This window comes from Leucopleurus acutus, assembly GCF_964270905.1.
Source record: "Leucopleurus acutus genome assembly, chromosome: 20".
Classification (NCBI taxonomy): domain Eukaryota; kingdom Metazoa; phylum Chordata; class Mammalia; order Artiodactyla; family Delphinidae; genus Leucopleurus; species Leucopleurus acutus.
In genome coordinates, this window is record NC_139162.1 from 28,237,086 (window position 1) to 28,381,264 (window position 144,179).

Sequence of the window (144,179 nt, forward strand, 5' to 3'; positions counted from 1 at the left end):
AGCAGTCTGAAAACTTACCCCCTTTAGCAATGGTCTTGGAGATATGGATAATGGCATCATCTTTCTAGGCCAATGCCAGAGTAAAGGAAAGAAAGAGAAGAAAAAAAAGGTTTCATATTTAGTTAAAGTATGACGTCCCGATCCGACATCTTTGGTGGAAGAAGTCTACCTTGATGTCAGCTGCTTCTCTCCAGTCAATTTGATGTGGTGGCCTCCAGCATTTGTACAGGACCAGATGACAGGTGGAGCCTTTTTCAGCTGTGAGTTATACATCTAAGGTTCAAGTTCCTGAAGTTTGGCTGCCGTCTGGGTAGTAGGAGAAAGACCTGGATCCTTCCAAGGAGATCCAAGGGCAGTCTTTGTTCTTAGTGATTCTAAATCAGAAGGGTGGGAGATAATTAGAAACATTAGTTTGGAGATTTGTAGCCAGATATTTGAGGAAACTAGAAGAATTCAAGATCCAGTCCAATTAACAGGTATATAGCAAAACCTCAAAGGCAATTATCAGGATTATGCAAAAATAATTTTTCTCTCTACAACCATCCACATTTCTTATTTTCCAAGGATAATCACAGTAAAACTTAATTTGTTTGTATCGAATTTGGCTTGATTATTTACATAAGTGCAGCAAGAATAGTTGACCATATACGTTCTTTTTGAGACTGCTTCATTGGCACTTTTCATAAGGAATCTCAGACTGAACTCTTAAAAAGTCTCTAAGGCCAAGAACTCACCATCAGTTTTTACTTGCAATACCTATAGTTTGGGTAAATTCCTCTCTTCTTGAGGTTCCTGGGTCTGCCAGGAAGTTACCTGCCTTACTCACCTGGTAAGGTTGCTGGGAACCCTGTAAGCAAGGTACCAGGCTGATTTTTTCAAGCAGTTCCTTAAAGTTGTCTGGTCAATTTGAGCCTTATACATCTCTCTTTTTTTAAAAACGGAGCTGGGAATTTTTAAAAAAATTTTTTATTTATTTTATTTTATTATTTATTTTTGTTGCACCGGCTCTTAGTTGTGGCAGGTGGACTCCTTAGTTGCAACCCGCGGGCTCCTTAGTTGCAGCTCACTGGCTCAGTTGCAGCACATGTGCTCTTTAGTTGCAGCTTGAGGGCTCCTTAGTTGAGCACATGTGCTCCTTAGTTGTGGCCAGCAGGCTCCTTAGTGTGGCATGCAAACTCTTAGTTGTGGCATGCATGTAGGATCTAGTTCCCTGACCAGGGATCGAACCCACGTCCCCTGCATTGGAAGGTGGATTCTTAAACACTGTGCCACCAGGGAAGTCCCTACATCTCTTTTAAATATGACATTCTAGTCAAAACTTTGGTAATATATGACTTCCCTGGTGGTTCAGTGGGTAAAACTCCACGCTCTCAAGGCAGAGGGCCCAGGTTCGATCCCTGATTGGGGAACTAGATCCTGCATGCATGCCTCAACTAAGAGTCCACATGCTGCAACTAAGAAGTCTGCATGCCTCAACTAAGACCTGGTGCAGTCAAAATAAATAAGTAAATTAATTAATAAAAAAACTTTGATAATCTATCCAATGTTATTGTGTTCTGTTACAAGGAGAACAGACTCTTATTGAACTTACTGAAACAGCAAACTATATTGGCATGAAAAGAATACTCAAGAGTTTCTGAAATTTGAAGGGATTGGGTAGGGAGAAAAAGTAAAGGTTTCGTCTTTGTTCACTAAGGTATAACTGATTTAACTTGTCAATAGCTTCAAGAGAAAGAAAACAGGTTTCCTTAAATCTGGAAAAACAAAACATAAGAGAACCAGCAACGTTTCAAACAAAAAGTCATCACCAAAAATTATAATGATCTTTATCAGTTCATTTAGTCCTATGTAATTAATTATTGTTGATCTCGATCTTTTGTTAGCAATTCTATGAATCTAGTTTTTCCTTAGAGTTCTGAAAATTCTTACCCAGTTTTGTGGTATGATCTGAAAGTTATCAGGAATCTGTATTCTAGAGTACCTGTCAGAATCCTTTCTATGAATTTCTCTGAAGATGAAACACTTTTGTAGGAACGCTTTTGCAAAAGCATCAGAGTAAAACAATAACTATATGTAAATAACAAAAGACTTAAAATAGCCATGGTTAAAGATCTGATTAGAATTCATTACAATGCAATTGATAAGGAAATTTGGTTATTTCTGTGACACACACAACATTTTAAGATAATAACTGGAATTACAAGTGATAACATACTAGGACATCTCAGATTTTAGGAATTTCATGCAATTTCTGGAATACTTATAATACATACCAACATAAATGCAACATTAAAAAGTTTAGGGGCTTCCCTGGTGGCGCAGTGGTTGGGAGTCTGCCTGCTGATGCAGGGGACACGGGTTCGTGCCCCGGTCCGGGGGAATCCCACATGCCGCGGAGCGGCTGGGCCCGTGGGCCATGGCCGCTGAGCCTGCGCGTCCGGAGCCTGTGCTCCGCAACGGGAGAGGCCACAACAGTGAGAGGCCCGCGTACCTCAAAAAAAAAAAAAAAGTTTAGTATTACTTCTTTTCTGACAATGTTTCCCATATAACTTAATATATTAAATAAACCTAATTAATTTAACATCTTTCTTTCTTTTTTTTTTTTTTTTTTTTTTGCGGTACACGGCCTCTCACTGTTGTGGCCTCTCCCGTTGCGGAGCACAGGCTCCGGACGCGCAGGCTCAGCGGCCATGGCCCACGGGCCCAGCCGCTCCGCGGCATGTGGGATCCCCCCGGACCGGGGCACGAACCCGTGTCCCCTGCATCAGCAGGCAGACTCCCAACCACTGTGCCACCAGGGAAGCCCACATCTTTCTTTTTTTAAAGGAGAAAGAATAAATTTTTTAAGGTGTTCCAGGAACCCTTCAAAAAATCCCAAAGTTAGTTTGAGGTCAAAAGATTTCATTTAGAATTTGATTTTGGGGAAGTTTGTCAAAAATAACAAAAGGTTTAAAAACACTCAGTCAACTAGGATCACAGGTCACTGTGAAACAATACTTAGTTATCTACTTAACCAAAGTGACAAAGACTTCGCAGGCAAATATAGAAGGTGATATACTCTGAGCAAAACTTAGCTCTTTTACTACTGAGAGGACTAGTTTTACCTAAGTAATCAAAGACAACACAGAAACATAGGTAGATTATTTTAACAAGTCTCAAGATGTTTGTTTTCTAGGCAGATTATTTTAAAAGGTAAAGAAAAACCTTTCACAATCTCTTATGAAGAACAGACCAATAGTCCAATAAGACTGTCCTTTTAACAGTGAGAAAACCAAATTTTAATTTTGTACCAGCTTACTTTTGATATTAAAACTCATTCAACTTATTTAAAAATTTTAATATACATTTAATATATTTTTTAGGAACATAAATTTTCATAGTAAATTTCTCAATGTGGCACAAGTTATGTTTACTAACAACCCCAATAAACTTAAACTAGCTTTTATTTACTAAAGATTATTTTAGATCATATGAACTTGAGAAACATTTGGGCTAGTTTCTATTATATTTCTGAGAGTTTGACTTATATAAGCACTTAATTTTTCTTAAACCAATTAAATAGAGAGAGCTCTTTTTACAAATTAATTTTGGAAATGCCATCTAGAAGGTAGAAAATACACACACATCTACAACAAGCATATTTACACACATAAACATACAGACAGATGCAAAGAGACTTTATAGTTTCATTTTAAAATTTAAGTCAGGCCAGCAAGAGGCAGTAAGAGGCAGCTGTATCTTCCCTATGCTCACACTGCTTTCACAGTTTCATTTAGCAAGCCTGCTTTTGTCCAGGTCAGACCAATATTGATATCAGAGAGAGTTAAGCAACCAGCATCTATAAAACACAAGACAATCCCAGAAAAGCTCATGAGTTCTTGGCTAAGGGCATAGGATATAGCTGAAATGAAGCTTCTGGAGACCAAAATTCTATAAAGGATGCTCATTTTCACTCATTCTAGCCACTATGGCAGGCCAGTAAGGGGGAGCCCTGTGTTAGGGACGGGGACTTTGTGACAGCATTAGAGTTAGCCCTTAGAGAAGATAGCTTCTATGAAATTTGACTTTGTCTAGGATTCTTCTCTTTTACCTGGGAAAGAATCATGGGTCATAGAAGCACCCTAATAAAGAGCACCCCTAATTCTATCCACATGGGACAATCCAGGTGGTCCTCCTAAGCAGAAAACAGCACTGTTTCTAATCACTTACCACACCACATATACACTCAAACACAAAAATTCACACACCTGTCAAGGAATAACCATCCAGCCTTTTGCCCTGGCCATCTGGCCTTTCTAACCTAGGAACACAGCCCTAGTTCTTAGCCTATGAAGACCGTAGGATGCTGTCTTAGCAAAATATAAAGAAAGGGATGAATTATTCTCCTACTCTCACTGTTCAATCACATACCCAATTGTGACACCCATAATTTCAAAACCAGAGGCAGCCCCTTCCAAACCTTGCTGTGAATGGCTGCAGTCTGGATGCCCCTTCCTGGCTCACAAGGACTCTGCAGAAGTGGGTGCAGCCTACCAAACCTGAAGCCAAACCTCCGTTTCACTTAATGTGCACAATCTTTTGGCATCACATTAGCTATAAGTAATACAGCTCTTAGGTTTCAGTGGCAGTTGATTGGGATTATCACTTTTCCTTTGGGGAACTCCCTAAGGTTTCCCATATGAAACTAAATGATCTGGAAAGTAAAATCCTAGGAACTAACCCTAACTCCTAAGCAGCTGGGCAGGTCTTAGGAGAGAAGACACCTGTGGGGCCTCCAAATTAGCTACCCCCAAACCTTTCCATCTCCATCAATTTACTCAAAAGATATATGGAGAGCATATACACCATGTTTTGGAGCATATGCACCAAAACAAGCACTGGACAAGTATGAGCTTGTGTCCTACTAGGCCCATTACTGGGCTTTGTCTATGAGGGAGAACACTGCACTGGGAGACCAGAAATCTGGAAACCCCACTGGGTGACATTCGGGCATCTGTTCTGGAAAGGGAGTGGTGAGAGGCAGGGGTGGCTATGGGTGAGGTGATCTCTCATGCACCACCTACCCTGTATCAACATTCTGTGAATCTAGAATTATATGGCATTTTCCAATGCAGCCTAGACATAGGCAGTGTTTCTGGAACCTCAGTTATTCTCATAATAGCATCATGTTTTTTTTGCCATATCAGTATACCATCTGTATTACTATTACCAGTTTTCTTTAGATTAATTTTTTACTTTAACAAACTTATTCAAAAAAATTTTTAACCATTTCCATAAAGGGAAGACCTGTATAACGTACTATGTACTAATAGTAAGCATGGAAATGTGTCATTGTATTTTTAAAAATTAAAATAATGGTAAAAATAAAAAGTGAATAAGTATATAGGTAATAACTCCTCTAATTGATTTACAGAAGTGTACACCTGAAAATAAATACTCAACGGGAAAAGTGGACCATTGATGGTCAGTTAGTAGTATAAGGGCAGGGACAAACTTGTCCACCATATGACCACCTGTTAGGTGACCAGGCATTGGCTTCATCAAGGGTCATCATTACTGTAGCCATTTCCTTGAGCTTCAGGGACCTTCTTCCTTTTGATACTTAGATCACTGGGCAGAAATCACATTATGTTCACACCTCTCAAGGCCTTTGATGCTCTGTTGTAATTCTGTTGCTAGACACCCTGGGGTCAGTCCAGTCCTAGGACTGACTGAGGCAGAGTACCTGTGGAAATTTTGGCCTGGGGGTGGTTCCCAGTGGGGAGAGAGTCACTCACCATGGGCACAAGTGGTCACCCTACATGGTACAAACAACTGGTGGTCATGCTGTCTCCATCGGGCAATCACGTGGGACTGCCTAGTTTAGCTCCTGTTGAGTGAGAATGTATTGAGAGAGGGGAGTAAATTATGGTTACAAATAGGTTCAGAATTTAGTGGCTTATTTCTTGTTATATAAAGAACTTGGGTGTGGTTCAGGTCAACAAGGTGGCTGTCCTCCATTCAGGGATCAAACCAGGGGGTCAGCAGACATTTGCTATAAAGGACCAGATAGTAAATATTTTAGGCTCCGCAGGTTATATGGTCTCCATGGAACTACTCATCTCTACTGTTGTAGCAAAAGCAGCATGGACAATACCTAGGCAAATGGGCATGACTGTGTTTCAGTAAAACTTTACTTTAAAAACACGTGGTGGGCAAGACAGAAATAAAGTCACAGACATTGAGAATGGACTTGAGGACACGGGGAGGGGGAAGGGTAAGCTGGGATGAAGTGAGAGAGTGGCATGGACTTGTATATATTACCAAATGTAAAATAGATAGCTAGTGGGAAGCAGCCGCATAGCACAGGGAGATCAGCTTGGTGCTTTGTGACCACCTACAAGGGTGGGATAGGGAGGGTGGCAGGGAGACGCAAGAGGGAGGGGATATGGGGATATACGTATATGTATAACTGATTCACTTTGTTATATAGCAGAAACTTTGTTATATAGCAGAAACTTTGTTATATAGCAGAAACTTTGTTATATAGCAGAAACATTGTAAAGCGGTTATACTCCAATAAAGATGTTAAAAAAAAAAACCAACAAAAAACAGGTGGTGGACCAGATTTGGCCCATGGGCCACAGTTTGCTGACCCCTGATCTAGACAGTGGCGGCTTTGCTATCTTTAATTCATGGCTTCTAATGTTGTAGTTGGTGTTAAATCTAGTCCAGCTGGAGTGGGGAGGAGCAGGAAGGAGTGAATATTGGGGAAAATTGGGCCAGGCCTGGACGTGACAGTCCTCACTTCCACTCAGGTTCTACTGGGAAGAACTTAGGCACACGGTCAGTCTAATTGCAAGGAAGGCTGGGAAACGTGGTCTGGTTGTGCACCAAACAAAGCAGGATGGATTTTAATGGACAGCTAGCAATTCCTGCCACAATTAATAACCATTAAATCATGGATTTTATATTAGAGATTTTTTTCCTAATTCATAGCAAAATAAACATGTAATCATTATATAAACCCTTTAAAGTTTGTTTGTACACCATCTAAAATGACCTTGCATAACTCTGGGAATAAGCACTACACTTTGGTAAACACTGAGTTTTTCTGTTTCTTTTTTTTTTTTTTTTTTGCGGTACACGGGCCTCTCACTGCTGTGGCCTCTCCCGTTGTGGAACACAGGCTCCGGATGCGCAGGCTCAGCGGCCATGGCTCACGGGCCTAGCCACTCTGCGACGTGTGGGATCTTCCCGGACCGGGGCACGAACCCATGTCCCCTGCATTGGCAGGCGGACTCTCAACCACTGCGCCACCAGGGAAGCCCTGTTTCTTTGATTTAAATTACAGTAGCCTGATTGTAAATCCAGTCCCTACTTGCTAGGACTACTCTATAAAGCTTTCCTTCAGCCTTTTAAGAGTCAAAAAGGAAAAAGGGTGAATCAGAAAGACATGTAAAAATTTAGACCTAGAAAAGTTAAGATTGAATTATATACTGGAAAAAGTTCAAATTATTATTATAGATTTTTTATAGACATCTGGGCAAATACAGTGACCTCCAACTACAGAAGTGTTTTGTGTGTTTTTTTTATCCTGGAATTGTCAAAATATATACATATATATAAATGCTCAAAACTTTCCATGACTTCTGATCATACTGGGCATTAAGAGGTGAACAGAATTTGGAGGACAGAGAAGAAAGGACATTAGCAGCAGTGCAAGGTGGATTTGAAGGCTTCCTGGGGGAGGTCAGCAGGGGCTGAAAGGTGAATAAAGGACAGAGGGCACGAGTGCCAAGCTAAGGAGAACTGGGTTTCACCCTGGACAGACAATGGGCAGCCATTGCAATGGTAATGACAAGATAACAAGGGTGTTTCCACAAGTAGAATCTGGCAGAAGCAGGTAAGCCACTGGAGAGGCCAAGAGGGTTACTCTGAAAAGGAACCTCCCAAACACTCACTGGGAGGGTGGAGGGGGAGCTCTCCTTTCCAAAAACAGATAAGTTCTCTGTAGGTGAAAGCTTGGCCTTTGGGGCTCCCACAGGCCTCAGCAAGAATAATTACATAAGCATTTCCAAAACGCTAGATGGCAAAAAGTTTTGCCAAATCCCAGGACCTATTGATGTGAGCTCTCAGTTCTCACTCTGAAAGGTCACAGGAGCCACGGGGAAGTTGTAACCGCCTGAGATCCCCTGAATCATTGTCTGTTCTGTGCCTACTTGTCCTTCTATGGTAGCAGGTTGGGAGCACATTGAGGGGTGGGCACAAGTGTGTATGTGGGAGGCTGAGTCAGTCCACGGTTCCCCCAACGCATCACCTAGGTTTCAAGTACCCTTCGAGCTACACACATACAAAATGTCATTTCAATATACAATAAGCATGAACATCAAGACGTGCAAATTAAAACCAGATACTCAAACTGTACCTGTCAAGTTGGCAAGGAATCATCTCACTACTATTTTAATGGTTGTGCCAGTATTGACAAGAGTGTAGAAAAACAGGAACTTTTACCACTGATGTCGGAAATAAATTAGTACAGCCTTTCTTGGGGGCAATTTGGCAAAATCTATCCAAATACTTAAGAAGGGTATCTTCATTGCCCTAGCTATTTTCTATTGAGGAATAATTCTGAATGAGCCCTAAGATGTCTGTATCAGACTGATTGTTCACCTCAGTGATACTGATAGTAGTAAAAAGTATGAAATAACCTATGACCAATGGTAGTAAATGGTTAAATAAGTTATTAAGTATTTCTACTATGGGATGCTAGGTAGCAGTCAAAAGTGTAGAAACATACATAATATTGTTTTTAAGTGTTCATTCAAAAAAGCAGTTTGGCACTTGCTATTAAAGAAGGAGGATAAAAACCTGAATTTTCACTCCCTCCCCTAGTTTTTCTGAAAGGACAGTAAAATAAAGTCTGTAAAGGCACAACCCCATGTGTCCAAAGTGGAAGAGGAGACGATGGCAACAGCACTCTGGAAGCTGAAAGATGACAGAACAATGACCACTGCTTTTAGGGCAGAGAGAGTGAAAGTTGATGCATGGGGAGGAGGGAGGCCCCGAAAGATGGATGAAGAATGGAGACAGTAGACAAGACTCTGGATTAGAGGTGCCATGTAGCTGTGAAAGTGGGGGATGCAGATACCCCCAACTTATGCACATCAAGAGTGCAGCTCTCGGGCTTCCCTGGTGGTGCAGTGTTTGAGAGTCCGCCTGCCGATGCAGGGGACATGGGTTCATGCCCCAGCCTGGGAGGATCCCACATGCCGCGGAGCGGCTGGGCCCGTGAGCCATGGCCGCTGAGCCTGCGCGTCCGGAGCCTGTGCTCGCAACAGGAGAGGCCACAGTGGTGAGAGGCCCGAGTACCGAAAAAAAAAAAAAAAGAGTGCAGCTCTCCCCTTCAAGATCCACCCCGGCTAAAGTTCCCCACATGTGCTCTGCTTCTGCCAGTCCCAAAATTGGATTGAATCTGGGGAATCCAATCACCTGATCACAACAGAGCACCAGAAGGCCTGTGGCAGCATCAACACAACGTGATTTCTGTCCAGAGATTTGAGTGTCAAAAGGGAAATTATCCTGAAGTTCAAGGAAGTGGCTGTAGTAACAGTGATGAAGACAATGCCTGGTCACCTACCTAGTGGTCATGACGGTGGACAAGGTTGTCCCACCCTTATGTTACTAGCTGACCATCAGTGGTCAGCTTTTCCCACTGAGTAACTTATTTTCAGGAAAACCATTTTGTAAGGGAGTGGCCAAGATGGCGGAGTAGGAAGACCCTGAGCTCACCTCCTCCAACAGGCACACCAAATAGAGCGACTATCAATGAGAATGACCTGCAGACTAGCAGAAAAGGTCTTCCACAGCTAAGATACAGAGAAGGAAACACAATATGAGAGGACGGACAGAGAAGGCCCACACCCCTTGTGTAGGTGACCCACAAATGGGAGGATAATCACAGTTGAAGAGGTTCTCCCCAAGGAGTGAGGAGTCTGAGCCCCGTATCAGGCCCCCCAACCTGGGGAATCTGCACGAGGAAGACCAGCCCCCAGAATCTCTGGCTTTGAAGGCCAGCATACAGGAGAGCTGGAGGGCTGTGGGAAAGGGTGCACATAAAATATCACATACTCCTAGACCCAGCACAGAGGCAGTAACTCGAAAGGAGCCTGGATCTGACCCACTAGCTAATCTTGGAGAGCCTCCTGAAGAGGCAGGAGGCAACAGGGATTCCCCCTACAGAAAAAGATGACAGCGTAAGCCATTTATGGGAGCTTGTTCTACCACAAGGACCCGGGCGCTGGCAAGTGCCGTTTTGGAGCACTTCCTCTAGTCTATTAGCACTGAATCTTAACTGGCCCCTGGCTAGCTGGCACGAGTCCAAGGACCCCCTGAGTTGAGTCGCCAGCCACTCTGGGACATAGCCCTGACCATCAGCAGGCCGAGGACCCAGCCTCACCCACCAGCCATGAAACCACCCAGCCTCAGCAGCCAGCCACACTGGCACATGGCCCTGCCACCAATAGGCTGGGACCAGCCCTGGGACGGCTCTGCCCCCAGGACCCACTGGCAGCCACCGGGGCCAGGGACCAGCCCCACCTACCCGTGGACTCAGAGTAGTTGGCCCTGCCAAAATAGAAGGACCCATGCACCCACCACAGGTGGCACTACTAGAGCCTATAATTTTGGTGATCAGAGGGGAGTGTGCTGCTGGGCCCCATAGGACAACCCCTACATGAGGCCACTCCTCCAAGACTGGGAAATGTAACGGACCTATCCAATACACAGAAATAAAAACTGAGTTAGGCAAAATGAGGCAATGGAAAAATATGTCACAATGAAGGAACAAGATAAAACCCTGGAAGAAGAACCAAGCAAAGTGGAGACAAGCAATCTATTCAATAAAGCCTTCAAGGTAATGAATATAAAGATGCTCAACAAACTCAGGAGAGGAATGGATGAACACAGTGAGAAGTATAACAAAGAGCTAGAAAATATAAAGAAAAGTAGAACTGAAGAATATAAGAACTGAAATTAAAAATACGCTAGAAGGAATCACCAGTAAAATAGGTGACACAGAGGAACAAATCAGTGAACCGCAGGACAGAGCAGTGGGGCTCATTGAAGCGCAACAGGGAAAAAAAAGAATTAAAAAAAATTACAATAGTTTAAAAGACCTCTGGGACAGCATCAAGTATACTAACATTTGCAATACAGGGGTCCCAGAAGGAGAAGAGAGAGAGAAAGGGGCAGAAAACTTATTTGAAGAAATGATAGCTGAAAACTTTCCTAACATGGGAAAGGAAACAGACATCCGGGTCTAGGAAGTACAGAGTGTCCCAAACAAGATCAAATCAAAGTGGTCCACACCAAGACACACTGTAATTAAAATTGCAAAAGTTAATGATAGAGACTATTAAAAGCACCAAGGATAAAGCAACTAGTTATGTACAAGGAAATTCCCATAAGTCTATCAGCTGACTTTTCAGCAGAAACTCTGCATGCCAGAAGGGAGTGGCATGATATATTTAACGTCATGAAAGGAAGAACCTACAGTCAAGAATACTCTACCTGGCAAGGCTATCATTCAGGTTTGAAGGCAAGACAAAGAGTTTTATAGATAAGCAAAACCTAAAAGAGTTCAGCACCAGAAAACTGGCTTTACAATAAATGCTAAAGGGACTTCTCTAAGAAGAAATGAAAAGACCACAGCTAGAGATATGAAAATTACAAAAGAAAAAATCTCACTGCTAAAGGTAAATATATACTCACAGTAGTAGATCAGCTCCTCCACAACAAAGGGTCACATTGAGATGGGTAGGAGAGGCAGAGTTGCAGTCTTCCCCAAACCCCATCCCCAGTATGGTGACCCACAAGCAGGAGGGATCTCACAAATGTACTGCTTATCCCTGAGGAGTCAGGGGTTTGTGCCCCACATCAGGCATGCTAACTCTTGGGACCTGCACTGGAGAGACAGCTCCCAGGATGCCTGGTTTTGAAAACCAACAGGGCTTATGTTCAGGAGAACCATAGGCCTATAGGGAATGGAGATTTCTTTCTTTAAGAGCTTGTGCACAGACTCATTTGCCCTGGGACCAAGCACAAAAGCAGCAGTTTGAAAACTGCCTAGACCATATGTGAAGAAGATTTATTTGTTAATCCTAAAGCACCTGCTGGAGGGGCAGGAACCTATTAGGACACTCTCTGGGGACACCGGCACTGATGGGCACCCTTTCTGCTTCTCCTTCTACCTTGCTAGCATCGGCTTGGCAGACACCTTTTTTGTACTCTCCCTCTGACCTGTTAGCACCAGGGGGCATGTCTGGCATCTGAGACTCTCCCTTGGCCCCAGTCAAAGCTGGTCAAGCAAGTACCTCAGCCCTACCACTTCTACAGCCCCACCAAAGCCAGTTGGGTGAGTGCCCTGCACCTGTACTGTTCCCACGGTCTCACCAAACCTGACCGGGCAAATGCACTGCCCCTGCATTACTCCTGTGGCCCCACCAAAGCCAGCACACACATGCAGCCCATAATGGGGATACCCACTGAGTGGTTCACTCTGGTGGTAAGGGGTATTATATTTCTGGATCCCAGGGATCTGAAAAAATCAGAAAGTTCTTGACACCCTCAAAAACTGGGACCTAGCTAGAAAAAATCAGGCTGCTTAGACAATCACAAATGATTAAGAGATGACCAAGAGCTAGGTCAAGGTTAATGATAAGTCTTGATCTCCTACTCAAGTCTGCTCCTTCAAGACTGTTTTGCCTAATACATAGAAACAAACACAGAGAGCCAAGCAAAATGAGGAGACAGAAGAATATTTTCCAAATGAAAGAACAAGATAAAACCCCAGAAAAAACCTTAATGAAACAGAGATGGGTAATTTACCTGATAAAAATGTAGAAGTAATGGTCATGAAGATGCTCATGAAACTTGGGAGAGGATGGATGAACACAGCAGAACTTCAACAAAGAGTAAATAGGAGAAAGTACCACACAAATCACAGAGCTGCAGAATACAATAACTGAACTGAAAAATACACTGGAGGGGTTCAACAGCAGAATAGAAGAAGCACCGAAAAGAATCAGTGATCTGGAAGACAGGGCAGTGGAACTCAACAAAACAGAGCAGCAAAGAGAAAAAAGGAACTTTAAAAAGTGAAGATAGGGGCTTCCCTCGTGGCTTGAGTTGAGAGTCCGCCTGCCGATGCGGGGGACACGGGTTTGTGCCCCGGTCTGGGAAGATCCCACATGCTGCAGAGCGGCTGGGCCCGTGAGCCATGGCCACTGGGCCTGCGTGTCTGGAGCCTGTGCTCTGCAATGGGAGAGGCCACAACAGTAAGAGCCTCGTGTACCATAAAAACATTAAAAAATTTTAAAAAGTGAAGATAACTTAAGGGACCTATAGGACAACAGCATGCATAATAACATCCACATTATAGGGGTGAAGAGAAAAAGAGACTCACTTCACATCTAAAGATGCACACAGACTGAAAATGAGGAGATGGGCAATCTCTGTATTTTTTGGTTTCCCACCACATGGAGATCAGCTCGGTGCTTTGTGACCACCTGGAGGGGTGGGATAGGGAGAGTGGGAGGGAGGGAGATGCAAGAGGGAAAAGATGTGGGGACATATGTGTATGTATAACTGATTCACTTTGTTATAAAGCAGAAACTAACACACCATTGTAAAGCAATTATACTCTAATAAAGATGTTTAAAAAAAAGTTATATTTACATCTTACAACAGTCTATTAAGCCTTCAATAGCATTATGTCTAGAAAACCAATGTACATACCTTAATTTAAAAATGCTTTATTGCTAAAAATACACTAACAATCATCTGAGCCTTCAGCAAGTCATAACCTTTTTGCTGGTGGAGCGTCTTGCCTCGATGTTGATGGCTGCTGATGGATCAGGGTGGTGGTTGCTGAATGCTGGATTGACTACAGCAATTTTTAAAGATAAGACAACAATGCAGTCTGTGCACTGACTGATCGAATGATTTCTCTGTAGCATGCAATTCTGTTTGATGGCATTTTACCCACAGTTTGACTTCTTTCAAAATTGGAGTCAATTCTCCCAAACCTTGCTGCTGCTTTACCAATTAAATTTATGTACAATAGTATCATAAATCCTTGTTGTCATTTTAACAGTCTTCACAACATCTTTACCAGGAGTAGACTGCATCTCAAGAAGTCACTCTTTTGCTCATCCATAAGAAGCAACTCCTCATCCGTTAAAGTTCTATCACGAGATGGCAGCAATTCAGTCATATCTTAAGTCTTCACTTCTAATTCTAGCTTCTTGCTATTTCCATCACATCTGCAGTTACTTCCTCCAGTGAAGTCTTGAGCCCTTCAAAGTCATCCATGAGGGCTGGAATCAACTTCTAAACTCTTGTTAGTGTTGATATTTTGACCTCTTCCCATGAATCATGAATGTTCTTAATGGCATCTAGAATGATGAATACTTTCCGGAAGGTTTTCAGTGTGCTTTGCCCAGATCCATCAGAGGAATCACTATCTGTGGCAGCTATAGCCTTATGAAATGTATTTCTTAAATAACAAGACCTGAAAGTTGAAATTAGTCCTTGATCCATGGGCTGCAGAATGGATGTTGTGTTAGCAGCATGAAAACAATAACAATCTTGTACATCTCCATCAGAGCACTTGGGTGACCAGGTGCACTGTCAATGAGCAGTAATGTTTTGAAAGGAATCTTTTTTTCCTGAGCAATAGGTCTGAACAATGGGCTTAAAATATTCAGCAAACCATGTTGCAAACAAATGTGTTGTCATCCAGGCTTTGTTTTTCCATTTATAGAGCACAGACAGAGTAGATTTAGAATAATTCTTAAGGGCCCTAGGATTTTCAGAATGGTAAATGAGCATTGACTTCAGCTGAAAGTCACCAGCTGCTTTAGCCCCTAACAAGAGAGTCAGCCTGTCCTTTGAAGCTTTGAAGCCAGACATTGACTTCTCCTCTCTAGCTATGAAAATTCTAGAATGGAATCTTCTTCCAATATAAGGCTGTTTAATCGACATTGAAAATCTGTTGTTTAGTGTAGCCACCTTCACTAATGATTTTAGCTAGATAATCTGGATGATTTGCTGTAGTTTCTACTTTGGCACTTGCTGTATCACCTTGTACTTCTATGTTATGGTGACAGCTTCTTTCCTGAAACCTCATGAACCAAGCTCGGCTAGCTTCAAACTTTTCTTCTGCAGCTTCCTCACCTCTCTCAGCTGTCACAGAATTAAAGGAAGTCAGGGCCTTGCTCTAGATTAGATTTTTTTTTTTTTGCAGTACGTGGGCCTCTCACTGTTGTGGCCTTTTCCGTTGCAGGGCACAGGCTCCGGACGCGCAGGCTCAGTGGCCATGGCTCATGGGCCTAGCCGCTGCGTGGCATGTGGGATCTTCCCGGACCGGGGCATGAACCTGTGTCCCCTGCATTGGCAGGCGGACTCTCAACCACTGCGCCACCAGGGAAGCCCTAGACTAGATTTTGGCTTAAGAGAATGTTGTGACTGGTTTGATCTTCTATCTGACCACTAAAACTTTCTCTATATCAGCAATAAGGCTGTTTTGCTTTCTTATCATTAGTGTGTTCGCTGGAGCAGCACTTTAAATTTCCTTCAAGAACTTTACCTTTGCACTCACAATGAGGCTAACCGTTTGGCACAAGAGGCCTAGCTTTCAGTCTATCTCAGCTTTCAACATGCCTTCCTTAGTAAGCTTACTCATTTCTAGCTTTTGATTTGAAATAAGGGACGTGCAACTCTTTCTTTCTCTCGAATATTGAGAGGCCATTGTAGGGTTTTTAACTGGCCAAATTTCAATATAGTTTTGTCTTGGGGAATAGGGAGGCCTGAGGAGACAGAGAGTCAGAGGGGAATGGTCCATAGATGGAGTAGTCAGAACACACAAAACATTTATTAAGTTTGCCATCTTATATGAGCATGATTCCTGGCACCGCAAAACAATTACAATAGATCAAAGATCACTCATCACAGATCACCATAACACATATAATAATGAAGAATGTTTGAAATATTGTGAGAATTACCAAAATGTGACATAGAGACACAAAGTGAGCAAATTCTTTTGGAAAAATAGCACCGATAGATTTGCTCCACACAGGGTTGTCACAGACTTTTAATTTGTAAAAAATGCAATATCTGTAAAGCATAATAAAGTCAAGTGAAATAAAATGAGGTATGCCTATAAAGGAGCCCAGATAGATAGATAGATAGATATAGATGATAGATAGTGGATGAATGGATGGATGGGTAGATAAATTCACCTCTTATCAATCATCCCACTCTAAACAAAGAAATCTGTTTCCTACAGGTCAAAGTATAAAAGCTGTTCCCTAAGCCTCAAAGTTGTGCTCTAGCAACTGTGACAATACCAGCCATGCTGCCGACTGGGCTGGCCCTCTCCCCGCCCTGCACATTTTTTTTTTTTTTACATCTTTATTGGAGTATAATTGCTTTACAATGGTGTGTTAGTTTCTGCTTTATAACAAAGTGAATCAGTTATACATATACATATGTTCCTATATCTCTTCCCTCTTACGTCTCCCTCCCTCCCACCCTCCCTATCCCACCCCTCTAAGTGGTCACAAAGCACCGAGCTGATCTCCCTGTGCTATGCGGCTGCTTCCCACTAGCTATCTATTTTACGTTTGGTAGTGTATATATGTCCGCCCTGCACATTTATGGTCGAGCTTCCACACACCTTTGCTGGCCTTTATCCCCCCATCCATTCTTTAGGTCCCAATTTGAGACCCAACCCATCCATGGAGCACAGCAACTTCTTTGCCCAGGAATTCCTTTGTATTTGGACATAATCAAGTGACAGGTTTTTCTCTCCCCACTCCTCCCTTCCCAGGGAATAAAATGAGGTGCACACTTACAAACTTTTAGCAGAGCAGAAGGGCTATGGCGGGCTGGGTCAGTCTCAGCTGTGGGAAGGGGGTTCATCTTGTAGATTTGTTACCTGGGGCAGTGCCAGGCACGGCAGCTTCCCAGGTACAGGTCCTGAGCCCACCTTGCACCTTGTTCCACCTCTGCCAGGAGGGAAAACCCGTGACTTTCAGCCAAGACCAGAGGCTGAAAGGGAGAAGAATAGGGCTTTGGGGGTCACGCAGAAAGGTCCAGAGCCCAAAGGGCCACTGAGGCAAGAGTAGAAAGAACAGGTACACACAGGGGAAGGAACTACTTTCTGCCCATCTGAGGCAGGCTCCTAGGGACTTGATGGGAAAGTAGAAAAAACAGGAAAGAAAAAAATTGCTGGCCCCAAACTCTGTTCCGCCTGCGAGTCATTTCAGTCTTTTGAGGTAATGAACTGTACTTTTCCCCTTTCCAAATCTTACAGGGAAAAGGGACAATGATTAATGGTATAGGTTTGTAACTTAACTATTTTGTATGGTTTTCTTTTCCTTCTAAGTTCTAGGGTATCATATCACCTGCATCCCAGGATCCCTGAGGGAAGGGAATTTTTTTTCCCCTTTTACATTGCTGACCTCTGCTGGATGACAGGAAATTCACAGGCGAAGGCTGATTTGTCTCTAAAGTTTTGTTTGGGTTTGATTTAGTAATTCAAATTCAAGATTGTTTGAAAAAAATAAAGGATTTTTCTGTAAATAAATAATTTTTAAAAGTTACAACAAGAAAGTGTTACATATTTTATGTTTTTACAATGATGACAAAGCAGAAGTGATTGTGAAATACATGTACCTGTATTGTTGATGAGTGTGAAGTGATGTGACCCTATGGAATTGAATTTGTAGAACGTAAGGAGAGTAATTTTAAAAGGGCCCTTGGGGTGTCCCTGGTGGCACAGTTGTTAAGAATCTGCCTGTCAATGCAGGGGACACAGGTTCGAGACCTGGTCCGGGAAGATCCCACATGCCATGGAGCAACTAAACCCTGTGCACCACAACAACTCAGCCTGCGCTCTGGAGCCTGTGATCCACAACTACTGAAGCCCACGTGCCTAGAGTCTGTGCTCTGCAACAAGAGAAGCCACCGCAGTGAAAAGCCCACCCACCGCAATGAAGAGCATCCCCCGCTCTCCGCAACTAGAGAAAGCCCAGACACAGCAACGAAGACCCAACACAGTCCAAAATAAATAAATTTATAAAAAATTAAAAAATCAAATCAAATCAAAGGGCCTTTGATCCAGTTGATCTTCTGCAAATCCAGAAGCCAGAAGTAATTTTAAAAAGTAAAAGTACTCACCTTTTGGCCGGAACTGCCATCTTCCAGTAATTCTCCAAAATGACCAACACAAAGGGAAAGAGGAGGAACACCTGCTACATGTTCTCTAGGCCTTTTAGAAAACATGGAGTTGTTCCTCTGGCCACATACATGCGAATCTACAAGAAAGGTGATACTGTAGATATCAAGGGAATGGGCACTGTTCAAAAAGGAATGCCCCACAAATGTTACCATGGTAAAACTGGGAGAGTCTACAATGTTACCCAGCATGCTGTTGGCATCATTATAAACAAACAAGTTAAGGGCAAGATTCTTACCAAGAGAATTAATGTGCCTATCAAGCATATTAAGCACTCTAAGAGCCGAGATAGCTTCCTGAAACGGGTGAAGGAAAATGGTCAGAAAAAGAAGGAAGCCAAAGAGAAAGGTACTTGGGGTCAACTGAAGCGCCAGCCTGCTCCACCCAGAGAAGCACACTTCATGAGAACCAACGGAAAGGAGCCTGAACTGTTGGAGCCCATTCCCTATGAATTCATGGCATGATGGGTGTCAAGAAAATAAAAGACCTGGACTGTAAAAAAAAAAAAAAAAAAAAGTCAAAACGTAAAAGTACTCATTCCCAAAGTTACTCATCAAATTATGCCCATAAATATCCAGGAGCACACTATTGGCTAAAGAGATTGTGATATATCCACAACAGTCAGATATGAAAGCTGATTTTTTCTTCTAGTTTTGTTGAGATACAATTGACATATAGCACTGTGTAAGTTGAAGGTGTACAGCATACTGATTTGACTTATATGTATCATGAAATGATGACCACAGTAAGTTTAGTGAACAGCCATCATCTCATACAGATACAAAATTAAAGAAACAGAAAACCTTTTTCTCCTTGTGATGAAAACTCTTAGAATTTACTCTCTTAACAACTTTCTTTATAACATATGGCAGTGTTAATTAAATTTTTTATGCTGTACATTATATCTCTAGTACTTATTTATCTGATAACTGGAAGTTTGTACCTTTTGACAACATTCATACAATTTCCCCTCCCTCACCCCTGCCTCTAGTAACCACAAATACAATCTCTTTTTATATAAGTTTGCTAGATTCTGTTCACTCGTTTGTTTGTTTTTGAAGTATAATTGCCCTGCAACACTATTAGCTCCTGTTACACAACATAGTGATCTGTTATCTCTATATATTTCAAAGAAAGCACCATGATAAGTCTAGTTACCATCTCTCACCATACAATAACACATAATTATTGACTATATTCCGCACACTGGGTATTTCACATCATGACTCATTTTTTTACAGCTGGAAGTTTGTATTTCTTAATCTCCCTCCCCTGTTTTTCTCTTCTCCCCAACCCCCACTCCTCTGACAACCACCTGTTTGTTCTCTGCATCTACGACTATGTTCCTGTTTCATTATGTTTGTTCATTTGTTTTGTGTTTTAGATTCCACATATAAGTGAAATCATGATATTTGTCTTTCTTTGTCTGACTTATTTTGTTTAGCGTAATAACCTCTAGGTCCATCCATATTGTCAAAAATGGCAAGATTTCATTCTTTTTTTATGGCTGAGTATATATATATATATATATATATATATATATATATATATACACACACACTCAGCCATACACACACATACACACACACACACACACACCCCACATCTTCTATGTCCATCTATTGATGGGCACTTAGATTGCTTCCATATCTTACCTATTGTAAATAATTCTGCAATGGACATAGGGATACATATACCTTTTCAAATTAGTGTTTATGTCTCCTTTGGAAAAATACCCAGGAGTAAAACTGCTGGATCATATGGCAGTTCTATTTTCATTTTTTTGAGAATTCTCCATACTGTTTTGCATAGTAACTGCACCAAATTTACATTCCCACCAACAATGCCAAGGGTTCCCTTTCCCCCACATCCCCCCCAACACTTGCTATTTGTTGTCTTTTTGATGACAATCATTCTAACAGGTGTGAGTGATATCTCATTGTGGTTTTGATTTTCATTTCCCTGATGATTAGTGATGCTGAATATCTTTTCATGTGCCTGTTGGCCTTTGTATATCTTCTTTGGAAAAATGTTTGTTCAGGTCCTCTGACCATTTTAAAATCAGGTTGTTTGTTTTATCGATGTTGAGTTCTGAGTTGTTTGTATATTTTGGATATTAACCCCTTATCATATATATCATTTGCAAATATCTTCGCCCATTCAATAGATGGCCTTTTTGTTTTGTTGATAGCTTCCTTTGCTGTGTAAAACCTTTTTAGTTTGATGTAGCCCCATTTGTTTGTTTTGGCTTTTGTTTCCCTTACCTGGGGAGACAGATCCAAAAAAAAATATTGCTCAGACTGATGTCAAATAATGTACTGGCTATGTTGTCTTCTACAAATTTTATGGTTTCGGGTCCTACATTCAAGTCTTTAATCCATTTTGAATGTATTTTTGTATATGGTGTGAGAAAGCAGTCGTTTGATTCTTTTGCATGTTGCTGTCCAGTTTTCCCAGAACCATTTATTGAAGAGGCTGTCTTTACCCCATTGTATACTCTTGCTAACTTTGTCCTACATTAATTGGCCACATAAGTGTGAGTTCACTTCTGGACTCTCTCTTCTGTTCCACTGATCTATGTGTCTTTGTGTGTGTGCGTGTGTGTATGCCAGTATCATACTGTTTCGATTACTGTAGCTTTGTACCAGAGTTTGAAATCAAGAAACATGATACCTCCAGTTTTGTTCTTCTTTCTCAATATTGTTTTGGCTATTCTGGGTCTTTTGTATTTCCATACAAATTTTGGAAATACTAGTTCTAGTTCTGTGAAAAATTCCATAGGTATATTGATAGGAATTGTGTTGAATCTGTAGATTGCCTTGGGTAGTAGGGTCATTTTAACCATGTCAATTTTTCCAATCCATGAATATGGTATATCTTTCCATTTGTTTGTGTCATGTTCAATTTTTTCATCAGTGTCTTACAGTTTTCTGAGGTCAGGTCTTTTATCACCTTAGTTAGACTTATTTCTAGGTATTTTATTCTTTTTGATATGATTGTGAATGGAATAGTTTTCTAAATTTCTCTTTCTGGTAGCTCATTGTTAGTGTATAAAAACACAACAGATTTCTGTATATTAATTTTGTATCCTGCAATTTTACTGAATTCATTGATGAGTTCTAATTTTTTTTCAGTGGTGTCTTTAGGATTTTCTATATATAGTATCATGTCATCTGCAAACAGTAACAGTTTTACTTCTTTCTTCCAATCTGGATTCCTTTTATTTCTTTTTCTTTTCAAAGTTCTGTGGCTAAGACTTCCAGTACTAAGTTGAATAAAAGTGGTGAAAGTGGGCATCCTTATCTTGTTCCTGACCTTAGAGGAAATGCTTTCAGCTTTTCACTATTGAGTATGATGTTACCTGTTGGTTTGTCATATATGGCCTATATTATGTTGAGATTTGTTCCCTCTACATCCACTTTTTTGAGAGTTTTTATCATAAATGGATGTCGAAATTTGTCAAAAGATTTTTCTATATCTATTGAGATTATCATATGATTTTTATTCTTCAATTTGTTGATGTGGTGTTTCACAGTGATCAATTTGCAGATATGAACTATCCTTGCATGTCTGGCATAAATTCTGCTTGATCATGGTGTATGTTCCTTTTAATGCATTGTTGAATTCAATTTGCTAATATTTTGTTAAGGAATTTGCATCTATGTTCATTAGTGATATTGACCTGCAATTTTCTTTTTTGTGATATCTTTGCCTGGTTTCAGTATCAGGGTGATGTTCGCCTTCTGTAATGAGTCTGACCCAGGTCATTTCAAATTCCTCCTTCTGCCCTGGTTCTCCAAGCATGTGAAATTTTGTGTGTGCCCTTAAGAATGGAGACTCTATTTTCTACAGCCCTCTGTCTCTCATGAAAGTTAGACCCACTGGCCTTCCAAGCCAAATGTTCTGGGGGCTCATCTTCCCAGTGCAGGACCCCTGGACTGGGGAGCCCAGTGTGGGGCTTTGACCCCTCACTCTTGAGGGGAACCTCTGCAATTGTAATTATAATCCTGTTTGTGGGCTGCCTATGCAGGGGTATGGATCTTGACTATATGACATGACATCTCTGCGCCTCCTACCCATCTCATTGTAGTTCCTTTTAAAATTAATATCTTTAATTATACAAGATCTTTTCTGCTAGTCTTCAGGTCATTCTCATTGATAGCTGGTCTGTAAATAGGTGTAATTTAGGTGTGCCCATGAAAATAGGTGAAATTGGGATCTTCCTACTCTGCCATCTTGGCCATGCCCCATAAAAGCTGATTTTTTAAAGACCCTCTGGCAACTTGGAAAATACATATGACACATGCTTAAGGCTCAGCAGTTCTTATTCAGGGTGTGCACTGAACATGTAAAAACTGAAAATACAGATTCCCAAGTCCTACCCAAGAAGATTATGCCTAAGTTGGACTGGGTGTGGAAGGGCACTGGATTTTGGAAAAACCCTCCAAGTGTATCTTCTACTAACACCCCATATAAAATTCTAAATTAAATGAAAAAAACCTGGATGTCAACTGTCATTTTTTTTTTTTTTTTTAATTTTTGCGGTACATGGGCCTCTCACTGTTGTGACCTTTCCCGTTGCAGAGCACAGGCTCCGGACGCACAGGCTCAGCGGCCATGGCTCACGGGCTTAGCCGCTCCATGGCATGTGGGATCTTCCCGGACCAGGGCACGAATCCGTGTCCCCTGCATCGGCAGGCGGACTCTCAACCATTGCGCCACCAGGGAAGCCCTCCAACTGTCATTTATATTTCAACTTTAATTTGATAAAATATTTGATTGCATGTGGACAGGAACAAGGAGGGAAGAGGGCCCTGTATCTGGATGAAGTGGATATATGCTCCCTCCTGCAAGGTACCAACCAAAATAAGAACCATATCTGATGACACTAGGACTGCAAGCAGTATATAAATAATGTGTAATTTCATTTAATATAATAATATTTAAAAATATGAGTTGAGTGATATTTTTCTAGCTGTTAGTTTTGCCAAATACCAATGTAGAAATTAGCCTTCTGCAGCTGCAGAGGCAACTGAATTTCCAGCTTGCTTGTATGCGGCTCAGTCCCTCTTTTTAACAACCATAAAATGGCCCGAACATCACTGACCCACAACTCTCAAAATCACCTAAACTAGAGATAATCCAACAGCTTTGGACCATCTGCTGAGGGAGGCAGGCAGCATGGCAGGAAGAGTCTTGCACTGGAGAGAAAAGAGACTCAAGGCCTGGTGTTGACTTGCTGCTAACTCACAAGTCATCTTGGGTGAGTCCCTTCCCCCTTGCAGATTACTGTAAAATGAGAGGTAAGGGGTCCAAACTTAAACACCTTCAGGGGGCAGGTAATACCAGTGAGTGAAATGGGCCAGGACCAAGACAATGGAGAATAGTGAGGACTGGGGAAAGTTGAGAGTTCATGCCTTTGTAAAGGGATAGCCACTCCTCAGCTCCTGCAGATTGTTTTATCAGGGTTGCTGAGAACAGTTATGAAGGTTGTGCACTGCACAAGGACACTATTTCAGAGGACATGTCATTCATATCATAGATGTAGATATTTTCTGTAGAGGGTTTTGAGGAAAGGATATCTTATAATTTGCATGAAGGTGTTATATGGGCTTTCAGAAGCCCTAGTTACCATGTGGGAATACAGTTCTAATGTTGCCGGATCTGTTGTTGTTGTTTTGAGAAGCTGGAAATATGGCTTTTAATGTAAAATGTCCCTAATTTAAAATTAGGTGGAAACTAATTCCAAAACATATTTGACATTGTGTGAGCTAACCAAAACTCTTCTGGAGGTCAGATTCAGGCTATAAGTTGAAGATCTCTGACCCAGAAGAACTGTAAGTTACTGACACTTCAGAGACCCTCCTATTCTATGTACCTCGTGTAATTTTGAAGGAATCAGAAATAAATAGTAATTACCTGGTTAAATTGTATGGATGTAACAGGAATTATATGGATATAAAAAGTAAAAGTGCATCCTTTGAATGATGGTATGTATAACATTCTCCCTACTTATCATCTGGTTAACTTTAATTCATCCTTTCTTATTACAAATGTTATTTCTCCAGAGACAGCTTCCTAAGACTTTCACCTCAATGAGGTTCCCCTCTTACACTTTCTTAAAACACCTTCCTTTACTAAATGAATTCTTCAACTTTGTATCTTAAGATAGTCACTTGTGTGAATGTTTGCTTACTGTCTGTTTGCTCACCATTTGATGGAGAGTATGTCTTTGTTAACTGTTGTAACCCCAGTAGGGCTATTGCTGGTACATATCAGGCACCCAATGTAGATTTATTGAATGATGGATTAGTCTCCACCCCATCAGTAAAACATCCCTTCTTCTTGGAAATCTCTGACTGAACTTGCTGCCTGGTGTTTGACTTCTGCATTCCAGAACTTGGAGGACGTCTGTTTTCCATTTCTGAGCAGGGTCTCTGGTGTGTCCCTCTCCCCGACATAACTCCTGAGCCAGAGAAGAGAGCCAGTTCAAGGCAGTGATGTTCAGGACATCCATGCTTGGTTCGTGGCTAAAACCCACCTAGATGGGGGTTGGAGGACACATAATTCAGGTAACACACACCAAGACATGTTAGAAAGTTCACTTCATCTTGGATGCTGGGGTAGAGGGGGAGAGTTTTCAGCCCATAATTAAATTCTGCTCCCTATACATATTTTGCATTCTTATTTTATTTTATATGAGTAACAAGATCATTATGATGCCAACTAATAGGCCAGCCCTCCTGCAGATTTATTGAAGAAATCTGGTAGATTTCCAAGGCAAATTGCGTTGTTTTTTTTTGTTTTTGTTTTTTTTTTTTTTTTGCGGTACGCGGGCCTCTCAGTGTTGTGGCCTCTCCCGTTGCGGAGCACAGGCTCCGGATGCGCAGGCTCAGCGGCCATGGCTCACGGGCCCAGCCGCTCCGCGGCATGTGGGATATTCCCGGACCGGGGCATGAACCCATGTACCCTGCATCGGCAGGCGGACTCTCAACCACTGCGCCACCAGGGAAGCCCCAAATTGCATTTTTTGACGTTGAAAATAATTCTTTAAGGATCATCCCCAAGTTCCCAAAACATCAGCTAAAGCAGTTGACTCCGTAAAGTAGCTAAACACAGATGAAGCTAATGATTGTGGGAGAAACCGCAGAAGGAGAAGGAAAACCAGAATCACACAAAGATAGGAGAAAAAGAGAAAATGAAAGGCAGGAGCAGAGAAAGGAAGGTTAAGAAAGAAAGAGAAGCGAGGAGCGTTCTGGAAGAGAACATCATCAGGGGGAGGGTGTCCGTCCAAAACTCCAGCTCCAGCTCTTTCAGTCTCTGTCCCACGCTCATGTTCAAGTCCAGCTGTAAGTATTCCTCGGTCTGATCGTAGGCCGGCCACAGGGGCAGGCCTTCCCCATTAGGATTCCTGGAAGTGAGAGATTTTCAGCCTCAAACACCTGGTTACGGAGGAAGCTGGAAGGTTCACTTACCCATTCTGAGCAAAGTTAGCCCAATATAGCATCATGTTCCTGCTCAGCTGTTTCACTGCACTCATTGCGTATTTGCAGATACTGACTTGCCTGAAGAATCATGGTTCCAAATGGTGGAGGCTGAACACACATCTTCCCTGACCATCCAACACTCTTCCTGCCCTTTCCACGGGACTGCAAGTTCCTTGGGGACAGAGACACCTCTCTCTCTCGATCAATCAATCAATTATTGTACTTCTTTATTTGAAAATGTAACACTGCTTAAAGCACAAAGTTCAAAATGCAGGCAGTATATCTAATGAAAGTAAGTTTCTCCGTCTCTTCCCTCTAGTCACCCAGTTACCAGCCTCAGAGGCAACCATTGTTACCACATTCTTGAGGGAACTTCCGAAGGAGTCTAGACGTGCATGAGGGTTTAAGCAGACACTTTTAACACACTTGATGCTACAGTGGACACACATTATACATCTTTCTCTTTCACTAAAATTGTTTCCAGGAGTTAGTTCCATATTGCTGCCTATAAACCTTCTATTTACTGTTCTTTGTTGCTCTATAAATATACAATACATAAATATATATATGTAAGTATATAATTCATGTATCCGGTACTGTATTGATGGGTCTTGACATTTTTTTCAATCTTTTGCTCGTAAAAGCAATGTTTTAGTGTGTGTTTGTGTGTGTATATTTTTGCACATGTGGAAGTATAATTGCATAAAAAATTCCAGAAGTTGAATTGCTGGGCTAAAAACTACACGCATTTTAAATTTTGATAGAGTTTTCCACTGACATATGAGGTTATCAATTTTCCCCCACCTGCTCAAATACATTATGTAAAATGTTCTTCTCAACCTTGATCTATGAAAAATGAGTCCTTGGTCAAGGTTAGTTTTTAATCCTCTTTGCTATGAGCGAGGTTGAATGGATTTTTATGTTTAAAAGCCACATGTTTCCCTTTCCATAAACTATTTATATCTGTTACCCAGTTTTTGACTGGGTTGTGTTTTTCTCATTGATTTTATGAGCTCTTTAGGTACCAAGGAATTTAACCCTTTGATACATACATATGTTGTTCATTTTTTCCATTTCTGAGAGTCCATGTGCCCATCACATAGTACAGGTTCAGTGATGGTTACTGAGTAATAATAATAGTAATATTTCTTAAGCACTCACCATATGATTTATGAGAATTGTTTCATTTAATCCTTATGACAACCTAGGAGGTAGTTCTGTTAGTATTGGCATTATAAGATAAGAAAGAATAAATCAAACAATGAACAAACCGCACTGCACAGACACACTCTAGAGGAGAGGTTCTGTCCTTTTCATGGAGAGGCTAGCATGAACTGGTTAAGAGCCTACACTGTGCAATTTTTTAACTAAATGGTTTAGTCATAACTCCTGTGTGTAGTTCCTATGGTTTTTTAAATTTTGATAACCTCATCTGATTGGCTTATTATTTTAGGCACTGAACAGGTCATAAATTCAGGAATAAATGAGCTAACCTCACCAGAAACAGTTCACAAGCATTTACATTAGATCACCTGGATCCAGACAACTTTCAGCTGCAATTATGAAAAATGTGGTTCTTGCCTTTGAAAGCCCTGAGTGGTAGCCTCACGGGAGCTCTGGGAAGGGCAGGGAGGGTGAGACCAGATGTCAAAGAGAAGGAAGTAAGTGGGTGTTTTTTTTTTTCCAAAAAAAATCAGATTGCATGAGTGCCCCCAAGTGCCCACCCCTATAGGCTTTAGTCCAGAGAAAAATACTCATCAAGCAAATGTTGGCCCCTCTTTTTCATGGCCTCTTTTTCTAAAACTACGAGTGGAGACATTCTCCAGCGAAAGGTTGTGTCTGTAAACCACCATGCCAGTCCTCCCAGCCGCTGCATAATGTTCGCGCTAACAATGGAGATTCTCATCTTCTCCCCAACTCGTCCCAAGCTCGTGTTCCTGCAAGAGCAGGAGCCCCTGAAGCCAGTTTCTTACCAAACATGACAATGTCGCCCTTCAGGAAGGCACCTCCAGAGACAAAGCGGATTTCCTCAGTGTGATCAGCTTTGACAAAAGGTGGCTTCTTATCCTTTAAGCACTGGGGCCGATGCTGAAACTCATAGAAGTAGACAGGTGCACCAGCATCTGCAGAAAGGTAGGAAGGGTTTGTGGCAGGCATGCATGCAGGGGGCAGTAGGGGCTGGCCCTGCATTTCCGTCCATCTAGTCTGGGATCCACAGACTTGTGGGTGGAACAGCCCAGAGACAATGTGAGGCTAGTGTTTCCTGCTACAGTGGCCCTCATGCCCCTGGAGACAGAACTCACTACCCCTCAGGGTGGCCTGAGAGGGCAACAGTACTACTTCTCAAAAAAAAACCCTTTATACTGATCCGAGATCTACCTCCTTGTGACTTCCTTTGTTTGACCCTGGTTCAACTGTCTGGGGAAAACAGAACAAAATTATTTCCTGCTACCAAGATGCTCTGCTGCATCCTATGTTTCTTCACCTCTCTTCTAAAGGTCTTTGCTCTGTAATTTCCCTCTTTCTCTGCATCATCAGTTTTTCTCTATTGGATCATCACCATCAGTAGCAAACATGCTTACAAAGTCTCTCATTAAAGCACACACACGTGTGCACACACATATGCACACACATATGGGCACACACACACAGAAGCACACACAAACATATCAATACATACTCTTGGTCTCAACTTCCCCTCCAGTTACTGGCTTATTTCTCTAAATTCCTTCTAGCAAGCCTTACAGTGAAGTTGCCTTATTATCTCTGCTTCCTTTCCTCTCATTTTCTCTTTTAATAGAAGTATCATGTATGGACAATAAAAAGCACAGATTTTAAGTGTACATTTTGATGAGTTTTTACAAATGCATGCACGTTCATGTAAACACCACCCCAAGCAGGATACAGAGCATTTCCATCACCCCAGAAGTTCCCTTGTATCTCCTTCTAGTCACTCTACCAAGAGAAAACCAAAGTTTTTATTCCTATCACAATTGATTAATTTTGCTTGTTCTTGAACTCTGTATGGAATAACACAAAATGTACTCTTTTGTATCCGGCTTCTTTTGCTCAGCATAATGCTTTTGAGGTTCATCCATGTTTTGCCTGTATCAGTAATTGACTCCTAATCACCAAGTAGTAAGCTACTGCATGAATATACCATAAATTACTTATCCATTCATCTGACGATAGACATTTGGGGCTCTTTCCAATTTTGGGCTATTATGATTAAAGCTGCTGTGGATATCCATATACAAGTCTTTTCTGCGGTTGAGTAACAGGGTAAGTGTATGTCTATAAGAAACTTACAGTTTTCCAGGGTGATTGTAACCACTTCACATTCCCACCAGAAGTTCTGAACATTCCGCATCCTTGGCAATACTTTTTGGCATATGGTTTGAGTTTTTAATATTAGCCATTTTAGCAGGTGTAAATAGTTGCCTCATTTTGGTTTCATTTTGCATTTCCCTGATGACAATATCGAGCACCTTTTCATGTGCATTTTGCTTTCATTCATCCTCTTTAGTGAAGTGTCTTTTCAAGCCTTTTACACATTTGTAATTGGATTATTTGTCTTTTCACTACTGAACTGTAAGAGTTCTTCTCTTCTGGATATGAATTTTTTGTCAGATTTGTATTGTGAATATTTTCTTCCAGTCTGTGGCTTGCTTTTGCATTTTCTTCACAGTAATTTTTAAAAATTCACCAACATAAAAGTCAGCATTTTAACAATTTCAAAGTGTATAATTCAGTGGCTTTTAGTACGTGCAGAATGTTGTGCAACCATCACCACTATCTAGGTCCAGAACATTTTCATCACCTCAGACAGAAACCCAGACCCATTCAAGCAGTCATTCCCTCACTCACCCCTCCCCTTACCCTTGGGAATTTTATGGTGCTATAGATTTGCCTACTCTGGACATTTCACATAAATAGAATCACACAACATATAGCCTTTTATGGGCTTCTTCCACTTAGCAGTTTTTCCAGGGTTCATCCGTATTGTAGCACGTATCAATATTTCATGGCTAAATTATAATCCATTGTATATATATACACCACCTTTTGTTTATCTATTCACCAACTGATGGACATTTGGGTTGTTACTTCTTTTTGGTTACAATAAGGCTGCTATGAACACTCATGTAAGATTTTTGTTTGACCACCTATTTTTAAAAAATTTTTATTGGAGTATAATTGCTTAGGAGTGTATTTGCTGGGTTGCTGATACTTTTACGTTTAACTTTTTGAGGAACAGCCGAACTGTTTTCTACAACGGGTGCACCATTTTACATTCCCATCAGCAGTATATGAGTGTTCCAATTTCTCCACATTCTCAACAACATGTTGTTATTTTCTGGATTTGTTGTTGTTGATTTTTGTTTGTTTGCTTATTGTAGCTACTCTAGTGGATGTGAAGTGGTATCTCGTAGTTATGATTTTCATTTCTTTAATAACAAATGATGTTGATCATCTTTTCATGTGCTTATTAGCCATTTGTATATCTTCTTTGGAAAAATGTCCATTCAATCCTTTGCCCATTTTTTATTTGAGTTGTTTGGGCTTTTTGTTTGTTTGTTTGTTTACTTGTAAGAGTTCTTTATATATTCTGAATAATAGACCCTTATCAGATATATGATTTGCAAATATTTTCTCCCATTCTGTGGGTTGTCTTTTCACTTTCTTTATATTGTCCCTTAATGCACAATAATTTTTAATTTTGATAAAGTCCAATTTTTTTCTTTTTTGTTTATATTTTTGGTGTTATATCTAAGAATCCATTGCCAAATCTGAGGTCATAGAAATGTACCCTGTTTTCTTCTAAGAGGTTTACAGTTTCACCTCTTACATTTAGGTCTCTGATCCATTTTGAGTTAATTATTTTTTTAACATCTTTATTGAAGTATAATTGCTTTACAATGGTGTGTTAGTTTCTGCTTTATAAAAAAGTGAATCAGCTATACATACACATATATCCCCATATCTCCTTCCTCTTGCGTCTCCCTCCCACCCTCCCTATCCCACCCTTCTAGGTGGTCACAAAGCACCGAGCTGATCTCCCTGTGCTATGCTGCTGCTTCCCACTAGCTATCTATTTTACATTTGGTAGTATATATAAGTCCATGCCATACTCTCACTTCGTCCCAGCTTACCCTTGCCTCTCCCCATGTCCTCAAGTCCATTCTCTATGTCTGTGTCTTTATTCCTGTCCTGCCCCTAGGTTCTTCAGAACCATTTTTTTTAGATTCCATATATATGTTTTAGCATACGGTATTTGTTTTTCTCTTTCTGACTTAACTTCACTCTGTATGACAGTCTCTAGGTCCATCCAACTCACTACAAATAACCATTTTGAGTTAATTTTTGATTATGGTGTGAGGGTAGGGTTCAATTTCCTTCTTTTGCATGTGTTATTCAGTTGTCCCAGCAGAATTTGTTGAAAAGACTATTTTTTCCCCATTGAATAGTCTTGGCAGCCTTGTGTAAATCAATTGACCATAGATATATATAGGTTTATTTCTGGACATTGATCTGTTTGTCTATTCTTATGCCAGTAGCACACCACCTTGACTACCATTGCCTTGTAGTGAGTTTTAAAATCAGTAAATATGAGTCTTCCAGCTTTGTTCTTTTTCAAGATTATTTTGGCTATTCTGGGTCCCCTGAAATTCCATATGAATTTTAGGATCAGCTTGTCCATTTCTGCAAAAAAGGAAGTCAGAATTTTGATGGGAATTGCATTAAATTTGGGAGTATTGCCATCTTAAATCTAAATCTTCCAAACCATTTATTCTTTCATTTCTTTCAGCAATGTTTTATAATTTTCAGTGCACGTATCTTGTACCTCCTTGGTTATATTAATTTCTAAGTAATTTATTCTTTTTGATGCTAATGCTATTCTAAATGAAGTTGTTCTCTTAATTTCATTTTTTGATTGTTCACTGCTAGTGTGTAGAAATAAAACTGACTTTTGTATGCTGATCTTGTATCCTGAAACTTTGAATTTATTAACTCTCATGGTTTTTTGTGGATTCTTTAGAATTTTCTACACATAATATCATGCCATCTGTGAATAGAGACAGTTTTGCTTCTTTCTTTCCAATTTAGATTCCTTTTAATTTGTCCTCGCTAGAACTTGAATAGAAATGGTGGGAGGAAACATCTTTATCTTGTTCCTGATCTTAGGGAAAGATTTCAGTCTTTCACCATTAAGTAAGATATCAGTTGTGGGTTTTTCACATAAGTCCTTTATCAGTTTGAACAAGGTCCTGTGTATTCTTAGTTTGTTGAGTGTCTTCATCATGAATTTGTGTTGAATTTTGTCAAATGCTTTTTCTGCATCTAATAAGATAATTGTGTGTTTTTTCCTGTATTCTATTAATAAGGTATATTATATTGATTGATTTTCATATATTGAACCATGCTTATATTCCTGGGATAAATCCCAATTGATTATGGTATACAATCCTTTTAATATGCTAGATTCAGTAGCTAGGATTTTGTTGAGGATTTTTGCAACTAGGCTCATATGGGATATTGGTCTATAGTTTTCTTTTCTTGTGATGTCTTTGGCTTTACTATCAGGGTACTACTGGTCTCACAGGACGAGTTACGAAGTATTCTCTCCTCTTTCACTTTTTTGAAAGGGTTGAGAAGGATTGGTTTTAATTCTTCTTTAAATGTTTGCTAGAATTCACCAGTGAAGACAACTGGTCCTGGGATTTCCTTTGTTGGTAGGGTTTTGCTTACTGATTCAATAATTTCTTTTGTCATAGGTATATTCAGACTTTCTATTTCTTCTTGAATTGGTTTTTGTAGTTTTTGTGTTTCTAGGAATTTCCCAATTTCATCTACCTAATTTGTTGCCATACACCTGTTCATAATAATCCTTTTTATTTCTGTAACGTCTGTAGTAATGCACCCACTTTCATTTTTAATTTGAGTCTTCTTTCTTTCTTGGTCAGTCTGATTAAAAGTTTGTCAATTTCGTTGTTTTTCTTTTTTTTCAGTAAACACTCTTTTATTTTTTAAATTAATTAACTTACTTTTATCTTTGGCTACATTGGGTCTTTATTGCTGCACGCAGGCTTTCTCTAGTTGTGGCAGCGAGCAAGGGCTACTCTTCATTGTGGTGCGTGGGCTTTTCATTGTGGTGGCTTCTCATTGCAGAGCATGGGCTCCAGGTGTGCAGGCTTCAGTAGTTGTGGCACATGGGCTTAGCTGCTCCACAGCACATGGGATCTTCCTGGACCAGGGATCAAACCTGTGTCCACTGCATTGGCAGGCAGATTCTTAACCACTGTGCCACCAGGGAAGTCTCTGTTGTTTTTCAAAGAACCAAATTTTATATTCATCCATTCTCTCTATTGATTTTATACTCTATTTCATTTATCTCTGCTCTTATCTTTATTATATTCTTCCTTCTGGTTGGATTTACTTTGCTCTTATTTTTCTAGTTACTTAAGGTGGAAGGTTGGGTTATTGATTTGAGATCGTTTTTGCTTTTTTTTTTTTTTAAGATGTTAGGGGTAGGAGTTTATTATTTATTTATTTTTATTTTTGCAGTGTTGGGTCTTCATTTCTGTGCGAGGGCTATCTCTAGTTGTGGCAAGCAGGGGCCACTCTTCATCGTGGTGCACAGGCCTCTCACTATCATGGCCTCTCTTGTTGGGGAGCACAGGCTCCAGACACGCAGGCTCAGTAGTTGTGGCTCATGGGCCCAGTTGCTCCACGGCACGTGGGATCCTCCCAGACCTGGGCTCGAACCCGTGTCCCCTGCATTAGCAGGCATATTCTCAACCACTGTGCCACCAGGGAAGCCCTTTTTTGCTTTTTAATGTATGCACTTACAGCTATAAATTTCTCTCTAAGCACTGCTTTCACCATGCCCCATAAGTTTCAGAATCTTGTGGTTTTGTTTTCATTCATCTCAAAGTATGTTCTGATTTTCCCTGTGATTTCTTCTTTGACCTATTGATTATTTAAGAGTTTGTTGTTTAAAAACTATTTTGTAGCAAAGCACACTATCAACAAAATAATAAGGCAATCCACAGAATGGGAGAAAATGTTTGCAAATCATTTATCTGATAAAAGATTAATATATCTAGAGTATGTAAAGAACTCCTAAAACTCAGTAACAACAACACAAAAACCAGCTAAATTCAAAAATAGGCAAAGAACTTGAATAAACATTTCTCCAAAGAATATATACAAATGGGTAATAAGCACATGAAAAGATATTCGATATCAACATCACTAATTCTTAGGGAAATGCAAATCATAACCACAATAAGATACCATTTCACACCTATTACAATGGCTATTACTTAAAAATGATAATAACAAGTGTTGGTAAAAATGTGGAAAACTTGGAACCCTGTGCATTATAAATGCACAATGTAAAATGGTGCAGCCACTGTGGAAAACAATAGGACAGTTCCTCAAAAAATTAAACATAGAATAACCACATGATCCAGCAATTACACCTCTGGGTATGCACCCCAAGAAGTGAAAGCCACAACTTGAACAGATATTTGTATACCAATGTTCATGGAAGCATTATTCACAACAACCAAAGGTGGAAACAGCCCAAATGTCCATTGATGGCCAATGGATAAACAAAATGTGTTATATACATACCATAGAATATTACTCAGTCTTAGAAAAGAATGAAATTCTGATACATGATACAACATGGATGAACTTTAAAGGCATTACGCCAAGTGAATTAAGCCAGATACAGAAGGACAAATATTATATGATTCAACTTATATGAAGTGCCTAGAATAGTCAAATTCATAGAGACAGAAGGAGTGGGGAGTTATTTTTTAATGGGTACAGAGTTTCAGTTTGGGATGATGAAAATGTTCTGGAGATGGATGGACAGTGGTATGGTTGCACAATAATGTGAATGAACTTTAATTCCACTGAACTGTACACTTAAAAATTATTAAAATGGTAAAAATTTTTGTTATGCATATTTTGCCACAATTTTCTAAACTATAAAAAAGTGCCGTTTAATTTATAAACATTTGTGAATTTTCCAGATTTCCTTTCGTTATTGATTTCTAACTTCATTCCACTGTGGTTGGAAAAGACACTCTGTATGATTTACATCTTTTTAAAAGTTACTGAGACTTGTTTTGTGGTCCAGTATATGGTCTATAGCTGAGGATGTTCCATGTGTACTTGAGAAGAATATGTAATCTGCTGTTGTTAGGTGAAGTGTTCTTTATGTTTCTGTTTGATGTAGTTGGTTTATAGTATTGTTTAAGTTTTCTATTTCCTTGTCTATCTTTTGTATAGTTGTTCTAGTATTGAAAGTGGGGTTGAAGTCTCCAACTATTAATGTAAAACTGTCTGTTTCTCCCTTTGATTCTGTCATTTTTTGCTTCATATATTTTGAGGCTCTGTTGTAAGGTACATCTGGGTTTTTAATTGCTATATCTTCCTGATGGATTCACTATTTTATCCTTATATAATGTGCTTCTCTGTCTCTTTTAGTCTGTAACAATTTCTCTGTAACTATTTAGCCTTAAAGTCTATTTTGCCTGATTTAAGTATTGCCACTACAACTCTCTTTTGGTTACTGTTTGCATGGAATGTATCTTTTGCCATCCTTTCACTTCCAACCTATTTGTATCTTTGATTCTAAAGTGAGTGTCTTGTAGAAAGCATATAGTTGGATTACTTTTTTTTAATCCATTCGTTCTGCAATCCCTGCATTCTGAGATCTTAAAGACAGTCTCTTCAGCAAGTGGCATTGAGAAAGCTGGACAGCCACACGTAAATCAAAGAAGTTAGAACACACCCTCACACCATACAAAAAAATAAACTCAAAATGGCTTAAAGATTTAAATATAAGACATGACACCATAAAACTTCTAGAAGACAACATAGGCAAAACATTCTCTGACATAAATTGAAACAATGTTTTCTTAGGTCAGTCTCCCAAGGGAATGGAAATAAAAGCAAAAATAAACGAATGGGACCTAATCAAACTTACAAGCTTTTGTACAGCAAAGGAAACCATAAACAAAACAAGAAGACAACCTATGGACTTGGATAAAATGTTTGCAAATGATGCGACTGACAAGGGCTTAATTTCCAAAATAAACAAACAGTTAATATAACTCAACAACAACAACAAAAAAAACAAACAACCCAATCAAAAAATGGGCAGAAGACCTAAATAGACATTTCTCCAAAAAGACATACTCATGGCCAACAGGCACATGAAAAGATGCTCAGCATCACTAATTATTAGAGAAATGCAAATCAAAACTACAATGGGATACCATTTCACACCGGTCAGAATGGCCATCATTAAAAAGTCTACAAATAACAAATGCTGGAAAGGGTGTGGAGAAAAGGGAACCCTCCTACACTGTTGGTGAGAATATAAGTTGGTGCAGCCACTATGGAAAACAGTATGGAATTTCCTCAAAAAACTAAAAATAGGTCTTCCCTGGTGGCGCAGTGGTTGAGAGTCCACCTGCCGATGCAGGGGACGCGGGTTTGTGTCCCGGTCCTGGAGGATCCCACATGCCACGAAGCGGCTGGGCCCGTGAACCATGGCCGCTGAGCCTGCGCATCCGGAGCCTGTGCTCCACAACGGGAGAGGCCACAACAGTGAGAGGCACGTGTACTGCAAAAAAACAAAACAAAACAAAACCTAAAAATAAAGTTGGCATATGATCCAGCAATCCCACACCTGGGCTTATATCTGGACAAAACTATAATTCAAAAAGATACATGCACCCCTATGTTCATAGCAGCACTATTCACAATAGCCAAAACATGGAAACAACCTAAATGTCCATCGACAGATGAATGGATAAACAAGATGTAGAGTGCATATATATATATATATATATATATATATATGTTATATATATATATATATATATAAAACATATATATATATATTACTCAGCCATAAAAAGAACGAAATAATGCCATTTTCAGCAACATGAATGGACCTAGATATTATCATACTAAGTGAAGAAAGTCAGAAAGAGAAAGACAAATACCATATGAGATTCTACTTATATGTGGTATCTAAAATATGACAACAAATGAACTTATCTATGAAACAAACAGACTCAGACATAGAGAATAGACATGTGGTTGCCAAGCGGGAGGGGGGTGGGGAGGGATGGAGTGGGAGTTTGGGGTTAGCAGATGCAAACTATTATATATAGAATAGATAAACAATAAGGTACTACTGTATAGCACAGGGAAGTATATTCAATATCCTGTGATAAACCATAATGGAAGAGAATATTTAAAAGAATATATATATACACATATATATATCTGAATCACTTTGCTGTACAGCAGAAATTTGCACAACTTTGTAAATCAACTACACTTCAATTTAAAAAATAAATAAAAATTGTTTAAAAAGAAAGAAGGGCAGATTTGCTTCCCCACGAGTAATCTTCTCTTTCTGATTGCTCCACTACTGCTTAGAGTTAAGATATTTGGGAAGACACTTCCGAAGAGGAAGGAAAGTGGGGTCCAGGCTCCGGAAAATATGGAGGGGTAGAACTTTTCTACATGGTGCTGAAGAAGGGGAAGGAAAATAAACAAAAAGGACTGATCAACATTCCTGAACTCTGAAAGGCAGGGGAACTGCAAAGGTCAGCATGCAGGGCTATATCCCAGACAGCCTTGGGAACGCCCTCTCATCAAAGGAACAGAAGGGCAGAGCAGGTAGACAGTCAGCAGGCAACAGGGATCCCTGCAGCCACCAGCCTTGCAGGAGGAGCGGTGCTAGGAGACTCACCTCTGTGATATTGAGCTGTGACCAGCTCAGGGATCACAAAGAACACATCTCCAAGCAAATCCAGGAAGCGATTTCGTATATCAATCAGAGAGTGTTTGTTGTAGAAATATTCATTAGCCACAAGGTATAAATACTGGACAGGGATGTGCTGTAAAACATCATGGTTGCAAGAGATCTAGGTCAACAGCAACAGCCAATACACAGCAACAACAGTCAAACATTTGCCTTTGCAGGCAAAATTCTAAGTGCTTTACATGCATTGTCTCATTTAATCCATGCAGTGACCCTATGATGCAAGTATCAAAATCAGCCCCATTTGACAGGTGAGGTAACTGAGGTTTAGAGAGGTTAAGTGGTTTGTCCAAAGTGGTGGAACCATGATTCCTTCACAAGCCTATCTGCATCCAAATCTCATTCTCTAATCACAGTATGCACGCCTCTCTGAAATATTTCAGAAACAGCCACCCCTGGGCAGATCTGGCTAAGTTGTTTGTGTGGCCCAGTGCAAAGTGAAAAATGTGAGGTCCTTGTTCAAAAACTCTAAGAATTTCAAGGTAGTGACAACAGAACATTCAACCAAGTATAGGACTCTTCTAAGCATGAGGCCCTTTGAACTACACAGGTTGCACACTCCTGAGGCTGGCCCTGCTCCTGGTACCAACACTGTCTCCAGACCTTTACTCTTTGATCTAAGCGAGTTGGTCTCTTGGAGTTACCTCTTCTATGAAAAAAAAAATTGTTGTTTATTTATTGTTGTTGTTGTTCAACAACAATTGTTGTTCAGAGGATCACACAAGATACAAAAAGAAAAGCATGCTGCCTGGCACAGAGCAGGCCTTCAGTTCTGTCAGTTCCCTCTGAAACCCATTGCCAAGTCCTTTAACAGAGCATCCCATGCTTTTTTTTTTTTTTTTGCAGTACGTGGGCTTCTCACCGTTGTGGCCTCTCCCATTGCGGAGCACAGGCTCCAGACGCGCAGGCTTAGCGGCCATGGCTCACGGGCCCAGCCGCTCCGCGGCATGTGGGATCTTCCCGGACCGGGGCACGAACCCATGTCCCCTGCATTGGCAGGCGGACTCTCAACCACTGCGCCACCAGGGAAGCCCCATCCCATGCTTTTTTGACCTGACACCAGGCTGCCTCCCAGTCTTCAGTCCTTCAATGTGGCCCCAGCACAAATGCCAGAGGATGGAAGGGAAACATCATAAAGGTTCAAGGTCTGCCACATTGGTGATGTTCTTGGGAGTCTGGTGCTCTGGGGAACACTGGGAAAAGTTACTGCACCTCAACCCCCTAACACTAAGACAGAGTCACAGCCCTTCGTAGGTTTCTTTGGGATTTGGAGGCAGCGTACACCATGCCAGGGAATGCTGCTGGGACACATTCACTGGGTCCTCTGAAGGCTGACTGCTTTTAATCAGGCCCAGAGCAAGTGATGGCTCTGCAGCAGGTCCAGGTTCTGGTGCAAGTTCCCTTGCGTGGCCCATAGGACCAGCAGACACCTTGGTGCTTGAGGTATCCAAGGGGGGTACATATGCCATGTGGAGCCTCTGGCGAGCCCCAGCTGGGCAGTCACAGTGCAGACCCCTAGGGTTCTGGAGCAAAACTATGGCTTCTGCATGAGAAAACTACTTACCATTTGGAAAGTACTTCCTGCCTTGCTACTGGGAGGAAGAGAGACTGCGTGCTCTCTGGTCCTCCTGCAGCTTCCCACACACCCTACTTCCCACCTGCTAGGACCTAGCTCAAGATACCTTCTCCTCTTGAAATGCCCTCCTGCTCAAATGTTCCCCTTCGCTAAGGCCCAGATCAATGGCCTCCTCCTCCATGAGGCCATCTCCAATCCAGCCTGAGAAATTCCTCTAACATATTTTAAATATCTGAAACCTTCATCTCAACTCTCATCACCAGACAACCAAGACTCACCAAACATCCCCTCTAAGCCTTAGGACCTGATGGATCCCTTGCCTTCAGTCTGGGCCACTCTGCAGCCATAGGGCTATTTCTAAAGTGGAAGTCAAAGCATGCTTCTCTTTTTCTGTTCCCAGACCCCAGAATAAACTTTCTATTCCTTCCATAGCATGAAACAGCTGCCAGCATCCTCCCCTGCTGCAGCCAGCCTCTTCCACTGATCTCCTTACACTTCTCTGCTCCTAACTGGTCCTCTCAGCTCCTCTGGCTCCCCTCAGTCCTGCTCCTCCATTAACCAGACAAACTTAATTCATCCTCCAAAGCCTTCCTCCCCGAGGAAGCCACCTGCTCCCTCCTGCGGGCACCACGGGGCCTCGAACACATCTCTGCTCTGGTGTGTACAGTACCGTACCAAAGTGCCCGGTCATGTCCATCCACCGCAAGTCTCTAAGTCCCTCAAGTGCAGGGGGAGTGCCTGCTTATCACTGCACCCAGTGCCTCGGGAAGTTCTGGGGCATGTGGATGCATAAGAAACATTTGTTCAATAAAAAATGAATGAAATGAATCTGCCACAAAATGCACACTGAATAAATGTTCATGGAAAGAAGAAAGGAAGGAAGGAAAGAAATCCATCTATATATCTCTATATCCCTAGTGCAGGGAGTGAGTGAGTAATGGTCCTTGGTATTGCTAGAACCTAGTACAGTGCCTGGCTGGTATGCAGGTATGTAGTGAATATGGGTCCCTAGTCCCAGGTGGTTTTCAGAATTCAGAGCTTTTCCGTTCGTAGACAGATAATTCAGTACATATGCTGCATATTATGTGATATGTTCAGGGGTGGGGGGAAGGGGCAGCACCCCAGCCCCCACATTAATATGCCCACAGAGAAACATATGGTGGGATAAAGTGAATGAACGTATAGCAACAATAAAGACCAATGGCTACGTATCGGTCTAGGTCAATATTGGCTGCCATGTGAGTTACAAGAAACCTTTGGGTTGTCAGCGCGATTTGGATGTTGAGATTGTGGATAAGGGATTGCAGAGCTCTGCTTAGTAAAGATCTACTAAATGAACGAATGAGGAAGATCTGTACCCCCAGAGCTACCCCTGTGTGTGACCCAAGGAGGTTTGTGAAATGAATGGATCTTGGAGAGTCAGGCTCACTTACCAGGATTGAGTGTATCAACTGCAGGGCGAGGGACTTGTTGGAGCCCCCGAGGATCTCAGGAAACTCCTTCTGTGGAAAGAAGCAGGTGCCCCCTCTGTGAGCACAGCAGGTCATCAGAAGGGAAACTAGTCTCCCTGAGGGCCCAGACACCCGCCTTTCAGAGGGGAGGCTGGCAAGAGCAGGAACCCTTTCAGCCCCCAGGGTCCATGTGTAAGGAGCAGCCTCAGTGGGTTGGTTGAGCAGCGAAGTTTCTTCTCCTCACATTTGATAAGAGGCAGCCATTCCCTGTCATACCTGCAGTCTTGTGGGAGCTGAGTGGCTGCCCTGTGGAAGGCCATGTTATGGACTGAGTGTGTCCCCTACCAAATTCCTATGTTGAACACCCAGAATGTGACTGTATATGGAGAGAGGGTCTTTAAAGAGGTCTTTAAGCTAAAATAAGGACGGTAGGGTAGGTCCTAATCCAGTCCGATTGATGTCCTTATAAGAAGAGGAAATTTGGACGTGCAGAGACTCCAGGGGTGCGCACGCATAGGAAAGACCTTGTGAGGACACAGCAAGAAGGCGGCCACCCGCAAGCCAAGCAGGGCGGCCTCAGAGGAAACCAAACCTGCTAGCACCTTGATCTTGGACTTCTAGCCTCTAGAACATTGAGAAAATAAATTTCTGTCGTTTAAGCCACTAGTCTGTGTTATTTTGTAATGGCAGCCCTAGGAAACTAATACAGGCCACCACTTGGCTTCAACAGCAAGTTAAAAGAGAGGTTGAAAATCTCAAAACTAGTGGTTTATTTATTGCTCTCTTTCTAAAGACCTCTGTCATTAGAGTCTCAGAAGCCAGCAGTTGTCAGGGGCAGGCAGCTTAGTGAGGCTGCAGAGAGGATGGTTAAAACCACAGGGGCTGCTTGGTACAGAGTAAGAGCTACGCGCAATTGTTTTTAAAATGACCCTTCCCTAGCCAATATCACAGCTTAAAAACATGAGGGGGTAGAAGTAGTATTCACTTGTCAAATGAATTTCTCTGGTATATTTTCTGCTGAAAATCTTGGGGTAACGAGTCATGACAGATATTTAAACACATCTGTCTTCTCCCAGAGTCATTGAAATAATCCACAAGTACATTTTAACTACAAGAACCCTCTATGTACGTTCAGGAGCTAGGATTGGTTTTTGGAGATTTCCTATGGTCTCAAACAACCAGCAATGGTCACACAGAATGACAGTACCCATGCAGCCTCTTGTGCATGCAGACCTGGGCACCAAGTTCTGGTCTCCCACTTGAATAATTCCAATATCTAACATTTACTGAGCACTTAGACTATATGCCAGGCTACCTGATGTGTACCTGTGAGGTGGGTAATAACATTAGCCCTATTTCATAGATGAGGGAACAGAGGTTCAGAGAGCTTAGGGAGCTCCCTAAAGGTCACACAGCAGATAAACAGAGAACTCAGCATTTACAGGCAGAGCCTAAATACACAAAATCTATACACTGCTGTCTCCTCTCTAGCTAAGAGTCACATTAGTCTCAGTTTCTTTAGCTGCAAAATGGGGATAATAATGCCTGTTTGCAAGTTGCACAGACAACATGCACTTGGCTTATGGAAGGCACTCAGTCACAGTGGTCATGGTGGCGTGGCTATTATCAGTAGCAGCTGCCTTCCTTTTTCTAGCACAGATCCAGAAAGCATTAAAAGACCTAACTTAAGCCACAGCCTGTGACTCAGTCGCCTCATTTACAACGAGGGAAAAAATCCCCAGCCCTACTTACCCCGAAACATTGCTCTATGTGTCAAATTAATAATTACCAGAACATGCCTTTAACAGCTCAGTGAACTCAGGGTTCTGATTCTGATTCTAACGCGTCACCAACTAGCCTTGTAACTCGACAAACTTCTGTATTTCATAACCGCACTTCCCCCAGCTTGCAAGGTAGAGGTTGGTCTGCAGAAATGAGCTTTGATATATTAAGAATTGAGCACTCTGCTCTTCTGAGGACAGACGAAAAGCTTATTTTGAATGGGGAGGGTCTTCTCAAACTACAGGGTCAAGAAATCATGGCTCCTACTCAGCATTCAGGCCTCAGCTCAAATGATCCCTCCTCAGAGAAGCCTTTCCTGACCCCTGCTTCCCTCCCTAAAGAAGCCTCCTCTTCCCAGTCTATGTCCTTCCTAGCACTTAGACTCTCTGAAACCATCCTTTCACTCTTACATGTCACCCGTCTCTCCGCTTGAGAATGTAAGCTGGAAAAAAGCAGGAACCATGTGACTTGCTCACTGCCGAATGCTGGTTTTTTATGAGTGCAGGGCACACAGTAAATGCTTGGTTCATACTTGTTGAATGAATGAAACAATTCAATAACTTTGCAACTTGCACTGCCTTAGAGAGCGTTCTTGGAAATCAAATACCAGAACCAAGGCTGGACATGAGACTGTAAAGGACTGAAGTTTTCTAAACCTGTATGAGTTTCACCTTTGAGGTAGTAGCAGTGCTTATTTGAAACAATCATTTGTAACGTTTTGAACAAAGTTCAAATGGGTCCAATCCTCTCTTATTTTTTTGTAGAGTTGTTTCTTTAAACCTATACGAGGAGCAGGGTGGACACTTGCTACGGCTGCCCCCAATCCACAGTTCTCTTCCTTCAGAGAGAGGAAAGATGAGAAGTACACCCAAGCTGCGTACTTGGGTGATGGGCTCCAGCCCTCATAACTGGGTGAAATCTCTGGGAGTACCCAGTGTGAAGCAAACAGCTGCCTCACTGCTGAGGGAGCAGAAGGAGGCACAGCAGGAATTCTTACCATGGGCAGCAGGAAGCCACACTCGGGGTTATTGACTCCGATGATAGAAGGAACTGGCTTAAATGATTTTTGAGCCAATAGGTCTAAAGGGTCATGAGGAAAGAAAAAGCCATCAACCACTCGAGTGAAAGACTTGGTTTTCTGAAATAAGGAAGAAGAGAAAAATCAGCAGCTGTTTCTCTTCATGAAATCTGCTGTCCCCAAACCCTAGCCTAGCTGGGCCAACCCACTATAGCAAAGGGCATTAAGAAGGGAAAAATAAGCCACTCTTGGCCCATCCCAACGCATCAGTGCTACCTGGCCAGCTCTGCCATTCATTTAGGCAAAGGGGCTCACCTTTTCTGGGCCTTAATTTCCTCATCTGCTAAATAGGGATAATAATAGTAATAACCTAAGAAATATAACACCCCTGCACAACGGTTCTCAGAGCATGGCTCCTGGACCAGCAGCGTCAGCATCGCCTGGGAACTTGTTAGAAATGCAAATTCTCATGTCCCATCCCAGACCTGCTGAATACAAAACTCTGGGGGGTGCGGCCCAGCAAACAGCCCTCCAGGTGAGTCTGATGCATGCTCAAGTGTGGAACCACCGGCCAAATGCAATGGGCAGAGTGGTGAGGGGAGGGGATGGCCAGGGTAGTGTGGGTTGGTGTGAGCATCTTCCTGAGGCGTCTTCCTCAGCACTGGGCCTTGGATCTGGATGGATATTTCTTGGGTCTTAGGAAGCAACACCTGGCTCTATTCATGATTTCTTTTTAGGTCTCTGTTCTGGGACTGGGGGTAGAAGGGAGCACACAAGAGAGCTTTCACACTACACTGGGTCAAGAACTTATTACCCACTTCCTGGACCCTAGTAAAACTCACAGCAGATTCTCAATCCATGCCAAATAACTATCTAACAAATGTTAGAATCGAACAGGTAAGGACCTCATTCTCTCAAGGACTACCAGAGGGTCTCAAGATTGGAAGATTAGACATAAAAGATCATCCAGTCTGGGCTTCCCTGGTGGCGCAGTGGTTGAGAGTCCGCCTGCTGATGCAGGGGACATGGGTTCGTGCCCCGGTCCGGGAAGATCCTACATGCTGCGGAGCGGCTGGGCCCGTGAGCCATGGCCGCTGAGCCTGCGCGTCCGGAGCCTGTGCTCCGCAACGGGAGAGGCCACAACAGTGAGGGGCCCGCGTACCGCAAAAAAAAAAAAGATCATCCAGTCCAATGAATCATCCAGTGATTGAAATTTGTCAGCAGTCATGGAGACCCTGCTTGCATACCTACAGAGGTGGGTATCTCACTGCCTTCTAAAGGAGCCGGTCCTTTTTCAGACAGCTGAGTTTTTAGAAAGTTCTTGGTCATCTCAAGCCAAAATGGCTTCCCAGCTTCCAGCTCTTGATCTGGACTTTAGTTTCTAGTGGCCTGTGGAGCAACTGTGGTCTCTCTTCCCAGTGAGATGCCTTCAATGATATAGAGACAACCTTTGTATTTTGTTGGGTCTTATCCAAGCTAAGCAGCACCCTGGCTTGTCAATGTCCTTAAATTACCTATAAGGGTTCTATATGCCACATTGCTTTTTTACAGCCGTTATTATGAATCCCCAAACCGTATCTGTCCAAGTCCCAAATCAAAATAAATAAGAGAGTGGTAGGATTTGTCTACCACTCCATTCAAAGGGTAACACTGTCCCCAAACTCTCCCCTCCCTCTTCACCTGGTTGATGCTCAGCAACTCCTTGGAGGATTTTGCCCACAGGCACTGTAGCAGGGCCACGGAGTCTGACACATTGCAAGCACAAGTATCTGCAACCATCTGCAACTATTTCCAGAGAAGGAACAGGTCAGCGCACAGGACTGAAAGCCTCCAGGAAAATGAAAGTTGGAAAATGTCCTCAATCCAGCCCCAGGCTGGTGCTTTCTATATGAAGTCCAGCCTGCTGCCTCTCCCCACCCCCATGTGCCCATAATGGAATGCACACACCGAGGACAGGTTGGCACTGCATCATCCTTATGCTCTTGCCTGACCCTCCTTGTCATCTTTAGCAATCACCAGAGCTGGATGGATCTCAGCTTATCAGCTCTGCTCCAGCCCCACCCCAGCCTGGAACATCTGAACATGCCCTGAGCATCCTTTTTCTATCTCTACACCAATTCCATTCATTCTTTGAGGCCCAAGTCCCATCTTTTCCAGGATATTCTTTTAGACGATTGCAGCCCCCATGAGCCCCTTCCTCTTCTAATCTCCTGTTACTCCAAGTGTCCTCACCTCCTCTACCCAGCTCTTCGCTAAACTCCTTCTTGCCCTGTCATTGGACTTCCCACATGTGTAGAACTTGTCCCTTGAGAGTGGTGGTCCTTACTCTTCTGGGAGTCATGGATGCTCTGAGAATCCAATGGAAGCTACAGACCTTTTCTCTGGAAAATGCACAAACATAGAGTCTCCATGCAACTGTAGGAGTTCTAGGACCACCTCTCAAACTCTCCATGGATTCCAGGTTAAAAATCCTTGCCATAAAAAGATTATAGTCTTCTCAAGTTAGTATATGTCTTCTCCACTTATAAACCCATGGGTCTTAAAATAGAACAGGGAAAACAATGAACACTCAATATGTGTGTGGCGAATGCACAAACTAAAAAAAAGCTTGATATTTCATGTTACCAAAATCAATATTCCCTGTGTATTGAGGGTATTTTTTTTTTTTACCATATTATAACTCCATGTTCCCACTCTTGGTGTAAGTTGTTATTTTCTACAAGGTGTTTAAGAAAATGCACCACTAAAGTGAATAATACCCAGGAGATGGCTCCACAGTCCAGGGCTTAATTAATATTCATTGAATGAATCAGCTCATTCGTGAACTCATTCATTCGGCAAACATTGATAATCACCTAATATACACCAGACATTATGCTGGGACATGAAAGATATAGAGACCTTGGTCTCTAGGTCCTCTTATCTGGTACAGCACTAAGACAAGATGATAGATGACAAATATCTAGGGCATATGCCTCACTTCCCCCTCACAATCTCATGCCAGACAGCATTTATCAGTCACAGCATTATTTCACACTGAGCTGGAAACAACCTCAGAATCTTTCTTAACATAGTACTCTAGGTGGAGTAGATTTAGTACAGGAGAAAAGCCATACATAATACTGAGGACTGAATTATATATCACAAGCAAAGAGTAATGGATAAGATGTAAGAACTATTACACATATGCTTATACACACACACACATGCACACACACATACACACTCATGCACACCAGCAGTAGTGAATTGCGTACCTGGACCCATTTCCTATTGAACCTGCCCTTCCATGGAACAACAAGGGTCACCTTGGGCCAACATCAGGTCCTTTGGTCATGGTCAGTAAGGATAGCCAAGCACATGGTCTATGGACACCTGACAACATTTCTCTCCTGACCAAGGAGAGGAAGCTGGAGAAGAGTTAACAATATACCTACATCATCATTCCTCTCGTAATCAGGGGCCTTCAGGTAAGGGATGATGGCCACCCCACTCTCCATGATGGCTCTGTGGAATAAGCCTTTGGCCATGGGGGACGGAATCTGGAGAGAGAACACAGGAGACCCAGGAAAAGTTATCCAGGGGGCTCCCCACCTATCACGCACAAAACCCAGCCCTTCTTTAAAGAAAACTTCCCAGGAAGCCTTCTTAAGAGCTCTAAACTTAGAGGGAAAAAGTCCTGGTTTAGGGGTTTCAAGGACTAGCTGCAAAGGTTTGGGCAAGTTTTCAAACCTCTCCGAGTCCCAGGTTCCTCATGAACTTGGAGGTCAAGCATTCTGCCATGGGAGTGCTAGCTCCTTCACCCCCCGTCCTTGAAATGAGACCGAGCCCCTAACTCACGATGTATTTGTGAGGCTCGAGGGAGGCAATGTGTTTATAAGTGTTTGTTCAACATGAAAGCAGCCATTAGACGTGTATGACTCCTTGTCCTCATTTTTGTCACCTCAAAAATGAGGTGAGGGCTTCCCTGGTGGCGCAGTGGTTGGGGGTCCGCCTGCCGATGCAGGGGACGCGGGTTCGTGCCCTGGTCTGGGAGGATTCCGCATGCTGCGGAGCGGCTGGGCCCGTGAGCCATGGCCGCTGGGCCTGTGTGTCCGGGGCCTGTGCTCCGCGACGGGAGAGGCCACGGCGGTGAGAGGCCCGCGTACTGCAAAAAAAAAAAAAAAAAAAAAAAAAAAATGAGGTGACACCGAGGTTCCTTCAAGTCCCAAAGAGAAGAACTCACAAGGCTGGAAACACTTATAGCTCCTGCTGACTCGCCGAACATGGTTACACAGTGTGGGTCCCCACCAAAGAACTCGATGTTCTCCTGGACCCAGGTCAGGGCAGCCACCTGGTCCATGAAGGCCCAGTTCCCCACTGCGTGCCTGTCCCCTGTGCTGTGGACAAGAGGCAGGGTGAGAATGCTCAGTTGGCCGCTGTCTGCTTCTCACAGCCCAGGGAGTGGGTTGCAGAGGCCGTGGGCTGGTGTCAGGGCATCGCCACCTCAGCTGGAAAGGAGCTGAGAATCAGAGGCCTGGGGCAGCTGGGAAAACCAGGCTTAATTCTCACCCTCTGCTGGGATTTGGGTTTCTTTGAGAATCTGATGATAGCTCCACACCCCAGAAAAATGCACAGACGATCTTATATGTGCAATTCAGGGTAGTCATAGGCTCCCCTGAATCCATGGATTCCAGAAAAGTCCTGCTCCTGAGAGTTGGTCTGCACCAGGAAGCAAGACCTCCCTGGGCACAGGGGTTCCAATGAATGACTAAATGAATAATAATGATAATAATAGCAGCTGCTGCAGCATCGTGCACAATGCTGTCCCAAGGGCTTTACAGCTGATGCTCCTATAATCCTCCCACACTGTGAGGTAGGTGGTGCTGGTCTTTCTCCTTTACCCCTCTGGGTCCTGTCTTCACCCTTCTCCACGCTGTTCTCAAAAGACTGACCTTTATGAACTGCGGCCAGTGGGAGACACCAGCGGGGGTTCAGGGTGGGATACTGAGGGACTGGGAAGTTTATTCTGGCACCCCATGCCCCACCACCCTCTGCTGGGAAGTGGTTTGGGCACTGGCTGCATTTCTCTGCAGCCACAGCTCACGTCACTCCCACACCCATCAATGATATCTGCAAGCATGTTCTAAGGATACTGATGGATTCATCGTTTCCTTCTCACAGACAGGAAATGAGGCACAGAGAGGTTAAATCCCTTGCCCAGGAGCTAGAAAGTTGCAGCTTTGGACCATGCTCCTAACCATGTTCCATGCTGCTGTCCCTGCAGAATAGCCTGTTTCCCAGGATGAGTGGACAATTAATGGGGAAACAAGGGGAAAAACACAGAATCAAAGAAACGCCTAGACCAAAACATTCGTGTGGTACCCACCATGTATGAGAGTAACGCCGGGATCATAGTCTACTCCTCCTCTGTCCTCCAGTCCCGCACACCGCTCCTCCCCTTGGTTCTCTTCCTCTGTCCATGACCCCTGGGCTGGCCCTAACTCCACCTTCTCTCTCCCACAGCCTCCGCATCTGGTCAGGAGCCACGTATGCCCTGCCAGTTTTACCTCCATTCCATCATAGGCCCCACATTGGTCCCCATTCCTCCATTTCTGTTTATCCTGATTCATAATCTGGTCACTTATGATCTGGGTGACCTTGAGCAAGTCACTTAACTTGCTTTGCCTCAATGTTCTCATGTCTGAATGGGGCTAATAACGGTGCCTGCTTCACATGGCTGTGAAGACTGACGGTGCAGGCACACAGCAAGTGCCATGTACATGTTAGCAATCCTCCGGCCTGCTTCACCCCATGAGCCGCACCTATGCTGTACAGCAGCCTCCCTACCAGACTCCCCATCTGAAGGCCAGGCGCCCCTAGCCCAGCCTGCGCTCTGCTCTGGAGTGACCTTCCTATTATACTGCTCTGCAGGGCACTCCTGGGTCCCTCCTTCTTTAAAAGAAGTTTTTTTTAATTAATTAATTTATTTATTTTTGGCTGCGTTGGGTCTTCATCGCTGCACGTGGGCTTTCTCTAGTTGCAGCAAGCGGGGGCTACTCTTCGCTGTGGTGCGCGGGCTTCTCATTGTGGTGGCTTCTCTTGTTGCAGCGCATGGGCTCTAGGCATGTAGGCTTCAGTAGTTGTGGCACGTTGGCTCAGCAGTTGTGGCGCACGGGCTTAGTTGCTCCGCGGCATGTGGGATCTTCCCGGACCAGGGCTCGAACCCATCTCCCCTGCACTGGCAGGCGGATTCTTAACCACTGTGCCACCAGGGAAGTCGCTTGTCCCTCCTTGTTTATCCAATAAAAACCAGTCACTGTGCACAACCTAATATTCAAGGTCTTTCCCAATCAGGCCTGTCCCTACCTTTTCACATCCATCTCCGGTTATATCCTCACCTGTCTACTAGAACCCAGACGTTATAAGCAATTTTTGGAAAACTTTCTGTCGAAGGAATCTTAGGCAGAATCCCAATGTACAGACCTGCTGAAAGTGTAATCAGGGCACCCCTCTCAGGCCTTCTTGCCTCCACCACAGCCCCATAGCCACCTCCCCGTGCTATGTGCGCAAAGCCCAGTTTGCAAATATTGCTCCAGGCCCAGGTGCCGCTACATTTCTTTCCAACTTCCCAGCCTTTGCTCAGACAGCTCCTTTTGCCAAGTGTGCTTTCTCCCAACCCCTCCTCCCCAAACCCAACCTCATCTTTAAGGTGCAATTCAAATTCCACCTCTCTCAGGAAGCCTTGCTGGTTTCTGGCAGCTCCCTCTGTTTGTACAGCTCCGTCGCCTCTCACCCTCAGAGCATTACTCGTGTCCTGCCTGGTAGGGTATTTGTGTCCCTGTGTTATCTCCCCCATGACACTGAGAGTCTCTCGAGGGTAGGATTCACGCTGGACTCCTTGCCACCTTCCCCGTAGTTTCTGACCGTGGCCTCTCACTACTCCTTTGGCTCACACTGCATCCTGGCCAGGGCTTAGGTTCTGCCATGTTCTAAGTAGGATAATGAAAGTGGCCAAGAGCCCCAGCTCTATTTTGTGACCTCTGGGAAGTTGCTTCACCTCTCTGTGCCTCTATTTTTCAACTGTAAAATGGGAATAACAACAGTATGTTTCTCATAGAATTATTCTGAGGGTGAGCTATAATGGATGCATAGCAAGTGCACAACACCATGCCTGGCTCATAGTGAGCACCTGAAACGTGTTCGATGTTACTGGGGGAAGGGAAGCCATGCAATGGAGTGATTACTCTCAGGTGAGCACCTGAGGAGCCTTGCTATGGGCCCTATGGCAGAGACTATGAACTGCTCACACACCCTGTTTCCTCACCTTCTAGGGCACGCATCCCCCTTGCAGTTGGGTGTGGCTATTATGACTGAGTTCTACCAGTTGTATGTGAACACAGTGATAATCGCCACCTCCAGGCTGGCCCAGAAAGACCATCCTCTTCATGCTCTTTCTCCATCTGCTGTCCAAGTACAGCAGATCCAAGAGGATCTGGGGCCCTTGAGGAGGGCAGAGCCACAAGATGGAAGGAGCCTGGGTCCCTGATGGACCACACAGAAGAACATCTGTCAGTCAGAAACATTTGATTGGATTTTAGTTGAGTAAGAAGGAGATTTTTATTGTTTTAAGCCACTAAGACTTGGGGGTTTACATGTTATAGCTGCTAAAATTACCTAACTAATTTGGGCCAAATTTGTTCAATGTCATTAAAGGCTCATTTCTCCTTAGGTTGCTGGGCACTGAACCCCCTGTGGCTGCTATCCAGCTGCCCCTTGGGGATCAGGGGTGTCAATCACTTGGGGAGACTCACTTGAAGAAGCCGAATATTCCTAGCCGGTACTGGATAGCCACAACAGCACGTCCTCGTAGGAAGCCAGGGCAGACCCATCGAAGACGGATGCTGAGCCAGTCTCGAAGGCACCCCCAGGGAGCCACACCATGACCTAAGGAGGGGAGAGGAGCTCTCCAGTCAGCCCACCAGGCACCCATATCCGCTCCCCATGCATGTTGGGACATTCTTTCTTTAGGGAAATATGAATGTCTCACTTTCCTTTCCAAACAGCATCAGAGGTTTTTGTCTTTTGAAGAAGGCCCAGGATTAAGCATGTGGCTTCTGGCATACGAGTGCCTGGGTTTGATTCCCAGCTCTGCCACTGACTAGCTGTGTGACTTTGAGCAGCTTCCTTAACCTCTCTGAGGTTTGTTTTTCTCATCTGTAAGATGTGAAGAATGAAAGTATCTCGTTTATGAGGTTATCATTAGGTTTAAATAAAATTCTTCATCCAAAGTCCATAGAACAATGTTGGTATATTTCAAGTGCTCAGAAAATGTTAACTAAATGTCTTTGAACTTGTTGACCCACAGGAGGATGGAAATCACTGTAAGCCATATATGAGAGGAAAAGCTGCTTTTCTAAGACTTTTCCCTACTTACAGAGAAAAGAGAAGAGAGGAGGGAAAAATGGGAAGAGAAGTATGGAAGCTTTACTATACTGATTAGAAAAACTGGGACCAGGAAACATCAAACATTCAAATGGTATTATCACAAATTATATACTTAATAATAAATCCCTCCCCTTCTCTTTTTTAAGGTCATATTAGTGACTACAACTCTTGGGGCAGGAAAAGAGAAGAAAGCCACGGAGGAAAAAGGAGAGCTGGACAAAGCATTGGCTTTGACACCCGGATCTGCCACTTACTGTGTATATAACATGGACCAAGTCACTTATGCCCTTCCTGTGCCTCAGCTTCTTCATCTGTAGAATAGGTCCAATAATCCTCACCCACTGGGTTATTGTGGGGGTTAGATGAGATAATGAACTGTGCCTGGCACATAGTCAGCCCTCAATAGGTGTTGCTGTTACGATACAATAGAGCGAGTCTCCATTGCAGTGGCAAGGGGAGAGAGGGTGATAGAGGTTGTGGTTCAAAATTAGATGGTAGAATTACCTTCTCCACACTTGTACAGTGATCTTTCACATTCTTAAGTGAAACATTTCACATTCTTACCTGACTTTCTTCATTGAAAACAGAAAATTTGAAAAAGGCGTTTCTCCTCTTTAAAAGAGGATTTCCCAAGCTGAAAAATCAGAGTCCTTTGAAGCAGAGTCTTTTCTACATGTTTCCAGACCATTAAATACCCAACAGAGGGGAAAAACAAAACAAAACAAAATCGAAGATCAAGTCACTGCCAATAAGGAAGCAATCAGAAAAGGAGATAAAGTAGATCTGTCATTAGAATGATTTTTTAAGAAAGTTATTGACATGTCAAGTGATTGCATTTCCCTTTTACCCAGTGGGGGCCTAGATCTGATTCCAGACATCCTGCCACTCTGCCTGGGTCCCAGGCCCAGAACCTGCCAACTGGAGCCCCCAGCAAGGCAGGCCTCCTTACGGGGAACTTGGAGCCAGTGTCCGCATGGGCCGGTGCATAGATGTTAAGGTACAGGCAGTCTTCCGACACGCTGAGTTTGGGATAATGCACCTTGAGAATGTGTTGATCTGAGAACAGCCACGCTGAGTTCTGGAGGCACCTTGAAAAAGGGAAGGAGAAACCCCCAGAGTTGCTGTCAGCAAACTTCCCTGGGAGGGACCAGTTCTTGTGACACACATCAGATTTACCTTTTACCATCAATGACCAGCTTAGAGCCTGACAGAGCAAGTCTTTAATAAATGTTAAGTTTAAAATTATGAATGTGCTTTTCTATCTAATTTGATAGTTAAAGGGGAGTTTTACTCAAATGTGGCCTGGAATAATCCAAACCCAGAAGAAATATTTGAAGTGATATTGGTTGAAAAACTGATGAAAAACATCAACCCACATATCTAAGAATCCCAACATATCCAAAACAGGATAAACACATGCACAAAAAATACACCTTAGCACATCACAATCAATTGCTAAAAACCAAAGCTTAAAAAAATCTTGCCAGCAGCCAAAGAATAAAATACATATTGGGGGCTTCCCTGGTGGCACAGTGGTTGAGAATCTGCCGGCCAATGCAGGGGACACGGGTTCGGGCCCTGGTCTGGGAAGATCCCGCATGCCGCGGAGCGACTGGGCCCGTGAGCCACAATTACTGAGCCTGCGCGTCTGGAGCCTGTGCTCCGCAGAGAACAAGAGAGGCAGCGATAGTGAGAGGCCCACGCACCGCGATGAAGAGTGGCCCCCGCTTGCCACAACTCGAGAAAGCCCTCGCACAGAAACGAAGACCCAACACAGCCATAAATAAATAAATAAATTTAAAAAAAAAATTAAAAATACATATTGGATTCCAGATGAAAACAATAAGAATTATGGCTAGTTTCATTAGAAAGAATGGAAGGCAAAAGATAACAAAGTGATGAAAAAAAAAAGCATTGTCACTGTAAAATTCTTTACATAGGGAAAATATCCTTCAAGAATGAAAAAGAAATAAGTACATATTCAGGAGAGAATACGCTACTGGCAGACCCACACTGCAAGGACTAAAGGATGTTCTTCAGGAGATATGGAGTGACATCAGAGAAAACGGACTAGGGAATTCCAAGGGCCCATCCCTTGACAAAAAACATATATAGCAAATTCTACGTAACACAGCAGAATGCACATTCTTCTCAAGTGCCCATGGCACATTCTCCAAGGTATACCATTTGTTAGGCCACAAAACAAGTATCAATAAAATAAAAAGGTTTGAAGTCATACAAAGTATCTTCTCTTACCACAATGAAATGAACGCAGAAATCAATAACAAAAGGAAATTCAGAAAATTCACAAATATGTGAAATCTAAACAAGATACTCTTAAACAACCAGTAGGTCAAAGAAGAAATCACAAGGGAATTAAAAAATACTTTGAGATGAATGAAACCAAAGTACAACATATCACAACTTATGGGGTGCAGTGAAAGCAGTTTTCAGAGGGAAATTTATAGCTATAAATGCCTACATCGAAAAAGAAGAAAGATCCAAAATAGATCATTTAATATTCCACTTTAAGGGACTAGAAAAAGAAGAGCAAACTAAATCTAAAGCAAGCAGAAGGAAGAAAGTAACAAATATCAGGGTGGAGATAAACAAAATAGAGAATAGAAAAGCAATAAAGAGAATCAATGAAACCAAAAGCTAGTTGTTTGAAAAGACCAAGCAAATTGAAAACTAATAAACAAAACAAAACAAGAAAAACCTTTTCCTAGATTAATCAAGACAAAAAGAGAAAAGACTCAAAATACTAAAATTGGTAATGAAAGTGGAAACATTACTACCAACCTTACAGTATATTATTCAGGCTGAAAGAAAATGATAAATCAAATATAATGCAAATGTATTATGGAGTTCTAAGATGTACAAAAGTAAAAGATGTGACAAAATAGCACAAATGTGGGAGGTAAAGATAATTATGTTATATTAAGTTTCTTATACAGTGTAGTTAAAAAACTCAATAGCAGAGACCAAATAAATAAATAAGAATCATAGAAAATACTCAATTAATCTAAAAGAAAATAGGAAAGGGGAAACCACAAAAACAGCAAAAGAACTGATGGGAAAAAGAAACAAAACAAAACCAATAGTCAGATGATAGACTTTAGCCTACCCATATTAGTAAACATGTTTAATGAAAAGAGACTAAGCACTGCAATTTAAGACTGATTTTCAGTACATTCAGTACAGTAGATTTCAAGATGAGAGTATCACCAGAGATAAAGAATATCGTTTTTTTAGTGGATGAAAAAAAAAATACAGTGATCAGAAAGATATAAAAATCCTAATTGTGTACGTACCTAACAAGAGAGGCTCAAGATACATAAAGAAAAAATAGAACTAAAGGAAGAAATGGAAAATGTTACAATCATAATTAGAAGTTTTAACACAGCTCTATCTATATAATTAATAAAATAATCAGAAAAAATCAGTAAAGATATAGATTTGAACAACAGTATTGAGCAATTTGACCTAATTGACATATATTAGATGGACAACCACAGATTATTATTTTCAGGTGCACATGGAACATTTACCAACATAGACCACATGCTGGGCCCTAAAGCAAGTCTTAATAAATTGCAAAGTGTTAAAATAATACAGAATATATTCCCTGACCATAATGCAGAAATCAATAACAAAAATATAATTAAAAAATTCCCAAACACTTGGAAATCAAGGAATACACTTCCAAATTACCCATGGGTCAAAAGAAAAAATCACAAGGACCAATTAGACAATGGAGCTCAGGGGTTGGTGGGTTTTAGATAACATAAGTGTATTGACATCATCTCTAGGAGCATGCTTTCTTGAGTGAGACTGTTGCTGATTGGTTGGCACTCAGAAGTGTGTTTATTAAAGTAAGTTTGCCCCTGATGGGCTGATTTTCAGAAGCTAGGAGCTAACAACAATTTGTTGATTTGCAAAAGCACATTCCCTGAAGCAAGTTGTCATTGATCAATTGAACAAGTTTAAAACCAGTTCTGGTGGTGACTTGTTACCATAGCTACACAAAAATCAGTCTGTTAGTAAGTCTGTTAGAACATGTTCATTTTCAATATGAAAAATCAATCTTTTTCTACTAATGAAAATCAGAAAATGAAAACTTAAAATGCTAATTATAATAGCATCAAAAAAATCAAATACTCAAGAATATATTTAATGGAAGATTTGAAAGACATCTGACTTAAAACTACAAAACATTGCTAAGAGGAATTAAAGATCTAAAGAAATGGAGAGGTAAATCATATTCATGAATTCAAGGATTCAATATTATTAAGATGTCATTTCTCCCCAAAATGATCTATAGAGTGAATTCAATCTAAGTGAAAACTCCAGCAGTCTTTTTTTTTTTTTTTTTTGGTGTAAATTGAAGAGCTAATTCTAAAACTTATATGTAAAACCAAAGGACCTTTAAAAATGTTGGAGGACTTACACTACTAGAAATCAAGACTTACTATAAAGTTAACTTGGTCCCTACCTCATCACACACAAAAATTAATTTAGGACAGATCAAAACGTAAATGTGAAAACTAAACTATAAAGCTTCTAGAAGAAAATGTAGGAGAATAGTCTTATGGTCTTAGAATAGGCAAAACGTTCCTGAGAGAGGATACAAAAAGGTACAAATCAGAAAAGAAAAAAGTGGACAAATTGGACTTCATCAAAATCTAAAACTTCTGCTCATCAAGAGATACCATTAAGAAAGTGAGAAGACAACCCACAGACTGGAAGAAAATATTCACAATATATATATCTGACAAAGAAATAATATCTGGAATGTATAAAAATTCCCACACCCCAATGAGAAAAAGAAAGATTACCTAATTAAAAATGGACAAAAGGCTTGAACAGTCTTCTTCTTTCATTTCATGAAAGAATCTATCCAAATAGTTAATAAGCACATGAAAGGGCACTCAATATCATTAGCCATCAGAGTAATGTGATTAAAACCACAGTATCATTACTTACCACCAAAAAGGTTGAAAATAAAAAATCTAACTATACCAAGTATTGGCAAGAATGCCAAGTATACATTGCTGGGAGGAGTTAAAATGGTAAAAACCATTTTGTAAAACTGCATGGCAGTTTCTAATAAAGTTAAATGATTGTACTCATAGTTGTTGGACCAATGGCTTCAACAGGGAAGGGAGCAGGGAGCTCGCAGCCCCTAGTCTGATTTTCCCCTAGCCTTGAGAGTGGGTACTTTCCGTCCTATGCTCCCACTTTGAGCTTCAAACCATGACATCTAACCCCAGGAAGTTGCAGGGCCATGTCAAGGGAGAAGAAGTGTTTCAGCCCCTATCAGAAGGAGGGGGTAAGGATCAGGAAGGAGCCCTTGGTAGATTTTGTCCATACCTACCTATATCCACAACTTTGGCATTAACTCTTCTTCTACAGTGACTCGGCGCTTGGCCATGTGATTTGCTTTGGGCAACGAAACAACAGCAAATATAACACAAGCAGAGATTTGAAAAGTGTTTATATATTGGGATTTTCCTTTTCTTGCTGACCTTTGAGACCCTGCCATCCCCATGTGTGAAACAGTCAGGCTAGCCTGCTGGACAATAAGCCTCACAGGCCCAGAGTCCCCATTGCTCCAACTGACAGCCACCCAACCCACACAGTCAGAGTCTCCTAGATGACTGGCAGTTGACCACAGATGCATGAGTTAAGTCTAGCTAAAACCAGCAGAACTGCCTTAGTAAGCCCAGCCCAAATTGCTGACCCACAGAAACACGAGCTGAAAAAATGGTTATTTTTTTAAGCCACTATGTTCTGGGATGGTTTGTCACACAAAAATATATAACTGAGACATAAGTTTTGATGTAGAATTGGAGGCTACCATAACCAAAACCTAAAATTCATGAGACAGAATGTTGTGTCATTAGTATGCTCTTATTGCTTATGATAAGATAAAGAAAGTATGTGGCAAGGCAGAAAAAGAATCGATTCCTGCCAAGCATTTCAGTTCCAGACTATTGTTTCCAGAAGGCCAGGCCTCAGAGGGAGCAGAGAAGAGTGGAGAAGAGTGGAGAGGAGAAATCTATGAGTCCTAAACAGAGGGGGTCTGCATCGTGCTTCCCAGCTGGAGGCAGTGACCTGGGCCCCAAGGTGGAATGGTAATATGCACCCAGGCACAAGACCCCACAAACCGAATCCCATGCCCCAAATATAACCCACAGAGGGCATGGATCTTCTGGGCCTGTAGGGCCACTGGATGATGGATGTTGAACCCTATGTGAACCAATGATTGAGAAGTAGATGGCCCTGCAAGCCTCTTACCGCAACCCATTCCTTGGCACTGAATTCCAGGGGTTATCACCCAATCTCCAGAACTGGGTAGGGGGTTAGGGAACCGAGAAAAAGTTCAGGCTAAATTCTCTCACCGTTCGTGTAGAGTGAGGTCTCTGCATGCTAACTTAGCGTTATAAACAATAAAGAACATTATATTTTTGTACTAAGTGTGAGGTAGTTACATAGCAACATTCTCTTTTACTCTCAATGACTGCTGTGGAAGTCAAACTTTAGAAGTTCAGCTTCTTGCCACTGGAGGAAATTAATTATTCAAATTATTTATCAGTGATCATATTAATCTTATACAATCATTATGTAATATTTACTGGTTTTGTTATTATCATGGCTTTCACTGTGTAAAGTGTTTTACATACATTGCTTTATTTAATATTCCTACAATTATATGAAATGGGTATTATTACTTCCATTTTATACAGGAGAGAATTAAGGCTTAGGGGAGCTAAGTATTTAGTTCCCTGACTTCTAAGCCTGGGTTTCACCCCCTATTCTACATTGCAATTCGGTTTTGGAGGCAATGACTATGGCTGCACAGATTCCAAGAGAATTACAACTAGAAGGGATCTAGAGATGACCAAAGCCCACCTTCTCAACAGAGCAACGGGGCCACACAGGATTATAGGGGGTAGGCTGAGACCAGAACCCAGGTTCCTGACTGCTGACCACTGTTCTCCATGCAGATCCAGGGTGCCAACCTTACAATATGCAAGCACTGTGGACCAAAAGGGTGGCATGCATTGTCTCATTTAATACTCATGACAACCCTGGGAGATAGGGTTTATCTTCATTTTAAATCTGACAAAACTGTGGTTTCAAAAAGTTATTATCTTGCCCAAGGTCCTGGATGCTGAATGGCAGAGCCAGCATTTGAAAGTAAAACTCTATTAGAAAGCTTGTGTTTCAATTCCTAATCTGCCTGCCCAGGGTGGGTGGTACCCATCCCAAGGGATGGATTCACAGAGGTGGGTTTTCTGTGGGTTGGGGTCACGGGAGCATTCCCACATCCCTGTGTAAGGCCCGGCCTGCTCACTCATGTGCAAAGAGCTCTCATTCTGCTCTTCTCCAGCTTGTGTCTCCAGGGTACTGCTAAGTGTTCTGCTTGTCTGAAGCCCATGCCGAGAGCATCTACCTGCCACAGACTACTCCCTGCTGTCCTCTGTGGGAAACAAAGCACTTTGCTTGGAAGCAGGGGAGGGGAGAACCAGCAGGAAGTGGGACACGGAGGAAGTGATCTCTTCTTTATTCTGACCAAAGGCCAAGACACCTCCAAGGCTGGGGGGGGGGCAGGAGTTTTCAGGGAAGGGGAAGAAATGGTCCTGGGACCCTTTAGGTGACTCAGGGTCTTAGAGGGGGTCCAAGATGAAGGTCTGCTTTGTCTTTCTTAGGAGATGTCCATCAACACTCAAACTGAAGGGATGTGTCCTATGGAAGCCAGCTGTGATGATTAATTTTACGTGTCAGCTTGACTGGGCTAAAGGATACCCGGATAAGCTGGTAAGACATTATTTCTGGGTGTGTCTGTGAGGGTGTTTCTGGAAGAGATTAGCATATGCATCGGTAGACTAAGTAGAGATGATCACCCTCACCAGTGTGGGTGGGCATCTTAGAAGTGGAGAAAGGTCAAATTTACTTTTTGTATGATCTAAGACATCCATTTTCTCTTGCCCTCAGACATCTGAGCTTCTGGCCTTTGGACTGGAACTGGGACTTATGCCATCAGCTCCCCTGGTTCTCAGACCTTCAGACCCAGACTGAATTACACCACCAGCAGACAGAAGATCGTGGGACTTCTTGTCCTCCATAACCATGTGAACCAATTCTTACAATTACTCTCCTCTTATATATCTCTCTATATCTATCCTATTGTTTCTGTTTCTTTGGAGAACCGTGACGAATACATCTGCCTTAAACTGAAGAGGGACCAGGCAGGTCTTGGATGTAGCGATGCGCTCCCAGAATCCTCTCATTTCCCTGATGGAAGGATCCTAACAGAGCATTTCCTCTGAGCCTCTCAATGTACAACAGGGGAATCAAGACCCAGCATGGGGTAGTTACCTCCATGTTTCCTTTTGGTTTAAGAGGTACTTACAGATGATAATGTGTCTTTACCATTAGGCTTTAGAAAGTTAATTTACTGTGCATAGCAGCATTATTTGTAAAAGTAAAAAGCTGAAATCAACTCAAAATTCTGACATCAGTAGAATAAATAAATGTATTAGTAGGATAAATAAATGTGGTCTAGCCATACAATGGAATACCATACAGCAATAAAAAGAGTGAACTGCTACTATATGCCACGAAATAAATCTCTCCCAATGTCAAACTTAAAACGTCAGACACAAAAGATTACACACTGCAGTAGTCCCATGATGTAAAGTTCAAATACAGTCAAGCTAATCAATCTACGGTGGCAGAAGTCAGAATAGTGGTTGCCTTGGTGAGATGGGCAATGACTGCAAGGCTTTGGGGTGCTAGGGATGCTCTATATTTTGATCTGTGTGATGTGGTTGCATGAGCAAAAATTTGTCAAAGTTTGATTTGTATACTTAGAATTTGTGCACTTTTCCACATACATGTTATAGGTTATACGTCAATAAACATGTAAAAGTAAATAGTGGATATTTCCTGAGTGCATGCATGTAAAATCATGTGTAGATACACCCAGGAACTCTGAAAGGTGGGCCACAAGATGTTGAAAGTGGGTAGACCTTCAAAACAGGAATTGGAGTAGTTTTTATTCATACTTTTCTGTATCGTTTGAAACTTTATTTGTAATGAGCAGGTAGTATTTTTATAATCAGAAAAAAATGGTTATTTTTATTTGGGGAAAGACATAATTGAAGCAAAATAATGGCAAATAACACTTGAGAATAAAGGAAGAAGCCTCCAAATAAAGTATAATGGCTCATGGTAAACACTCAAAAAAAAAAAAATCAGTGGAATGAATGTATAACCCCAGGAGGTTGTTTCAATAGACCAGCAAATTGAAATTCAGTGAGAAGTTCTCTGAAGCCTCATCTCTAATTATGGAGGAAAGGTTTTACCCTCATAATGAGATATGTCCTTGGGGGGTACCCAGGGCCCAGGAGCCCCTGCCCCAGTCTAGCCAGGTCTCCACCACCATGGGAGAGGCTGGGGGCTTCCTGGGAAGAGCGTCTGAGCAAGGAGACTGGGGGCGGGGTGCCAACATTGAAATCGTCACACTCATAACCACGTTCCAAGAGAACACTGTGCACCTGGCACTGTGTAGGTACTTAAGTAGGTAATCTAATTTCCTCTTCTCAGCCATCCTATAAGGACATCTTAATGGCTGCATTTTGTAAATGAGGAAATAGAGGTTTGACCAAGGTCCCATAACCGGTGTGACAGAACCAGATGAAGGCTGAGACGGAGGTTCTGTGGTGAGGGACTTGGAGGCACCTCATATGACTCAGTGTGGATCCAAATACACCAGATTTACTTCCTGCCAAGCCCCAAGGCTGGTCAAGCACAGAACAGGCTTGGCCTGCCTTTCTGAAGATCCTCATACTCAAGTACCCACCCTAGGTCCAGACGCCAGCATCTCAAAGAGCCTGAGCGCCTGAGCCTGTTGTAGGGAAAAGACAGCTCAGTTAGGCGGAACAGAATAGACAGGTCCTTTTCAGAACAGATACAGGAGTTGAGAGTATGTTCTTTCGTTGGCATTATGATGGAAGGTTTCCTGGAGAAAGTGTCCAAATGAGGATGCCTAGAAAAAGCAGCTTGTACTGCTACACATCCTTATGAAATGGGAGCTGGGAGCACTGAGAAAGTTGCTGACTAGCCCCCTCCTCTGCCTTTCCAATTAAAACTCTGACTTGGAAAGGGGACCCTGGACTCACATAGTGGTTTTGAGCTAAGAGACAATCAGGACTCTGAGTCTGTAAGTTTTTAAACTGTGTCTCCTGAAACACTGGTGTGTCAGAAGAGCCTCTGGGGCCACAGAGAATGTATCTATGTCACACTCCCTCCCATTCCCCTTCAACAGAGACTCTCACTTTTTAATTGTTTTATTAGATTAAAGCAGTGGGTCTCAACCAGGGGCAAATTCTGCCCCTCTCCCCAGGGAACATGTGAAAATATCTGAAGAGGTTTTTGGTGGTCGCAACTTGAGGAGTGCTACTGGCATCCGGTGAGTAGAGGCCAGCGATGCTGCTATCCAACCTGCAAGACAGCCTCACACAATTATCCTCCCCCAAGGTCAATAGTGTGGAGGCTGAGAAAGCCTGAACCAAACCACATGATATAGCCTACAGCGATTTCACATGATTCATATTGGGTTTCTATAGATTTAAATTTAAGAGAGAATTCCAAAGTATTCTTAAGTATTGCAAATCATTAATCAAATCCAAACTCCTGATTGCACAGATGGCAAGAATGTGGCCCAGAGAGGATAAGGGGATTTTCCAAGGTCACACAGCAAGTAAGCATGGATCCAGACCTGAAACACAGACCCCCTGCGTCCCTATAACCTTTCCTGTCAACACAGAAGCCTCCAACCAGACTCATTTCTCCAACCACAGGAAATGGCTTCTTTCCTATTTACTGCTCTAATGCCCTGCTCCAGGAGAATGTTTTAGAGAGAGCTGCTTCCTACCGAAAACTTGGAATGACATTCATCCAGAACTCAAAAGAAAATCTGTTTGCTTAAAAAGAAAGAAAAGGGGGGAAAAATAACCTTATTACCAACCTAAATGTCCATTGACAGATGAATGGATAAAGAAGATGTGGCACATATATACAGTGGAATACTACTAAGCCATAAAAAGAAACGATATTGAGTTATTTGTAGTGAGGTGGCTGGACCTAGAGTCTGTCATACAGAGTGAAGTAGGTCAGAAAGAGAAAAACAAATACTGTATGCTAACGCATATATATGGAATCTAAAAAAAAAAAATGGTACTGATGCACCTAGTTGCAGGGCAGGAATAAAGATGCAGACATAGAGAATGGACTTGAGGACACAGGGTGGGAGGGGGAAGCTGGGGAGAAGTGAGAATAGCATCAACATATATACACTACCGAATGTAAAATAGCTAGTGGGAAGCAGCAGCATAGCACAGGGAGATCAGCTCGGTGCTTTGTGACCACCTAGAGGGGTGGGATAGGGAGGGTGGGAGGGAGGCGCAAGAGGGAGGGGATATGGGGACACATGTATGCACATGGCTGATTCGCTTTGGTGCACAACAGAAACTAACACAGTATTGTGAAGCAATTATACTCCAATAAAGATCTATTTAAAAAATAAAAAAAAGAGCCTTATTCCCAAACAGCCATGCAAAGTAAGGCCAGCTGCACGGAATTAAGTGAGATTAATACTCATTCACATTGATCAAGAGAGAAAAGGCGGATACGAAGCACATTGGGAGGGACAAGGCTTTGCTCTCAAGGAATAAGAACGTTGCTTCAGATGGACAAGGAGGCTTTCACTCTGAAAGAAGGAGTCCAGCGCCATTCCATAATAAAGCCTGTGCAGCGGTCTGCAATAGTCCAGGGGAACTTGTCCTCCAGGAAAAATGAAATTGCAATGCCACAGCTACCTCTGAGTGCTGAGGACACATAGCCTACAGCAGCGCTCTCCCTGTCAGAGCTGGGAAGAACCTTGGAGAACATCCAGGGGGGAAGAAACAAGCCAAGTTGTGCAGATTTGGGGTGAGGAACAGGAGTCAAGCTTGCCCTCACTCTGCAGCCAAAAGCCGAGGCAGTTTGCACGCCAACTTGAATTTAACCTGCACACAGTCATCTTAGTACTAGGACACTTAAATCCCATCCGCCCAATACCTCACCCAAGTTTTGTTCAAACACTTCTCTAAAAAGTGCATCTGGGAAGTGCTCATTTAATCTCGCATCCTCATTGTGTGATGGGGAAATTGAGGCACAAAGAGAGGAAGGGGTTTGCTTGAGTCAGGGGAAGTGCTGCTCACCTCTCCATACCCAGGCAGGGAGGGAAATAAAGCCAGCAAGCAAATACCTTGTGGGCACCCTATTCAAAGTTCTGTTAAAAAAAAAAAAAAAAAAAGCTTCACCACAGAGCTAAAATAAACTCCTACAGACACAAAATACACAAAGTTGCTGACCACACAGTTTGGAAAGCAGATTTCCCATCCTCAGTGAGGAAGCCTTCCCCTTACAAAATACATTGAGCCTAGGCTCTGGCCTCTCCAGATTTCCTACTTACTGAGGCCTCAGTTATTTCCCCTGGTGTGCTGTGTGCCAGCAACAACGGCTGCAATCACCTGCCAAGACCTGGATTCCCTCAGCTTCCCTCTGATGGTTTCCATGGCAAACACTTCCACCACCCATTTTATATGTAGGATTTAGGCCAACCCAAGGGCTTTCGGAATTGGTTCTTCTGACCCCACTAGTGTTGACCCTGTTTTCCTCTTATAAATCAATGGATTTTATTTTAATTTCAAGGCTTACAATGACATTGCAGCTGTTCCGGGATTGTCTGTCAGCACGTGGCTTCAGCAGCCAGCCGCAGCCCAAATTCCTCATCCTTGTTCCTTGCAGCAGAGGATGATAGGAGCCTCGGTGAGGACTGTAATGAGGAACAGGAGAGTTCACTTTCCAATGGAGCCCATGCCCTTTGATCTTAACCTTTTTGATTGTGCCTGTGGCTGCCAAGCACCACTTTGATCCTTCACCTGCCAGAAGCCATGGAAGATTTTCAACATCCTCTGCTCTATTTAGAATGAAACAGAAGCTTCATCACCTGGCAGGCCAGGGCACCAGTGGCAGGGAATGAGAAATGTGAGCTCTACAATGGTGACTGGACACTTTGGGAGGTGAGGATCAACGGGACATGGAATGGGCAGTAGAAAATTTTCTTACATGCTGCCTTCTGTCCAGTTTGGCCAAGTCCCCAGGGGGGCTGTCTTCCACCCTCAGGTGGGAAGTGATGGCACAACTTCACTGGCCATCAGAACTGACCTCCTGAGGACCTTTCCATAGGACACATGAAGGCAAATGAAAGAAGAGATCACTTTGGTTTTACCTCTTAGTTCTGTCTAACATCCTATGAAATCATTGTTTATTTAAACCTTCCTGAGAAGATATTCACAATGGAGTGGGGTTATCAGAGGCACCATCCACAGATGTCAGAGGCCTGGACTCAGTGGGGTTTGAAGGGAACTCAGGAGAAAAAAGTGTGGTCCTTGCCAGATACAACCTCACACCCTCTGATTTACAGGAAAACATAGAGGGCATCATCCAAAACTCCATCTTTACCTGTTCCTGAAATGCCACCCTTGGTGATTCCTTCTTTACAACACAAATGTGCCAGAGAGGGTAAGGGGTGGTAAAGCTCAAGACCCTCAGATGAGGAGACAGGTTTTTCAGACCAGAAGAATCCTGGTCAAGATGGAAGTAGTGGGAGGAGAGGGAAAGATGGGAGAGGAGCGATGAAAGAAAGATAAGGAAGAGAATGCAACAAAGACTAACTCTGCCTCTTTCAGAATTATGACAGGGTCAGCCTGGGGAAGGGTCATTTTACATCTATCTAGTCATCAGTCTGAACTAAGACCCCTTAGGACACAGAGCCCTAGACCAGGACCTGTTTTAAAGGTACACAGAGAAGTTGCAGACCTACTGTACTTTCAGACCTGAAGCAAGAACCAAGTTCAACTCCTGAAGCCTAGGAGGGTCAGTGAACTCCTCATGCAGGTAGGAGAACAAAGTCAGGCTCCCAGACCGGAATCTGAGCTAAGGAAAGCTGTTCTTCTGTCTGGGGCTGTGGCCCATCTTAAACTGCTTACCTGAGATGGGTCTGGACAGGCATGGGACACTCTGGCAACCAGGACTTGTGATCTGCTAACTCAGTCACTTAAATTTGCAATATCCATACAGAAGGAAACTTCACACAGACACAGACAAACATAAGGTCTGGATATGAACTGGGGGTCCAGGGAGCTGAATAAAAGCAGCACATACACACATACACAGACACACGCCAACTAAAGAGTGATGAGCACAGAGAGAAAAAAACCAAAAACTCACACACACAAACAGCATCACAGAAAGGTAGCCAACAACCTCACCAAATCTGAGAATACATATTAACAGAAGAAGGAAGAAGGGGAGAACAAAGAAAACAATGACAATCAAACCAAAGGCAGCAAAAGAGGGGGAAAAGGAAAAGCATGTAAAGTAGGAAATATAAAATAAGACTGCAGAAATAAAACCAATTTAACAGTAATCTTAATAAATGGAAATGGCCTAAACCCACTTATTAAAAGTTGGGGGTTATCAGATTGGACTTAAATCTAGCTATATGTAGTTTATAAAAGATATACCTGAAACAAAATTTTAAAAGAATGAAAATAAAAGTGTAGAGAAATATGGCATTTATGCTGAAAAACATGAAAGGGATAAGGATGGACACTTTATGATTAAAAAATCCAGCAAGAAGTTAATGTAACCATGAACTTGTACACACCCAATAACATAGCTTCAAAATATATAAAGTACAACCTGACAGAAAAATCAGGGGGAAACAAGTTTTCTGAAAGAAAACTATGGGGAAATTGAAAAATCTATACTCATAGTGAGATGATTTGAACACAGCACCTGCTAAATAAGGAACCCAGACTCACTCACCCCAGAGTGAGGCCTCTCATGGCTGAGACTGAGGAGAATTAAAAAAACAAAACAAAACAAAACAAACCCTGAAGAATAGGAGGTTTCGGTCTTTAATTTCTCTATGGAGATGAAGGATTGACCTGATCATGAGAAGGGTCCAATCCAACTCACTGTGGTTTCATTGGAATTTGAAGCCAAAGTCCAAGCTAGCAATGAAATGTGGCTGTGCTTGTGTTTTCTCTCTGTTAACCTATTTCCTACCAGTCCTGGAAGAGGAAGGGCACCAGGATGAGTGAAGAACTGAATTGAAGTCTGGTAGAACCAGTCTTTCCTGATGGCAGAGTGGGGAGGGAATTTATGAGCTTTGTAGAAGATGTGAGAAGGCCAAGAGACGAGGATCATAAAGCACCGAGTGTATATTCACTCTGAGATGATAACTCCTCCATTCCCAGGCCTCTTAGAGTAAATTAATTATGCTCTCACCACCAACAGCTACTAGATGATTACACAGGCACTGTGTAAGTGTGCTATACGCATTGTCGCTCTTAATCTTCACAAAAAACCATTTCAAGTAGAAGTTTTTATCACTATTCCTATTATACAGAAAAGGAAACTGAGGCTCAGAAAAATTCAGTGACTTTCCTACAGTAACACAGCTAATAAGTGACAGAGTTGGGATTGAACCCAGGTATCTCTGAATGTCCTTAACCATTACATGACACTTTCTTGGCTGTTAAAGTGAAAATACTCACCTGACACAACATAACAGCAACAAATCCCTCATCCTTCAAGTCTCAAGTCAGGCCTCCCTTTGGCCCTAAGCGGAAGTTAGCACCCCATGTTTCTAGTTCATACCTCCCCATACATCATTCTAGAAACAGTGAGCACTGCAAGAGTGGCAATTTATCTTGTCCTTCCCTGGATCCCCACTGCTACCACTACATCTGACCTAAAGAGGGTATCAGGATATTTTATTAAACTGAATTGAATGGACTGGCCAAAAACGCCAAATTCTGTCATACCTAAGCTCCACGCAGATGGAGGCACCTGGTCACTTGAGTCTGAAGTTTCATAAGCTTTCTTTCTAAACAGTTTGCCAAGTGAGCCAGTTGCCCTGGACAAGAAGTTCTTCTTACTACAGCAGCAAAGTTCTGCCCTGCCCATGCATGGCAGTCCCCAAGCCCCGCATCCAGGCCTCCATCACACAGGCAACTTCCCCTGCAGACAAATCATGGATGGTTCCCAAGGTGGTGTCATAAAGCAAGGGGAGTTTTGTGGTTGGGGGCTTCTAATTCCCAGTTTTCCTTTTCTCCAGGATACCTTAGTGCCCCACAAAAGATCTGAAAATCTGATGTTAAATGTGATTCTTCCTCCTGTGCCCAGACCAAGCCTCGATTCTCCAGGAAAGCTTCTCTATACTGGTTCCTCTGTGCTCTGCAAGAGGCTTCAAACTGTAGGTAAGGTTGGGATTTACCATCTAGCTGCTGATACAAAGCTTTGTGATTACAAACCATACCCTCAATACAGAGGAGAGAATGCAACAATTAATTGAGAAGTAAGAGGAAAGGGAAGTTTTTATATATTAATTGCCTGGGAAATCTTTTGACACTTTAAATGTGCTATTTCATTTAATCATTGCAACAACACCCCCGAGAAGTATTATTGATTCCATGTGACCTATGAGAACATTGAAATTCAGTGAAGTTAAGACCCTTGTCCAAGTTCACAGAGAGAAGAAGTGACAGTCTGGATTTGAATTCAGGACTCTCTGCCTCTAGGGGCATGCAGCCTCAGACTATACAGACTCTGTTATAGACGGTCAATGGTGGGGTCCCTCCAAGGATCACACACTCCCTAGGCATCAAAAAAGACACTTGGGCTTAAACAAGACAGCGTCTTACTGAGCTCATTCTTGTTTCCTTGTGAGAGCATTTGAGGAGAGAGATGTTGATCGATGCAGTTGTAATAATACTTATTTGTCTATAATTGCTCCTTGAATTCCAGCCAAAATGGGACACACTGAGCTGCAGCTGTACAAGATGTCTGGATTCTCCCACACAGCAAAGAGTCGGGAAGTGGGTGGTCCGGAAAAAGGCTGAGTGGGGCCAGAAAGACATCTCCATTTAATGAATATTAATTGCACCTCTGCTCCATACCAGACCTGGGGGGGTGGGAGGGAAGGAAGAGGAAAGGCATGAAGTTGAACAAAATGTATTTCCTTTAGTTCCTCTGTATGTCAATTAAACGTTTCCTTAAAAATGCAAACGTTTCTAAAAAGAGTAGTCTCTTCCTTTGAGGGAAATAACAGGCACATGAACAAAAACCAGAAGCATGATTTGATTGACATCATACTCAGGGTGTGCTGGGGAGGCCTAGAGAAAGTTGCTCCCCAGGGAGCTGGAGAAGCGTTTCCACAGAGGTGACTTTTAAGCTAGGTCTTGCAGGTAGGTCTTGTGTGGCTGTCCATCAGCTGCAGAGAAGCTGAGGGGTGGGGAGGCAGTCCAGGCCGGGGGGGACAGCCTGGGGAAAGGCTGCTGGGCATGGGCAAGCATGGAACACAAGAAGTTCAGTGTCTGATGCCTCCACTGTCCAGCCACATGCTGGTGGAGAGACCTTAGGCCAAGGCATTTCTTTGTGCCTCATCTGCCTCTTCTGTGAGATGGACAGAATAATAGTTTCTACCCAGATGGTTGTGGAAAAGATGAAATGTTATTACATTTTTAATGCCTAGAAGAACTCCTGGCACATATAGATGCTTAATAAAAGCTAGTTAATTTTAATTACTCATGTGATGATGACAACAATGATGATATAGAACAATGATGAGAAATGAGAATAGGATATTAGGTCAGGGCCAAGTTACTGAGAGCTTCAAATGCTATGGGAAGGAATGGAGAATTCCATCCCGTGGGCAAGAGGTAATTCTCCTGTTTCAGAATGAAACTGCAGGAGACAGAAGATTTCTGCACAAAGTGCTTTCACAATTGTTACTTTCAGGTGAGGCTGCTGCCATCGCTTTGACAAGGACACTCTCCCGGAGTGTGGCAAGGCTGGCTCGTTCATCTCATGGATTCCTGGGGTGGGGGCAGGGGGAGAGATGACACGACAAGCCTCCCTCCCTGCCCCTGCCATCTAGCCCTGTTCTTCATGGATGTGCTGTGTAGAAGGTCTGCGGGATTTGTGAGGACATCTCCAGGCCTCCTGGGGTTTGAGATACATCACACTCCACAAGAACTGCCCCTCCTCCCTCTTTCTGCTCCACTCACTGAGCATCCCCACCCACCATCCCCGAACAGCTCTTGGAAAATGGACACGGATGTTCCACTGTCCCATGAAACCTTCCCAGGCCATCAGAGGTCTGGTGCTGACTAGCTGGCCTCCTGTCTGGACTTGGCTTTGGATAAACGTCCCTCCTTCACCCTGCCCTGCCTGGTTCTTTGCCAGTTTGCCCCCTCCCACAGCCCTTGTCCATCTACCCCTGAAATTACCCTAACTCTCCAGCCTTGTTTCTACTCCTTCAAGCACGGGGCCCCTGCTTTTGTCCCCTTTCCCCCTGAACACTGGCGCTTCCCGTTCCTGCTTCTCTTCTCATCTTGCCCAAATCCTATCTGTCAGCCTCCCATTGGAGACTTCTTGTTCCAATAATGCCCTCTCTAACTACTAGAGTCCACACTGATCTTTCCCTTCTTGCTATGTGTATATTCAGGATGCCCCCCCTATACACACACACACAGTTTAGTCCATCTTATATCTTGTATTGGCCATAAGCACCTTGACTTGTAGTCTGATTTCCCCAAATCGACAGCGTGCCCCACAGAGGCCTCTCCACCTCCCCACCCGCATGGGGCACAGGCACTTAGCACTGGCTACAGAGAGATTCCCCTTCTCCCTTGAGGGACGAAGGCTACACCCGTTTTTCTCTTTCTCTCCATTCCAGACACAAACTGCTCAAAGAGAACAAAGAAAGATGCTCATATTTTCCCAAAGCGAATGAAATGCAAAGAGAATCTAGAACAGGGAAAAAAATGTTCCACATTTATAGATATGAGGAGGGAGGAGAGGTGATGGGATTTGTAACAAAGCAGCAAAGGGCGACTTTCATTTGCCTGGGTTTGGGTCAAGGCTGTATAGCCCACTGCCCTCTGAAGGACACTGCATTCACTCTTCCCTCCAGAGCCTTGGGGTTGACTAGGACTTGGGGAGCCTGGGTAGACAGTCTCATTCTCATGTACTTGTCCTCAATCCATGGGGGCGGGGGGTGGAGGGCTGGAGCCTTCCCTCCACCCCCTTTCCCATAGAAATAGGACAGAGAATGAGGGCGAATTCACTGATTCCAACCCACTCCTCACCGTCATAATGCATAATGCAGCAAAGCCAACCTGTATCTAGAGGTTAAAATAAATCAAACCAAATGTGAAACAGGAATGACTGCAGTAAGACACCAGGGAGAACTGGCAGACCACTGTGGTGGAACACACAGAGGTGGCAGAGAGGAGCTCTGGTGTCTGAAGGGCAGAGAAAGGTGACCTCAAGCCAGCTGCTATAGCTGAGGATGCACACATGCCTGGAGACTGAGGGACCTGATCTGATCATCTCTTGAGTTCTCTTCTAGTTCTGAGATTCATGAATAAGTAAAAGGGTCTTACAGGTGGAGCAAATGGCTCAGAGGTGGCTGGCAGCAGATTTGAGGCATGCACCCCCTATCTTTATGTCAGCTGCATTCCCCCATCCTGGGAAGTCAAGAAATCTGGATTCAGGTTACTCTGCTGGCCTTGGAAGTTCATTCCCTTCTCTGGGCTCAGTGCCATCATCCTCAAAATGAGAGGCTAGAATAGATGATCTCTAAGGGGCCCCCAGCTCTGCCTTCCAAGACAGTTTGAGGTCTTGCTGTGTGCTGAGATGGTGGGACACGCTGCCCACATGAGTGCCCAGCCTCTGCTGGTCACCCAGTGCACTACAGGACCCTCACCTCTGCTCCCTCACTGTGGGCAGGCCACAGCCTCAGTGAGCTCTGACACACCAGCTGGACAGCAGTGGCATCAGGCGTGGGATGGGGGGCACCTGCCACCAGCTTCCCCACCTCAGAATACAGGGAGCAATAGCCATGTGCCCTGCAGCTGGGCCCCCTCTACCAAGTCACTCTCAGCTAAAAGGCACCCTGCAGCCCACTCCTCTAAATGCACAATGCAACTAAATCCAACATCTACCAGCCCAAGACCACACACTACAGTCACGTGAGCCAAGGTACCTGCTTACCCCACACCTGCCAGAGGAGCTACCCCATGCCTCAGTGAGGAAGCCCTCCACCTCATCTCTCCAAGTCGTCTCTGGCAGATAAAGTTTCAGCTTCTCTGACTATGCCTGTCCACACTCATCTGTCCCTTCTCTGAGGGCCTACACCATGTAGTACCTGAGCCCCAGAAATACCAAGTGATGTATGCTCTGTCGAGACACGTCTGCTCCTTAGCATGAACCTTGTTTCCTCAACCATGACATAACCTCCATGAGTATCACATGGAGTCCAGGAGCTTGGAGAGATTACATAAAACCAAAACTTCCCATATACATAGCATTCAGAAATTAAATTAGGGTAAAAGTTATGCTGCAAAAGAATCCTCAATATATAGTGACTTGAAGAACACAGGAGTTTATTTCTCTTTCTGAAGAACCATAGCTGATGCTGCTGGTGCTGGGCTCACATTCCCTCAGGTCCCTTTACCGGGCCCATGCCCACCAGCTTGACTTCCAATGCCAGCGCCTGCATCTTTGACAGAGGGCTGCTTTCGGGCTGCTGACATTCACTCTACGCACCAACACAGAGAAGACTGGGAAGTGCCTGGGAACTAATCCCCCCCTCTCCACCACCCTGAGACTGATGGGTGTGGGGATAAACATTGCCCAGTTCCCTTACGCTTGGCTAGCTCTGAAGGCTGAGTTTTACACTGTTTTTCAGAACTTCCCCATGGAATTAAGCCCTGGTCATCCACTGTGGTAGTTGGCCTTTATTGGCTGCCTTCTCTTCCCTTTGTCACCTCCCTACTCACCTGCAGTGCTCTGAGCCCTCCGAAGCAAACCACATGCATTCAGTCCTATTCTTAACACAGGGATCCAGGTTCCTTCCAATTTGTTGTTCTGCCACCCCTCCCCAACCCCAGCATGTTGTCCTGCTCTGCATAGTCAAAGAGGTGTCACGGGCATATCTATGCCCTGGCTTGTAGGAAGGAAAAGAGAGGACAACCAGGGAAGCAATTTGCTACAAGTGAGTGAGGTAGAAGTTGTACCCATCCCTTCTTTTCATGTGTCCTTAGTGACAACTTAGCTGCAAGGGAGGCTGGAAATGTGCCCAGCTTAAAATATTACTCTGGATAGGAGAAATGGTTGCAGTGGGCACCTTATATAGTCTCTGCTACAGAAATGAAAAAATACCTAACCATTTACTGGACTCCAAAATAAAGGTGCTCTGCTTATCTTCCATGTGCTGCTTTGTTGAATCTGTACAATACAATGAGTGTCATTGTTGTCATTTACAGATTGAGAAACTGAGGAGTTCAGTATCTTACCTGAAGTCACACAGGAGCAGTAAGGGGCAAGGTCAGGATCTGAACCCAGGTCTGACTGGCTTTTTTCTCCTCTGTGGTTATTCTGCTTTTTATCCCTAGAAATGCATTTTATTTGGTTCCATATCCTTACTTTGAAGGTGACAAAATTGGGGGCCAGAAAAAGGCAGAGACTCACCACAAATCACCTAGAGAGCAAAAAGCAGAATTGAGCCAGAACCAAGGGTCCTGGCTACCAGCTGGCTGCCTTATCCATAGAGCCTGCTCTGGGCTGGCAACTTCCAAACAGCTCCTGCTCTGATTCAGACCAGTGCCTATGGGGCTGCTGGGGAGAGGGATGTGTATCCTTTGGACTCACTGAGTCCAGAGCTCAGCCTTAAACCACAGTAGTATCTAAAGTTTCTAAATAGAAAATTTACCAATCAAGGTGGCAGTGATGGCCCAGTATCCCTTGTTACATGAACAGCATCCTCTGTGCTCAACTCACAGGCCTTAAACCATCTCCCTGCCCTCTCCCAGAAGGAGAGGGATGCTGGTTCCCTTGGGTCTCGCTGTCGGCATGCAGGAATTAGACAGTGGAGAGGGATTGGGCCATAAGGGTCCCCAGATCCTCCATGAAGTCATCCCCTTGCTGTCGTCAGTATCAGTTGCCTAGCAACTGCCTTTGGCAGATGGTGGCACTGAGAGCATGCCAATCTCTCCCACAGCTAAAAATACATTCCGACGACAACGGGTCTATTTTAAAAGATACAATGTGCTCCCAACATCTTCCCTTGTCTGCAAAGAACTGTGCTGTGCTGGGTCTCTCTGGGCTTCTGATTTGGTCTGACGGTGTGGAAGGGAGTATTCTAGGAAAGGAACTCAAGGCCAGGCACCACAGGGGTGCTTAGAAAATTGTCATGGAGGAGGATGAGGGAGAGGAAGAAGAGGAGCACGAGGAAATAGTGGTGTGGGAGGTAGATACCATAGTTGAGAGCAAACCCTGTAATTTGGTCATATTCTTTCCCTACTCAGGAGGGTGGAGTTAGGAAGAAAAACCATAGAATCACAGAAGCTTAGCGCTGCAAGGGACCCAATCCCATTTCCCAGTTGGGAAGGCAGAGGCCCTGAGAGATTGAAATGAGAAGAGTTGGCTCTTTGCCCTTGCTCGGGGTGCAAGGGCTGGGGTTCCCAGGTGTGGACATGAGACCTCGGACCCTCAAACTCCTCTTGCATTCCTGTTGGCAAGTTTGTCACACCACCCCTCACCAGCTTAGCCTTTCCATTTCATCACCATCATTTGCAGCTTTCTTTTGTACAAAGAGAGTAGTAAGTGCATTTGTGCATTCATTAATTCAACAAATATTTATTAAGCACCTACTGCCATATTGTGCCAAGCCCTGTAGATACAGCAGGGGACCCATACACATGGTCCCCACCTCCTGTTGCTTGTGGTCCAGCAGGTGAGGCTGGCACCAAGCAGGTAGGCACAGGGTATGCCATGCTACAGACATCAAGGCAGATTTGGGTCGAGGCCTACTTACCAGCTCTGCAACCAAAGCATATCACTTAGGGTTGCAAGATAAAATACAGGGGACCCAGTGAAATATGAATTTCAGATGAACAATAATTATTTTTTAAGATTAGTGTGTCGCCGGTATTGTATTATCTGAGGTTCAACTTTAACTGGGCCTCCTATAATTTTATGTGCTATACCTGGCAACCCTACACTGAATATCACTAGTGTTAAGTTTTCTCATCTATACAATGGGAAAAATAGTATCTACTTATAGGGGTTATTTTGCAGATTAAATGAGAAAACATATGTACATCTGTGACTGACAGATAAAAGTTATTTCCTCTCCTCTCCAAGCAGGGCTTCCCTGGGGTTTTGCCCTGGCCAGCTTATTAGCCCAGCTCTCCTCCCCCTCAGGATCTGGCAATAAGTGATGGGTAGGGGTAACCCTGCTCTGTCCTAAGGCTGAGCTGGGATGAGGGAAACCTGCTGGTGGACAATGACTTGCCAAAGAACTAGGAACCCACCTGGCTTTGCTTGGAGTGCTGGTCAGGGCCAGCAGTTCTCCATTGCCTGGGGTGCTTGTTAAAAATACAGATGCCAGGGTTCTACCCAAGTTTTACTGAATCAAGATTCTAGGGAAGAATGTGCCTTTTAAGCAAAATCCCTGGTAACACTCTGGACTCTAAAGTTTGAGAACCACTGGTCTGGGGTGTGGGGAGAGATGCTGTCCTTGTAGAGGCAAGGCCACAGCAGCCTGTTTTGCGATTGGGATCCTTGATTGGATCCTAGAACAGAAAAAGGACATTAGTAGGAAATTGGCTGAAATCCGAAAAACATCAGTAGTTTAGTTAATGGTATTGTACCCATGTTAATTTCTTAGTTTTGATCATTATACCATAGTTACATAAGATGTTAACATTAGGGAAATCTCAGTGAAGGGTATATGGGAACTCTCTGTACTATCGTCACAACTCCTGTGTAAATCTCAAATTATTTCCAGATAAAAGGTTAAAAAAAAACTGCTTTAGCTCAAAGCCTGCTGTGGACTCTTCCCCAGACCGGTGGTGCAGCAGAAGGCCCAGCCCGCATGCTAAACCGGCTTGAGTTAAGCAAGTGCAGGTAGCTGAGAGCCCCTACCCCAAGGTTCTGGGAGAGCACTGCTTTTCTTCCCTGCCATTCACACTGGGGCTTAAATGTCAACCTCAATGAATTACATTTTAATCTGTCTCTGTTATCAACCTGGCCAGGTCCTAATTGGATGCCAGGCACACTGCTGAAGGTCATGCATAATTCATCAGCTGGGAGGCCAGGAAGGCCTTTCATCATGGGCCAGGGAAGGAGGAGGGGGAGAAGGCAAGAAAGAGGGGAAGGGGGAGGAGTTAGAAAAGGAAAGAGAGCAAGTAGGGCTGGAGGGGAGGAGAGAGAAGGGACCTGGCACAGTACTAGCCACTCAGTCTTTCAGGCTCTGCTTCAGGGCCACCTCCTCCAGGAGGTCTTCATTTGCAAGACTCAGGCCCTCCTTCCCTTGGTTGCCCATAGCACAGGACACACCTCTGTTACACTTAACTAATCGGAAGGTCCTATGATGTTTACTTAAAAGTCTGCCTCCCCTAGACCTTGAATCCTCTCCCTTTGGGGTGATATCTGACCTGATGACAGGTCACCCCAGTCTGGCAGAGTCCTGGCACACAGTGAGTGTTTGTTGAATGACTGAAAGGTAGATTCTAGCTCAGGACATACAAAGAAACTGTCTTAACTTGAGCTCCTTGGCTCTGCCACCAAACTTGCCCCAGCCGTGTCCTGTTCCCGAAAGCCACCCTTCATTCTGTCCGGCCTCCTTCTCCTGCCAGCCACCTCCGAAGGCCAGGGACCACATAGAAAAGCAAACACTGTTATACTGGAACTGAAAGGGAAAGTCCGTATTTCTCCGGGCATGCCTCACGCTACAGTCAAGCGCACAAATCACCTCCCCTCCACGCTTTCCTCAGTCCTCTCCAGGTGGGCTTCCACTTGGCTCAAACTGCTCTTGTCCAGGTCACCAACCAACTCCATGTGGTCAAAGCCAAAGGGCACTCCTGTCTTCAACTTGACTGACCTATCAGCAGCCTTGACCCCAACCACCCCCTTGACACATGACCTTATCTTGACTCTGAACACCACACACTTCTGCCTTTCCTCTTTCACCTTAGCCACTTTGTGCCCACTTGCTTTGCTGAATCTCTCTCATTTACTCAACCTCTGAATGTTGGGAAGCCCCAAGGTTCACTCTTCAGAACTTTGCTCTTCTCAGGCTACTGTTTCTACTTAAATAATATTACTCAGTTCCATGGCTTCAAATGCCATCAAACGCTAATGGTTCCTAAATATATATGTCCACCCTTGACCTCTCCCTTAAGCTCTAAGCACAAGTATCCACTTGAGTGTATTAGTTCTCTACTGCCAAGTAACAAACCTATCCCCAAATTTAGCAGCATAAAACAATAAAGATGTATTGCCTCATAGTTTTTGTGAGTGAGGAATCCGTGTGCCACTTATCTGGGTGCCTCTGGCTCGGGTTCTCTCATGAGGATGTAGTCAGGCTGTTGGCTGGGGCTGTGGTCTCATCTGAAGGTGTGATTAAGAGAGGATCTTCTTCCAAGCTCACTCTTGTGGCTGTGGGCAGGATTCAGTTCCTTGCAGGTCACTGGACTGAGAGTCCCTCTCTCTCACTGGCTGTTGACCAGGTGTCTCCCTCAGTTCCTTGCCATGAGAACCTCTCTGTAGACTGCCCACAGCACGGTGGCTGCCTTGCTTCACAGAAAGTGAGCAGGAGAATAAGAAAGGGTACCCAACACAGAAACCATGGTCTTTTTGTAATCAATCACAGAAGGGACCTTCCACCACCTCTCCCCAGTTCTGTTGGCTGGAAGTGAGTCACTAAATTCAGACCACACTCAAGGGGAAAGGATTACTCAGGGCATGAACAGAAGGACACAGGAATATTGGGGGCCATTTTAAACAGGCATCTCAAATTAAACATGTCCATGAGAGAACTCCTGATTTTTCCCATCCCAAACTTTCTCATCTCCAGGTTTTCTCTATCTTGTAACGAGTGCAGCAGCATTGGAATGGAATGTACTATCAACTGGGATAAGCTGGGACTACATCTCCCAGAATCTCCCTATTGCATGGTTCTGGGAAAGAGTTGGCCAGACTGGGAGCTTGAACCAGATGTGGAAGGAGGAAATGAAGCATCAGCCATTATTTTCAAAAGATCATGGCAGTCAGATATGCTGATGGGCAGACACAGAGGTAGCTGGAGCATCCCAGGTTGTCCTCACTCTGCTCTCTGTCCAGATTATCTTCCCACCTGCTGGCCTTGCTGACCAACAGCTACCCAAGGCCCACCTCCAGATGTGTGGCTGCAAGCCCAGAGAGGCAGAAGAGGAACAGAGACAACAGTACCTCAAAGCCCTCTCCATGAACTCCCCTCATGGCCTCACCTTGCTTGTTGGATGTGCTTGATTTCTTGGGTGTGCTTCAACTTATCCACCTACACCAGGCCTGCAGGACTGTTACTGGCTCTTTCTCTGATCCTCCAACTCCCCTTCCCCTTCCAGACTTCACTTCCCTGGTTCCTCTCACTATAAGACTACAATGAATTCCTGTAATGAATCCCTTATCCCTTAATGCTCATAATGCTGCCTCCCTTTTATCTCAATTGAAGTATCACCTCCTCAGAGGGGACCTTCCTGAATTCACCACCCTGTCCATGTTAATCCCCCTAGACCTTTAGGTTCCAAATGAACTAATAAGCAACAATCTTTACTTCCTTCCTATGTCCCATGTACTGCTCCATGTATCAATACTTTAATTGTGCTACCATGGATCATTTTAACATCAGTCCTTCAAAAAAGGTGTATTTATCCCTACCTTTTGATAAGGAAATGAATGCACAAAGAGGTGATTTGCCCATGATCTCACAGAGAACTAACAAAACACATAGTACGAGGGGAATCGGAACCCAGTTCTGCTTGACTTTCAGTCTGTTCTCTCCTTCACCCCTCCTTACCTGAAACCAGAGTTGGGAGTTTCTCCATCTCTCAATCTCAGTATCTTCGTTTATAATCCACAGATCATACTTCAGAGACTGATTGTGAGCACTAAAGATATCTAGGAAACTTTTATCCCTTCCCACTTCCCCTGCTACAGATCTCAAAAGCCAAGGTCAGTCTCTCCCCCAGAGTGGATTCCCAGAGTGGAATCAAGGATGCCCAGGATTCCAAGACAAGGTGGAAGACTTCATTCTGGAGCCTTGGCAGCACCCTGCCGGAGCCCCTTCCTACCCCACTCTTACCTCAGCTAACGGTCTCTGTTGGACAGGTAGCTCAACTCTCAGCCACACACAGAATCAGTAACAGAAGTCCCCAGACCGCGAATCAAATGTCCCACTGGGCTGTGTTTATCTGCAGAGGCTGAGTGACTCCCAGGTGGCAGGGCTCCCCTCCTTCATGGCCTTTGCCAGCTTCCGGCAATTCCACCCTGTGTTCCCCTACAGAGGATCTGGGCTGTGTCAGGCTTTCAAGCCCCACTTGGAGCTCTTCTGAGGTTTGTTCAACAAGTGAAGCCACAGAGTTGGAGAAACAGTCTTGTACTCCAGCAGGTCAAAGGGCTACAGAGAAGCCAGTGTCACTATGATTTGTTTCATCATGGACAAAGCTCAGAGTGGTTTTATCTGGGCTCTGTCTTCAGCCAGGACTCCCTGCCCAACTGCTCTGATCCTCCCTCTCCCTGTAAGACAAGGCCCTTTTGACCCTTTGACTCTCAGCTCAGAGCACTGCCCCCTCTTGGTGACCTCACTTTGCCTCTTCACCTGGTGTACAGGTCAAAACCAAACAACTACTAACCACACGCAGCTGAAACAACCCCTGTGAATGGCTTTATTTAAAATTTGGAAAAATCACTACTTTTTCATTAATTTAAACATTCCCAAAATGTTTTCTCATCTGTGGTCTCATTCTGTCTATCAGAAGTTATTAGGTGGGTTTAACATAAAGCAGCCCCACTGTAGAATTGTGGAAATAATCATAGCTGGTGCATTTTGAGCCCTTCCTCTTTGCCAAGCACTTTCCATGAGTTAAATACACTGATTTCCTTTCAAAAGCAGTGGGAGGTAGTTACTGTTATTACCCCTGTTCTCCAGAAGAGAAACTGAGGCTCAGAGATATTTAAAAACACAACTGTCATTACCCTTCCACTCAGTAAGTAATGAAGCCAGAATTTGAACCCTGGTCCCAACTCCAGTCAACTGCTAAACTGTACCCAGTCACAAAGGAGGGCGTGGGGGAGGCTTGTCCTGATCCCCAACACAAATGCTTCTCAAATTTTAATGTACAAATGAAGAGAGCTCTAGTTAAAATGTATGAAAATGAATAGTTTGATTCTGAAGATCTGGGGGCGGGGGCCCAAGATTCTGCATCTCTAATAAGCCTCTAAGTGATGCTAATACTGCTGATGCAAAGACCACACTTTGAGCAGCAAGGCTCCACATCACACTGTGCCCGGGAAGTACCTGCCACCCTCCCTCCCACGTGAGATCCTCTTGGGTAGGCAAGCTCTTATATTAAGCCCAGCCCACTCATGCTGTTGCAAGTGGCAGAAAACCCAATTTGAATGTTGGTTTAAAACAAAAAAGGAATTTATTGATTCATGTAACTGAGAAGGCATGGCTTCGAGTATGGCTGCATCTAGGGGTTCTGATGATATTTCAGGACCTGGTCCCTTAAAGCTTCTCAGTTTTGTACTTGCTGTTGGCTTCATTCCCAAGCTCCACAGTGTGATACAAAGACTGCCAGGGGAATGAAGGCACAGTGGCATGGTCTTAACAAGCTGAAGCTCAGGCTGGTGAGCTCACATCCCTGCTGGAATAAACAGAAGAGCCAGTTAAAGGCAGCTGCTGAGTCCCTCTTAGTGCTGTCGCCAATATGGGAAGCTCCAAGGACCCCATCACCCCACACCTGACCTGGGTGGCCTTGAAGTCTGAGCTGGCTAGTGATGCCAGTGCCACTGGGCAGATTGGAGACTCACAGCTAAGGAGCAGGTAGAGGTGGACTGGCCACACCCTGACGTGTAGCACCTTTTCATATTCCCTGGGTTACTCTTGTCTTCCCCAACTGTGCCAGGTGGATTACTGGTCGCAATCCTTCACTCTCCTGTGGTAGTATTATACGTCCACACCTTTGCCATAGCTGGGTGGGTAAGTAAACTTCCCTACCTCTTGATTTGGGGATTGGCCATGTGACTTGCTTTGGTCAGTGGACATTAGAAGATGTGAATTGAGCAGAGGCTGGACACCTGCTTGCCCAGTTTGGCTTACTGTCTGTGTCATGGTGACCATGGAGTAGCTGCTGGCCCATGGAGGAGGAGAGTTATGTGGAATGAACCTGTACCCAACCTGCAGCCTAGAGTCCAGGGTCCAGCTAGCCCAGCTGAGTGGCAGCTGACCTGCAGAACTGAGAGCATGAGGATAAATAACTGTTGTGTTAAGGCACTGAGGCTGAGCGTGGGGTGGACTTGTCACACGGCATCATTGTGGTGATAGCTGATATACCAGCTTAATGATTTACCCTCAAGAACAGGACCATAAATTCCTCTTGAGCTCCCCCACAGTACCTGGTACATGCTCAGGTAACAGAAACACCGGGGCCCCTCTAGTCTAATTTCCTAATCTGTCAGACCGGGAAGCTGAGGCTCAAAGAGACAAAAGTATTAGTTTAAGTTCACACTAAGTAGGTAGCCCAGCAGCCAGTACTAGAACCCAGGTATGCTGACTTCTGAGCCAGTGCCTTTCCCCCATACCCTCTGCCCCTCTTATTTCTTTATTCAGAGCCTGAGACAACATGGTCCTGACCTGACAATGTCTTGACAATCATGTCTCAAGACTCAGAGGTCCCACTTGACTACAACTTTACATCATGGGATGGCCTTAGAGCTTGAGGCCCTTAATGGATATCCAGGATCTACTTCCCAGCCACAGCCTGCAGAAGCACAGAGGTAGGTTATGATCAAGGTCTGGGCACAATCTGAGACATAAGTGACACAGGCAGGTCCACAAGCTCATGGGGTCAGTCTCAGGTCGTGTGGCTGGTGGTCTCTGTACAGACCACACGAGAGAAATCACAGCTGGGACCAGGGCTCACGGAGGCTGTAATTGAAGAGGGGAGTGGCTCAGAGTGGGCACTGGAAGGGAGCAGATAGGGGTCCATCAACTCCTGGGGACCATCTTGGATCAGACCCAAAGCAAGGCCTAGTTCAACCGTAAGTTACTTTCCACCTCCTGGGAAAATGGTTTTCCAGCAGACTCACTGAGGGAAGTGGGTGCCTATAGCCCATAAGCCTGGTTGGCAGGCATGTAGGACAGATGGGCTGCTGACAGCATCCCCCTCTTGCCCCCTCCTCAGAATACTCCGAAGGGGGAGTGAGCAGCAGGCCTGCCCGCACATCTCTTCCGGCCCACATTCACACAATCTGGCTGCATCTCTCACGTGAACCCCACCTCAACTCATCTCCCCCACCCACCCTAGCCCTACAGGCCTCCACTCTCCACAAGCCCAAGTTATCACCTCAAAGTCAGGGCTGGGACTAGGGTGAGGCAGGTGAGGCACAATATTTATGGCGGCATCAAAATCACTCAGCAATCAAGATAAATAACACTTTTGTGTGATTAAAAATCCAAATTAATGCAAAGAAAGTCCACAATGAGCAAAATATCAAAAATTTACATAAAGACAGTCTCTGACAGGGCGAGGATTGGACTGAGGTGAAGGAAGTCACATTGTATAAATATAGCGTTAGATGTCTTTATTAAAAATTTTGGTATTTCATGTACAGTAGATATTTTGCATTACCTTTAAATTTTAAAATATTGCATTATTAGTTATCTTAGTTACTGATTTTTGGCCTCCACTTAAATTCTGTGCCCATGGCAATGCCTCACTACCCTCACCCAGGTCCTGGTAAAACCCACTTGTGTCCTGTCCCTCAGCCCCAGCAGTGGCTCCCCAATATTGTCAGGATGCAAGCAAAACTCTCTGTGTGCCCTCTAAGTCCTCCTGGTTGCGCCCCTGCCCGTCTCCACCCTAACCCTGGTAGTCAGCTGGAACATACCTGCATGGCCATAAAGCTTGTTTAAATATTGGAATACTTCCTCATCCCGAGCACCAGCACCCGCACCCCAAGCGTCCCCTGCCATCCTGGCTCCTCCCCCAGGACACTATCAGAATTCCCCACAATCCAGCAACCAAAGGACCAATGTCTGACCAACTGGGGACCCCCAGATCCTGCCCAAGCAATGTTTTCAATAGTCGCCTCTCCAGCCTCATCCTACGCCAAGCTCTCCTGTGCTCGGCTCCAGACACACTGCCTTCTCCCTGTCTCTCTGCACGTGTGTTCCCTCTGCCTGGCACCTGCTACCCTCCCTTCTTTGCCCATGTCTCTCTGACACATCCTTCAGGCCTCACCCCAAGTGTCACTTCTGCAGGGAAGCTGTCCCAGACCTTTCTGACCCCCTACAACAGACTCTCTTCATGCTGTGTGTTACTTCCATGGACTTATTCAAGATATATTTTGGAGAGTGAAGTGATCCAACTTGCTGATGGATCACATATAGGGTTTGGGGGTGGTAAGGGAATGGGAGCAGTCAGGGATAATTCCCGGGTTTCTGGCACTGGCAACTGTAGATTTAACTGGCATTGGCAACTGTAGATTTAACACATCCCAAACTAAACTACTGCTCCCCCTCCACTGTAATAGATGCCAATTCCATGTTTCCGGTTGCCCAGTTCAAAAACCTTGTCTTTCTTGAATCGTACACTTTAAATGGGTAAATTAAATGGTATATGAATTATATTGATATCTCAATAAAGCTGTTTATATACATATATTACCTATACACTTATGGGATATAGACATATATCAAGAATCTGATCATTTCCTTCACCTCCACTGCTACTACCCTGGTCCAAGCCACCACCATCTCTCACCTGAACCACTGCAACACAGCGGCCAGAGGGATTCTGTTACAATGTCAAGCAGATTAGGTGATTCTTCTGCTCAAAGCCCCGCAAGGGCTCCTATCTCCTCATTAAAACCACATTCTTTCTTTCTTTCTTTCTTCCTTCCTTCCTTCCTTTCTTTTTGTCTGCGTTGGGTCTTCGTTGCTGCGCGCGGGCTTTCTCTAGCTGCGGCGAGTGGCGGCTACTCTTTGTTGCGGTGCGTGGGCTTCTCATTGTGGTGGCTTCTCTTGTTGCAGAGCATGGGCTCTAGGTGCATGGGTTTCAGTAGTGTGGCTCACGGGCTCTAGAGCGCAGGCTCAGTAGTTGTGGCGCACTGGCTTAGTTGCTTCGCAGCTTGTGGGATCTTCCCAGACCAGGGCTCGAACTCGTGTCCTCTGTATTGGCAGGCAGATTCTTAACCACTGCACCACCAGGGAAGCCCAAAACCACATTCTTTTGATCAGAGTATTTAGTCCATTGACAGTTAAAGTAATTATTGATAGGCATGTACTTATTGCCATTTTAATCCTCATTTTCCAGTTGTTTTTCTAGCTCTTCTTTGTTCCTATCTTCTTTTTTTGGTTTTTCCTTTGGTGGTTTGATGGTTTTCTTTTGTAGTATTCTTGAGTTCCTTTCTTTTTGGGTTTTGTGAATCTATTGTAAGTTTTTGATTTGTAAAGCTACATTCTTTACAATGGCTACAAAGCCCTACACACTCTGACCTCTCCTTCTTTACCCTTGGCCTCACCACCTCTACCCTCCTCCTCACTCACTCGTAGCCAGCCATACCAGCCTCCTTACCATTCTTCACATGTACCAGACATGTTCTCACCTCAGGGCCTTTGCACTAGCTACTCCTCCTGCCTGGTTTGTAATCCGTCAGATATCTGCAGGGCTCACTCCTTCACCAGGCATCACTGACTATCCTATGTAAAATTGCAGACCAACCCCAGTATGTTTAATCATTTTTTCAATATTCAACATTTTATAGCATTTATCATCTTCTAATATACTATATTACTCACTTATTTGTCATATCTATTGTTTATTGTTCTGCCTCACCCCCTACTAAAAAGTAAATTTCAAGAGGATATGAATCATTATTTTGTTCTCTGATGTGTTCCAAGCATTTAGTGGACACTAAGTAAATATTTGTTGATTAAATAAGTGAATATGCAAAATGTGTCATTATTACGTGGTATGGAGAAAACTCTCGCCCCATAGTAGGTGCTCAATAAATATTTGTGAATTAAATATTGGTACAACATTGATCCACAGGCCAGACTTAGAAATGTGTCCCAGAGCATGAGCTTAGTGCTTAAATGAGATCAAGTAGAAACTGACCAGCACTGTGCTTGAGCCATAGTAGAGTCTGAATAAATATTCATTTACTACAATTTTGCTTCAAAAATTATGTTCCCCATCTGGGAATACCATCCCTTCTCTTTCCATACATCCAAAGAAAATCCATCCATCCTTCAAGGCTCAGTCAAGAATCACCTCTTCCTAGAAGTCTTCCAGTTCACTGTCTTCCAGCTCTGAATTCTACACCAGTATTTTTTTTTAAAAATCAGGCAGCCTCAGGTTCTCTCTGAATAGATGTCTGTGTGTAGCTGCTGTGTCAGTGCATCTTCCCATGTACTCTCCTAGTAATCTGTTTCAACGATTAATGCCTTTTCTTGGTATATCCTCCCTTCCATACACACTCCACCTAGTCCTCCTGTGACCACATGAAATATGAGACAGGCATGCCTGCCAATGCTCTCACCACAAAGTTATCGGGAATAGAACTTAATAAACAGGACGCAACATATAAAAACACTGAGTCAGAGAAATGACACACAAATGCTGAAACTGCCTTTGCTGCCAAAATTCCAGCCTGTAGATGGTCCTTTACGGTTGGCGATGAGGAGAGCCCACGTTCTTGGGTCTTCTTTACTCCTGACTTCAGTCAGCATTCTCTGATGTAGCACTTCAACTCTCATGCCTCCTTGGGGCCTCTGTCATCTCCAGTCTTCCAGAACCTCTGGTATCTGGGCTGTTACTTCTGGACCAGGCGCTGTAGCATGCCTAACTTCCCGTGATATTTGGAAATCTACATCCTGTGCCTCAAAGAACCAAGAGAAGAGAATAGGAAAGGAGAGACCTGGCGTTTGCTTTCACAATGTCATCTTTGCAGCTCTGCAGGCCAATGTCTTCCCTTTCTTAGTGGGTTTGTTTGCAGTACTTGCAGAGAATCCATTTGAGAATCTGCTGGGGTCTCTCTGCCAAATCAGATAACTCCCCCACACCCACCTTCCTGGCAGTGATGCTATGTGAAAGCACCTGCAAGCCGGAAAGCAGGGCTGTCCCATGGTGTCTCTTTACAGTTGCATCCAAACATATGTTGTGTTTCTCCAACTGGTCTCAAAGTCAGAGAGCCAGGCAGGCCTGGGAGATCTTCTTTTGTGTCTCTTTGACTTTTAGTGGTAGGTGTTCCTTCAATCTTGGCTGATCACAGAGTGACATCAATATGGATCAGAGAATTAACAAATTCAAGGAAGAGATGCCTTTTGAGAATAGGCATGAGGCTACGAGAGGCTCTCAACAGTTAGAATATAGTTTTTATTTTAGATAAGGGGTTACTTGAAGTTAAAGAGCACTTTAATGTAGGAAATATTTTTGAGCATGTATTATATATAAAGTATTGTACTTTAACTTTTACTGAGTACTTACCATGCACAGAGCACTCTCCATATGCTTCATACATATTCATATCTGTTAAACAATTTAATCCTCAATTTAAGGGAGTGGTGTTATTACACTCACTTTACAGATGAGGAAACTGCGGCACAGAGATGTTAAGTATGGCAGCAAATGGGCTGCAGGAGTCCAAGCAGACACGAGTGGTATCAAGAAGGGCAGAGTAAGATAAACGCCACAAGAGAGGAAAACGGAGAGGGCAGTTCCCTTGCTAGAATCCCCTCTTGTGCCTTTCCTTCCTGGAGAACTTGACATGTTCCTCAAGATTCGGCCCTAGGGGTGCACTTTTTGGTAAAGCCTTCTCTAACCCTTACCGCCAGAAGAGATGAACACTCGCTAGGCTGACGCATCCTGCCTGGGTCACAGCATTGCCCAGCCTGATCACCCCACGTGACGACTGCTTCCATACCTTCTCCCCTCCCAGGCTGTGAGCTCCTGGAGGGCAGGAGCAGACTGCACTCCCAGGGCCTCCCCAGCACAAAGCATGGCACAGAATAAATTCTGTTGAATGATACGGCAGTGAGTCAGGCTTACTTAAAGGCCTCCATCCTGAAGTGACCCATGTCACTTCCACTCGCATTCCATGGCCCAAAGCAAGTTACACGCTTCTGGCTGCACTTTCCACACCTCAGGCCTTGCCTGGCTGAATTCAGCTGTGCCAAACAGACCTCCACAGGGACTGCCAGATGGATCAGTGCCAGACAGGTGGAGAGTGGCCAAACCAAGTCAACATATCCACACCTTGGGAACCCCCTTCACAAAAGGGGCACTTCTGGAAATGTGGGAAAGTTGCAAATGAGGTTGGTATGAAGGGAAGGATTCTGGACACAGATGGAGGAGCCTACACAAGGGCATATTCCTATCCTGCTGTTAATTCTCTGTATGACCTTGGGCACAGCCCTTTCCCTCAAGGGTCCTCTTCCTCTCCATCAGTATAATCTTGGGCTACAAGTTCATGGTCTCCATGGTTATAAGGTTACATGATCCTGACAACCAAGGAATATGCCTCATCGACATGCCCAAAATGTTATCTATCCCATAGTTCGGGAGCCTGATGGATTTTAGCAAATGCAGCAAAACACTGCAGAGAAACAGATATTTCTTTCCCATCTTTAAAAAGGCTGTCTTTTTTCCGACCCTCACCTATTTTGTTTCCTTCTTGAAGATTGAGTCCCAGGGGTGAATAAGTTTGTCATCTCCAAATACAGAGAAATTTAGATTTCATGGGGTGAGGGAAAGGAAGGATGAAGCATCTCTTCCTTGTCATCACAGGAAACTGCAGCACATTTCAAAAGTAAGACTGGCTTCTGATTATTAACAATAAACTCTGGCCCACAGCCTACCTTGCACATTAATCTTACCAACAGATGCAGACTTGCACACACAGTCTCTGGCTCTGTGCTGAGCCCCAGCTTCTCTGGCCAGTTCTCATGCTGAGATTCTCTAAGGACAGCCATTTCTGTTTGGGCAACTATGAAATCATCCATTTGTCCTCTCAAGGAAACGTTGCTACCCTAGGGTTTAAGGGGGCAATGGGTCCCTAGAATCTTGACTAAGGAACTTAAGAGATTTGAAAGGAAACTTAAGGTATGTACTAACATTCTTTTAGTATTAAGTGACAGAAACACTAGCTGATACTGACTAAAGCAGAAAAGGTAATTTTTTTTTTTTTGCTCGTGTACCTGAACAGTCCAGAATGTGGGGGGCGCCTACTAGCTTCGGGAATGACTGGATCTAGGTGCTTGAGCAAGATCATTTGGAGCTTCTCTCTCTCCCTCTCTAACCTACTTTCCTCAATGCACCCTTTCACTCTCAGGCAAACTCTTTCCAAGCTTGACAAGATTCCATCCTAGCAGTTCAGTTAAACAACCTCAGTGAAAAGAGATTCTGCTTGCCACTGGTTCCAACTGAAGTCTCAGAAATGACTCGTTGCATAATTTGAATCACATGCCCTTTTCTCAACCACTCACTGTAGCCACCCCATTCACATTGCACAAACTGAGTACAAAGGTATAGTTTCCCAAAGAAAAGACAACTTCAAGACCTGGACAGAATGCATGGAGCATTCAGAGGACTCTGTAAAATAAATAGTAACGGATAGGAGAATAAGACTGGTTCAGTACTACTGAACCAGTTGTGAATTACCTTTTTTTCCCCTCTGGTATTCCTGCACCCGAACACAGTTCAGCCTGAAACCCAAGTGGGCACCATGAACAGAGAGCTCTAGGAGAACTCTATAATTCTGGCTCAAGGAATAGAAAGGAAAACTCCGAATTCTCAGATACAGATGAACTGAACACCACCAAAACCAAATTACATCTTATTGACGTTTATCGATTCCCTGTCTTTCCCAATCAAAAGCAGCATACACATTCTTTTCAAGGGAACATTAAATATTTACCAAGATAGACCATATCCTGGACATAAAACAAACTTTAACAAATTTAAAGTAATTGAAATCATATGAAGTATGTTCTCAAGCTATAATGGAATTAAACTGTAAAACAATAAGATAAAGATAAGAGGAGGGCTTCCCTGGTGGTGCAGTGGTTGAGAGTCCGCCTGCCGATGCAGGGGACACGGGTTTGTGCCCCCGTCCGGGAGGATCCCGCATGCCGCGGGGCGGCTGGGCCCGTGAGCCATGGCCGCTGGGCCTGCGCGTCCGGAGCCTGTGCTCTGCAACGGGAGAGTCCACAGCGGTGAGAGGCCTGCGTACCGCAACAAAAAGATAAGAGGAAAATCTCCAAGCACTAGCATATGAAACAATACACTTTTAAATAATACATGGGTCAAAGAATAAGTCTCAAGAGAAATAAGAAAATATTTAAACTGAATGAAAATACAACTTATCAAAAATTGTGGGATGCATGTAAAGCAGGGCTTAGAGAGAAATTTATGTTAAGTGCTTACATTAGTAAAGAAGAAAAGTCTCATATCAGCAGTCTAAACTTCCACAAGAAACTAGAGAAGGAAGAGCAAAATAAAACCAAAGCAACCGGAAGAAAGAAAACAATAAAGGTGATGCAGAGTGAAGAAAACTGAAAAGAGAAAAATAATAGAAAAAAAGAATCAAGCCCAAAGTTGCTCTTTTCTTAGATGATTGATAAAATTGAAATGTGTCTAGGAAGATTCACAAGGAAAAAAGACAGGAGACACAAATATTAGTATCAGGAATGAAAGAGGGGATATCACTACAGTACATTAAAAGAGTAATAAGGAAATACTATAAACATGTCAATTCACATAAATTCAACAATTTAGATGAAATTAAACAATTCCTGGAAAACCACAGACAACCAAAAATCACTCAAGATAAAACAGACAACCTAAATAGTCTTATAAATATTAAAGAAATTGAATCTGTAGTTAAAAACCTTCCAACAAAGAAATTTCCAGGCTCAGTGGTTTCACTTGCAGATTCTAAAAAATATTCGAAGAAGAAATAACACTAATTCTACACAATCTCTTCCAGAAAATTGGACTGAAGGGAACATATCCCCATTCATTTTATGAGGCCAGCATCACCCTGATATCAAAAGCATACAAAGATGGTGACAAAAAGAAAACTACAGATAATATCCTTCATGAATATAGAAGCAAAATTTCTCAACAAAATAATAGCAAGCAAATCTAGCAATATATTAAAAAGAATAAAACACATAACCAAGTGAGATTTAGAGCAGAAATATAAACCTGGTTCAATATTAGAAAATCAATCAATGTTATCATCATATAAAAACTTTAAAGGGAATTACACACTATCAATTACACACTACCATGTAATTGATTCAAAAAAAGGATTTAACAAAATTCAACTACAATTCATGATAAAACTCTCAGTAAGACTGAAATAGAAGGGAATTTTCTCGATCTGATAAATGACATGTATTAAAAAAAAACAAAACAAAACCCTACAGCTAACACTACATTTAATGGTGAAGGTCTAAATACATTTCCCTCAGATCAGGAACAAGGCATGGATGCCCCACAGATGGTTATAATCAAAAGAGACTGACAATACAGAATGTTGAGTCAATGGACCACCTGGAACTCGCATGCACTGCTGTTGGGAATATAAAACGGTACAACCATTTTGGATATGTGTTTGGCAATTTCTAATAAAGTTAAACATACGTCTTTCATGTGCTCCAACATGCCACTTCCAATTCAACAGAAATGCATACATATGTGCACCTAAAATATGTACAAGATTACTCACTGAAACCTTAATCATAATAACCAAAATCCAAAAATAACTCAAATTTTTTCAACAGGAAAACAGATAAACAAACAATGATATGTTCATACAATAGGATACTAGTTGGCAGTAAAGGAAAGAACAACCTAGATGAACTTCAGTAACATTATGGCAGGCCAAAGAAGCCTGGCACAAAATAGTACACACTGTGTGATTTCATCTATGCAAAGTTCTAGAGCAGGCAAAACTAAACTAAGATGATAGAAATCAGAACAGCAGTTGCCTGGGGGGTGAGAAGGTTGACTAGAAATGGGCCCAAGGGAATTTTCTGGAGTGATGGAAATGCTTTATATTTTGTTTGGGGGTCCTGATTTCACAGCTGATTACAATTGTCCAAACTTATAGAACCGAACATTTAAAAGTCATGCATTTCTACTGTATATAAATTACCTCAATTTAGTAAGAAGAAAAGAAACCCTTTAAGAATATAGCACTTAACTTTCTATGAAACATTTTCACCCCCATTCCCCTATGCCCTCCATTTGAGCTTCCCAACAACCTTAGGAAGTAGGAAGATTGGCTTATTTTATGGATGAGGAAACTAGGAGAGGATCAGAGTGAGGAAGCGTGTCCGAGGAGCACACAGCGTGTGCCAGAGCAAGGGCCAGAGCCAGGGCCAGAGCCCAGGTGTTAGGACTCCACGTCCAGTGCTCCTCACGCAATGCCTTGGTTTTCAATCTCTGTTCTCCCTTGCTCTCAAGCATTGCGGAGACGACCACAGGCAGGTGACTGTCAGCCTCCACAACTCTCACCACTTTCATCCCTTCTTTTGCTTTAGATTTCATCTGAAAAGTTTGAGAATTGCTGATATTATAGATGCTAAAACAACCGTAAATGTCCAGGGGCTCCCCACTTCCTTGGCAGCCTCTGTGGTATGACTTGCAAGACACTAGAATCTGATTTTCACTCTGGGCTAAAACAGTGATATCTGCCTGAAATAGTGCAGCCTCCAGGCACCAGCTATTACATCAGAGTGTATAAAACAGAAAGACCAGCTGGAGAAGAAAGTCTTTACCCATGGTTCTGCCACTGTGTGCTGTCAGCCCAGTCACCCACTCCCGAGTCTTGGTTTCCCAATCTTTAATACAAGAGACTTGGACTAGGTAAGTTCTAAGTAAGTATCCTATCCTAGGGTCTAGAGCTGGAAGGGTAGTATTCATCTTACTCCAAAACCTCCCACATGAACACTCTCAGTCCAGACACCGCACCTAAGGATTTTCATTCCAGAGAAAAATCTCACAAGTCATTAAGCTGAGATGGACCCTCCTCCATGTACAGCAGTACAGGAGCTCCAGGATAAATCACCTCCCATTCCCTCGCCCAGGGAAATTTCAAAGGACCTGACACCTTCTATGTGTCATTTCTGGGCCAAGAAATTGGTATTATGAGCACTTGGGTCGCAGTCCTAGTTCCATTAATAGTTGACAATGCAACTCTTAAGCAAGACCCCTCCCCTTGTTGCCTCACCAATAAAATGGAGTTTATGGCCCCAGCTTACCTCCCTGGGTAATTGAAAGGACCTAAGAAAGTAAAATAGACAGGCATACTTTGAGCAGAATAAAACTCCCTACCAAGACAAGGGGCTCTTATCTTTGGGGGAGGAAAGCTAGAACCATTTTACCTTCTAAATCCATGTAGTCCGGAACCAATCCTTTTTTCCCCCGTGCCTGTGTAGCGCCACTATGACCACTAGATGGCGGTAGCTATCACTTGCAGATTCAGAAGGAAGGGTGTGGGAGAGCCAGGGGACCGCCTGCTTTAAGAAAACTAGGCCAAAGGAGGCTCGTTACATCACTTCTAATGGAAGCAGCCAGTTCAGTCTGGATCTTTCTTTATTGCAGGCAACAGTGCAGAGAAACTTCCTGGTTCCTGCGCATTTCAATGCTAATTATTTGGGCTGAAATCACTCTTTATCTCCCAGGGATAGGTCCAAGTCTCTGCCCCACCTTCCCTGGGTACAGGCCTTTCTCCTCGAAGGTCTCTTGTCCCCCTCTCCATCTGCCCCATGCCCCACTCTCAGCCCCATGCTTGAAGTGCATTTCTGTCCTGCCTTTAAATCTCAATTTAGTTCTTTGAGCACTCACGTCTACTTATAGCTGGGGCCACACAGAGTAAGTGCGACCCAGACCCTGACCTCAAAGGAAAAAAGGAGAGCTACAGACAGCTTGAGTTCAAATCCACCTTTGCCCCTCACTTGCTAAATGCATGATTTTGAACACGTCATTCTAATTCTGTTCTTCACTTTCGTTAATTTTAAAATGGGATTAATAATAGTCTTTTTAAAATCACTAATCCTGGTTTTTACAGCTCTTGGAATAGGATTTGGCACGTTGTAGGCAATAATAATGATTCATTGAGCACCTATTGGGTACATTATCTGATTTAATGCCCATATCAATGGCTCAGAGAAGTTAAACAATTTGCCTAAGGTTGCACAGCAACTCTGAAGTAAAGACAGGATTTGAACCAGGTTCTATCTGACTCCAGGAGCCCTGCCTTCTGCTGCTCTTAAAGGGAGAAAACAAGCAGCCAAACATAGGAAATGGAGAGATGAGTGAATCAGCAAACTACACTGTCAGTCCCAGGGTACCCGCAAATCAGCCATCCTGAAGTGTGCCATTCAGGTCTCAGAGATCTTGTCTGGATCATCCCTAGCACTCCCTGGGGCTTTGAGAACTGGGGCAAGACCCCTCTTTGGGCTGCAAATTTTTTCATCTATAAAACAAGGCAGCTTGATAGATCACTTTTCTGCACGTGCCTAGTTGTCAAAATCACCTGGGGTCCTTCTTAAAAGTATGGATTTTTGGACCCCACTTCAGAGATGCTAAAATAGAATCTCCAGGGGAGGGATCTGAACTTCTGTATTTTTAACAAGTGACTCATGATTCTCAGGACCAGGGAAGTTAGAAAAAAAATCCTAGGTCCAGATGATCTTAGAAGTTCTCCCAGCTCTGTCCATATTGCTTCACTACTACTCATTTGGGCTCCTGATCTGTCACCACGAACACCACAGACCCTCTCCCTTTGCCCTACCATCCAGTTCCCTGAGCATCCCACCCTGCATGGATTTGATTACTCCTTCCTTCCTGTAAGGCACCCAGCTTCTCAAGGGAGCTGAAGCTGTATAAATAATAAATGGAATTTACAGTAGCATTTGGAATTCACTTAAGCACTGGAAACACAGTTGCAGTGACGTCTCCTCAAAAATCTTTTCATTGGGTAAGAAGGAATAAAGATAGCTTCTCTCTTGACTTCCCTAACATGCAAATCAGGATATTTTGACAAGACTTGATTCTAAATGTCCACAATGTCCCTTGGAAGGTGTCATTTCCACTGCCAGAACAGCAATACCCTGCTGCCCCAGACTGACATACCTGGGAGCCCTAGGCCAGACAACATTTTAGGCCAAGGACAGGGTTACTAGCCCCATGTCCTGGTCGAAGGCCTTGTGGAAAGACTGAAAAAGATGCATAAAGCCAACCCCAGCCTCATAAAACCAGATTCTGTTATAAATCCCTTCAGTCCTTGCTATTCCTGTTTGCAGAGTCTTCAAATGGTACAGTTGAGCAATACTGGCTTCTCGTTTTTCCTTCTTTCTGCTACAGTCCCTATCTCAGTCTCCACAAAACACTGATACCACTGACTTAAACATACCCGAAATTCTTATTGTTAGGCCAAGTCTTTGAGTTAAGGAAATGTTCTCTGGGAGAGTGAGTACCTTGGGCTGGGTTTCAGAAGACTGGTGTATCAGTCAGCTGTGGCCATGACAGTGCCATGTAACAAGCCACCCCAACACTCAGTGGTTTAAAACAATCATTTATTCTCACTCACACATGTGTGTGTTGCCTGGACAGCTCTGCTGATCTCATTCAGTTGATCTCAGCTCAGTGGAGTTTGGCTCTGGCCTTGGGTTTGGTCCAGGTCTGTTCCAGGTATCCCTCAATTCTTCTAGGACCAGAAGGCTAACTGGGGCATGTTTCTCTCATGGTGATGGCAGAAGTCCAAGAAGGCAAGTCCACAGCTCAAGCTAACCTCAAGCCACTGCTGGCATCACAGTGGCTCACATCCCATTGAGTAGAGCAAAAGGTAAGGACATACAGTCTGCTCAACATGAGGCCAGAGTGAGTCAGAACACAGGCAGGGTGTCGGAAGGTAAAAAAGGAAGAAAAATGTTGAGTACGCAGGGGTTACTCCCTGCAGGTGAAACGACACAGGAGAGGGATCCTGGAGAAGCTGGAACCAATCTTTATGTGGAATTCACTCAAGCAATAAAGGCATGGCTGCAGTAATGTCTCCATGGGGAGAGGGGTGGTAAGGAAGGAGAAAATGTAAAGCAAAAAAAAACCCCCAAAATAAAACAACAATCTCCAAGTATGCAACACACCACTGCCTGGACTCCGACTTTCTCAGTGCCTTTTCTCCCCATCTCCCAGGGCAAAAACCCACATGAGAGGTGCCTGACCTCTTCTTTGTCACAATTGGTTGTTTGCTTTAGACAAATCACTTTATAAAAGATCAGGCTGGGAAGGTACTCTGGATAACCATCTTATCCCACCCCCTCAGCTTCCAGAGAGGAAAAGCGCCCTGTGGAAGGTCATTAGGCAAGAAAGAAGCAGAGTGAGGATCACTGCCTGTGCTTGAGCAATTTTCCCACTCGATACACCTCCAAACAGCCAGGTGATTAAGATTTCATGAATTCAACAAACACTTACTTAGCACCTACTCTGTGCCAAGCACTGTTCTAGGTGTTAGGGATAAAGAAGTGAACAAAACACTTCTCCTGAGGCTTCCATTCTACTGAGGGAGGGGGCACAGACAATAAATAGGTAAAAAGTAAATCCACTGTGCGGTGATAAGTGTGATGATAACAATAAGCAGAGTAAGGGGATTTAAGTGTCAACACTGGGGTTGTAGTGAGAGGAGGCTGGTGTCTTATACTGGTGGTTAAGGAAGTTCTCGTAAATGAGATGACATTTGATAAGTGCTATGGTCTGAATGTGTCCCCCCAAAATTTATATGCTGAAATCCTAATCTTTAAGGTAATAATATTAAGAGGTGTGGCCTTTGGAGGTGATTAGGTCATGCGGTGGAGCCCTCAAGATTGGGATTGGTGCCCTTAAAAAGGGACCCCACAGCATCTCCCCACCCCTTCTGCCATGTGAGGATACAATGAGAAGTCTGCAACCTGGAAGAGGGCCCTCACCTGACCATGCCAGCACCCTGATCTTGGACTTCCAGCCTCCAGAGCTGTGAAAAATAAATTTTTGCTGTTTATAAGATACCCAGTCTGTGGTGTTTTGTTATAGCAGCCTGAACAGACTAAGACAATCAGGGAGTTGAAAGAACCAAGGAGGCAGTTGAGCAGAGGGATCTGGGCCTGTTCAGCAGAGGGATCCACAAGTGCAAAGAGTCAGGAATGAGCTTGGCATGGAGCAAGGTGAGCAAGGGGAAGTAGTGGTCAAAAAGGTCAGCAAGACAGCAATGGGGGTAGGACCAGGTCATAGAGGGCCTTGGGGGCTGTGATGGTTAATTTATGTGTCAACTTGATTGGACTACGGGATGCCCAGATAGCAGGTAAAACATTATTTCTGGTGCATCTGTGAGGGTATTTCTGGAAAAGATTCGCATTTGATTCAGTAGACTAAGTAAGGAAGATTCGCAGTCACCAATGGGGGTGAGCATCAGCCAATCTCTTAAGGGACCAAATAGAATAAAAAGGAAAAGAAAGGCAAATTCCCTCTCTCTTTTCTTGAACTGAGACCTCCGTCTTCTCTTACCCTCGGACACTGGTGCTCCTGTTCTCAGGCCTTCAGGACTTACACCAGTGGCCCACCAGCCCTGTGACCTTCAGCCTTGGACTCAATCATACTACTGCTTTTCTGGTTCTCCAGCTTGCAGACATCAGACTGCAGACTTCTCAGCCTCCATAACCACGTAAGCCAATTCTTATAATAAATCTCCTCTTTATTTCCATATCTCTGTCTCTGTCTATCTCTATCTCTATATCTATATCCACCTGTATCCTATTGGTTCTGGTTCTCTGGAGAACCCTGACAGGAGCCATAAAAGCACTGAAGACTTTGCTCCAAACAGGATAGAAAGCACTGGAGGGTTCTGAGCCAGAGACACATGATTGGACTTTAGTTTTAAAAGATCACTTTGGCTGCTGTGTCAAGAACAGATTGTAAGGGTGGAGGCTAAGGGTCTGACTGGGTGGAAATTTCAGTAATCCAAGCCAGCAGTGGTAGTAGGGGCTGGGACCAGGGGTTGGCATTCTTGGCGATGAGAAAGGGTCATATTTGGGATTATTTTGGTGGTGAAGCTGAGAGGATTTCCTGACAGATCAGAAGTGTAGTATTAGAGATCAAGGTCAGAAAAGACTCCAAGATTTTTATGGTGAGCAACTGGAAATGGTAGTCACCATTTTCTGAGTTGGGGAAAGTTGCAGGAGAAGCAGACTTGAGTAGACAAATCCGAATGCATGTAGAAAAGGCAGTTACTTCCTTTGCTTTCTGATTGCCTGTGTTTGGCCTTACACAACTCAGCTACCCATGCCCAGGGCAGTTTAAAGGGTTTCTGTAGCCAAATACACCCACGGTCGCACTTTCCTCTGATAGATGTAGTGATTTCCAGTAAATTCTTGGTCCCAGTTTGGGATCTCCAGGAAGCAGACTCTGAGATGAAGTTTAGCATGCAGAGGTTTTTTTTTAGAAAGTACTCTTGGGATCAATACCTGTGGAATGAAGGGAAGGAAGCAGATTGGGCAGAGGAAGATGTTGAGCTGAGATGCAGTGTCAATGGAAGTGTGGGGAGTTCTGAAAATGAGAAAATCCTTCAGAAGTGCCAGAGCTGGGGTGAGAAGCCCACTCTGAGAAAAAGTCACTCTCTTCATCGAGGCAACCCTAAAAGGGCTGTTGCTGACATCTGTATTCCCAAGACATGGCCAGCAGCTGGGGAAATACATTCTTTATTCCGGAAAGAGGATCTGGCCAGTGAATCAAAATGTCCACCACATTTCCTCATGTCAAACACAAGGAGGCAAGCTAGTTTCTTTACGTCCAGTTCTTCGGTACTAACTCCTGGCTGGTGAGCAAGTGGCAGACCCATCTGAGTTCACAGACTTTCCAACCGGTGGTGAAACAGGAGAGTATCTTAACAATGGAAATGAACTCAGAGGGAATTCCTGGTGGAAGGATGCCACCGTGGAGCTATGGGCTATCATGCAGCTGTCAACCCAGACCCCTGGTAACATCTAGTCACATCTTTTGGAGTCTTGATTTAAAACATCAGTTTTTAGTATGTGAAAAACTCAGGAAGTTAGGTAAAAATTGTGAACCAAGCACAATCTCCATATTGTCCTTCTTATCCTAAACGCTTAGGAAAAAAAACATTAAAAGAATCATAAACATTGATGATTATATAAACAAATAAAATACAATATAAATAGACTATATACATGTTTAAAAATATATTCGCATATAATAAAAATCCATAACAGTATTGGAAAAAAGAAGGGGTGCCCCCAATGGACCAAAAAGTGTTAGGAATCCCTGAAAGGACAAAGTAAGATAGGGAGGACTGAAACAGGAAACCATACCTCAGTTGTACAAAGGAGAAACCTTCTGCAAAAAGTGGGGGAAGCAGCGCTAGAGGCACCAAAGTCAGAGGCAGCAGGAGGGCTCATGGATGATCAATGGGGTGACCGTTACAGAAGCAAATCAATACCATAAAATGCTAAATTTAACAATCTGAAGAGCTAAATTTAACATGAAGAACTAAATTCAACAAACTGAAGAACTAAAAACCCATGGAAGGAATCAATAAAATGAACAAAAAGAGATTTTAGAAAAGTCTAATTGGTATTCTCATGTGAGGGGATATTGCATATATACAAAGTAATCAACTAGAAGTCTTAGAAATAACAAATTTGAGTATTGAAATAAAAAACTCAACATATGGGCTGAATATCAGAATAGATAAAAGTAAAGAGCAAATTACTAAACTAGGATATGGAAGCAAGGATTTCTCCCAGAACAAAGCATGGAAAGCAACATAGATAGAAAGTAAGAAAAAAGTAGAGAAATGGAGAATGAATCCAACAGCGACAAAATCCATCTAGTAAGAGTTCTAGAAAGAGGGACTAGTTAGAATGAAGACGTATTCAAATAAGAAGTGAGGGGGAAATGCTGGAAAAAAAAAAAATGGAAGTCTCCAGATTGACAGGGCCATCAAGTGCTGAGCAAGTTAAATTTGAAAAAGATCTACATCTAGGTATCTTATGGACATTTTTACAAGACGAGAAAAATTCTCCATACAGACAAAACTGATTTCTTGCAAAGGAATGAGAATCAAGTGTCATCAAAATTCTTACTGGCACCACCGAATGCAACAGGCAATAGAACAGTAGTCCCAGAGATCTAAGGGAATTTACTTTTAACCTAGAATTTGATGTTCAGTAGAACTATCTTTGAAGTAAAAGGGGAAAATAGAGATATTGTCAAACATGCCCAAAAGAATTCTTAGACAGGATGGAACCATATAAAATTAAAAAAAGGAATCAAAGAGGGATTACCATATATTGTATCCAAATATGGGATTCAAGTCACGTTAAAAAAAGGAACCCCCCCCAATAAAAAGGAACCCAAAGAAATTAACAAATTTTACTAATTGAAATACATGATGATGTTAAAACAAAATGATTAATATTTTGTAACTAAAATCCCAAACTATATCAACATGGTAGTTTTGGGGAAGAGAAAAGAAAGAATAGTAGGAGAAGGGAAGTAGTAAAAGGTTTTAGTATTTTTCACTGAAAGGATGTAGGTAGAGATTAATTCCAGATGTCATTAGGCCTCTCAAAAATGCACCCAATCTATTACAACTGATTGAAAGTATACAAATGGGATGAATAACTTCCAAACATTACAGAAGAAAAAATAAAATTAAAATGTATTCAATAATTTTTTTAAAAAGGACAGGAGAGATAGGGATTAAAAAAACCAAGAATTTATGATAAATAAAAAGCACAAAAAAAGTCAGGAATAAGCTCAAATATATCAGTAATATCAATAAGTATGAGTGGATACCTACTGGATGACAGAGACTGTTAAATTAAGTTTAAAAAATAAAAGCCTATATGCTGCTTGTAAAATACACCTAAAGCAAAATGACAGGGGGAGATTAAAAGTTAAAGGATGAAAATAGCTATGGCATGCAAATACCAATAAAAACAAAGTAGGCAGAGTTGTAATAATATCAAACAAAATAGAGCTCAAGGGAAAAAAATAAGAAAAGGAACTAGGGGGAAGAGAGAATTCATATTGATAAAATATAACATTTACAGAAAAGATATATCAAAAAATATATGATATATCTACAAAAATATATTTGTAGATTGATATATCAGCCATGAACTTTATGCACCCAATAATATAGTTTCAATACATAAAGGAAAAATAAAAGTTATACAAGGAAAAAGTGATAATCAACTATCATGGTAAGAGGCTTTGTTACTCACCTCTCAGAAATCACCAGATCAAGAAGCTGTAGATCAAGTACAGATAAAGAGGATCTGAATAACATATATATTATAATTTGAAGTGTGGTTTAACAGATAAGACGTTAATTAAAAGAGACTGCTCATTATATCAGTTATGCAGGGAACATTCAAGAAAAGGAACTCATGTATTAGGTCACAAAGGAAATCTCAACAAATCCCACAAGAAGGAAGTCAGACAGGTTATCTTCTAGTTAAAATGCAATAAAATTAGAAATTAATAACAAAGAAATGGCCAAAAAGTTCTATGTATCTGAAAAATGTTAAATATCTTTTAAATAATTCTTAGGTTAACAAAGAAAAGGTAATATTATTATTTAGAAATGAATGACAAGGAGAGGCCATATATCAAAACCTGAGGTATATACCTAACTCTGGAAAATTTAGTCTTAAAATGAAGTTCTCAGAAAAGAGAAAAAAAGGAAAACAAAATAACTAAGCTTTTCAACTCAAGAAGTTAGAAGAAGAAAAACAAAATAAATACAATGACATTTGAGGAAGATATTAATAGAGACAAAATGCAAACATTAATAAACTAGAAAACAAATCAACAGTATAGATTAATAAAACTAAAAGCTGGCTCTTTGAAAAGACCAATGAGCTAGAATAATCTATGGCAAGACTGAGACTTGTGGGTAGGGTAGGGAAGAATGACAGAAAAGTACAACATCAAGAGTGAGAAAAGAAACATACTAGACAAAGCATATTTTAAATTAAAGAGAAAGTATATGCTAATTTACACCAAAGCATTTGAAAATCCAGATGAATAGGATAATTTTCTGGAAAACAATAAATCACAAAAATTGGCTCAAAAAGAAAAAAAAATCATGAAAGACCAATAATCATAGAAGAAATGGAATAGTCATTAAAACTTTACCCTTTTAAAGTGCACCAAAGTGAGAAAGTTTACAGTTTTGAATGTCCTGCAAAACATTCAAGAAACCCAGAATTCCATGCAATTCTATTCTATAACCCAATTCCAAAACTGGACAGGGAAAACAAATACAGAAGGGGAAAAACCAGAAGCCAATATCATTTATGAGTGAAGATGCAAAAATCCTAAACAAAATATTATAATATCAAAACCAGAATTGCATTGTGAGCAGGTATATAAGAATGAAACACTAGAACATCATCCATGTTTCTGACTAGACTGAAATCATCTCAACAGATCATTTCAATTGATGCTGAAATTTAATAAAATTTAGCATCCATTTCTGATTAATTTAAAAAAAAAAAACCTCACTTAATAATGTTTTCTACTATAGACCCACAGCACACATCAAAGTTAATGATAAATTACCAGAAACAATCCCATTACAGTCAGGATCAAGGCAAGGATGCCCATAATCTCTGCTACTTTTCAGTACTGTACCGAGGGCTTGCTTGTGGAGAAAGACAAGAAGAAAAGGAAATAAATATACTGCTGAACAGAAAGAGACAAAATGGTTAGTATTTTCAGTCAATATAACCATCTACCTGGGAAATGCACAAGAACCAAAAGCCTATTTATAATCGAATATGAATTCATCAAGGTGACAGATATAAACACACAAAATTAATAACTTTCATATTCCATAGCAATAACTAATTAGAATATGCACTTTATAACCCTATTCACAAAAGGGAAAAAAAGAACCTGAAAAATATCTCAGACAAACTTAATTAAAAATACCAGCAGAAGAAAGGTATAAAGCTTTAGGACATGAAGGAAAACCTGAATAAATATGAAGCCTGCAATACTGCTAGGTAGAGTAGATCTTAAACACCTGTCTTTTAAAGCCCCATTTCTCTAACACTAGGACCAGACTCATACAGCAAAGGCCAAAACCAAAAACTTGCCTTTTAAGTCAAGCGTGCAGGGCTTTGTAGATTGAAGACTTTGTTAGCAATTGGGGAAATTAAGAAAATGTCTTTTCAGGAAGCAAAATGAGGGTGTGCACTGGGAACAGAAGGGAGCAGAAAGAAAGACTGGGGGACATGGAAAATAAAACTTGCAGAATTAATAAAGTTCACCATTGTGGGCCCTGACCAAGGTGAGACCCAGGAGTGGGAGAGGGGGAGGTCTCTGTCCCCACATATACCCCACAAAGCCGTGGTGGCCAAACAGATGGCACAGCACAATTTTAAACCACTTTTTAACACAGTCACTTTTTTTGCCTGCTTGCTCTTTATTCCTCTAGTCAAAAGTTCCACCAGCTGTCACTGTCTCAAAGAAAATGTCAGGGGTTTGTGGCTGCCTGTGCCTCTACTCAGCTCAGTAGGGGAGAGGGTCCAGGGACCTCAGCTCGCTGTCATCCTGGCTGCAGAACTTGTGAAGCGGCTGAGGGGTGGGCCCCTCACCAAAATGAACCCACCAAGGAGGTCCATAGCCAATCCTTCCCCCACAGTAGCCCTTTCCAGGTAGAAACATATGTACTTCCCAAAGCACTTTCCCTCTATTTCCTTGTCTCCTTCCAGACACCCCTGTGAGGTCAATATTATTTCCATTTCAAAGGGAGAACAATGGGGAAGCCTGGCTTCCAGGCTTTCAAGCTGTGTGACCTTAGAAAATGCCCTTTCCCTCTCTGGGCCTCAGCTTCCCCACTGCAAAATGGAATCGACCAAAGGTCCTCCAAAGTCCTTCCAACTCTATGGCTCTAGACCACCGCTTAGTATCAGGAAGACAGCACTTATCCTTCTCTCTGAATGACAGCTCCTGCTGCCTCTCTGAATCCTTTCTTCCGCTCCAGAGAGCGCACTTACACACCAAGGAAATCAGAACCTGGGAACTGGAGGAAGCTACCAAACTAGGTTCTGTTGCTTTAGCATTTTTTTCCATCTCCAAACACCCATCAGTAACCTCTTTAAATGACAGCCAAATAGGGCAGTTGGTTTCTTGCTGAATCAAAATAAGGAAGAAAAAAAAAAAAACTTGATGAGTAATTTGCTGAAACTAATCTCTGCTCCACCCCAAACCTTTTGAAATTACACATTTAAACTGATTTAGAGAACTTTAAAGATGCATTTAAAATTTCTTTCCCCCTTGTTTAACTATATAATTGTTTTCACTCACAGTAATCGTCTCTCGGAGACGTATGCTTGACTTATTTAATAAATCCTTCACATTTGAACTCATCCATTAGCAATAAGGAGCCTGACACTCCATTACCCACAATAAATTTCACTGCCATTAAATAGCCACATACCACATGGAGGAAAGGAGACACTTGGATGTCCTTGCCGAGCCAGGGCAGCGCTGGAGCTCAGCCCCAGAGCCTGCTCCAAGCCTGCCTCTGGGTTCCTTATTCCATCTCTGGATTCTCTGGGAGTCAAGGTATTGATCTAGCCAACCTGGAGGCTGACCCAGAAAGACAAAGTGGGATGGGTACACACATCTGCTCTAAGGCTCATTTTTGTCATTCCAGAAGGTTTGGGGCTGGGGTCCAGGCAATAGGAGCCTGTGGCTAGTGACCACCCTGGGGCCAAGGAAGGGAGCAGGCAAACAGAGCAGCGGCCAGGACTGCCCTTGGGCTTAATACAAGGCCTCAGCCACCCAGCTGGCCTTGACACAGATCCCCAGTCCTCCAGCACATCGTGCACACGGCACAGCTGATAAAGAAAAGTCAAATGTGTTTACCACTTTCCTCCACCGTTGCCAGCTGGCTGCATTCTCAGGGGGCACTGAAGCTTAGCTTACAAGCCGATGGCACCTCTGCTCATTACCAAAGGGCGGCTCCAGCATGGGAGGAAGAAGAGAATCATTGATTGGGGAACCTTGGAGTCAGAGCTGAAAGAGACCTCAGAGGCCATTGATTCCAGGAGTTCTCAAGCTCTGCTGTGTGTCGGCATCACCTTGAGAGATATCTGAATCTTCAAGGAATGCCCAGGTAATGCTAATGCAACCAGAGGTGATCTGGTTTACTGGTTCTCAACATTGTCTATACAATATAATGACCTGGGAAGTTTTAAAAGTACCAATTCCTAGGCCTCACCCCATACCAGTTAAATCAGAACTTCTGGCTATAGGCCCAGGACATCAGAATTATTGAAAAGGTCTCCAGGTGATTATAATGGGCCATCAGGATTGAAAACGACTGATCTGGGCATCTTACAGAAAAGATACTATGGCCCAGAGAGTGGTTAAAACTTGCCCCACATCCCACAGCAAGTAAGAGAGACAGCTGTATAGAATCCAGGCATTTGCCAGTCTATCGTGAGCTCTCTGTGCATCCTGTGATATGTGAGGGTAAGGAACATGGCCAGTGTCACCCAGGAAAGCTCGATGCCCTGAAATGACAGCCACCCTGCAGGAGATGATCCTTCAGAAGATCATGCACCTAAATGGTGTCAGTGCTGCTGATCTGGAAACCACACGTTTTGAGTCCAGACCCCTTTTATAATGCCTCCTCCTTCCTTTTGAATCCCAGCACTCACCCATCAGACATCAACCCCTAGCTCTCGTCAGTCTCTGCACAGAATGAAGCCATGGAAATGAGCACACTGTCTTCTGCACCTTAGCGAGGGGTCCTAAGTGTCATAAGTAAATGGCAGATTCAGGAAATCTGTTTCCTGCCCAGCCTGTGAGTGCTTTGAGGGCAGCTCTGAGCCCCCTTCTCCTGTATTCCTTGGTTTGGGGCTAAGGACTGCCAGATAGAAAAGACTCCACGTGGCCTTGGGCAAGTCACTTCCTTGCAGGAGTCTCATCTGTAAAATCTGAATGCTAACACTCACTTCCTAGGACATCATTTAGATTCAGTGAAACACCAGAAGTAAAGTGCCAAGCCCAGAAGGGATGTATGAAATGTAGGTGACTATCTCAATTTCTATACAGAGATGGCACATCAAGGGAGATGCTGAACTTGGATAGCCTGGGTTCCAATTCAGTCTGTACCACTTCTTAGACCTTAACCTTTCTGACCTTGACTTCCTCTTCTGTATGATAACAGCAAGTGCCACAAAGGATTGTTGTGAAGGTTAAATTAGAAAGTACATCTAGAGCACTTAGCACATGGTAAGCACTCAATAAGCATTAGCTATTATTATTACTGCTGACCCCAGCCTCCTTCACAGTTAGCACAGCAAATGCTGGGAGTCCTATCCCCAGTGGTGGAGGACCTTACATGGAACTCTCCACCTTAGCAAAGAGGCACACACTCATTTGGCTGGGTGAGGATTACAAAGTGTGGCCGTGAGCGAGAGAGAAGCCAGCGGGATTTACAGCAACCCTAGCAGGTGGCCCAAGTCTTCAGGGCAGCTGGGACACAGCGCCCTTCCCATAACAGGGGGGCATCCTCCTCTGTTACCCCATGGAGGCTGTCCATGCCTCTAGCAGGATGCTCATGACATTCAAGTCAATCACTGTCTTACCCTCTGACCAAAACCCCAGAGGCCAGACCTTTTTCTTACATGTGTCCCTTTTGAATCCTGGGATACGGTAGGCTCTCAATAATATTCACCAGGTAAATGAATGAATGAATAAATGAATTCATGCTAGAAAAATCTGCTGAACTCAGTAGTCCTAGGGATGTTGGGTTGAGCCATGAGGTTCTTGGGAACACAACAGAGGGAACACAGGACAGGAATCCCGCTAACAAAGGGCAGGGACCCACTCATCTCAGGACGGCCAGCCGTCTGGGACAGGGGCACTTAGGGAAAGGAAGGAGCCACATGACAGAGGATTTTGCTGACAAAATTCTCTAACTCTATGTCTGGACCAAGGAACTTTCTCCAGGGCTCTTAGAACAGGGTATGTAAACTGTGGAGAAGGGTTCCTGGAAGGAAAGTCAGGGGAGGGCTTAGGAAGGTTGACTCTTCCCAGACTAACTGCCTGAACTGGGAGCCTCCAGGCCCCAGAGCACCTGGTTAGAGCTTAAGGGGCAGAATGAATGCTGCCATTTTACTCTGTTGGTCATTTCCTGTCATATGAAATCTTGAATTTCCACTAAACTGCAATTTAATATTTTAATGTGGTGGCTCCTCCACCATAGCAGTGGTGCTGAGTTCCAATCCACCTATTTCCCCAAGTGGGCAACATAAGGTCCCTCCTACCACTTCAGGCGGTCCCAGCACTCCGCAGATCAGGAGGGCAACCAAGAGAAGCCTTACACCAGGAGGATGGATGGGTTGGAATGCAATGCTTTGGAGTGATTTCAGAGTACACTAGGTTGCAAATGAACAGAAACGCGTGACTCTTGAATGAACAGGTCTCCTTTCTTAGTAAAAGATTATTTTGTCTACCTCCTTATCTCCTCCTTTAGAAGAACAGAAGGTCATATAGATCCATAAAAGCCAAAGACTTGTAGGTAATCAAAAGAAATGTGGTCAACTGGTTTTCTCCACTGTGCACTGAGTATGAGGCAGGAGCAAAATAAATGGATTCAGGAAAGGTCTAGATGGAAGGAGACATCTCTCTGACCCTAAGGGCTGCTGGGGATTTATGAAAGAGAGGGGGCCTTGAAATGAGCTCTATCTCTGCCCAGGCTCCTTGGGGTCAGGACCATGTCATCTTCAGGTTCTTATCACCGGCAGTTTATGTAAACTTGTTCCCTGACCCATGGCGGGTGCTCAATACTTGTTGGATGAGTATCCAGCATGGTCTAGAAATGACTCATAATTGAAAGAGTGTCTTGAAGAAGAGGTAGACACTTTGCCAGGGACAGGCAAACTACAAACTGTAGGCCAAATCAGTCCCCATCTGTTTCTGCACAGCCCACAAGGTAAAAACGATTTTTACACTTTTAAATAGTTGGGGAAAAATCAGAAGAATAATATTTTGTGCAAAGTAAAATATCAGATGAAATTCAAATTTCTGTATCCATAAATAAAGTGTTCTTGGAACACAGCTACATCCATTCATTTATGTATTGTTGATAGCTGCTTTTGCATGTCCCAGTGGAAGAGCTGAGTAGTAGTGACAGAGACCATATGGCCCACAAAGCCTAAAATATTTATTATTAAGCCCTTTACAGAAAACGTTTGCTAGCTCCTGTTCTAAACCTTTAAAATATGTAAAAAGCTGAGAGGGAGTGAGAGAAAGAGAAGGAGGGAGAGAGAAAAAGGGAGTAGCTTGGTAGAAGAGCAAACTACGGCTCACCTGAGTATGTCTTAGTCCATTTGGGCAGCTATAACTAACTGCCATGGACTGGGTGGTTTAAACAAAAACATTTATTTCTCACAGTTCTGGAGGCTGAACAGTCCAATATCAAGGTGTTGACAGATCTGGTGTGTGGTTTGCAGATGGCCATCTTCCTACTGTATCCACACACGGCAGAGAGCAGAGAGGGAGAACCAGCTCTCTCCTGTCTCTTCTTATTGGGGCGCTAATCCCACCATAAAGACCCCACTCTCAGGACCTCATGTAAACCTAGTTACCCCTCAAAGGCCTCATTTCCAAATACCATCACACTGGGGATTAGGGCTTCAATATAAATTTGGGGGGAACACAAACATTCAGTCTATTGCACAGAGTTATCCAAAGAGGATATATGTGGCCTTGAAAAGGGACATTTGTTCTCACTCCGATGGATACCTACTTCTGAGATATTTTTAGGGATTTCAAGCATTAGGACAGGGAGTTAGCAGATGATCTTTAAGCCCCTTCTACCCCTGAGATGCCCTCAAGGCCAGAGAATTCCAAGGTGACTCTGGTCCAGGGGTCTCTGATGCCTTCAGGCTCTCACATTACATTCTCTCTGCACCACCAGTTCTGTGGGAAGCTTTTCTGGTGCCAATAAGCTAGAGAACCCACTGATGAATGCATCTATCCATCAAGTAAGCTTAGCTAGATACACATGAGGCTGAAGATTCAAATTTTATTCTTTAAACCAATAGCTGACGGCAATTACTGACAAGAAAAGTTATTTCTGATTCACCAAGTCTCAAAGCTTTTGTTATGAGTCACTCTTCCAACAAAAAGTGATGCTGCAGTTATATATGATCTTCTGTGGCCTTTTTCTATTGAACCATATTGATCTATTTCTCATCTGAAGTCATAAGGGCCTGATATACCTGCAGTCTGACCTTACATCTTAAAAGGTCCTACTAGCCATCTTAACTTGAAAGCTCTCGTTTTGGTATAAACATGGGCCTGCTTCTGATTGAGGCACTGTCCTGGGTACAGGCACCGAGTCTGCTCTTTAAAATTATTCTACCTAGGAAAGGTTCTTTCAGGTGAACAAATAAAGTAAAGCCACAGGCGGAGCAAACAGAAGCCCCAGCAGGCTTAGAATAACCTCAGGGAATCAAAATAGCTGGAGAACAGGTTGATGTGATTAACAAAATTTTCTGTCATCTCAGAAGGTATGAGTCAGGTTTCACTGTAATAATGCCATGTAACAAACAATCTCCAAATCTTAGCGCCTTACAGCAATAAGCATTCATTTCCTAACCACGGGTCAACTGTAGTTGGCCATTCTCAGCTAGGCTTAGTGGGGTCCAAAAAACTAGATTGGACTCATGCTTTGGGATGTTTCAGATCTACTCTCTGCATCTTCCATTAGGGCTGGGGCATGTTATTCTCATAATGCAGAACAGAAGCTCCAAGAGGGCTGCAGAAACTCACTAAGCCTCTTTAAGTCTCAGCTTGGAACTTGCACAATACCTCCTTGTACATCTCGTTGGTCAAAGCAAGTCATATGACCAAGCCCAAAATCAATGGGACGTGAAGGTATATCAGAGCCATGGAGAAGCCATGGAGAAGCCATGGCCAGCACATAAAGGGAAGGAAGAATTATGGACAAATAACACAACCTAACACAGGGGGTGACCTGAAGTGCCTTTACTTCCCGAGCTTTGCTGAAACTATAAGAAAGTCAAGATCCATTTTCTTTCTCACTTAGAGCTCGAGGACTGTGCAGGAATCTTGGTTTGATGATGGAGGACATGGGTGGTGTGGACCATTGTCTGAGTACCATGGGTCCCATCTACCCCTGGAGATAGGGAGGTTTATGGAAGGTGAAGCTGAGTCCTCTAAAACTTAAAGAAAAACCATCAAGCCTACATGAATACATATTCTCCTATCTCCACCTTCTTGCAGGATTCTGTTTAACTGGTTAACTCTGGTTAATTGGCTTCCAGTTTACCAAGATTATATCTTTTTTTAACATATTTATTAATTATTTATTTATTTTATTTATTTTTGGCTGCATCAGGTCTTGGTTTTGGCACGCAGGTTTTTCATTGAGGCACGCAGGATCTTTCGTTGCAGCATGCGGGCTCTTTGTTGTGGTGCGCAGGCTTCTCTCTAGTTGTGGCATGCGGGTTTTCTCTTTTCTAGTTGTGGCGCACAGGCTCCGGGGCACGTGGGCTCTGTTGTTTGTGGCATGCAGGCTCTAGTTGAGGCGTGCGAGCTCAGTAATTGTGGCATGCAGGCTTAGTTGCCCCACGGCATGTGGGATCTTAGTTCCCGACCAGGGATCAAACCCGGGTCCCCTGCATTGTAAGGCGGATTCTTTACCATTGGACCACCAGGGAAGTCCCCAGAGATTATATCTTGTGTTTTTACCACCCACTTAGCAAGTGGTGTTACTTCTGAATAGCCAGGATAATGATAAAATAAACAAAAGGCTATAGTCCTGTTCACGTGCTTACTTCTTGACTGTTTACAAAATGTTTATACTCACATTAGCTCCTTTGACACAATCAACCATCCTGTGAAGTGAGAACAAAGACAAGATAAGACCTACTTTAAAAGTGCTGATATGGGGCTTCTCTGGTGGCGTAGTGGTTGGGAGTCCGCCTGCCGATGCAGGGGACACGGGTTCGTGCCCCGGTCTGGGAGGATCCCACATGCGGAGCGGCTGGGCCCGTGAGCCATGGCCGCTGAGCCTGCGCGTCCGGAGCCTGTGCTCCACAACGGGAGAGACCACAACAGTGAGAGGCCCGCGTACCGCAAAAAAAAAAAAAAAAAAAAAAGTGCTGATATGAAGGCTCAGAAATGGTGGGTGATGTGACCAAGTTCAAAGGCCAAGTATTAAAGAGCTGGAACAGACTTAAGATTTTCTAACTCCTTGCCCAGTACTCCCTCCCCTCCCCTCTGAGGAAGAACAAAGGAAGCGCTGAGAGTGGGAAGCCATTGATTCTCTCCTGGCCAATCCAGGAAGACCCCAGGGAAGAGGTAGGTGTCAAAAGCTATTGGAAGGAAGCTGTCAGAATGGCACAGGGGAAATGTTTTTATACCTTCACACAAAACAAGATCGTCCAAAAACCTTACAACTACCTCTACTCATCTAGCCACTAGCCCACAGAATGCCTTAAGCAGCCTCCTAGGCTGATGCTCCATTTCCCGTCTTGCCCCCAGAGGTCTCTTCTCCATGCAATAGCCAGAGAGTCTGCACAAAACCCTCCAATGGCCCCCAACTTGCTCACAATAAGGCTCTCTGGCCTAGCCATATGCTTTCTCTCTGTCGCCCCTCCTACTGCCTCTCTCCTCTCCAGCCTCACCCACCTCTGTGCTTCTCCTTGAGCACAGCAAGCATCCTTCTCTCTCAGGGTCTTTGCACTTTCAATTCCCTCTACTTAGAATGCCATGCCTCCCAATATACCTATGGTTCACCTTCTCACCTGATCCAGTTCTCCACCTGATTGTGCCCTCTTTGGAGGTGTCTGAACACCCCACCTAAAATTCCACATCTCATCACTCTCTATATTTTCACTGTATTTTGCTTTTCTTCATTGCATCTATCACTTTGTGATAATATACTGTACATGAAGATGTTTGCTTCCTTACTGTCTGTCTCTCCTGGAACAGAAGCTCCATGAGAGCAGAGAACTTGTCTGTTCACTGCCTTATCTAGCAGCTCCCTGAAGCATGAATGGTATATGGCAAATGTTCAGTAAATATTTGTTGAACAGATGAATCAAATAAATTAATGAACTGGTTAGCTCTTTCTCCTCCAGCTACAACCCACTTCACCACCTCACCTGTGGGAGGTACGAAACTTTCCTAGGACTGTTCATGGGCTCATGCATCCTTCAAGAAGAGCTGAGCCCCAAGACACCATCAACAATGGCCTGGCCCCATTTCATACCCTCTCAGTGGCTGCTCTGACAACCTTGTATGATCACAAGCCTGGAACAGAGGCTTGACGGTGCCAAACCGGGGATCAGGAGGAGGCGCCATCTTGTGTCCCTGGAGCAGAGGTCTTGGGACAAAGCCCTGAAAACTGGCATCTAGTCCAGGAGCATGAAACAGATTGGATTCCTCATGATGCTCTGGGGCCTCCTTCATGGGGATGGCTTCCTTGAACCAGTGTCCTACTTGGTGTGGGTCCCCTACAGTCTCTTGCTAAGGGACCCTGTTAACCCTGAGAGTTTCCCTGAGAACAGAAATACATGGCTTTGCATTGTCCCAGGCCCATCTTATTGAGAGCAGATGAAGACCCATCTTGACCAACCCAGGCAGAGGGGAGAAGGTCCCCCAGAGCCATCCTTGGTCCTCTCTCCATTAAGGTCTATTATGCCATTATTCATGTACCTCTCATGCTATGAGAATAGTCCACTTCACACACAGAGAAACACCAGCCATGTGACTTGGCCAACCAGCTAAGCCTTCAATTCTTAAGAGCTTCATCTACAAAATGGTAATCAGTCTCAGGCTGCTGGGAAGTTGCCCAGAGATCTGAGTTTGAGCCTTTAGTCAATCTCTATTTCTGTAACAAGTAGCTCTTTCTACTTTAATTTCCTCTATTATAAAAATGAGAATGCTAGTTAATTATTAAGGTTGCCAGCTCTAAACAACCATGAAATGTCATCAGATTGTTCAATTAATTTGATAAACCTACCAAAGATTTTCTTATACAATAAAATATACAGCATATTAGAAGCATCATTTTAATTAGTAGACCATATTGTATAATTACTATATATATATATATATATATATATATATATATATATATACACTGCATGTTTTCAAATACAAGTGTGCTAATACACCTCAAAATTATAATGCATGCCCCACATAATAAGGCAATGATTCTCTTCAGTACACACCTCAGAGACTTAATTTGATTTGGAGATAAATAAAGCATGGAACTTGCCAATCTCTCGAGGTTACAGTGTTTTAAATACCAATTGCCTTGTAAAATGGATTTGGGGAATATTACAGCAATCCAGGCCGACCAGAGGGGAAGAAGACGCCATTTCAACAATATTTCCCTTTCCTGATGCCTGCATCAGTCTAGCTGTGAGAGCAGCATGCGCCCAGTCTCAAAGGGAGTGTTGCGGGTTCACCACCACAACCCGCATGTAGTTAGACCAAGAACAGCCTTGCTTTGGTGGCAGATCTGGGGCCAACAAAGGAAGAGTTTTCCAGGGTCAAATCTCCACTGGAATGTGAGCCTCATGGGGGCAGGGACTGAGTCTGTTTGCTCACTGCGTAGAGCTGGGCACACAGGTCATCAATGATATTTGTGGAATGGAAGAAGTAAGGAGCAATAAGACTATAAGAAGATTCCAGGAGGACCCAAGCAGGGGATATTGCCCAGAGGAGTCATGCATTCAGTGGGGACCAGGAATCTTTAAGGTCTATATGAACCCTGAGATTCTACCTAGACCTGCAGGGATGTGTGCAAAATGGACAGCAGATGGGAAACAAGACAGCCCCTCTTTTCATATAGGTTCAAAGAGACATGATTATGGTGTTGGCTGGTCCACATCTGGCTGGGTGCCTTTCTCCTCTGGAAGAGGGACTTTGGGAGACAAATTTACATCTGTCTGAGCTGCTGGTGAAATGAATCACAGAATTCAGCATAGGGTGGGAGAAGCTATAGGCAGGGTCAGAAGAATAATCAAAGTTTGGACCGTATATTAGTTTCCCAGGACTGCCATAACAAAGCACCACAACTGGGTGGCTTAAAACAACAGAAATTTGTTCTCTCACATTTATAAGAGGCTAAAAGTCTAAAATCAAGGTGTTGGCAGGGCCATGCTCCCTCTGACGGATCCAGGGAAGAATCCTTCTTGCCTCTTCCCAGCTTCTGGTGGTTGCCAACAATCCTTGGCGCTACTTGCAGCTGTAACGCTCCAATCCCTGCCTCTGACTTCACGTGGCCTTTTTCTCTGTGTCTCTGTGTTTCTCTGTCCAAATTTCCCTCTTGTTGAGAGGACACCGGTCATGGGATTAGGACTCACCCTAATCCAGTATGACCTTATCTTAACAAATTATATTTGCAAAGACCCCATTTCCAAATAAGGTCGCATTCTGAGGATCCAGGGGGACATGAAGTTTGAGGGGACACTATTCAACTCAACACAGCCTCTGAGGACTCCAATGGGACACTCTCCATGCATGGAGCATGGACCTCATAGCCTAGCCTCTCCATCACTGCAGTGTCTGCCCTCTGACCTCTTCTGCAACTAACATGCTGGCCTCTGGGGGGCGCTGTGCCTACTTTAATCCTCCCCTCCTCCTCCCCAGAGTTACAGATGGTTCCCTCAAGTTCAGAGGGAGGGTCTGCCTTGCGCCTGGCCATTGCCACAGGGCGGAGATCCTATAAGACTCCCACCACCCAGAGTGACCACAGGGCATGAAAACACCTGAAGTCATATGAACCTAAGAGAGGGAGACCACTGAGGACAGCATCCCTTCTTCCCACCTTCCTGAGTGTTCTAGCCGTTCCTACTGTGGAGTCCTGGCTCCTCCCCATGGTGGGCATGGTTTTGTTCTTGCCTGTCTCCATGGACAATCCAGTAAACCTCAGTGTCTGGGTGTCATGGAGCAGGGCTACCCCCCTGCCGCTTAGGCCTGAAATGGAAGAGGAGAGAGTGGGTGGAATTGGAACACAAAAGGACTTCTCCCTCCCCCTGGTAGCCAGTGGAATGCTGTTCTGCTGGTTCCATGTGATGACTGAATTGCCTTTTCACTGAGGGATGAACAGACCTTGAAAAGGCAGCTAAAGTAAGATAATGGTTTCAAGAAAATGCAGTCTATCAAAGGGACCATAAATGAAAGTGGGGTTAATGGTTAATGGTTATGCTGCTAAGGATCTAGGGAGCAGCTCCCAATTTAACACTAAGAAAACCTCCCAGGCACCTATTAGTGCCTGCTCCTGTTGCATCTCTCAACGACTCAATAAACTGGCAGGAATCAGTCTCCCCACTTCAGATGGAGATGTGGATCCTTGGAGATCGTAATATGAACTAGCAGGAAATGGCTTCTTAACAGCATCCAAACAGCCTGTCTGGTTTACAGATGAGGAAAATATGATCCAGAAACGGTGACACATTGAACCAAGGTTACACAGCTAGTAAGATGCCCAGCTGGAATTCAAACCTAAATTTGTCTGGTTCCAAGTCCAGTGCTCTTTACATGACAACTGTGCAATGATTTGGTCTGTGGTTTGCTCAGGTTCCCACAGTTAGTGGGTATTGGAGTGAAGACTTCAACCAGGTCTTCCAACTTCTGGTCCAGCCTCCTTCCCACTGCCTCCATGGGTCCTCAGTGAGAACTTTCACCCAGTCACCAATTCAGTCTCCCCCTTTTGCGTCACCCTCATAGGTGGTCACTCCAGGACTGTCTCACAGGAGCTGGGACTCGGTGGGTCCATGCAGGATCGGAGGTCCCGTGACTAAGCACTTGCTGGAAGGGTAAGTCCTGATCTTTACAACACAACCAGGCTATGTTCTCAAACTGGGTCAGAACATTTGTTATTTCACATTAACTCTGAACACTCAGTAGAAGAGAAAAAGTGGGACACTTCAGAACTGGCTTTCCTCTGTGCCAACAAAGTGTCATTACTTTAACTTCATTTGTGTGGTACAAATGAGGAGATAAATGTCACATTCCAGCCAGTCTATTAGTGGGTATCAACTGCAACATGGAATGATTCTACAATCTGGCTGGGTAAGGAAAGGGGAAGAGCTGCACCCAAGGATTTCAGCTCTTAAATCCCTGCTGCCTGGGAAGATAAAAATGTATATGGTGCATTACACACCTACAGCCAGTTGCCTTTATATTTTTTTAATTACATACAAATTCTAATTGGGTAACTTTGGGTATGTCCCTCAACCTCTTTGGGCCTCAATTTTCTCATCTGTAAAACTGAGACAATATCTGACCTCCTTGCTACACTACGGATTTTTGTGTGAGAATTAAATAAGAAAATGAATAGGAAATTGCAACTGTTCCACACATTATTAATTATGCATTATGCATCATGTACACTCAAAATAATTATGCACCTAAGTAATTTGGATGCATGTTAGAAGTGTGAAATTCAAAATAAAATATATTGCCTTTTCACATCCCTGATGTAACTAATCCTGTGAGATCCAATAGAAGGGAAGGAATCTTTAAACCTCCATTTTTTTGTTTTGTTTTAATAAAGTTTTTTAATTTTTGTTTTAATAAATTTTCATTGAAGTATATCATATCATATAGAAAATATCTGATTAATTTTCCAAAGTGAACATACTCATCATCAGCACCCAGATCAACAATTAGAATATTATCAGCCCCTCAGAAGCCCCCCTTATACTCCCTCTCACTCACTACTGCCTCTTCTTCCCCCGAAGTTGCCATTACTCTGACTTCTAATATTATGGACTAAATTTGACAGTGTTTGAACTTTGATCACATATTATTTACTCTTTGGGGTCTGGCTTCTTTCAACATTTTGTTGGTGGAATTGATCACACTGTTTTGTACAGCAGTAGCTTATTCATTTTCATTGTTGTATAGTATTCCATTATGTGAAAAGACCTTTATTTATCCATTCTACTGTTGATGGACATGTGCACTGTTCTCAGTTTGGGGTTAATACAAATGATGGTTCACAGGTATATAGATTTTTGTTGTAGATATAACTGGAAGAGGAATGCTGCATCATAGAGTAGTGAGTGTTCAACTTGATCATATATTGGCAACCGTTTTCTAAAGTAATTGTTCTAATCTGTACTCAGACCAGAAGCATATGAGAGTTTCAGTTGCTCTGCATCCTTACCAGCACTTGATTTTTTTAAATTGAGGTAACATTGGTTTATAACGTTATGTAACATTATATTTCAACTTCTGTATACACTAGTACGTACCACCAAAGGTTTAGTTTCCATCCATCGCTGTACAGTTGACCCCCTTTACCCATTTTGCCCTCTCCCCACCCCCACTTCCACTCTGGTAACCCCTACTCTGTTCTCTGTATCTATGTGTTTGCTTTTGTTTTGTTGTGTTTGTTCATTTATGTAGTTTTTTTTTTCTTTAATATTCTACATAGTGAAATCATATGGTATTTCTCCTTCTTTATCTGGGAGAGGTCCATCCATGTTGTCGTAAATGGCAAGATTTCATCTTTTTTATGGTTGGGTAGTATTCTATTGTATGTGTATGTGTGTGTATATCATATCTTCTTTACCCATTCATCCATCAATGAGCACTTAGGTTGTTTCCATATCTTGGCTATTATAAATAATGCTGCAAGGAATATGGGGGTGCGTATATCTTTTCCAATTAGTGTTTTCATGTTCTACAGGTAAATACCCAGAAGTGGAATAGTTGGATCATATGGTAGTTATAAGTCTTATTATTTCAGCCATGTTGAAGGGTGTAGAACAGTATCTCATTGTATTTTTTTTTCTCATTGTATTTTTAATTGTCCTTTCCAGATGACTAATGAAACTGAGCACCTTGTCATGTGTTTATTGGCCATTTGGATATGCATTTGCCTATTCAGGATATTTTAATATAAATGAACCATACCATACGTGGCCTTTTGTGATTGACTTCTTTCACTTAGCATAATGTTCTCAAGGTTCATGCATGTTGTACCATGTGTCTACTTTATTTCCCTTTATTGTTGAGTAATATTGTATTGTATAGAGGTAATATTGTATTGTATAGACACTTTATTTATCCATTCATCAGTTGATGGACATTTGGGTTGTTGTCACTTTTTGGATATTATGAATAATGCTGCTATGAACATGTGTGTACAAGTTTTTGCATGAACATGTTTTCATTTTTCTTGGATATATACCTAGAATAGATTTGCTGGGTCATATAGTAACTCTAAGTTTAATCTTTAGAGGAACCACCAGACTGTTTTCCACAGTGGCCAAACCATTTTACATTCCCATCAGCACTGTATGAGAGATCCAATTTCTCCACATCGTCACCAACACTTATTAGCTGTCTTTTTTATTATAGTCATCCTGGTTAGTATAAGGTAGCATTTCATTGTGGTTTTCATTTGCATTTCCCTTACGGCTAATGACATTGAACAGCTTTTCATGTACATATTGACCATTCATATATCTTCCTTGTAGAAATATCTGTTCAGGTCCTTTGCCCATATTTTGTCTTTTTATTATTGAGTCATAAGAGCGGGAAGGATTTTTAAAATAACAGAAATTACCACTATATCTTTGTTAAGAGTTGCAAGTACTTTTTCCCAGTTTTTTGTTTCCTTACTTTTCCCCCATTCAGAGTTTTTGAGTTTTTAATGAAATTTAATTTATCAATCTTTTCTTGTGTGGCTTCTAGATTTTGAGCTGGAGTTTGAAAGGCCTCTCCCTCTCTAATGCTATAGGGAATTCTTCTATGTTTTCTTTGTGTACTTTTATAGTTTCATAAAGCCTGTGATACCTTTGAAATTTTTCTAAATGGCTATCCAGTTATTCCAACATCATTTCCTGAATTGTCCGTCCTTCACCCTATACTTTGGTATATCTTCTTTATCATATTCTGAATTGCCACAGTATTTGTATCTATTTCCAGATTTTCAGTTTTATTTCATGGGCATGTTTCATTGACTGCAACTACCTTGCTTTACTTATTGAGGCTTTATATGTTTTTATAAGTGGTAAGGTTAGTCATTTCTCTTATTTGTGAATATTTTTCTTACTATTCTAGTTTGTTTATTTTTTCAAGTGAACTTTGGAATAAGCTCATTTGATTAACAACAAAACCCTGTATATCGTATTATGATCATATTAAATATATAAATGAACTTAGGGAGAATTGAGACTTTTTTTGAGAACTGACATTTTATTTGTAAGTTTTCCTATCCCTTTCAGGTTCTTATTTTATGTTTGTATATTGATCCTTCTTTCCTGATTATGTTATCTAATGATTTATCTATTTTATTGGTTAAAAAAACTAGATTTGGGATTAATTTATTAGTACTATTTATCTGTTTTCTAATTCATTACTTTCTACTTTTATCATTACTCATGACTTATTTCTGGTATCCTTCAATTTATTTTGGTATACTTTTTATAACTTATTGAGCATGATGCTTAACTCACTTGTTTTTTGTTCTTTCTTTCGTTATTTAAGGCTATGATTTTCCTCTGTACATTGATTTACCTGTGTACATTGATTTACCTGTGTATTAGTTTCCCAGGGCTGCCGTAATAGAATACCATAAACTGGGTGGCTTAAACAACAGGAGTATATTGTCTCATGGCTCTGCAGGCAAGAAGTTGAAGATCAAGGTGTTGGTAGGATTAGTTCCTTCTGAAGCTGTGAGAGAGAACAGTTCTATGCTTCTGCCCTAGCTTCTGGTAGTTTGCTGGCAATCTTTGGTATTCCTTGGCTTGTGGGAGCATCACCCCAATCTCTGCCTTTATTTTCACATAATTTCCTCCCTGTGCATGTCTTTGTGACCAAAGTTCCCCTTTTTATAAGGACACTAGTCATATTGATTTAGGGCCCACCTTAACAAACTCATTTTAACTTGATTACCTCTGTAAAGATCCAATGTCCAAATAAGGTCACATTCTGAGGTACCGGGAGTTAGGACTTCAACATATGATTGGAGGGTGGGACATGATTTAACACATAACAAACTATATCCCACCAATTCTGATAAAAAGTACTTTCATTATTGTTGTTTCCTAAGAGAATCTTCCATTTCAGTTTTTATTTCCTCTTTGAGAGTTTAAGAGAGCCTTTAAAAATTTCCACATTGAAGGAGCTTTTCTACTTTCTATTTTGTTATCGGTGTTTAATGAATTATATAATATGTAATAAAATAGTTACAAAATGTTATCCAAACTACATCTAACTTTTAGAATTTATTGAAGATTTATTTATGGGTTAATATATGGTCAGTTTCCATGAAAATTCTCACAGATTTTGGGGGAAACAAAAAGTTTATTCTTTTGTTACATGGTTTAATCAGGTCTACCTCATTAGTTAGTTATTTAAGTATTCTATATCTTTATTTGTGTTCTCTTGGTCTATTCTTACAGAAGTAAATTATATTCCGCTTCTACTTATGTATGACTGCCTATTTCTTGCATCTATTGTAACTTCTGCTTTATAAATATGGATACCATATTATTTGGTGTATCAATATTTACAAATGTCTTAGTCAAATTCATAAAAACAGAGTAGATTGGTGATTACCAGGCACTAGCCGGGGGGGGGGGCTGGGGAGATCAAAGGTAGAATTTTTTGGTATAAAACGAATAAGTTCTGGAGTTCTAATGAACAGCATGGTGACTATAGTTAACAATACTATATTGTATACTTGAAATTTGCTAAGAGAGTAGATATTAAATGTTCTCAGCACAAAAAAGTAACTATGTGAAGTGATAGACGTGTTAATTAACCTTACTGAAATAACCATTTCACATTATATATGCATATCAATCATCATGCCATATACCTTAAACTTACACAATGTTATTTGTCAATTATATCTCAGTAAAGCTGGAAAAAATATTGTCTTTACTGAATTATACCCCTTAGATTACAGTATACCCTTCTTTTTCATTTAATGATCTTTGTCCTGAATGCCACCTTATCTGTCCTGAACTCCACCTTATCTGATATTAAGATAGCAACCTTTGCTTTTCTTTGTGTTTATATTTCTCTGGTATATATTTGTTTTTCTGTGTCTTTGTTTTAGATGTATCTCGTACATATAACATAGAGTTGGGTTTTAGATGTATCTCTTACATATAACATACAGTTGGGTTCGCTTTGTGATCCATTCTGAAAATCATTTATCTCAATAAAAATTTACTCTAGGGACTTCCCTGGTGGTACAGTGGTGAAGAATCTGCCTGCCAACTGACAAAGGATTAATCTCCAAAATTTACAAGCAGCTCATGCAGCTCAATATCATAAAAACAAACAACCCAATCCAAAAATGGGCAGAAGACCTAAATAGACATTTCTCCAAAGAAGATATACAGATTGCCAACAAACACATGAAAGGATGCTCAACATCATTAATCATTAGAGAAATGCAAATCAAAACTACAATGAGATATCACCTCATACCAGTCAGAATGGGCATCATCAGAAAATCTACAAACAACAAATGCTGGAGAGGGTGTGGAGAAAAGGGAACCCTCTTGCACTGTTGGTGGGAATGTAAATTGATACAGCCACTATGGAGAACAGTATGGAGGTTCCTTAAAAAATTAAAAACAGAACTACCATATGACCCAGAAATCCCACTACTGGGCATATACCCTGAGAAAACCATAATTCAAAAAGAGTCATGTACCACAATGTTCATGCAGCTCTATGTACAATAGCCAGGACATGGAAGCAACTTAAGTGTCCATCGACAGATGAATGGATAAAGAAGATGTGGCACATATATACAATGGAATATTACTCAGCCATAAAAGGAAACGAAATTGAGTTATTTGTAGTGAGGTGGATGGACCCGGAGTCTGTCATACAGAATGAAGTAAGTCAGAAAGAGAAAAACAAATACCATATGCTAACACATATATATGGAATCTAAAAAAAAATTTGGTAATGAAGAACCTAGGGGCAGGATGGGAATAAAGACACAGACCTACTAGAGAATGGACTTGAGGGCACGGGTAGGAGAAGGGTAAGCTGGGACAAAGTGAGAGAGTGGCATGTACATATATACACTACCAAATGTAAAACCAATAGCTAGTGGGAAGTAGCCACATAGCACAAGGAGATCAGCTCGGTGCTTTGTGACCACCTAGAGGGGTGGGATAGGGAGGGTAGGAGGCAGGGAGACACAAGAGGGAAGAGATATGGGGATATATATATATAGCTGATTCACTTTCTTATAAAGCAGAAACTAACACACCATTGTAAAGCAATTATACTCCAATAAAGATGTTAAAAAAAAAAAGACTTTAAAATGGGGAAAACAAAAAAGGTAAAAAAAAAAAAAAGAATCTGCCTGCCAGTGCAGTGGACACGGGCTCAAGCCCTGATCTGGGAAGATCCCACATGCTGCAAAGCAACAAAGCCCATGCGCCACAACTACTGAAGCCCACGTGCCTAGAGCCCATGCTCCGCAACAAAAGAAGCCACCACATTGAGAAGCCTGCGCACCGCAATGAAGTGTAGCCCCCGTTCACCACAATTAGAGAAAGCCCACGCACAGCAATGAAGACCCAACGCAGCCAAAAATAAAAATAAATAAATAAATTTATTTTTAAAAATTACTCTAATAACAGGTCAAATATGCTTGGTCTTTGTACTATCATATTATTTGCACTATGTTGTTGTTGAATAGTTCCATTTTTTAAAATCTTTCATTATGTAGTCTATAGTTATTTTGTGTCTTCTTATTCTGATATTTAGGAAGATTTGTATTTTTGTTCTAACAGCTGCCTTTACAAGTACAGTATTATTTTAATGCCCTTAGCTCTCTTTTTCCTTAATTAGTTCTTCACCATAAGCAATAATGGAATAATTGTATTTTCTCTTCCTTTCCCTGTCACGTTTCTTAGCTTTTCCACATAGCTCAGAGATGAGGCCACCATTGATAATCAATAAGCATTGATGGGCTTCCCTGGTGGCGCAGTGGTTGAGAGTCCGCCTGCCGATGCAGGGGACACGGGTTCGTGCCCCGGTCCGGGAAGATCCCACGTGCCGCGGAGCGGCTGGGCCCGTGAGCCATGGCCGCTGAGCCTGCGCGTCCGGAGCCTGTGCTCCACAACGGGAGAGGCCACAACAGTGAGAGGCCCGCGTACCGCAAAATAAATAAATAAATAAATAAAATAAGCATTGATTAACTGCTACTCTTTTCTAAAAACAAAACCCAACAAAACACACACTCAATGTCAAGAAAAAAATCTTCATTCTCTTTCTTCCTCTGCCTGGATATCCTATGCTGGTTTGTCTAGAACCAACCACTAGTCCTGTTTGAAAACATTCTACCAGAACATGAAGACAGGAATCTGAACCTTGGAAAGAGAGAATCGTTGTGTCATTGTAGGAGCACCTGTCACACCCACATTCTCCTCTTTGATCCAGCTCCTGACTTCTCCATTGCCGAAGCTCTGGATACACATAAAACCAGTAATCAGTGGGAGAAACCAGGACTGGATCTCTACTAAGAAGCTGTTCCAGGGGCCTGGCCCTCATTGAGTGCAAAGGTTACAAGATCCAAAGGACTAGAGATACAAGTCAGGAAACAGATGTAAATTTTAGAGACACACCTGATTATCAGAATGAGTCCACAAACAATAAATGCTGGAAAGGGTGTGGAGAAAAGGGAACCCTCCTCCTATTGGTGGGAATGTAAATTGGTACAACCACTATGGAGAACAGTATGGAGGTTCCTTAAAAAACTAAAAATAGAGTTGCCATACGATCCAGCAATCCTACTCCTGGGCATATATCTGGAGAAAAACATTATTTGAAAAGATACATGCACCCCAGTGTTCATTGCAGCACTATTTACAATAGCCAAGACACGGAAGCAACCTAAATGTCCATCAACAGAGGAATGGATAAAGAAGATGTGGTACATATATACAATGGAATATCACTCAGCCATAAAAAAGAATGAAATAATGCCATTTACAGCAACATGGATGGACCTAGAGATTATCATACTAAGTAAGAGAGAGAAAGACTAATATATCACTTATATGTAGAATCTAAAAAATATGATACAAATGAACTAATTTACAAAACAGAAACAGACTTACAGACTTTGAAAACAAACTTATGGTTACCAAAGGGGAAAGGTGAGGGGAGGGATAAATTAGGAGTTTGGGATTAACACATACACACTATTATACGTAAAATAGATAATCAACAAGGACCTACTGTATAGCACAGGGAACTCTACTCAATATTCTGTAATAACCTATACGGGAAAAGAATCTGAAAAAGAATGGATATATGTATATACATAATTGAATCACTTTGTTATACACCTACAATGAACACAACATTGTAAATCAACTATACTCCAATATAAAATACAAATTTTTAAAAAAGAATGAGTCCAAAGGTCTACATGACCTACTGCACCTGCCTTACCTACATATAGGGTGACTGTTGGTCTTGGTGAACAGTTTTGCTTTATGCCTGCTGAGCCAAAGTATTTCAGTTTTGATAACAAATTATAGACTCACCCCGCCTCTAAACCACACATGTGATTGACGAAGGTGCCAGGTAGCCTCGGTCTTCATTTTCATGATAACTGGAAAGCATACATGATCTGCCATTGATTAGCTGCCTTTCTCACTAAGTTCAGTGTCCTCATCTGTAAAATAAAGACGAAAAGGGTATGAGTTCATTGAGCTCAAAAGTCTCTTTTGTTAGTACATCAGAAGTGTACTTTTACATAGTTTCACCAATTTTCATTATGATCAAATTATTTGGGTCACGGCTATTTTCAGAGTCAGAATCAAAATGGACAGAAAAGTGATCAGTTGTGTGATTATGTGCCAACAACAAGCACCATTATTATTGCAAGAGATGTCCTGCCACTTTCTTTGAGGAAAAAAAAGAAAGAAAATTAAACAGTTCTATTGATTTTTAGAGTTAGGTTCATGGAAAGGTCTTTTTCCACCAACGCAGGGATGTGTCCAAGGTATGTGGTGTCCCTGAGGTTAGCAGGACCTGCTTGACAGGAACTAGGATTCAAGAGGAATGGCACACGTGCTCACAAAAATCTCCAGCGTAAGAGTTTCAGGCAAAAGCCAATATGTGGAGGCTCTGAGGGCCTTAATTAAATTTTTTTTAATTAATTTTTTAAATTAATTAAAAATTTTTAAATTTTTTTTAATTAAATTAATTTTTTCCAAGGTAATTTTATAGTGTGTATTAAAAGAATTCATCATCGTTCTCTCCATCTGGGTGGAGTTCAAACCTACTGGAGCACAGGGTCCTGTGTCTAAGGAATGACAAGTAACGAAAGACATTAGACAAAGGTAAGTTACCCTGACAGACATCCTGGTCCACCCCCACCTCCAACCTCTTTTAGAATCTATCTTTAAATGGGAAAAGTCTAGCAATAAAACTCAGAGCTTTGAATTCTTCTGTTACTTTGGAAAATTTTTCTAAGTACTTCAAGTATACATCTCTTCCCTTTCCCTTACCTGGAATGAGTTGTTCATTTACCTAATCCCTCTCTAGATGCCCCCACTCCTCCAGACCAAGGATCAGCAAAGTTTTTCTGTAAAGGGCCAGGTACTAAATATTTTAGGTTTTGCAGGCCATATGATCTCTGTTGCAACTATTCAACTCTGCAGTTGAAGCCATAGGTAATACCTAAACAAATGGGCCTGGCTGTATTTTAATATAATTGTATTTATGAACACTAAAGTTGAATTTGAGTTTCATGTAATTTTTACAGGTCATGAAATACTCTTCTTTTGATTTTCTTTCAACCGTTCGGCAATATAAAAACCACTCCTAGCTTGCATGTTGTACAAGAACAGGGAGTGGGCCAAACTGAGCCCGTGGGCCACAGCTTGCCAACCCCTCCTCTATATCATGAACTTGAGGACAGGGATTCAATCATAATCATCTTACTAACTCCTATGGTTTCACTCAGTGTCTGACACTTAAGAGACAGCGAAAACTGTGGAGGAAGAAGTAAGCAATGGAGACCATGGAAAAGACGGCAGATGTATCCATCACATACAATAAAATAAGCCCTTCACGTTGTTCCGTATGGGTATTGGAAGGGAGGATGTGTGACAGCTAATAGTATGGCTTTGGAGTCAGAAGGACCTGGGTTTGATTTCCAGCTCCACCATTTCCTGGCTTGGGCCCAGACAAGTACTGAACATCAGGGTGCATATGTCTGTAAATAATAGAAAAACAATCAATGGTGGCTTGAACATTGCAGATATCTATTGTCTCACTTATCAAAAAGCCTAGATATAGTGGTTCCAAGGCTGGTTTGGTGGCTCAACAGTACCACTGAGGTCACACAGTTTTGTCTTCTGATCTCCTGAGCCACTGGCTTTTCATCTACATGTGTGTCACCTATGGTCACAAATGGCTGTCTGTTTTAAGCATATATACCATGTTCAAGCTGGTAATATGGGGACAGAGGAAGTGCCAACTCAGTCTCCTTTTATACTGCTATCAGGAGGCCACTGTCTGACCTAGAACATTCCAAGCAGATGTCATTTACGTTTTCCTTGTGTAGACCTGCATTATGTGGCTACTCCTATTGCAAAGGAGGCCAGCCTTTACTGTGGGAAGCAAGGAGAGATGGAGTTGGGTGTGGCTTGGGGAGACCCTTAACAGAGTCCATTTCACAGACTGTTGCAAGGACAAGTGAAGTGATGTGTGAAAAGCATTGGCACATAAGTACTCAGTCAACTGCAAGCTACTATTATCAGTAGGACTAACAATAGTTTCAAAATCCTAAAATATAATCCCTACACTGTCAGTATGAAAACTGTAATTTCTCAGATGAAGTTAGAAAGCCTTATACCCTGATTTCACAATATCCATAATTACATACACTTAAAGCAAATGAATATTGAATTGGAATAGAGTGTGTGTGTGTGTGTGTAACGGGCTATTGATTTATTTTATACTGTTCTATATATACATGGAACTATATATACACATATATATGCATTAAGCATAAATGAGAAAAACCTGGTGACGCTAGGTATGCTCCACATCCTGCATGTTAAATTAGATAACTCAGTCACTTTCCCTGGGCTTAAAACCTGAGTCATCTTTCCCTCTCTCTTTGCCTTTCCTGGTCAGTCAATAAGCCCTGTAGATTTTTCACTGCAATATGTCTCATATTTGTTCTCTATTTTCCAGGACCCAAGCACAACTTTTATCACCTCTTGTCCAGTTGACTCTTGCGATAGACTCCTAAATATTCTTCCGTCTCTAGTTTTACCGCCCCCTACCAAACCAATCCATTCCCTCCTTCTTGCCAGAGTTATCTCCCTGAAGCAAAGCTCTGGCCATGTCATTTTCTTGCTCAAAAACTTTCAATGGTTTCCTAATGCCTACAAAGGTCAAACTCCTTGTTATTCAAGGTGTTCCTGACCTGCCCCCAACCTCCTTTTCTGTCTTCTTTTCTCATTCAGATGCACAGTCCAGCTCATTTAGAACTTGCTCTCTGGTCTCTGAACCATCCCCTCCCCCATTTTCTACATGCATCGTAGCTCACACTGATCCATCTCTGCTTTTCTAGATCCCACCTTATAGGGATGACGGGTAATTTCCATTTTAAGTTACAATGGAACTCTGCTTATGGATGACTACAAGAAGCCCGGAATTTTATGGATTACAATTTGTGCAAAACTATCTGATTAAATCAATGAAACAGTCAATAATTGCCTCTGATGTTTTGCTAGTCCCAGGACATTCAAATGTGCTGACAACTGACAATTTAAAATTGAAATGCCCCATCAAGTGAGTTGGGAAGGAGACAACTGATTCAGGCCAGCAGGCTCAGCATCTGGATTGGACCATGGTAGGGCCCAGTTGGAGCTCAGCTTGGTTCTCCCCCACCCCCTCTTTATAGAGACGTCAGAAGGCTTTCGTATAGCAGAAGGTTGGTGTATTCTGTTCTGGTCCAAAGCAGGAAGGGAGCCATTGCATTTGATGCCAGGTGCTGTGATGAATGTGCCATTTTTTGTCTAGTTAACTCTCCCAATAGCTCTGTGAGGTAGGCATTCTCATTATCTCTATTTTCAAGTGGAGATGAAAGATCCAAAAATGAGTAAATTCTTAAGGTCACAATGCTAGGATTTAAAACCAAGTCTGTCTGACTCCAACATTCTTTTGTAGTTATCTAAGATCACACAGCACGTAAGTGACTAAATTTGGATCAGCTTCCATCAGGATGCCACAGAATACATTTGTGCAGGGGACAAGAAGCTGGGCCAGATGAACTCTGGAAATCTCTCCCAGTGAGAGGATTCTAAGAGTCCAGGCCCACGAAATGGGCAATCAGATGAGGGCCCCTCCTTACTCCGGCTGTTAGAGGACTTTTCTTCATTCAGGTCTGGATATAAAATTCAAGCAGAAGAGCTCAGCCATAACCCTTCATATAACTTGAGTTTCAACGTATTTTTTTCATCATCAACCTCACTCCCATATTTCAGCAATGCCGCTCCCTAAATTTTCATGATGTATTGTTTCATGTTTGTATGACTAGTCCTTAAAACCAGATCACAAAAGCTAGACGGTAGTAATCAGTTCTTTTCCTCTTTCTGAGCATGTGTAACTCCAGCTTTTCCTATGTAAAAGACCACCATATAACTTAGTAGGTAAGAGAGTGGCTAGAGTTTGGCTGTTCTAGACTAGGTTCAGCTAGGTTTGACTCCAGGCCATGGATTAGATTCAGGTCTGTTTCACATAGTTCTCACTCTTCTGGGACCAGCCTCTGGGGCATGTCTTCCTTATGGCAATGGAGGAAGCACAAAAGAGGGTAAGCCCAGTCACCCAAGACATTTCAAGCCTCTTTTGAATCACATCCTCTAACTTCCCAATGGCCAAAAAGTTAGGTGGACAATCCCAGAGTCAAGAAATGGAGAATTTCACTCTGTCCATCATGAAGCCATGGCAAAGGTATGGATGTCTGCTACAGGGGTGTAAAAATTTGGGACCAATAATTCAAACCACCACACCATTCAACCAAACAGGCACTGATCTCCTACTATCCACTGGGTTGTGTTTTCATCAACAACATAAAATATTGGAACCACACTATAGACACAAGTTAGGCACCTGGGTTACCAAGATATTCAAGTCATGTTCCTGATCCCTGCGAGCTCAAGGTCAAGAGGAGAAGAAAGAAAAGAAAAGCTAAAATTTATTCAGTAATTACTCTGTCCTAGGCACTGTGCTAAGTAAGACCTTTGACACACTTAAATTACACACAGACCTCCCAACAATCCTGTGATAGGTCTTAAAAGCCATATTTTCAGATCATAAGACTGAGGCCCAAAGAAGTTAATATAACTTGTTAAAAGCCACACAGTAGAAAGCCGAAGAGCTAGGATTCGAATCTAGATATAACCCCCAAATCCATGCCCAGACGATTACAATGTCGCAATAAGTAGCATACTAAAGAAGCATCAGCAGAGGACTGTGGGAGGAAGGGGGAGGGGGCAGAGATCAGGTGAGCTTTCACACAGAAGGTAGCAAATAAGCTGGGTCTTGAAGCATAAGCAGAAATCCACCAGGAGTTTGGGTTGGTGGAAAGCATGTGCAATGGTCTGATGAGAGAGCAGGGCACTTTCTAGAAGAGTTGAGGGCTGTGTGTTGTTGGAGTGTAGAGATGGTGGTAGGAAGTTTGAGAAATGAAAGGGAAGGAGGAGGCTGTGGTGGGTGATGGAGAGGAGAGCTCTGTATACCAGGCAGGAGCTCTGGCTTTGCCTTAGGAACTGGGGAGCCTTGGGCAAGATGTGGTCTGATTGAAATTGAGTTCCAGAAAGAACAGTTTGAAGGCAAAGTGGAGAAGATAGGCTTGAGCATGGAAGCCAAGGGACTAATCACAAAGCCTTCAGGGCAAGCAGATACTGCCACCCCAAGAAGCAGGCCAGACAGGCCCATGCAGACTGGAGAGTGCAGGCTGAGGCTGAAGCGGAGCTAGCTACCCCTGCTCGGCTCCAGAAGATGCTGCCATGCGGGAGAGTGGGTTCAGAAATACAGATGTTTTTAATCTCTAAATTAAAAATATATATATCTTGATTTTTAAAATCTGGTATTCCTTTCGACTCCTTGCTATACAAGCACTAACTATTCACACTCAGGAACCAAATGCAGAATCCCTGGCTCCCCTGCACTCACTGTACTTGAACTCTCATTGCCTGAAATCAGAGATGGACAGATTCAGGTAGTGCAGGACATTTGTGTTAGCAACCCATTTACGCATTTAAAAAATACTTGTCCATGTATACACACACACATGCAATATACATATATACATGTGTATATACACACATACATGTACACATGCATGTGAATGTGTGTCTATAAATGCATGTGTGCATATATGCACATATGCATCAAATTTGGCACACAGCTGCTTCCATCACTACAGCCACAGACCACACTCTAGCTCAGAGCCACACCGACTGCCCAGGAGCTGTGGGTTTCTTCACTCTCACACATTCTTTTTTGGAAACAGATAAAGGAGCCATTCACAACCTGTGGTCAAATACTAGCCTCTTCTCTAGGCTTTCTCCCTTTACTTGATATCCAAGACCCCAGAATCGTCCCCAGGAAGGTGGCCAGGGAATTGAGTTGCACAGCTTCAGTCTTCAAAAGCAAGAGACGGACTTTGGGAGTTTGATCCAACAGCCAAAAGTATAAGACACAAAGGAGGCGGAACACCTTCTGTATGCTTCAGCCATGATTTAGTGGCTGAACCCCTCAGCCCTTGTGTTGTCTGTTTTGACTACTACTTATAACCTGCTATATCTCCCTATTGTTTGGAGGGAAGGGTTGGGGTCTCAATCTCTCTCTCTCTCTCTCCCGCAAGTTTTCTATGACTATTTCCCTGAGTGCAAAATGCCTACTCACTTACATGGCTTCAATTCTTCATCTTCTTTTTGATTTCTTCCCATTTCCTCCTACATCTGCTTCTTTGTAATTTAGCTACAAATACTTGTGGGCAGTTTCTTAATTATTTAACACATTTGCAATCAATTTCCCGGGCCTGATGAGCGTGCCACCCAGGATACCTGAGAGCTCTCCGAGAAGTCAGGACTCTCACCTTCCCCACCAGCCCTGGTCCTCAGGGGTTTAACATCCAATGGTTCTCTCATCACCTGGCCCTATAATTCACCAGTCTGATTTATCATACTTGGCTGAGGGCCTAGGACCTAGGTTCAGAGCAGGTTTCCGGCTGTATACTTTGAAATTCAATGGCACATCTCTGATTCAGGGCTTCTTATTTTATGGATGGCAGCAGAAATCCAAACATCCTCTCTTCTACTTGATTTTGTGAGTATCTTGATGTATTACTAACAAGAGTTTAAATTCTTAGAAATTTAATTATTTTAAAAAATCTTGACTTCAGACAATTTCTGGAGCAGGTAGATTAAGCCAATAAATATTTGTTGTATACTTACTATGTATGAGATGATGGTCTGGAGCAGGTTGGGGGCAAATTATGGCCCATGGGTTTTTGGAAATAAAGTTGTGTTGGAACACAGCCACATCCATTCACTTATGTATCGTCCATGGTGGCTTTCAAGCCAAAATGCCAGAGTTAAGTACTTACAATAAAGATCATATAGCCTGCAAAGCCTAAAATATTTATTATCCAGCCCTGGTCTAGACACTGGACAGTTGGCTGCAAGCTGTCTGAAGGATCTTACTGGTTCTTGTGGCATTTACTGCAAACACTGGTGACTCCTAAATCTATAGCTCTATTTGGACCTCTCTCCCAACTCCCAGAGTCACATTTGCAACACTTTTTAGACATCACCACCTGCTATCCCAATATTCTACTGGTTTCTTAAGCCCAGCCTCCCCATGTGAACCTCTCTTCCTATGGTGTCACCACCAACAGATCCTGTGTCTCAGTCACCTGGGAGCCACTCCTGGATCCTCCCTGTCCCTTAGCTTCACATGTAACTACCATGACTCCTCCTATATATCTCCATATCTGTCCCCCTTATGTCATCCTTGCTGCCACAGCTCCCTTTGTCTCCTGCCTGGAGCAGAAGTTTCCCCTGCCCACCCCTGGGCTCACCTCACAACACAGCGATGAGGATCAGCCAAGCTGAGGTACAAAAGAAGCACATGATACACAACTTTTCATATGATTTGGGAGAACAACCCTTATGGTTCAAAAATAACAATAGCCAACACTTACAGAGCACTTACTACATTTTAGGTGCCGTTCTAGGTAATTTATGTACTCCAACACCTTTGATCCACATAACAACCCTATGAGGTAGACACTTTTACTATCCCATACCCATCTGACAGATGGGGACACTGAGGCTTGATGAAATTGAATAACTTGTGTAAGGTCACAAGCAAGCAAGGGTAGGAGCGGGGATGTAAACCCAGAAAGTCTGGCTCCAGTGTCCATGCTCTTAACCACTGTGTTACACTGCCTCTGCTGAGCCCAAAGCTTTATTTATCTTGCCAGGGTCACCAACATGGAACCCGAAGTCAGTCTGGGTGACAGCTTCCTTACAGCCTGAATGATTCCTAAGAAAAATGTAGATAATTCTTGCCCAAAGGATCTTACATTGGTACTCCAGGAGAAGGGCTGCCCAAACACCAGGCCTCTCCCTCCACTGTCAGGAATGGTGCCCAGGGGCTCATGACAAAAATTAAACCCAGAAACCCCAGAGCTTCATTTGTGAGAGAACAGGATTTCAGAATTGGCTAGAATTGTTAGGACAATTACAACCCTTAAGCAGACTTTCTCCTGCATTTATCTGAGATAAAATCCATTACCAAATTGTCTTTCTGCTCCTCAATCTGTCACTCTTCAAGCTTTTATCATGAATAGCAACACTTAAATATTCAGCAAGTGCCCTGCAGAGCACTAAATACCAAAAGCACACATAAAAGGTCATGGTCTCAATCCCCTCCCCACTCCCAGGAATTTACAGTTGAAGAGGCAAGACCCCAAAGCTGAACCTCAGAGGATGTGGCCTAAAAATGTAGACAGGAATTATTTCTTGCCCTGTTTTTTCAATTTTGACTTTCACCTGTCTTTGTTGGGTATTGCCAAGAGGAAAAGGCAGGTAAAGTGGCATATTTAATTCATCTGAACAAAACATATTAAGAATCTACTCTGTCCAAAGCTTTGTGCTTGGCACAGAATGTGATACACAGGAGTGCCAAATAATTCCTACCTTCAAGAAGTTTCTATCGAGCAGTGGGATGAGTTATATAGCTACATAAATATAGTACTACCTTACTGCCCCCAAAAGGTATACATATGGGAAATAATAGTTAATGCTACTCATTGGGCCCCTGCGGTATGTCAGGAACTATGTTCAGTGCTGCAAGCCTTCTGATATCTCAAAAAATCTTAACAATAGCCCTGCAAGGCTGGTATATTATTAGCCCCATTTTACAACCGAGAAAATTGAGGCTAAGAGAAGTAGCCTGCCCTAGAAGTAGAAGAGCTGGGATTTAAACCCAAGTCATTCAGACTCCAAAGCCCATAGCAGAGGCACTGTTTAAGCGCGTTTTTGCCCCAAACAGTGAATAGAATGTTAATAAGGATGATATGGGCCAGTGCATCCCAAGCAGAGAGAAGAATATGAGGGAGAGCCCAGAGGCAGAGGACTGTAAGGTACGTGCCTCGGGTGGAAGGATGAGGGAATACAGTGGATGTAAATCATAAAGGCAGGTTGTGGTTTTGACTGGATATTATGAAGGTTCTATCACTTGGTGGCTTCTGGCTAACCAGATGGTGGCTTCTCCACAGAACATCATACTTTAGGACATAAAAACAGCCTCAGAAAGCTCTCTGACTTTTTCTGATTTTAAGCCAAATCATGTCCATCTCCTTCAGCATTGTTCCTATAACCGTTTTTATCACAACTAAATCTTCAGCAATTTTGGGCGAAGCAAACATGGGCTTCCAGGATGGATCATTTGTCCTTGCAATGGGCCTTCATGCTCTGGTGACAGAGAAGGCTGGGACTTGGCTGCCCTCCAGCTAATCGCTTCTCCCTCTTAGAGAAGTAGTTCTTGCCTTGCATCTCTGCGTCATCAAAGGAGAATGGAATTGGTTTGTGGGCATTCTGTTGGGATTGGTCTGTGGCATGTTGCATTAGTGTTTCAAGTACGGCCTTCAAAAAGTATGTTTCCATTTGTTGTACTTTATCATAATCAGACTGATAGCTTCAAACGAAAGAAAGAACAGGGCCTGAATTCTACTTACTGGATAAAAAGGAGATAAGCAAGGGGAAGGGCAAATTGTGGAAGAGACTCATATTTTCAATAACAATACCCATTTCAGTAGATGATGTTCAGATGATGTCTGATGATCAGGAAGACTCAGGGTCATTGGGAAGAATGAGCATGAATTGACCAAATTTCCACACAAGAGAGACCTCAAAGGTCAAAAGACTCAGATTAGAATCATAGCTGGAAGGAAGAATGAGGATCAGCCCCCTCATTTTAAAATTGGAGCAGCTAAAGCCCGGGGGTGGGGGTGGGGGGAGGTGCAAAGACTTAGCTGAGGTCACACAGATGGTTAGCAATGGGACAAGATTTGAAGTATCTTGCTTTCCAGTCCAGGGTCTGTTTACGACATCATGCTGCCCTCTAGGAGAATGTGACTATGAGTAAATAGTAAATGTTTTAAGATGTCAGAAACCTGGGTGTGGGTGTGAAAGGCCAAGGATGGCTTCAAGGAGGACATGAAATGATGTGAAATGGGATTTAAATGGGTGGAGAGCAGAGGACATTGTAGCTGGAGGGGGATGCCCTCTACCTGCCCAGAATGTGCCAAGCCTGGCATCTCAGTATCAGGAAGAGAAGTAAGCAGATTCTTGTGGCGAAAAATTGCTACAGCAGTAAAATTAAATCCCCTTTCTGGAAGAAATGGAAACCTTTGTAAGAGATGAGAAATCTAAACTTTTGTGCTCTAGCTTAACTGATTTAAGAAACCAGCAGCTCCTTGCAAGGCTGAAGAGAGAAGGAGGAAAATACTTGGCTTGCGTCCCCACTTAAAGGAAGGGTATTTCCTGCTGGCGGCTACAAACATTTATGAAGTACCCCTAGGGCTTCATCCCAAGTAGGGAAGCCAGGTCACAGATAGCCCCCCAGAGCCTGGAGGTGCCAGGTTCAGCTTCCCTGGAGCCTTACCTATTCACCAATGGGTGACAGGACCACAAGAGACCTGAGTCACCCTTGCTAATCATGTTCAGTTCATTGGCCCATAACAAATCTCCCTCAGCTGGAATGGGATACAGCCTCTAAAACAATAGCACAGGGAACTCTACTCAATACTCTTTAATAGCCTATATGGGAAAAGAATCTAAAAAAGAGTGGATATATGTATATGTATAACTGATTCACTTTGCTGTACAACTGAAACTAACACAACATTGTAAATCAACTATACTCCAATAAAAATTTAAAAAAACCACAACCAAAAACAATGCAGGCAAAGACAGCAGCTAACATGGAGAAGCATTTATACAATGAGTCTGGATGAAAAGTACAGAACCCATTCCCAAAGCAGGATGACAACAGCGATGTAAAACATACATAAGGAGGAATTAAGACTGGAAAGAAAAACGAACACCATTGTGTCCAGTTGGTGGGATTATGGGTGCTTTTATAAATCTTTTAAAATAATCTTCATTATAATTACACGTGATTTAAATAATAAATAAATACATTTTGCAATACTTTTATCAACTGTGCTTGCATTTCTCTCCAACCCACCCCCAGCATACATGGAGCCAGTAAAGGAAGTAGGCAACATTTTTCTTCAGCACTCACCGCCCCCCCAATACCCTCTCCCTAATATCCTCATTTTATACCCTGTATTATCTCTCCCAGGACTGATTCCTTAACCATTATCACAAATTCCTGACTTCTCCCTCTCATTCTTCCTGCCACCTACCTTTCCAAAATATTTCCTAGTATTGAAGCTGTCCCCAGAGTTTAGCAGTGCGGTAGTTAACCTGATGAAGGAAGGTGCTCATAGAGGTAGGTTGCTCTCTGGGATAATATATTTGCTTAATAGCTGGATAGTCTCCAAAGACAGACACTGTCAGTGCTTTCCCTCTCTGCACACACACTACTCCCACTCCTTATAATTGGGCTGGCCTTACTGACTTGCTTGACCAATAAAATAAAGTGGAAATAACATTCTGGGTTTCTGAGACCAGGTCATAGGAAACCTTGCAGCTTCCTCCTGGCTCTCTTGGAATTCTCAGCCTTAGGATGCTGTCATCTGGCAATCAGCTGCCATGTTGTAAGAAGTCCAAGCCACATGGAGAGGCTAAGTGCAGATGGTCCAGCCTACTCAATAAGTATAGATGGTCTAGCACCTAGCACCAACTGCCAGCCGTGATGAGTGCACCATTCTGGACATCCAGCCCTGTCAAGCCTTCAGATGACTGCAGATGACCGCAACCTCAGCCTGCATAGGACTAAAACTGTGTGAGACCTCAAGTAAAAAACACCCAGCTGATATCATTCAGCCCACATAACCAACAGAAATAATAACTTGATGCTTTAAGACACCACTTTTGACAGTGGTTTTTTAATGTAGCAATAGATAAGGAGCACATTTTTAAATAGTTTTTTTTTAGGTGGGATGACAAAACTTCAGTTTCTGTGGTCCTCGATTTGGTGAAAGATTCTCAGAAGGATTGCTTTTCTGCTCAATCATTTCTTTAATCATTCATTCATTCATTCACCCAACTTACACATAATGAAGAACATGTCTGTATACAGCACTGTGCCAGGTGCCAAGGAGCACAGCAAAGGCATCAGAAACAGCCATGTAAAAACTGTATTTCATCAAAGGCATTGACATGTTATATAAAAGTGGTACAGTTACTTGAATTTAGATGGGCCAGGTGGATAAGATTTGAATATTTGCATATCTGGTGCAAGGGCATTGAAGAAAATGAGAATAATATGATCAAGGCCACTGAATCAAGACAGCAGGGAGTAAGCAAGGGATGCAAAAGAAAGCCCTCCAGTTTGATTACAAGGTAAGGAGCCCTAATGAGGATGGTGGTCAATAGGGCTGGTTGGGAAGTTTGGGACCTGGACCTTGAGCAGGTCTCCCAGGGTGGCTGCCCTCTGAGCAACACTATCAATATGTTCCTGAAGGCCAAGGTCAATGTGATCTAAGTTCTCTGCCACAGATCAGTCACTGATTGCTTTGCTGAGAGACTAGAGCCTAAGAATGCAAGAATCAACTCTAAACAAATCCCCAAAGAATTCAAACTGCCCATCTTTCTATGTATAAAGTGTGGCCCCCATTGCATTTATGAGCTGTAGCAAAGTCCACACATTCACCATCCATTAATATTGATGATGGGCCCATGAAGATGCTATTAGGTGGGAGAACATGATGATAGTTCAGAGTTAATGACTGAAAGAATCAATCCCATTTCAGCCTCTAGGGAAGGGCTGAAGTTGGAGCTAGACAAGGATTACAGGCATTGCCCCCAAAGTATTAGCTGACCTGGATTCCTAACTCCTCTGGTAACTTGCAATGCAATCTCATGTAAGTCACTATTCCTCACTGAACCTCAGTTTCTCCACCTGCACAATGCAGAGTATCTCTGAGGTTGCTTTAATCATGATATTTCATGATTCTAAGGGAGAGAGACAAGTTACATGAAAGGGAGAAAAGGGGTGAAGTAGGATCTGACACTCACACTTCTGCCATCAACTCTAAACACATCCATGGAATTCTGACCAAGTCCTAATGGCATCAGTGTTTGGCTGTGCAATGCATGACTTAGTGCTTGGCTGAGAGTAAGATTAAACCTCAGATTCCCAGACAGTTGACTTTTCCCCAGGGCATGTGGAGACCATGATCCCAAGTTTCTCCCTGTACATCTCATTCTGGAGGTCAAGCTCCATTATTGCATGCTTAAATGTAATGCATTTAGATTTAGCCTAATGAATAAAACACTGTCACAATTCACTAGTAGAGGGGACATTCTCATCAGATTTTCTTCTCTGCCTTCTCAGGAATGTAATGTAACTTCTTTTCACTGCACCATAAACTTACTTCAGTGAGTTGAAAAAGCAGCTTCTTGTCAATATTTAAGTGGTTCACTAAGAGCTTACGTTTTACTACAGACAATCCCCAATTTATGATGGTCCAACCTGTGAGTTTTTTGACTTTACATTGGTTGCAAAAGCAATACACATTCAGTAGAAACCAGATGGCGAATTTTGAATTTTGATCTTTTCCCAGGCTAGTGGTATGCTGTAGGATGCTTTCTCGTAATGCTGGGCAGAGGCAGCAAGCCACAGCTCCCAGTCAGCCACGCAATCATGAGGGTAAATGATCCACCTGCTTACAACCATTTTGCACCCAGACAACCATTCTGCTTTCCACTTTCAGTACATTGTTCAATAAATTACATGAGCTAGTCAACACTTTATTTTGAAATAGGCTTGTGTTAGATGATTTTGCCCAACTGTAGGCTAACGTAAGCATTCTGAACATGTTTAAGGTAGCCGAGGTGTATTAAATGCATTTTTGACTTAAGATATATTTAACTTACAATGGATTTATCAGGATGTAACCCCATATTAAGTCCAGTAACATGTGTATAAGCAAGAAGTCATGAAGTTCTCGATAAAATGAATTACTAGTTCACTGACTTACAAAATGAGCACTCTCAGTTCTTTAATTTGAGGAAACAGTAGCAGTTTTATTTAAGATCACATGAAACTTCACAACAACACAGGTCCCAATATCCCCAGGTTTCAAAACTGAGATGCACTTTCCTATACACCAACAAGGAATCCTCAGGGGCTGAGGTGAAAATAGAGGGGCACCGTTTGTTAGCACTAGGATATGGTCTACCCAGGCTGCTTCAGAAGTGATGCTCCCTTCACCATCTTTGTGGGTTGCCATCCTCACCTGTGTCAGCAGAGTTAGCACCACGAACCACATTCTTCTCTTTCCAAGTAACCGGGTAGGATTCAGAGGAAAAAATGAAGGGTGTGGGCTTCCCTGGTGGCGCAGTGGTTGAGAGTCCGCCTGCTGATGCAGGGGACACGGGTTCGGGCCCCGGTCCGGGTAGATCCCACATGCCGTGGAGCAGCTGGGCCCGTGAGCCATGGCCGCTGAGCCTGCGCGACCGGAGCCTGTGCTCCACAACGGGAGAGGCCACAACAGTGAGATGCCCACGTACCGAAAAAAATTTAAAAATGAAGGGTGTAACTAGGACCCCCACTCCTCACCAGTTCTGACATGCGGGAAATAGTGGTGAAATGGGTCATCCAAGCAAAGTTTACTTTGGATTCCTCACTTTGATGTATTCCCTGATGTATGTCCAAAAGCTGTCTCTTCCTTTCTCCTTTGAATGGGTGAGACCTTGGGTAAGCAAGGGTAGGGCTTTGTTTGGAGGAAAGACAACTATGTAGAAGAAGGACAGCCTAATGCCTTGTCCCAAAAATCAAGAGAGAGTTCCAAGAATCAAGAAATAGTGGCTAAGGGAAACCTTCAAGATGGCAGAAGATTAAGACATGGAGATCACCTTCCTCCCCACAAATACATCAGAAATACATCTACATGTGGAACAAGTCCTACAGAACACCTACTGAACACTGGCAAAAGACCTCAGACCTCCCAAAAGGCAAGAAACTCCCCACATACCTGGCCGTGTGAATGACAGGGTCTTGGTGCTCCAGCCAGGTGTCAGGCCTGTGCCTCTGAGGTGGGAGAGCCGAGTTCAGGACATTGGTTCACAAAAGACCTCCCAGCTCCATGTAATATCAAATGGAAAAAGTCTCCCAGAGATCTCCATCTCAACGCCAAGACCTAGCTCCACTCAATGACCAGCAAGCTACAGTGCTGGATACCCTAGGCCAAACAGCTATCAAGACAGGAACACAACCCCACCCATTAGCAGAAAGGCTGCCTAAAATCATAATAAGGTCACAGACACCCCAAAACACACCACTGGACATGGACCTGCCTACCAGAAAGAAAAGATCCAGCCTCATCCACCAGAACACAGGCACTAGTCCCCTCCACTGGGAAGCCTACACAACCCATTGAACCAACCTTAGCCACAAGGAGCAGACACCCAAAACAATGGGAACTACGAACCTGCAGCCTGTGAAAAGGAGACCCCAAACACAGTAAGTTAAGCAAAATGATAAGACAGGGAAACACACAGCAGATGAAGGAGCAAGGTAAAAACCCACCAGACCAAACAAATGAAGAGGAAATAGGCAGTCTACCTGAAAAAGAATTCAGAGTAATGACAGTAAAGATGATCCAAAATCTTGGAAATAGAATGGAGAAAATACAAGAAACATTTAACAAGGACCTAGAAGAAATAAAGAGCAAATGAACAGTGATGAACAAAACAATAAATGAAATTAAAAATTCTCTAGAAGGGGCTTCCCTGGTGGCACAGTGGTTGAGAATCCGCCTGCCGATGCAGGGGACACGGGTTCGTGCCCCGGTCCGGGAAGGTCCCACATGCCGTGGAGCAGCTGGGCCTGTGAGCCATGGCTGTTGAGCCTGAGCACCTGGAGCCTGTGCTCCACACCGGGAGAGGCCACAACAGTGAGAGGTCCATGTACCACAAAAAAAAAAAAAAAATTCTCTAGAAGGAATCAATAGCAGAATAACTGAGGCAGAAGAAGGGATAAGTGACCTGGAAGATAAAATAGTGGAAATAACTACTGCAGAGCAGAATAAAGAACAAAGAATGAAAAGAATTGAAGATAGTCTCAGAGACCTCTGGGACAACATTAAATGTACCAACATTCGAATTATAGGGGTTCCAGAAGAAGAAGAGAAAAAGAAAGGGACTGAGAAAATATTTGAAGAGATTATAGTTGAAAACTTCCCTAATATGGGAAAGGAAATAGTTAATCAAGTCCACAAAGCACAGACAGTCCATACAGGAAAAATCCAAAGAGAAACACGCCAAGACACATATTAATCAAACTGTCAAAAATTAAATACAAAGAAAAAATATTAAAAGCAGCAAGGGAAAAACAACAAATAACATACAAGGGAATCCCCCATAAGGTTAACAGCTGATCTTTCAGCAGAAACACTGCAAGCCAGAAAGGAGTGGCAGGACATATTTAAAGTGATGAAAGGGAAAAAGCTACAATCAAGATTACTCTACCCAGCAGGGATCTCATTCAGATTTGACGGAGAAATTAAAACCTTTACAGACAAGCAAAAGCTAAGAGAACTCAGCACCACCAAACCAGCTTTACAACAAATGCTAAAGGAACTTCTCTCGGCAGGAGACACAAGAGAAGGAAAAGACCTAGCAAGAACAAACCCAAAACAATTAAGAAAATGGTAATAGGAACATACATATCAATAATTACCTTAAATGTAAATGGATTAAATGCTCCAACCAAAAGACATGGACTGGCTGAATGGATACAAAAACAAGACCTGTATGTATGCTGTCTACAAGAGGTCCACTTCAGACCTAGGGACACATACAGACTGAAAGTAAGGGGATGGGAAAAGATATTCCATGCAAATGGAAATCAAAAGAAAGCTGGAGTAGTAATTCTCATATCAGACAAAATAGACTTTAAAACAAAGACTATTATAAGAGACAAAGAAGGACACTACATAATGATCAAGGGATCGATCCAAGAAGAAGATACAACAATTGTAAATATTTATGCACCCAACATAGGAGCACCTCAATACATAAGGCAAATGCTAACAGCCATAAAAGGGGAAATCAACAGTAACACAATCATAGTACGGGACTTTAACACCCCACTATCACCAATTGACAGATCATCCAAAAAGAAAATAAATAAGGAAACACAAGCTTTAAATGATACATTAAACAAGATGGACTTAGTTGATATTTATAGGACATTCCACCCAAAAACAACAGAATACACTTTCTTCTCAAGTGCTCATGGAACATTCTCCAAGATAGATCATATCTTGGGTCACAAATCAAGCCTTGGTAAATTTAAGAAAATTGAAATGGTATTAACTATCTTTTCTGATCACAATGCTATGAGACTAGATATAAATTACAGGAAAAAAATCTGTAAAAAATACAAACACATGGAGGTTAAACAATACATTACTTAATAACTAAGAGATCACTGAAGAAATCAAAGAGGAAATCAAAAAATACCTAGAAACAGTGCTTCCTGGTGGCGCAGTGGTTTAGAGTCCACCTGCTGATGCAGGGGACACGGGTTCATGCCCCGGTCCGGGAAGATCCCACATGCCATGGAGCGGCTAGGCCCGTGAGCCATGGCCGCTGAGCCTGCGCATCCGGAGCCTGTGCTCCACAATGGGAGAGGCCACAACAGTGAGAGGCCCTCTTACCGAAAAAATAAGAAAACCTAGAAACAAATGACAATGAAAACACGATGACCCAAAACCTATGGGATGCAGCAAAAGCAGTTCTAAGAGGGAGGTTTACAGCAATACAATCCTACCTTAAGAAACAAGAAACATCTCAAATAGACAACCTAACCTTACACCTAAAGCAATTAGAGAAAGAACAAAAAAAAAACCCAAGTAAGCAGAAGGAAAGAAATCATAAAGATCAGATCAGAAATAAATGAAAAAGAAATGAAGGAAACAATAGCAAAGATCAGTAAAACTAAAAGCTGGTTCTTTGAGAAGATAAACAAAATTGATAAACTATTAGCCAGACTCATCAAGAAAAAAAGGGAGAAGACTCAAATCATTAGAATTAGAAATGAAAAAGGAGAAGTAACAACTGACACTGCAGAAATACAAAGGATCATGAGAGATTACTGCAAGCAACTATATGCCAATAAAATGGACAACCTGGAAGAAATGGACAAATTCTTAGAAAAGCACAACCTTCCAAGACTGAACCAGGAAGAAATAGGAAATATAAACAGACCAATCACAAGCACTGAAATTGAAACCATGATTAAAAATCTTCCAACAAACAAAAGCCCAGGACCAGATGGCTTCACAGGAGAATTCTATCAAACATTTAGAGAAGAGCTAACACCCATCCTTCTCAAACTCTTCCAAAATGTAGCAGAGTGAGGAACACTCTGAAACTCATACTAAGAGGCCACCATCACCCTGATACCAAAACCAGACAAAGACGTCACAAAGAAAGAAAACTAGAGGCCAATATCACTGATGAACACAGATGCAAAAATCCTCAACAAAATACTAGCAAACAGAATCCAACAGCAAATTAAAAAGATCACAGATCATGATCAAATGGGGTTTATCCCAGGAATGCAAGGATTCTTCAATATATGCAAATCAGTCAATGTGATACACCATATTAACAGATTGAAGAATAAAAACCATATGATCACCTCAATAGATGCAGAAAAAGCTTTCGACAAAATTCAACACCCATTTATGATAAAAACCCTCCAGAAAGTAGGCACAGAGGGAACTTACCTCAACATAATAAAGGCCATATATGACAAACCCACAGCCAACATCATCCTCAATGGTGAAAAACTGAAACCATTTCCACTAAGATCAGGAACAAGACAACGTTGCCCACTCTCACCACTATTATTCAACATAGTTTTGGAAGGTTTAGCCACAGCAACCAGAGAAGAAAAAGAAATGAAAGGAATCCAAATCAAAAGGAAGAAGTAAAGCTGTCACTGTTTGCAGATGACATGATACTATACATAGAGAATCCTAAAGATGCTACCGGAAAACTACTAGAGCTAATCAATGAATTTGGTAAAGTAGCAGGATACAAAATTAATGCATAGAAATATCTTGCATTTCTATACACTAATGATGAAAAATCTCAAAGAGAAATTGAGGAAACACTCCCATTTACCATTGCAACAAAAAGAATAAAATACCTAGGAATAAACCAACCTAAGGAGACAAAAAACCTACATGCAGAAAACTGTAAGACACTGATGAAAGAAATTAAAGATGATACAAACAGATGGAGAGATATATCACATTCTTGGATTGGAAGAATCAACATTCTGCAAATGACTATACTACCCAAAGCACTCAATCCCTATCAATCTACCACTGGCATTTTTCACAGAACTAGAACAAAAAATTTCACAATTTGTATGGAAACACAAAAGACCCTGAACAGCCAAAGCAATATTGAGAAAGAAAAGCAGAGCTGGAGGAATCAGGCTCCCGGACTTCAGACTACGCTACAAAGCTACAGTGATCAAGACAGTATGGTACAGGCACAAAAACAGAAATATAGATCAATGGAACAGGACAGAAAGCTCAGAGATAAACCCACACACATATGGTCACCTTATCTTTGATAAATGAGGCAAGAATATACAATGGAGAAAAGACAGCCTCTTCAATAAGTGGTGCTGGGAAAACTGGACAGTTACATGTAAAAGAATGAAATTAGAACACTCCCTCACACCATACACAAAAATAAACTCAAAATGGATTAAAGACCTAAATGTAAAGCCAGACACTATAAAACTCATAGAGGAAAATATAGGCAGAACACTCTTTGACATAAATCACAGCAAGATCCTTTTTGACCCACCTGCTAGAGAAATGGAAATAAAAACAAAAATAAACAAATGGGACCTAATGAAACTTAAAAGCTTTTGCACAGCAAAGGAAACCATAAACAAGATGAAAAGACAACCCTGAGAATGGGAGAAAACATTTGCAAATGAAGCAACTGACAAAGGATTAATCTCCAAAATTTACAAGCTGCTCATACAGCTCAATGTCAAAAAAACAGACAACCCAATCAAAAAATGGGCAGAACACCTAAATAGACATTTCTCCAAAGAAGATATACAGATTGCCAACAAACACATGAAGAATGCTCAACATCATTAATCATTAGAGAAATGCAAATCAAAACTACAGTGAGGTATCACCTCACACCAGTCAGAACGGCCATCAACAAAAATATCTACAAACAATAAATGCTGG

The 144,179-nt window shown here is 42.7% G+C and overlaps 2 protein-coding genes across 2 annotated transcripts; one reads left to right on the forward strand and one right to left on the reverse strand.

The window, feature by feature from the left end:
* Positions 1-18,264: 18,264 nt before the first annotated feature.
* LOC309976923 (large ribosomal subunit protein eL21-like) lies at positions 18,265-18,952 on the forward strand (the record flags this gene model as incomplete). Its single annotated transcript, XM_082862772.1, has 1 exon — positions 18,265-18,952. One exon carries the CDS (start codon positions 18,265-18,267, stop codon positions 18,745-18,747), a length of 483 nt encoding a protein of 160 aa, XP_082718898.1. The 3' UTR covers positions 18,748-18,952.
* A 5,655-nt stretch (positions 18,953-24,607) lies between these two features.
* Positions 24,608-111,559, reverse strand: CES5A (carboxylesterase 5A; the record flags this gene model as incomplete). The annotated part of the gene is given in 14 exon segments (XM_082862988.1): positions 24,608-24,749; positions 25,551-25,694; positions 25,759-25,813; positions 27,744-27,893; positions 37,562-37,709; positions 40,643-40,711; positions 43,440-43,580; positions 45,141-45,245; positions 46,898-47,002; positions 47,686-47,839; positions 51,254-51,296; positions 51,299-51,386; positions 52,837-52,975; positions 111,468-111,559. Coding segments are annotated over 14 exon segments (1,575 nt in total).
* Positions 111,560-144,179: the final 32,620 nt, after the last annotated feature.